This window comes from Equus caballus, chromosome X (genome assembly GCF_041296265.1).
Source record: "Equus caballus isolate H_3958 breed thoroughbred chromosome X, TB-T2T, whole genome shotgun sequence".
NCBI lineage: Eukaryota > Metazoa > Chordata > Mammalia > Perissodactyla > Equidae > Equus > Equus caballus.
Window position 1 is genome coordinate 61,908,299 of NC_091715.1, and position 144,179 is coordinate 62,052,477.

Below are 144,179 nucleotides of genomic sequence, written 5' to 3' on the forward strand. Positions count from 1 at the left end.
GAAATTTCATGGTTTCAGGTCTTAAATCTACATTTTTAATTCATTTTAAGTTAAGTTCTGTGAGTGATATAAGATAGGGGTACAGTTTCATTCTTTTACATGTGAATATCCAATTATCCCAGCATGATTTATTGAAAAGACTGATTTTTCTCCATGGAGTATTCTTGGCTTCCTCGTCAAACATTAACTGACTGTATATACTTGGGTTTATTTCTGGGCTCCCAATTGTGCTCCATTGACCTAATTGTCTGTTTTTGTGCCTGTGCCATACTTTTTTAATTACTATAGCTTTATAGTATACCTTGAAAAAATGTGTGATGCCTCCTGCTTTAGTCTTCTTCTCAGAATTACCTTGGTTATTCAGAATCTTTTGTCATTCCATATGAATTTTAAGAGTGTTTTTTCTACTTTGGTAAAAAATGACATTGAAATCTTGATATGGATTGCCTTGAATCAGTATATGGTTTGGATCACAATAACATCACAATAACATCACAATATTCATTCATGTGTTAACATCACAGTATTCACTCATTGTGTTAACATGACAATATTCATTCATCCAATCGATGAACATGGGATACCTTTCTATTTATTTGTGTTTCTTTGATTTCTTTTATCAGCATATTGTAGGTTTCATAGTAGAGATCTTTCATCTCATTGTTAAATTTATTCCTAAGTATCTTATTGTTTTAGATGGTATTGTAAATGAGATTGATTTCTTTATTTATTTTTCAAAAACTTTGTTGTTAGTGGATAGAAATGCTACTGATTTTTGTATGTTAATTTTGTAATCTGAAACTTTGCTGAATTCCTGGATCAGATCCAACAGTTTTTTGTTGGAGTCATTAGGATTTTTATATATAAAGTCATGTCTTTGAAGAAATAATAGCTAGAAACTTTCCTAAACGTGGGAAGGAAACAGAAATACACTTCCAGGAAGAACAGAACCCCAAACAAGGTGATCTCAAAGAGGCCCACACCAAGAAACAATAAAATTAAAATGACAAAAGTTAAAGATAGGGAATGTTAAAAGCAGCAAGAGAAAAACAGCAAGTCAGATAAAAGAACCCCCATAAGACTATAAGGCCAGAAGGGAGTAACATGATATATTTAAAGTACTGAAAGGAAAAAAACCTTACAACCAAGATTACTCTACCTGGCAAGTACCATTCAGAATTGAAGGAGAGATAAAGAGTTTCCCAGTCAAGAAAAAACTAAAGGAGTTCATCACCACTAAACTGGACTTAAAGAAATGTTAAAAGGTCTTTTTTTTATCAGCAAATAAAAGTCATAACTAGAAATAAGAAGATGCATGAAACAAAAAAATTCACTGGTAATGGCAAATATTTAGTAAAGGCAATGGATCAGCCACTTAAAAAGCTAGGATGAAGGTTAAAAGACAAAAGTTGTAAAATAAACTATAACTACAATAAAGAGTTAAAGGGTATACAAAATAAAAAGATGTAAAATATGACATCAAAAACATAACACATCAGTGGGGGAGTAAAGATGTAGTGCTTTTAGAATGTGTTTGAACTTAAGTAAATATCACCTGAAAATAGACTGCTATATATGTAGGTAGATATTTATGAACATCTTGGTAGGCACAAACCAAAAACCTATAATAGATACACAAAACATAAAGAGAAAATAATCTAAACACAACACTAAAGAAAGTCAGAAGACCACAAGGAAGGTGGCCAAGAGAAGAAGGGAACAGAGAAGAAGTACAAAAACAACCAGAAAACAACTCAGAAAATGGAAGTGAGTACATACATATCAATAATAACTTTAAGTGTAAACAGACTAAATGCTCCAATCAAAAAGACATAGGGTTGGCGAATGGATAAAAATCAAGACCCATTTAAATGCTCCTGACAAGAAATTCACTTCAGATCTAAAGACACACACATTGTGAAAGTTAAGGGCTGGGAAAAGATATTCTATTCAAATGGAAACAAAAGGAATCTTGAGGTAGCAACACTCATATCAGACGAAAGAGACTTTGAAACAAAGGACAAAGGGCATTACATAATAAAATGGGTCAATCTAAAAAGAGAATGTAACATTCATAAATATTTATGAACCCAACATAGCAACGACTAAGTATATAAAGCAAATATTAGCAGACATAGAAGGAGAAATTGACAGTAATACGGTGTTAGTAGAGGACTTTAACATTCCTCTTACATCAAGGAATAGATCATCCAGAGAGAAAATCAATAAGGAAACATTGGCTTTAAATGACACATCTGGCCAGATGGACTTAATAGAGAAGTCCACCCCAGATCTCATAATACACATTATTTTCAAGTGCACATGGAACATTCTTCAAGATCCATCATCCATCAAGATCACACATTAGGCCACAAAACTAGTGTCAGTGTATTTAAGAAGATTGAAATCATATCAAGCATTTTTCTGACAATGACAGTATAAAACTAGAAATCAATTACAAGAAGAAAACTAAAATAACCCACAAACATGTGGAGGCTAAATATCATGCTACTAAACAACCAATGGGTCAAGGAAGAAATAAAAGAGGAAATCAAAAAACCTTTATGCAAAAGAAAATGGAAACACAACTTTTCAAAATCTATGAGACACAGCAAAAGCAGTTGTAAAAAGGAAGTTCATAGCGATACAGGGCTATTTCAAGTGACAAAAAAGTCTCAAGTATTCAATCAAAATTTACACTTAAAGGAACTAAGAAAAGAAAAACAAACAAAAACCAAAATTTCTAGAAAAAATGAAATAATAAAGACCAAAGTGGAAATAAATAAAATAGTCAAAAAATAAATTAAAAGTTGGTAAAGTAAAAGCTGGTTCTTTGAAAAGATAAACAAAATTAATAAATTTTTATACAGACTCATCAGAAAAAAAAGAGACAGGGCCTAAATAAATAAAACCAGAAATAAAAGAGAAGTTACAGCTGACTTCACAGAAATACAAAGTACCATAAGAGATTACTAACAAAAATTATTCAGCAAAAAATTGGAAAACATAGAAGAAATGGATAAATTTCTAGATACAAACAAGCTGTGAAGATTGAATCAAGAAAAACATTGAAAATGTGAATAGATAGAGGTAATGAAATTGAATCAGTAATTTAAAATCTCCCAACATTTGAAAGCCCAGGACCACACAGCTTTATAGGTGAATTGTACCAAACATTTAAAGAAGAGTTTACATTTATCCATCTGAATTTATTGCAAAAACTTGAAGAGGAAAGAATGCTTCTAAACATTTTACAAGGCCAGTATTACCCTCATACCAAAACCAGATAAAGACAGCACAAAAAAAAATTAGAGCACAATATCCTTAATGAATATAGATGCAAAAGTCCTCAACCTAATAGTAGCAAACTGAATTCAATAATACGTTAAAAGGATCATACACCATGATCAAGTGAGACTGATTTCTGGGATGCAAGGATGGTTCAACAACTGGAAATCAATGGAAGTGACACACCACATTAACAAAATGGAGGATAAAAATCATATGATCATCTCAATAGATGTAGAAAATCATTTGACAAAATTCAACATCCATTTATGATAAAAATTCAACAACGTCGGTATAGAAGGAACACACCTCAACATAAGAAAGGCCATATATGACAAGCCCACAGCTAACATCATACTCAATGGTGAAAAGCTGAAAGTTTTTTCTCTGAGATCAGAAATAAGACAGTGATGCCCATTCTCACCACTTTTATTCAACATAGTATTGGAAGTCCTAGCCACAACAATTATAAAAGAAAAAGAAATAAAAGGCATCCAAATAGAAAAGAAGTAAAACTGTCACTCTTTGCAGATGACATAATACTATATAGAAAAAAACCTAAAGACTTCACTAAAAAACTATCAGAACTAATAAATGAATGCAGTAAAGTTGTAGGATGCAAAATCAATATACAAAAATCAAGCAAATTGCTATATACTAATAATGAGCCATTGTAAAGAGAAATTTTTAAAAATTTAATTTAAGCTGCATCAAAAAGAATAAAATAACTTGGAACAAATCTAACCAAGAAGGCAAAAGATCTGTACTCTGAAAACTATAAGACATTGATGAAAGAGATTGAATATGACACAAATAAATGGAAAGATATGCCATGCTCATGTATTGGAAGAATTACTATTGTTAAAATGTTCATAGCACCCAAAGCAACCTACAGATTCAATGCAATCCCTAACTAAATACCAATGGCATTTTTCAGAGAACTAGAACAAAAAATACCAAAATTTGTATAAAACCACAAAAGACTTCAAAAAGCTAAAGTAATCTTGAAAAAGAGGAACAAAACTGGAGGTATCATGCTGCCCCTTTTCAAACTATACTACACAGTTGCAAAAATTTAAACAGTATGGTACTGGCACAAAAACAGACACAGAGATCAATGGAATAGAATAGAGAGGCCAGAAATAAACCTATTCATACATGGTCAATTCATTTTTGACAAGGGAGCCAAAAATGTACATTGGAGAAAAGAGACAGTCTCTTCAATAAATGATGTTGGGAATACTGGACAGCGACATGCAAAAGAATAAAACTGGACCACTATCTTGCACCATATACAAAACTAAATTCAAAATGGATTAAAGATTTGAATGTAAGACCTGAGACCATATAATTTCTAGACAAAATCATAGCCAACATCTCGTTGACATCAGTCTTAGCAATATACTTTTGGACCAGTCTCCTCAAGCAGGAGCAATAAAAGTAAAAATAAATAAGTAGGATTACGTCAAACTAAAAACCTCTTACATGGCAAAGGAAACCATCTACAAAAGGAAAAGGCAACCTACTGAATGGGAGAAGATATTTGCAAATCAGACACCTTACAAGGAGTTAATATCCAAAATATATAAAGAACTTGCACAAATAAATATCAAAAAATAAACAATTCAATTAAAAAATGGGCAGAGGATATGAATAGATATTTTTCCAAAGAAAGCATACAGATGGACAACAGGCATATGAAAAGATGCCCAACATTACTAATGATCAGGGAAATACAGGTCAAAACCAAATGAGATACCACCTCACACCTCTCAAAATGGCTATTATCAAAAAGACAAAAAAATAACAAGCATTGGTGAAGATATGGAGAAAAGGAACCCTCATAAACTATTTGAGGGAATGTAAATTGGTGCAGCCACTATGGAAAATGATATCATTTCCTCAAAAAATTAAAAATAGAATTACTATATGATCCAGCAATTCCACTTCTGAGTGTTTGTCAGAAGAAAACAAAAACACTAATTCGAAGAGTTATATTCATCACTTCGTTCATTGCAGAATTATTTACAGTAGAAAAGACATGGAAGGAAGCTTACTGTCCATCAATAGATGAATGGATAAATAAGATGGGGTATATATATACAATGAAATATTACTTAGCCATAAAATAGAATGGGATCTTTCCATTTGTGACAACATGGAGAGACATAGAAAGGAACATGGTAAGTGAAGCCAGACAGAGAAAGACAAACCACATATGATTTTACTTATATGTGGAATCTAATAAACAAAACAAACAAAACTAAACAGAACCAGACTCATGGATACAGGAAACAAACTAGTGGACGCCAGAGGAGGGAGGCATGGGGGGGCAGGCAAAATAGGTGAAAAGGATTAAGAGATACAAACTTCCAGCTATAAAATAAATAAATCATGGTTAGGTAATGTACAGCAAACAAAATATAGTTAATAATATCATAATAGCTTTGTATGGTGACAGTAACTAGACATATCATGATTATCATTTCATAATGTATATAAATATTGAATCACTATGATGTACACCTGAAACTAATAGAAAATTGCATGTCAATTATACGCCAATGATAAATATTATTGTCATCTGCAAATAGAGACAATTTTATTTCTCCCTTTCCTATTCTGATAACTTTTATTTCTTTTTTATTGCCTGATTGCTCTAGCTATTACTCCCAGTACTATATTGAATAAGAGCAGTGAAGGTGGGAACCTTTGTCTTATTCCTGATCTGAGGAAAAGCTTTCAAACTTTCATGATTGAGTATGATGTTAGCTGTGGGCTTGTCATATATGGCCTTTATCATGTTGAGATATGTTCCTTCTATGCCTAATTTATTAAGAGTTTTACCACGAATGGATGTTGAATTTTCTCAAGTGCTTTTTCTACATCTATTAAGATGATCATATGATTCACTTTTTTCATTCCATCAATGCAATATATCACATTGATTGATTTGCATATGTTGAACATCCTTGAAACATCCTTGCATCCTAGGGATAAATCCCACTTGATCATGGTGAATGATCCTTTTAATGTGCTGGTGAATTAGATTTGCTAGTATGTTATTGAGAATTTTTGCATCTATTTTCATTAGAGATATTGGCCTGTACTTTTCCAGTAGTGTCCTTTTCTGGGTTTGGTATCAGGATAATGCTGGCCTCATAAAATGAGTTTGGAGTTTTCCCTCCTCTTCAACTTTTTTGGAAGTGTATGGGAAGGATTGTTAATTCTTCTTTAAATGTTTGATGAATTCACCAGTGAAGCCATCTGGTCCTGAGATTTTCTTTGAGAGATCTTTGATTTCTGATTCAATCTCCTTACTAGTACTTGGTATATTTAGATTTTCTATTTCTTCCTGATTCAGTCTTAATAGTTTGTTTCCAAGAATTTTTCATTTCTTTTAGGTTGTCCATTTTGTTGGTGTATAATTGTTCACAGTAGCCTGTTATGATCCTTTGTATTTCTGTGATATCACATACAATGTCTCCTTTTTCATTTATAATTTTGTTGATTTGGGTCATCTCTTTTTTTTTCTCAGTTAGTCAAGTGTTTGTCAATTTTGTTTATCTTTTCAAAGATCAAACTAGTTTGGCTAATCTTTCCTACTGTTTTTCTGTTCTCTATTTCATTTGTCTCTGCTCTATTTATCATTACTTTTTTCTGCTAACTCTGGGCTCAGTTCTTCTTTTTCTAAAGCTCCTTAACGTGCAAAGTTATCGGGCTTTTTGACATCTTTCTTGTTTCTTAATGTAGGCATTTATTGCTGTAAACTTTCCCCTTAAATCTGCTTTTGCTGCATCCCATAAATCCTGGTATGTTGTGTTCCCATTTTTGTTTATCTCTAGAAATTTTTTTCATTTCTCCTTTAATTTCTGCTTTTATCCACCGGCTGTCTGGGAGAGTGTTGTTTAATCTCCATGTATTCATGAATTTTCCACTTTTCCTTTTGTTATTGATTTCTATTTTCATGCCATTGTGGGCAGAGAAGATACTTGGTATGATTTCAATCATCTTGAATTTGCTAAGACTTGTTTTGTGGCCTAACATATGGTCTATCCTAGAAAGTGTTCTATGTGCACTTGAGAAGAATGTGTTGGAAAGAATGTTCTGTACATGTCTCTTAGTTCCATTAGGTCTAAAGTGTTGTTCAAATCTACTGTTTCCTTGTTGATTATCTGGATGATATATCCACTGTTGATAGTGAAGTATTAAAGTCCCCAACTGTGGTTATATTGCTGTTTATTTCTCCTTTTTCCTTTATTAGTTTTTGCTTTACATATTTAGGTGCCTCTAGCTTGAGTGGATAAATACTTACAATTGCTATATCTTCTTGATGGCTTGACCTCTCTATTATTATGTAGTGAACTTCTTGTCTCTTTTAATCCTAAAAAGGATTTAAAATCTATTTTGTCAAATATAGGTATATCTACCTCTGCCTTTTTTTGTTTACCTTTTGCTTGAAAATATTTTTCTATTCCTTCACTCTCAGTCTACATGTATCTTTAAGGCTAAAGTGAGTCTCTTGTAGGCAGCATGTCATTGAATCTTCTTGTTTCATCCATTCAGCCATTTTATGTCTTTTGACTGGAGAATTTAACCTGTTTACAATTAAAGTAATTATTGACGGGTAAGGACTTACTGTTGCCATTTTAATTGTTTTCTGGTTGTTTTATAGATCCATTGTTCCTCGTTTTACCCTGTCTTTTCTCGTTTTGGTATTAGTATGTTTTGACTTATTTATTGTGTTCCTTTGTGTAATTGCTACGTTTTTTCCTTGTGGTTAGCATGAGGCTTACGTAAAATATCTTAAAAGTTTAACACCCTATTTTAACCTAACAAATTAACTTCAAAAGAATTCCTAAATTATATGCTTTTACTTTACCTTCCCCTCACATTTTAAGTTATTGATGTTACAATTTACATATTTTTCATATTGTATAATTAATAACAGATTATTTCAGTTATTGTTATTTTTACCATGTTTATTTTTTAAATTTTAAACTAGAGTTGTAAGTGAATTATGCACCACCAATAACAGATTATAGAATCTGATTTTGACTATATATTTACATTACTAGTGAGATTTATGCTACCTTTTTCTGTTTTTATAATATTAATTGATGTGCTTTTACTTTTATGCAAAGAACTCCCTTTAGCATTTCTTGTAAGGCAGGTCTATCAGTAATGAACTCCCCCAGTGTTTGTTTCTTACACAGAAACTTTTTATCTGTCCTTTAACTGTTCTGAAGGACAGTTTCACTGGGTATAGTATTTTGTTTGACAGTTTTTCTCTTTCAATATTTTGAATATGTCATGCCATTCTCTTCTGGCCTGAAAATTTTCTGTTTAGAAATATGCCAGTTATCTTATGGGGGTTCCCTTGTATGAAACATCTTCTTTTTCTCTTGCTGCTTTTAAAATTCTTTCTTTGAGATGTCAGAAACATGGCACAGTGAGCAATCTTCTTTGTCTCTCCCACTTCAGACTACAACTAATTGAACATTCATTGATCAATGGAGGATACTCACACAGTAGCTCAGGACACCTGAGAGACCCACACTGCTATACATCAGAAGGTGGATGGACTACCCCCACGGGGAGGTGGAGATAGGTGAAAACTCTCCAGGCCCCCAGAGAGCCTATTATCTGCAAACAACTCTCCCCCAGCTTACACACTCATAGCATCACCATGGCACTGACAGTGGGCATGCATATCAGCAGTGCAAAAGTGGAAACAGGTGACTGTGGCCCTAAGCCCTCTGTGATTGCTCCTTAGTCCAGGGGGAAAATCCACCATTCCACAGCAGCTGCAGAGAAAGTCTCTGGCCAGCCCTAGTGGAGAGGCCCCACCCACCAAAAACAATGACTGGGAGGTCTTGGGGCAGAAGTGGCTCAGACACTGGGTGAACTACCCACCAGCTGCATTAAACACCCACAGCCCTGCTGCAGCCATGAAGGGTCAAAAGAGACCCAGTGGGACTGTGCAAGTGGGCTGTGACAATCTGGAGCCCTAGCATGACTACTACTTGCTCCAGGGAGAAAACCCATGGTCTCACAGTGGCTGCAGGGAAAATCTCTGGTTGACCCTGGTGGAGAGGCCCTTCCCACCAAACACAAAGGCTGGGAGGCCCTGGGGCATAAGTGGTTTAGCCAGATGAGCTACCAGCCAGCTGCATTAAACACTCACAGCACTACTGTGGCCCTGAGGGAGCAAGTGAGACCCAGTGTGACCATGTGAGCAGGCAGAGACAATCCAGAGCTCCAGCGTGACTGTTCCTTGGCCCAGTGGGAAAATCCATGGTCCCACACCATCCACAGGGAGAGCCTCTACTCCTCAGCCTTAGTGGAGAGGCTCCACCCAACAAGCACAAAGGACGGACAACTGAAGAGCAGAAGTGGCACAGCTGAGTGAGTTAACCACTAGCTGTGTTAGGTGCCCATAGCTCTGCTGTGGCCCAAAGTGGGCAAGTGAGGTCCTGTGGGACCAGATGGTGGTAGAGCTGTGAGTCTAGGTGAATCAGCTCCTGGCTGTTTCAAAAGCCCACAACACCACTGCAGAACCTAAGGAGGGAGTGTGTTACATGGGCCTGTGAGAGCAGACACCAGTAACCTGAAGCCCCCATGTGATTGTTCCCACAACTGATGGGAGACCTCACAGGACCACTGCAATCCCAAGGAGGGGCCCAGCCTTCGTCAAGAACAGCTGACAGGGATCCTAGTTGGTGCAGATTACACAGCTGCTGCCCCTAACCCCCAGTGGCAACAAGTGGAAGCAGTAACCAAACTCTATCTCTATGAGGAGGAACAAATCCACACCATCAGGCAGTATTTAAAAATACATTAAATCTCCAGAACAGAAGGAAAATGACAAGTACCCAGAAACAGTCTCGAAGACACATAAACCTAAAACCTAAGTGACAAAGAATTCAAAACAGCTATCATCAAAATATTCAATTCGTTAAAAGAGAATAAAGATAGACAACTAAGGGAGTTCAGGAGCTCTGTCACAAAAGAGCTTGATACTATGAAGAAGAATCAATCAGAATTGTTTGAGATGAAAAACACAATGGAGGAGGTTAAGAAAAATCTAGACTCTCTGAAGAGTAGGGCTGATAATATGGAGGACAGCATTAGCAATTTGGAGGAGAGGAATATAGAAATGCTTCAGATAGAGGAGGAGAGAGAACTAAGATGAAAAAGAAATGAAGAAACTCTCTTAGAAATATTGGAATCGATTAGGAAATACAACATAAGTATTATAGGTATCCCATAGGGAGAAGAGAAGGAGAATGGGACACAAAGCTTGTTTGAAGAAATAATATCAGAGAAATTTCCAAATCTTGGGGGAGAGCTGGAAACCCATGTGATAGAAGCTAATAGATCTCCAAAGTCTATCAACATAAAAAGACCAACCCCAAGGCATATAGTAGTGAAGCTTGCAAAAGTCAACGACAAAGAGTAAACCTTAATGTCAGCAAGGAAGAAGCAAATAACCTACAAAGGAACCCACATCAGTCTGTCAGCACATTTCTCAGCAGATACCTTACATGCTAGGAGAGAGTGGAATGATATATTCAAAACTCAGAAAGACAAAAACTTTCAGCAAGGAATACTCTATCCAGAGAAAATATCCTTCAAATATTATGGAAAAATAAAAACTTTCCCAGATAAACAAAAGTTAAAGGAGTTGATCACCACAAGGCCTCCCTACAAGAAATGCTCAGGACGACCCTCATACCTAAAAAAAAAAAAAAAGAAAGGGGTTACAAAACCCTGAGCAAAGGAGATAAGTAGAAAGACAAAATCAGAAAATTGCAGCTCTCTATAAGAACAGGTTAGCAAATGCTTATGTATAACATTAAAGATAAAAGGAAGGGAAACACAAAGAATAAATACAATCTTGTCATTTTAATCACAAACTCATAACACAAGAAGAAAAAGAAAGATCTAACAATAACAACCTAGAAGGGGAAGAGGAAAGTGATGGAGCCTGCTTAGTCTAAAGAAATAACAGGCTATCAGAAAATAGACTACCTCATCTATGAGATGTGTTATACAAACGACATAGTAACCACTAAACAAATAACTAGAACAGAGATACAAATTACAAATAAGAATAAAACCAACATAGAAAACTACCTACCTGAATTGGTAGTCCAAAATTCATGGAATGAGAAACAAAGGAAATGCAGGAGAGCTGAAAACGAGTGACAAAATGCCAGCATTAGGCCACCACATTTTAATAATAACTCTAAAGGTAAATGGATTGACCTCTCTGATAAAAAGACACAGAGTGGCAGGATGTATTAAAGAACAAGACCCAACAATATGCTGCCTTCAGGGAACATACCTCAGCCTCAAAGACAAACACAGACTCAGAGTGAAGGGATGGAAGATGATACTCCGATCTAATAGTGAACATAAGAAAGCAGGTGTCACCATACTTATATCGGACAAAGTAGACTTCAAGGAAAAATGGGTAAAGAGAGACAAATAGGGGCAGTTTATAATGATAAAAGGGACATTCCACCAATAAGACATAACACTTATAAGCATATATGCATCCAACACAGGAGCACCAAAGTGCATAAAGCAACTATTAACAAAACTAAAAGGATATATCAACAACAATATGATAATAGTAGGGGACCTCAACACCCATCAAATACCAATGGATAGGTCATCCAGACAGAAAGTCAACAAGGATATTGTAGATTTAAATGAAAGCCTAAACCAGATGGACTTAATAGATATATATAGAACACTTCATCCAAAAACAGCAGGTTACACATTCTTCTCTAGGGTGCATGGAACATTCTCAAGCATAGACCATATGCTGGGAAACAAAACAAGTCTCAACAAATTCAAAAGGACTTAAATAATATCAAACATCTTTTCCAACCATAATGCTATGAAACTAGAATCAATTATAAGAATAAAGCTGGGAAAGGGACAAAGATGTGGAGATTAAACAACAGACTACTGAACAACCAGTGGGTCATTGAAGAAATTAAAGGAGAAACAAAATATTATCTGGAGGCAAATGAAAATGAAAACATGCCCAAACAACTCATTTGGGATGCTGCAAAAGCCGTCCTAAGAGGGAAATTCACCACAATACAGGCTCACCTCAGTAAACAAGAAAAATCTCAGATAAGCAATCTCAAATTACACCTAACAGAATTAGAAAAAGAAGAATAAACAAAGCTTAAAGTCAGTAGGAGGGAAATAATAAAAATTAGAGCAGAAATAAATGAAATTGAAACTAAAAAGACAGTAGAAAGGATCAATGAAACAAAGAGCTGGTTCTTCGAGAAAATAAACAAAATTGACAAACTTTAGCCAGGCTCACCAAGAAAAAAAAGAGTGAAGACTCAAATAAAAATAATAGAAATGAAAAACGAGAAATCACGTCAGATACCACAGAAACACATAAGATTATCAGAGAATACTATGAAAAACTATATGCCAACAAATTGGACAACCTAGAAGACTTGAATAAATTCTTAGACCTCCTACAACCTCCCAAAACTGAGTCAAGAAGAAATAGAGAATCTAAATAGACCAATCACAAGTAAAGAGTTTGAAACAGTAATCAAAACCTACCCCAAAACAAAAGTCCAGGACCAGGTGGCTTCTCTGGGGAATTCTATGAAACATTCAAAGATTTAATACCTATCCTTCTCAAACTATTCCAGAAAATTAAGTAAGATGGAACACTTCCTAACACATTCTAGAAAGTCAATACCACCCTGATCCCAAAACCAGACAAGGACAAAACAAAATAAGGAAAACTACAAGCCAATATCACTGATGAACATAGGTGCAAAAATCCTCAACAAAATATTGGCAAACCGAATACAGGAATATATTAAAAAGATCATACCCGTGATCAAGTGGGATTTATACCAGGGACACAGGAATGGTTCTACATCCACAAGTCAATCAATGTGATACACCACTTTAACAAAATGAGAAACAAAAACCACATGATCATCTCAATAGATGCAGAGAAAACATTTGACAAGATCCAACATCCATTTATGATTAAAAAATGACCTCTCTGTAAAATGGGTATAGAAGGAAAGTACCTCAACATAATAAGGCCATATATGACAAACCCACAGCCAACATCATACTCAATGGGGAAAAACTGAAAGCCATCCTTCTGAGAACAGGAAGAAGACAAGGATGCCCACTCTCACCACGCGTATTCAACGCAGTACTGGAGGTTTTGGCCAGAGCCATTAGACAGGGGAAAGAAACAAAAGGAATCCAAATAGGCAATGAAGTGAAACTCTAGCTGTTTGCTGATGACATGATCTTCTTATATATAGAAAAACCTAAAAAATCCATTAGAAAGCTACTAGAAGTAATCAACAATTACAACAAAGTTGCAGGGTACAAAATCAACTTACATAAATCAGTAGCATTTTTATATTCTAATAACGAACTAACAGAAAGAGAACTCAAGAACACAATCCCATTCACACTCACAACAAAAGGAATAAAATATCTGGGAATAAACTTAACCTAGGAAGTTAAAGACCTATACAATGAAAACTACAAGACTTTCCTGAAAGAAATGGATGATGACATAAAGGATGCAAAGACAATCCATGCACATGGATTGGAAAAATAAATAGTTAAAATGTCCATACTACCCAAAGCAATCTATAGTTTCAACACAATCCCAATGAGAATCCCAATGACATTCTTCACAGAAATAGAACAAAGAATCCTAAAATTCATATGGGGCAACAAAAGACCCAGAATTGCTAAAGCAATCTTGAGAAAAAAGAACAAAGCTGGAGGCATCACATTCCTTGACTTCAAAATATACTACAAAGCTACAGTAATCAAAACAGTATGGTACTGTTACAAAAACAGGGACACAGATCAATGGAACAGAATTGAAAGCCCAGAAATAAAACCACTCATCTATGGACAGCTAATCTTTGACAAAGGAGCTGAGAACATACATTGGAGAAAAGAAAGTCTCTTCAACAAATTATGTTGGGAAAACTGGACAGCCACAAGCAAAAGAATGAAAATAGACCATTCTTTTACATCATCCACAAAAATAAATGCAAAATGGATCAAAGACTTAAAGGTAAGACCTGAAACCATAAGACTTCTAGAAGAAAATATAAGCAGTCTTAAAAGGATCTTTTCAGACACTGTATCTTCTAAGACAAGGGAAAAAATAGAAAGAATAAACAAATGGGACTTCATCAGACTAAAGAACTTCTACAAGGCAAGGAAAAACAGGATTTAAACATAAACACAACCCACTAATTGGGAAAAAATGTTTGCAAATCGTATATCCCACAAAGGGTTAATCTCCAAAATATATAAAGAACTCGTGCAACTCAACAACAAAAAATCAAATAACTCAATCAAGAAATGGGCAAGGCATATGAACAGACACTTCTCCAAAGAAGATATATGGATGGCCAATCGGCACATGAAAAGATGCTCATCCTCACTGATCATCAGGGAAATGCTAATCAAAACTACACTAAGATATCACCTTACACCCGTTAGAATGGCTGAAATGACAAAAACAAAAAATAACAAATGCTGTAGAGGTTGTGGAGAAAAAGGAACCCTCATACACTGCTGGTGGAAATGCAAACTGGTGCAGCCACTATGGAAAACAGTATGAAGATATCTCAAAAAAGTTAAAAATAGAAATACCGTATGACCCAGGTATCCCACTACTGGCTATGTATCCAAAGAACTTGAAATCAGCAATTCAAAGACACCCATGCACCCCTATGTTCATTGCAACATTATTAATAATAACCAAGACGTGGAAGCAACCTAAGTGCCCATTGACTGACTCATGATTGGATAAAGAAGATATGGTATATATATTGAATGGAAAACTTCTCAGCCATAAAAAAGGATAAAATCATCCCATTCACAACAACATGGATGGACCTTGAGGGTATTATGTTAAGTGAAATAAACCAGATAGAGAAAGACAATCTCTGTATGACTCCACTCATATGTGGAAGTTCAACACGTGGACAGAGAGAACAGATTAGTGGTTACCAGGGGAAGAGGGGGGTGTTGAGGTGTGTGCCCAAAGGGTGAAGTGGTGCACCTACAATATGACTGACAAATAATGATGTACAACTGAAATTTCACAAGGTTGTAAACTATCATAACTTCAGCAAAAAATAAAATAGAAAAAAATTCTTTCTTTCTCTTTGACCTTTGACAATTTAATTATAATGTGTCTCAGTGTAGTTGTATTTGACTTTGACCTATTTGGGGTCTTTTCAGCCCCACGGATCTGGATGTCCATTTCTTTCCTCAGGTTCAGTGAGTATCCTGCCATTATTGCTTTAAATATATTTGCCAGACGTTTATCTTTCTCTTCTCCTTCTGGAATTCCTATAATGAATATATTGTTTCTTTTCATTGTATTCCATAAGTCTCAGGATTTCTTCACTCTTTTCTTTTCTTTTCTTTCTTCTTTTTGCTCCTCCTCCTTGAAAATTCCTAATGTTCTATCCTGCAAGTTGCTGATTATTTCTTCTGCATGGTTTAATCCACTTTTGAAACTCTCTATTGATTTCTTCAGTTTAGTTATTGTATTTTTTAACTCTAGGATTTATGTTTGCTTTTTGATGGTTTCTACTGCTTTGTCAAACTTCTTGTTTTGTTCATGCATTGTTTTCCTAATTTCATTTAGTTGTCTGTCTGTGTGTTCTTGTTGTTCACTAAACTTCTTTAAGAGGATTATTCCAATTTTTTTGCCTGACAGTTCACAGATCTCCATTTCTTTGAGATTAGTTAGTAGAGCTTTATTAGTTTCCTTGGTGGTATCATATTTACATGACTTTTCATGATCCTTGATTTCCTACATTGATATATGTACATTGAGTAATCAGGTTCTTCTTCTAGACTTCACAAATTTGCTTTGGCAGAGACAGAGCTTCACCAGTCAACTCAGTGTGAGTTTTGGGGCATGTCTTCTGGTCGTATTTTTGGGCTGTTGGGGCCTACTATCATGGTCTATTTTGGGGTGAGTCAAATGATTGAGTTCTGAGATCATGGATGTGGGAGTGTGCCACTGGCTGTGAACAGTTGCATAGGACTGCTGTCTTGGTTCCCTATCCAAGTGAGTCTGTCAAATGGGCCCCAAGATTGCCTGGATTCTCTTGTCAGGCTTACTAGATGCTTGGAACTGGGTACTATATTCCACATTAGATGGAGCTATGAATTATCTTCCCTGTCTTGGCAAGGTCACAGGACAGGATCCAGGACCTGTAAGGCTCATTGTTTGGGAGCCCAAATCAGGTAAGTATGTGCATTGAATATCCCGATTAGATGAGGCCAACGGCTTTGCTATGCAGATGGGGAAAGGCGTGGGCTCTGCTCTCTGTTGAAGTGCCACTGTAAGCAGAGCTTTTGGATGGGCTACACAGCTTCTTGTGTGCTCTGGTTAGGTTCCCTGGTTTGGCAGACTGGAGGTTGTGTTCAGAAATAAATGAGGCTTTGAATTATTTTCCCTATTTGAGCACAGTGGGAGAAGAAGCCATAAAGCCTGTAAACCTCTTTGTTTGTTGTCGTAGCTCAAGCTGACCCATGTCCTAAGTTCCCTAGCTGAACAGGTCTACTGGTTTTGCTCTTCATACTATTGGCTGGGCCTGCTCTTCTCTCAAATTGAGCACCATTGGGCTACACAGTTCCCTGGTGTTCTTGCCAGGCTTTCTGGTCAGATGGGGCTGAGAGCTACAGTGGGTGAGGTTATGTTTCAGCTCCCTTGCTTAGGCAAGAAGTAAAGAGGCTGCTCCAGGTAACTCTCAATATTTTCCAAACAGGTTGAGAGGGGCTGGGAGCTACCCTCAGCCTTGGCTGTGAATTAATCCCCCTACTGGTATATAGCAGAGGAACTCTCCATACCTGCCGTTTGCTTTGTTCTGTGGACAATCATCTCTGCCTAACCACCTATTGGCTGGAGCACTGCTGAGCTGCACAATTTCCTGATGTTCTTGCCAGGCTTTCTGGTCAGATGGGGCCTGGAGTCCTACTGAGTGGGACTTTCTCATGTCCCTTGTCTAACTGGGAATGAGAGGGGCTACTCTAGGCAACTTTCAATTTCCCATATAGGCTCTCCAGTTGGGAAGATCTTGGATTTACCCTCTGCTTTGGGTATGAATTAATCCCGTTGTCTATGTGTAGCAGCAGAAGTATCCATGCCCAGTACTGGCTTTACACTGCAAGCAATTAGCTCTACTTGCCTGCTTCTTGGCTTGAGCATTGCTGGGATACACAAGCTTCCAGGTGTTCCTGCCAGCCTCTCTGATCAGATGTAGCCAGAAGACACTATCCACAGTCAGTGGGGCTGTGATTCAGCTCCTTGCCTGGAGGTGCGAAAATCAGGCTCTAGGGCCAGCAAAGCTCCTTCTTTGGAGATCTGAAGCAGGCAGATCTGCACCCCACTGAGTTCCCTGATCAGAATGTGCCAGTGACTTGGTTCTGCACATGATCAAAGCTGCTGGTTGGGGTTACTGCTTGGGCACTGAAGGTATGAATTTGGTCTGCCAAAATCCATGTGCTCATTGTTGCAAGCCCCTCCCTTATTTGCCATGACAGTCAGATTCCAAGTATTTGAGCCCTGCAGATTCCCCTGCAATCCCCATGGAACATGAATGAAATAGAGGCTCTGGCAAAGTGACCTACAATGCTGAATGTCACCCCTGGGTTCTCTTTTCCCACTAGAGGAACCAGAGGCTCAGGGGACACCTCTCCAATTGGTGCTGCACTGGCCTGGGAGAGGGGCAATGTGTTCAACATGTAGCTGCTTCTCCTATCATTCTAATGCTGTCAGTCTTGGTCTCTGTGGTGCAGGGTGGTGCTTCAGCCTCATCCTCATATTTTAAGTTTCTCTCAGTTGTGTCTTGTTCCTGAATAGCTGTTATTTGTTCTTCTTGTGAGGGGGAGTAAAATCAGGAATGACCTATTTTGCCATCTTGGTGATGTCACTCCTAGCCTGATGTGATAATTTATGTCTACACTGTGTTTACATTATCAATTTAGTATATTTATAGTTAATTTTACTTGTCTTTTAACCTCTAGACTAGAGTTATAAGTGATTTACCCACCACCATTACAACATCAGAGTATTCTGATTTTAACTATATATTTACCTTTGAGATTTACCAGTGACGTTTATACTTTCATATGTTTTTCTGCTACTAATTATCATCCTTTCAGTCAGCTTGAAGAATTCCCTTTTACATATTTTATGAGTATGGTCTAGTGGTGATGAACTCCTTCAGGTTTTGCTTGTCTGGAAAATTTTCTCTCTCCTTCAGTTTTTTTTCCTGAGGAAGATTAGCCCTGAGCTTAAATCTACTGCCAATCCTCCTCGTTTTGCTGATGAAGACTGGCCCAGAGCTAACATCCATGCTCATCTTCCTCTACTTTATATGTGGGATGCCTGCCACAGTATGGTTTGACAAGTGGTGCGTAGGTCTGCACCCAGGATCTGAACTGGCAAACTCCAGGCCACCAAAGCACAACATGTGAACTTAACCACTGTGCCACTGTGCCAGCCCCTCTCCTTGAGTTTTTAAGGACAACTTTGCCAGGTAGAGTATTCTTAGTCAGCAGGGTTTTTTTTCTTTCAGCACTTTGAATATATAATGGTAATTCCCTCTGGCCTCCAAAGTATATGCTGGAAAATATATTGATAGTCTTATGCAGCTTCCTTTTTAAGTAACAAATTGTTTTCTTCTTGCTGCTTTTAAGATTCTCTCCTTGTCTTTAACTTTTGAGTTTGGTTATAATGTATCTTTGTGTGGGCATCTTTGGAGTCAATTTATTTGGAACTTTTTCAAAATCAATATACAGAAATCTGTTGCACTTCTATCCATTAATAATGAACTATTAGAAAGAGAAATTAAGAAAACAATTCCATTTAATATTGCATCAAAAAGAATAAAATACCTAGAAATAAATTTAACAGCGGTTAAAGGCCTATACACTGAAGTCTATAAAGCATTAATGAAAGAAATTGAAAAAGGCACAAATAGACACAGAGATATTCCATGCTTACAGATTGGAAAAATTGATGTTAAAATGTCCATAATACCCAAAGCAATCTAAAGAGTCAATGAAATTCTTATTAAAATTCCAATGGTATTTTTCACAGAAATAGAACAAATAATTCTAAAATTTGTGTGGAACTACAAAAGACCCCAAATAGCCAAAGCAATCTTGAGAGCAAAGGAATAGTTTAGGCTTCCTGGGTCTGTATGTCTGTTTCCTTCTTCAAATTATGGAAATTTTCATCAATTATTTCTTTGAATAAGCTTTCTGTCCCTTTCTCTCTCTCTCCTCCTTCTGGGACCCCTATAATGCAAATGTCTGTCCACTTGATAGTGCCCCATAAGTTTCTTAAGCCATCTTCACCATTTTTTATTCTTTTTTCTTTTTGCTCCTCTGACTGGATAAATTCCATTGCCCTGTCTTTGAGATCACTGATCCTTTCTTCCACTTGATCTAGTCTACTTTTCAACCTCTCTATTTAACATTTTAGTTCAATTATTAAATTCTTCAGCTCTCTGATTTCTGTTTGGTACTTTCTCATATTTTCTATCTCTTTGTTGAAATTCTCACTTTGTTCATTCATTGTTCTCCTCATCTTAGTGAGCATCTTTTTGACCATTATTTTAAATTCTTATTCAGGCATATCACTTATCTCCACTTCACTAAAGTCTGTTTCTGGAGTTTTATCTTGTTCTTTTGTTTGGAACATATTTCTCTGTTTTCATTTTCCTTGACTCTCTCTGTCAATTTCTATGTATTAGATAAAACAGTCATCTCTCCAAATTTTGAAGGAGTAATCTGTTGTAGGAGATGAAACTTATTTTTCAGCTCAGCCCCAGTTCTTGCTTATATCTCAACCCCTTATGATTTTTTCAAGCCACCTTCTTTGTTCTTAGTAGCTCTACATAGTTGAGAGTGTGCCCAAGCCTGTCATTGTCCTAAAGGGGAAGATCTCAGTCAGCATCTAGTTTCAGGCTGATTGGAAGCTAGACCTTCAGGCATTAGCTTTTAAAGTATGCAAGTAGACCTCTTTCAGTGAAAGACTAGGAACTAGGCATTTTTGTCTACTCCCTCTGTGCTGAGCCCTGGAAAGATAGCCTGTTAGGAACTGTTTCTTTGTTTGCCACAGTAATGTTGAACCCACAAATTAAAGCCTTGTTGTCCACTAGTGCCAGGCTATCAAGGGATGTACCTTCTGAGTGATAGCTACAAAAGCTGGGATGCGAGCCATGTACACAAGTTCCTTTCAGGGAGACACCAGCAATCTGGAGTGGAGTAGAGAGAATGCAAAGATGGTGCCCACCAGCCTCCCCAGTCTCCACAGAGGACTGCAGTCAGCCACTAGATATGTGTTAAATTAGAAGCCTAACTTTCAGGCTGCAAGGTTGATGTTATCATCTCTGTTCCATAGTTAAGGGAAGTAAGGCCCAGAGAAGAAGAAATGGCTTGTTCACAGTCACACAGCTAGTTTACTGATAATTTGAACTTGAACCTGGATCATCCCCACAGGTGATATGACTGTTCTTTAAATAGACAGTCACTTGAAGTAGCTCCTGTGTCTCACAGATAATTATATATGTAGTTACCTTCCATAACCTTTTCTTTACCTTGTTATTGTATTTCTATGCATAATTTTGTTTACTAAGTACATTATTAATCAAAACTTGCCCACATCTTAGGATCTCAGTACCTAAGCACAAACTACCATGTCTACAAGTTATATTTAAAGATTAAATTTTATAGAAAAAATATATTAACCTATCCAGAGTGATAAGTTGAGCAGCAGGTGATATATAATTTGTGCAAATGGTACCTCTGTTAATTCTAGAGAGAGAAGTTATGAAAAAGATAATCTACCTTTGTGATACTACTTCTCTTTTTCTATATTCAAAATGATATTCAAATATCATCCATCAAAATATCCAATTTTAGAATTGGAAAATCTATTCCTAGTATTATTAATGTATTATTTATACAACATTAGCTTCCACAAAGGTTTTGATTCTATTACTATACACATAAAACAGAATCACTAAAATGGGGTAGGAGGAAAGACAGAGCAGAAACTAATTAAGAGGAGATAAAAATGTTGGGCACCTGAGCAAACTGGATACTATAATTGAGCAATAAATTTGGCACTGATTTTCCTGGCATCCCAGCAAAACAAAAAGGTAGAAGGGAGGACACATTAAATTATATAATTTTCACCCCCTGATTAAAATACTAAATACAACTTTCGAAAAATAAATTTTCATCCAGGCAAAAGGAGGAATTTATCATACAAGTATTATATGTCTGCTTGAACTTTTGTTCACAACCTCACAATGCAAGCTGCTTCAGTTTTGGACAGCTTTAATTCTTAGAAAATTATATCATAGTTTGAGTTAAAATTTTCATCCCTATAACTTTTATCTGTTGGCCCTAATTCTGCTCTCTTGTACCAAACAGAACAGGTCTCCTTTCACTCACTCCCATGTAAAAACCCTTTATGTGTGTGACTACTGCAGTTATGTTATCCATCTCTCTCTAGCCAAATGTTTTCTCTTCTAGTCTAAGTATCCCCAGTTCAGCAGTTTCTATGTAGCAGTGGCTTTATCAGCCAAGATAATCTCATTACTTCTAAATGTGACATGAATAGTTTTATAGATAGTGCTACCCTTAACATAATTTAGGAACCTAGAAGGAAGAGCAGATGTTCCTGGAGAAAATATAGAGTTTTGTGTGGGACATGAATAAATGGGAGTGTTTGTGAGATTCCAAGTGGCTCTCTCCAGTACACATATGATATACGACGGTGAAGCCCAGTGGAGAGGAAAGGGATAAATGTAGCATTCTGAGAGTCATAAGCCTAGAGGTGATACTTAAAAGTGAGACTGTCTCAGGAAACCATGAAGAGAGATACAGCTAGAGAAAGAGAGAGAGACTGAGAAAGAGAAGCAGTAGACTAAGGACAGTACACTGGTGATGCATCAACAGTTTAGGGATAATAATAAGATAATAAGATAATAATAAGACTGAGATGGAATGATCAAAGAGTTACAGAGAAAAGCCAAGAGGTAGTGGTGTCACTGATGATAAAAGAGAAAGAACTTTCAAGAAATGAGTAGAAAACAGTATCAAATGTAATATGAAGAACAAGTAAGATATAGGCTGAAATGTGCCATTGGATTTCTATACTTCAGGATAAATATCCACAATGGCTTAAACTATTAATCCTATGAAATGATTTCATGTCCCCTCATCAGCTTAGTCTCTTTCTCTAGTGAACATCCCTCATGTCATTCCTTAAGTGTAGTGACCAATGCTGAATGCTGTTACAGCAGTTTGATCCCAACCAGTGAGGAGCAAAGTTGATCATTCTGATCACTTTGAATAATGTCTTCTAAAACAGAGTTTTTGGTCAAGAACATTACATTAATGACGGATATTGAGCTTATAATCAGTTCTTTTTCACACATATACCTGGTAAGCCACATCCTCCTCATCTGTGCTTCAGATGTTAAGATGTTAAGTCAACATCTTTTAGGATATAGGTATCCATTTATTTGCTCTCCCTTCAAGCTTTGTGTCATGGAGATTTGATCAAAATTCAGTGTGCTTATTCAAGTCTGATATAAAAAATTAAAATGGACTGTACCAAAGCTAGAGTCCTGCATCATGCTATTAGAGATCTCTCCAGGTGGATATGGATTCATTAATCAACTATCTAAAGAAAGTCATTAAACCAGATAGGAATCATAACTAGGTGTCCACAGCTACTCTTTTGTATGCTATTGTTTTTGCCCCAGAAAGCCACAAGAGTAAGTGGTCCCTATACTTTGAGAAGAACATCTGAAGGAGAGCAGAGTGTTCATATCCCACAGACATCAGAGCCCAGACATGTTTCAAAGATAGTGACCTATGGCCAAGCTAGTGCTACCCAGAGTTCAAACTATATTCACATGAATGCCAATTTTGTCAAAGTGATCACATGCTACCTGGGATTTCTAAACTGTAAATGCAATAATCTTTTGTACTATCATTTCTAACCCCTAACTCTCTGTCCCTGTCTCTGTCTCTCTGTCTTTGTGTCTCTGTTTCTGTCTATCTGTCTCTCTCTGTCACCCACACACATACACACGAGTCACACTTACCCTGACAGGATTTATACTGATCCCAGTTCTCTCTGTTACTTTTGGTGTTATCCTCCTATCCTTTCTCTCATCTTCTTCACCATCAATACCCAAATTCAAATTTTTTAATAGCAAAACTTTGTTGATAACTATAGGGGCACTAACGCCTTTGCACTTTCATCATCATCTTCTTTCTTTCTTCCCCACTCACTCACCTCATCCTGCTTCATTCCCAGGCCCCTTGAGGGTGAGAGGGCTCAGCATTTAAGTAGGATGTACATGATGCCTGGCCTGTGTAAGACTCCCTTGGGGACCTCTTTCTACCACTCCACCTCCCCTGTGATCAATTTACTTGTCACTGAATATTAAGAGTAGGGAGGTTAAAAAAAATCATCAATTTGGACATAGATGAGGCAAAGTGGGAATAGCACTGCACTTGAAATAAAAAACACTAGGTTAGAGATGAGACTCTCTCTTATACCAGCAACATGTTCATGGAAAAGTAACCTCTCTCTGAGCCCCATTTTATTCATCAATAAAATACCTACATCAAAGAGCAGTTTCAAGCATCTGGTGCATGTAAGTGCTTTGTAAACTGAAAAAGTAAGCAGGAGTTGGCCACCATCATCTTCATAAAACAACACAAGTTCACCCAAATGTAGAGAATTGTTAAACCACATAGATGGTGGGGGAAAGGGGAGGTAACAACCCAGCCTAACCCAATTTTCGGACTTGTCTATGGAAGTAAAAATGTGCCATTGGAGGCATTAGTCAATGGAAGTGGTGATCTTCAGAGGATGTTATATAGTTAAATGACAGAATTTTATAATGCTCTGAAACAGCATAGTACCACAATGCCACTTGAGCTCATCATATGGGTTGATTCACTCTCCTCTCTTACTGAATAGAGTAGAGGGAACTTTGATGACTTTAATGTTTCTCTGAGGTTGTGTGTGGGGGGGTTGGGATTCTCATTCTACAAAAATTAAGGAATAGGAGGAATAGATTTAAAAACACGTTAATCAAACACAAAGGGGAGCTTGTCCACAATGAGTTCCACGGACATGAAATAAAGTAGAAGTGTTAGCAGAGGGAAGGATATTAAGGTTGTGTGAGTAGTGGCTGTGGATTAGATGAGATAGATTTCAAGGGAAGAAGCAACAGAAGTAAAAAGTCTGTGCAAAGAGCAACAAGCATGAAGAATAGAGAGCAGAGATAAGGATATTACTGCCAATGGGGCAAATATCAGGGGAAGGAGAAGTGGGAAGAAGATAGGATCTGTTTTTCTTGGCAAAGGATAAATAAAAAGGAACAAGTGGGCATAGTAAAGGAAGTCACATGCTGAGATTTCTCACCTCTGATTCTCCATCAATTATGTTCAGCTTTGTAAGAATGTAGCATAAAAAGCACTGCAGTGCATTGGAAAGATCATGGGACTCGAAGGCTAGGAGACCTGGGTTCTAGATCTAGCTCTGTCTAACTATATATGTGACCGTCAGCAAGTCATTTCATGGTCTAGCCATCAGTATCCTCATCTGTAAAACAAGAGGAATGTACTAATACTTTTAACTAATAAAGTTTATTTTTTAGAGTAGTTTTTGGTTCACAGCAAAATTAAGCATAAAGTACAGAGATTTCTCATATGCCTCCTGTCTCCACACGCGCAAAACCTTCCCCACTGTTAACACCCTGTACTGCAGAGGGTGCCTGTTGTTCACCACTTCACCCCCTACTTACACTTGTTATAATAAATGAAGCCACTTTGAACCTACATCACCCAAAGTCCATCATTTACATTAAGGTTCACTTTAGTGTTGTGCATTCTATGGGTTTGGACAAATGTACACTAACATATACCCACTATTCAAGTACCATACAGAGTATTTTCGCTGCCCTAAAAATCCTCTGTTTTCTGTCTATTCATATTTCCCTCTCCCCACGCTCTGGCAACCACTGATGTTTTTACTGTCTCCATAGCTTTGCCTTTTCCAGAATGTCATATTTGTTGGGATCATATAGTATGTAGCTCTTTCAGATTGGCTTCTTTCACTTAGTAATATGCATTTTAATGTTCTTCCATGTCTTTTCATGGCTTGATAGCTCATTTAATTTTAGCACCGAATACAGCCATTTTCTGGATGTACTTCTGTTAATTTATCTACTCATGTAGTGTAGGACTTCATGGCTGCTTCCACATTTTGGCAATTATGAATAAAACTGGTGTAAGTACCTGTGTTAAAGGTTTGTGTGGACATAAGTTTTCAATTCATTTGGAAAACTACCAAGGAGTGAAGTTGCTGCATTGTAAGGTAAGAGTATGTGTGCTTTTGTAAGAAACTGCCAAACTGTCTTCCAAAGTGGCTGTACCATTTCACATTCCCATCAGCAATGGATGAGGGTTCCTGTTGTTCCACATCCTCATCAGAATTTGATGTTGGTTAGTGTTTTGGATTTTGGCCTTTCTAATAGAGGTGTAATGGTATCACATCGTTGTTTTAATGTGCATTTCCTGGTGACATATAATGCTGAACATTTTTTCGCATGCTTACTTGCTATCTGTATATCTACTTTGGTGAATGAAGTATCCATTCAGGACTTTCACATATTTTTTAGTCACATTTTTTGTTTTCTTATTGTTGAGTTTTAAGAGTTCTTTGTATATTTTGGATAACAGAACTTTATTGGATGTGTTTTTTTCCAAATATTTTCTCCCCGTCTGTAGCTTGTCTTCTCATCCTCTTGACATGATCTTTCACTCAGCAGAAATTTCTAATTTTAATAAAGTCCACTTTGTCAAGTTTTGTCTTCACAAAAAATCTTTTATCAAGAGTTGGCTATTGTTTCCTTCATGGTTTGTGCCATTGGTGGTGTTGTATCTAAAAAGTCATTGCCATACCCAGTCATCAGTCATCTAGGTTTTGTCCTGTGTTATTTTCTAGAAATTTTATAGCTTTGTGTTCTACATTTAGGTCTACGATCTATTTTGAGTTAGTTTTTGTGAAGAGTGTAAAGTCCATGACTAGATCAAATTTACTTTTTTGCATGTCTATTTGTTCTTGCATGATCTAGCACCATTGTTGGAAAGATTATCTTTGCTCCATTGCATTCCTTTTACTCTGTTGTCAAAGATCAGTTGACTATATTTATGTGGATCCATTTCTGGGCTCTCTATTCTGTTCCATTGATCTGTCTATTCTTTCACCAATACCACACTGCCTTGATTACTGTCATCTTGAAGTTGGGTAGTCAGTCTTCTGATGTTGTTCTTCTCCCTCAATATTAAGTTGGTTATTCTGGATCTTTTGCCTCTCCATATATCCTTTAGAATGAGTTTGTTGATACACACACACAAAAACCCTTGCTGGAATTTTGATTGGGGTTGTGTTGAATCTATAGATCAAGTTGGGCATAACTGACATCTTGAACATATTGTCTTCCTATCGATAAACATGGAATAGCTCTCCTTTTGTTTAGCTCTTCTTTGATTATCTTTCGTCAGAGTTTTGTATTTTTCTTATATAGATCTTGTACATATTTTGTTAGATTTATATCTAAGCATTTCATTTTTTGAGGTGATAATGTAAATGGCATTGTGTTTTTAAAAAACCCACTTGTTCATTACTGGTATATAGGAAAGCAATCAACTTTTGTATATTGACCTTGTGTCCTGCAATCTTACTTTTATCGCATAATAATTCCAGCAGACTTTATGGTCATTTAAAAAATTTTCTCTATTGACTTCCAGTTTCCAATTTCCTTTATTTCTGCTTTAAGTTTTCTTATTTCTTTTCTTATGCTTTCTTTGGATTTAATTTACTCATTTCTCTCTAGTTTCCTAAGGTGGGAACTTACATTACTGATTTTAGATCTTTTTTCTTTTCTAATGTATGTATTCAGTGCTATATATCTCCCTCTAACAACTGCTTCTGCCACATCTCAATAATTTTGATAAGTTGTATTTTCATTTTTATTTAGCCCAAAATACTTTTTAATTTCTCTTTAGATTTCCTCTTTGACTGATGTATTATCACTCACCTGTTTAATCTCTAAGTATTTTGGGATTTTTCCAGCTATCTTTCTGTTATTGATTTCTAATTTCAGTCCACTGTGATCTGAGAACAGACATTGTTCGATTTCTATTCTTTTAAATTTCTTAAGATATGTTTTATGACCCAGAATGTGATCTGCCTTGGTGAACATTCCATGTGAGTTTGAGAAGAATGTGTAACCTGCTGTTGTTGGATGAAGTAGTCTGTGGATGTCAATCATATGCGGACAATTGATGGTCCTCCTGAGTTCAACTCTGTCCTTACTGATTTGCTGTCTGCTGGATCTGTCCATTTCTGATAAAGGATTGTTAAAATCTCCAACTATATTAGTGGGTTCATTTATTTCTCCTTTCAGTTCTCTAAGGTTTTGCCCCATGTATTTTGATGCTCTGTTGTCAGGGACATACACATTAAGGATTTTTATGTCTTCTTGGAGTGTTGACATCTTTATCATTATGTACTACACTTCTATACCCCTGATAATTTTCTTTGCTTTGAAGTCTGCTCTGTCTGAAATTAATATAGCTACTCCCCCTTTCTTTTTATTAGTGTTAATGTGCTATACCTTTCTCTATGTCTTTGTTTTTAGTCTATATTTATATTAAAGTAGGTTTCCTGTAGACAACATAGAGTTGGGTCTTGTTTTTTGATCTACTCTCACAAGCTCTGTCTTTTATTTGGTGTATTTAGGCCATTGATGTTTGAAGAGATTATTGATATAGTTGGATTGCTATCTACCATATTTGTTACTGTTTTCTATTTGTTGCTCTTGTTGTTTTTTCCTGTCTTCCACACTCTTTCTGCATTTTATTGTTTTAATTGAGCATTTTGTAGAATTCTATTTTCCCTCCTTTCTTAGCATGTCCATTATACTTCTTTTTGAAAAACGTTTTTCGTGGATGCCATAGAGTTTGCATTTATAACTAACCCAAGTCCACTTTCAACTAACACCATTCTGTTCCACAGGTAGTGTAAAGTACCTTATAATAACAAAATATTCCTAATTCTTCTTTCTCATCCCTTGTATCATTGCTGTCATTCTTTTCACTTATACACAAGCACATGTGTATATATGTATATATATGTGTGTCTATATGTATATGGATACATAACTCATAAGTATACAAATCAACTACATTGTTGCTGTTATTATTGGACAAATAGTTATCTGTTGGATCCATTAGGAATAAGAAAAAAGTGAAGGCTTTTATTTTACTTTCATTTATTCATTCTCTGATGCTCTCTCTGTCTTTATGTAGATCCAAATTTCTGACATATGTCATTTTGTTTCTCTCTGAAGGACTTCTTTCAAGACTTCTTGAAAGGAAGGTGTACTGGCAACAAATTCCCTTCAAATTTTCTTTGTCTGAAAAACTCTTTATTTTTCCTTCATGTCAAAAGATAATTTCACAGGGTACAGTAATCTAGGTTGATGTTTTGGGTTTTTTTCTCAATACTTTAAATATTTCACTCCATTCTCTTCTTGCTTCTGTGGTTTCTGTGGAGAAATTAGATGTAATCTTAATCTTTCCTTCTCCATATGAAAGGTCTTTTCGTCACCTCTCTGGCTTCCTTCAAGATTTTTTCTTTATCTTTGCTTTCTGAAGTTTGCATATGATATGATTGCCTGGGTGTATTTTTTTTTTTAAATTTAACCTGCTGGGGGCATGAGGGGATTTTCTCTAATACTTTCACTGTGAGGACCTGGTAGAGCTCCTGGAGGTAAAACTCACAAGTGTGGGAACCCCTCCCCATGACTGGGCAACCTGGAGTTTTGTAACTCTCAGACTTGTCCACATTGAGCCTCCAGCAATTAATTAATTACAGTGTAGGTTTTCCTACGACAACACTAGCTCCTGCAGAGGTTTCTGCTTGTGGGTTTCTGCCCTGGTGAGTTGTGAGTCCCTATACCTGCATATCTTTCCAATTTGGGGGGCAGGACTTGGCCCTGCGACTTCACTTCTCTGAGCGATCTAAGAAAAGTAGTTGATTTTTCAGTTTGGTCCGTTGTTTACCTGTTGTTAGGGTGGAGTGGTGACATCTAAGCTCTTTACACGTTGGACCAGAAACCAGAAGTCCCAATCAGTAGTTTTTAGAACATTTTTTTTGTTTGCTTTAACAAAACTTCAAATAACGCTTGGTGAAACCAAGATCGAATGTAATGGATCTAGGTTATTACGATGGTATTCATATTCTGTGTGTCAAGTTTAAGCAAATTTTGATAAAAGCTTTGCATTTGGGTTAATTCTGCCATTATCACAATGCCAGACGGTGTAGTCCAAAGCCAGTCATTTTTCTCTTTTTGCTTGTGTTTCATAAATGCACATTATACGTTGGAAGTATCCTTTTGAAATTCTTTGCACTGGAGGTTTTAGAATCATACTCCATATTTTGTCCTTAAATGGAACAGGAAATATTTGTCATTCGTTTTTAGAAGCAGGGTTTTTACTCCAGCCATCATGCACCAAGTCTTATAATCACAACTAAAATATACAACTATGTATTGGGAAGATTTGGGGGAAAAAAGCAGAAAAAAAAGAAGATTGACAACAGTTGTTAGCTCAGGTCCTTGTTATTTCTTTCACTTATTTAAATCAGGCAACAAATATTTACTGAGCACTCATTACATGGCAGGCACCTCTTTCAGGTGCTGAGAAAACAACAATAAACGAAACAGACAAAACCCCTATCCTTTGTGGTGTCCTGTTATAGAAGAGGAGACAAATAAATAGACAGACAAGTAAATATATAAGGTGTATATGTGAGCAGTGCTGTGAAGAGAAGTAGAGCTGGGTGAGGGGAAAGAGTGACTGAGAGATGGTATTTTAGACAGGGAAGTTAGGAAAGGCCTCTCTAAGGAGGTGGCATTTGAGCAGAGACTTGAATGAAGTTACTGAAGGAGGGAGTTATGCAGAGAGCTGGTGGAAAGCATTCTTGGCAGAGGGAGCAAATGCAAAAGCCCTAAGAGGGGAATGTGCCTAGTGTGTTCAGGAAACTGCAAAAAGGCCAGCATGGATGGAGTGCAGTGAGTGAGGGGGAAAGAATTAGGGGATGTCAGCGAAGAAACACGGGGCCTTGGTGAGCCACTGGAAAAACTGCTTTTACTTTATTTTTACTCAGAGATGAGAGTCACTGGAAGGATTTGAGCAGGGGAGTAACATGATCTGACGCATTTTAACAGGACAAGTTAAACTGTTGTTCTAAGAACAGACTGCAAGGGGCAACAATAGAAGCAGGAAGGACATTATTGCAGGAATTAGAACTAGTGGGATTATTTTCTCCTGTTCTCTTCCTAGAGAGAATTGGTGAGGTCACCCACTGACACAGATGTATCCCACATACAATTACACTCAGACAGTCATAAAACACACAGGGCCCAATAGAAAGGCACATTCAAGCAGGCACATATACACATAGATATACAATACACCAACATAAGCACCCAGACCCACACATATACGCACACAGATATGCAACACGTAGTATTATATATCCAGGAACAAATACATGCATATGCAGGCAGACACTAATTCACGTACAGAAATATTCATAGACACAAATAAACACAAACTTACATATATGCATCTGTAAACACACATGAGTACGTATATACATATATGGGCTATTTTCTGTCTGGTATATACTGGTACTACCAGATGAATTTTTCATGTCAGGTATCTTTTCTGATTGGTCAGTGTCTATGCTGTCTAATTCTTAAATATTGTAATTATCAACCCCTCTCACAGACATACACACATACAGACCCTCCCCCTACCCTGACACTAGAAGAAAAGTATTAAAATGGTGACATCCCACTTATGAAAGATTCTTGATCACTGTGTTCTGAAACTTCTACTCTGGATAGTTTGGCATGTGTCTCAGAAGCCAACGGTCTTGGGAAACAGGATTCCCATCGCATTCGTTTCCAAGAGGACTGCAAAATCAAATGACCACTACTGATTCTATATCTGAAGACCATAGAAGGGCAATGAAATCCTGTGCAGTTTTAAAAAGCCCCGGAGAAGCTTCTGATAATGGAGTGATCTGCAGGATATATTGTTAAGGGAAAAGAGTAAAATGTAGAACAGTGCGATGGTATGCTCTCATTTGGGTAAAAAGATTACACATACACACACTACACACGCGCGCACACACACACACAGTGTAAGTGCCTGACAGTAAGCTTGTTTTTTCTATTGAGGTCATAATAGTTTACAACATTGTGAAATTTCAGCTGTACCTTATTTGTCTGACACCATATAAGTGCTCCCTTTCACTCTTTGTGACTACCCCCTAGACTCCTTCCCCCTGGTAACCACTGCACTGTTCTCTTTGTCCGTGTGATTGTTTATCTTCCACATATGAGTGAAATCATATGGTGTTTGTCTTTCTCTGTCTGGCTTATTTTGGTTAACATAATACCCTCAACGTCCATGCATGTTGCAAATGGGGCGATTTTGTCTGTTTTTATGGCTGAATAGTATTCTATTGTATATATATATTCCACATCTTCTTTATCCAATCATCAGTCGATGGGCACTTGGGCTGCATGCAAGTCTTGGCTATTGTGAAAAGTGCTGCAATGAACATACGGGTGCATAAGTCTCTTTGAACTGTTGATTTCAAGTTCTTTGGGTAAATACCAAGTAGTGGGATAGCTGGGTCACATGGTATTTCTATTCTTAACTTTTTGAGAAACCCCCATACTGTTTTCCATAGTGGCTACACTAGTTTGCATTCCGACCACCAGTGTGTGAAGGTTCCCTTTTCTCCACAACCTCTCCAACAATTGTTGCTTTTTATCTTGGTGATTATAGCCATTTTACCAGGTGTAAGGTGATATCTTAGTGTTGTTTTGATTTGCATTTCCCTAATGATTAGTGATGTTAACTTCTTTTTATGTGCCTATTGGCCATCTGTATATCTTCTTTGGAGAAATCTTTGTTCACATCCTCTGCTCATCTTTTGATTGGGTGGTTTGTTTTTTTGTTGTTGAGTTGTGTGAGTTCTTTATATATTATGGAGATTAATCACTTGTTGGACATATGATTTGCAAATATTTTCTCCAAGTTGGTGAGTTGTCTTTTTGTTTTGATCCTAATTTCCTTTGCCTTGCAGAAGCTCTTTAGTCTGATGAAGTCCTACTTCTTTAGTTTTGCTTTTGTTTCCCTTGTCCGGGAAGACATGGTATTCAAAAAGATTCTTTTAAGATTGATATCAAAGAGTGTAGTACCTATATTTTCTTCTGGACGTTTTATGGTTTCAGGTCTTACCTTCAAGTCTTTGATCCATTTTGAGTTTATTTTTGTGTATGACAAAAGATAACCGTCTACTTTCATTTTTTTGCATGTGGCTGTCCAGTTTCCCCAATGCCATTTATTGAAGAGATTTTCCTTTCTCCATTATATGTTCTCAGCCCCTTTGTCAAAGATTAGCTGTCCACGATGTGTGGTTTTATTTCTGGGCTTTCAATTCTGTTCCATTGATCTATGTGCCTGTTTTTGTACCAGTACCACACTGTTTTGATTACTATAGCTTTGTAATACATTTTGAAGTCAGGGATTGTGATGCCTCCAGCTTTGTTCTTTTTTCTCAGGATTGCTTTAGCTATTCGGGGTCATCTGGGTTGCCCCATATGAATTTAAGGATTCTTTGTTCTATTTCCGCAAAGAATGTCATTGGTTTCCTTTTATTCCCTTTTTCTTGCCTAATTGCTCTGGCCAAAACCTCCAGTACTATGTTGAATAAGAATGGAGAGAGTGGGCACCCTTGTCTTGCTCCTGTTCTCAGAAGAATGGCCTTCAGTTTTCCCCATTGAGTTTGATGTTGGCTGTGGGTTTTTCATATACGACCTTTATTATGTTGAGGTACTTTCCTTCTATCCCCATTTTGTGAAGAGATTTTGTCATAAAAGGATGTTGGATATTGTCAAATGTTTCCTCTGCATCTATTGAGATGATCACGTGGTTTTTATTCCTCATTTTGTTAATGTGGTGTATAACCGATTGATTTGTGGATCTTGAACCATTCCTATGTCCCTGGTATAAATCCAACTTGATTGTGGTGTATGATCTTTTTGATGTATTGCTGTTCTCCATTTGCCAATATTTTGTTGAGGATTTTTGCATCTATGTTCATCAGCGATATTGTCCTGTAGTTTTCCTTTTTGTGTTTCCTTTGTCAGGCTTTTGTATCAGGGTGAGGTTGGCCTCGTAGGGTATGTTAGGATGTGTTTCATCTTCCACAATTTTTTGAATAGTTTGAGAAAGATAGGTATTAAATCCTCTTTGAATGTTTGGTAGAAGCCTCCAGGGAAGCCATCTGGTCCTGGACTTTTGTTTTTGGGAGGTTTTTGATTATTGTTTCAATCTCTTTCTTTGTGATCGGTCTACTCAGATTATCTATTTATTCTTGATTCAGCTTTGGGAGGTTGTAAGACTCTAAGAATTTCTCCATTTCTTCTAGGTTGTCCAATTAGTTGGCATATCGTTTTTCACAGAATTCTTTTACAATCTTTTGTATTTCTGTGGTATTTGTTGTAATTTCTCCACTTTCATTTCTGATTTTATTTATTTGAGCTTTCTCTCTTTTTCTCTTTGTGAGTCTGGCCAAGGGTTTGTCAATTTTGTTTATCTTCTCAGAGATGCAGCTCTTTTTTTCATTGATCCTTTCTACTGTCTTTTTCGTTTCAATTTCATTTATTTATGCTCTGATTTTTATTATTTCCCTCCTTCTGCTGACTTTGGGATTTGTTTGTTCTTCTTTTTCTAATTCTGTTAGGTGTGACTTGGGATTGCTTACTTGGGATTTTTCTTGTTTGTTAAAATGAGGCTGCTTTGTGATGAATTTCCCTCTTAGGACCATTTTGCTGCATCCCATATGAGTTGGCATGGTATATTTTCTTTATCATTTGTCTCCAGACATGTTTTTGTTTCTCTTTTAATTTCTTCAGTGATCCATTTGTTGCTCAGTAGCATGTTGTTTAGTCTCCACATCTTTGTTTTTTCCTCAGATTTTTTGTTGTAGTTAATTTCTAGTTTCATAGCATTACGGCATATACATGAATGACAAAATTGTGAATGTTAGTCTATCAACATTGCAGAATTTTATAAAGATACCAAGCATCCCATTCTTTCTGTAGTTTGTGTATAAATATCAAACATTGCAATAAGAAGAGGACTTTGAGTTGCTTGGGTTTGGATTATCTGATGTTTCATTTAAAAACAATAAAGCATATAAGGTCATAAGTGTTATACGGTTACCAAGAAAATAGCAGTTGCCTTAAGTTATTTGGTTCTAGAATAAGACAGTATTTCATTTAACAAGAATTTCCTGTAAGTCGAGTTAGATGGGAAACCAAATGTGCGTGTTGCCTTTACTTGGCTTGAGGGATGAGTATGGCGCATAGGAAGCTGATTTGTTTAAATTGCCCTGAAATCAGTCAGCCGTTTCATAACACCTAAGTATAAATTGGTAACCAGATGGCTATGGCATGGAGGCTCTGTGGTGAAGTGAAAATCATTTCTCTATTTCTCCAGGAATTATTTTTCAAAGAGATATTTTGTTTGATCTATATAAAAAAAAATCCTTCAACAATTTATTTTTATGGCGTACGATTTTTTTTTTTTTTCATTCACGGAGGTGCAAAGGAAGCAAACCTTATGTGGGGGACGGAGTGAAATGAGTCAATTGAAAGCTAAAAATAGGTCATCTACTGCGAAGGAAAAAAATAAAGCCTTTTAAAATTAAGCCTTTCTAAGAATTTTATCATGAGCACTTTTCATCTCTCTAACCCTTCCCCTCACCCCTCCTCCCTGCACAAATAAGTTTAGGAGTCCTGATTTTTATCCTTGGAGTCCTGATTTATATCTTGAGTAGGCAAGGTTTCTAAGACGTGATGGATAATCCATATATTTGCTTGTAATTTAATACTGCTTTTAATTTTCAGCCATGTTTGCCTTTTGAAGTAGTCTAGTCATATATCAGCCCAGGACAGGGAGGCAAAGCCACATCATGTTAATGCAAGGTGTGTGCTTTGTACTTATTATCACATTTTATCTTCCCATTTTCTCTTTATAGAAGGTGGAGCATAGTTTGATCTCCCCCTTCACAGATGGGAAGGTGAGCCACAGAGCAGTGGAATGCCTCGAGTATAGTCTAATAAAAAGAATACCAGACTATGACATAGAAGATATGGGTTTAAATCCCACTTCTATCGCTATCTAGCTTTGTGGCCTTGAATGAGTCCATTAACTTTTCTGAGCCTCATTTTCTTCGTTGGGAATACTTACTCTGCTGATAGCAATGGTGATACTGGATGGGAATGCCGTTTAGTAATGTGTATGATCCTACTAAGACTCAGGTGTTCTTTTTCTATGTGGCAAGGTTCAATTCTAATAGGTCATCTCCTAGTAACCTGGTATGGGCCTTGGGGCAGACTACTGGCCTTATCACCTATAAAATGCACATTAAAAAATGCTAGTCATCAGATAAAAGAATTGTTTTGTGAAATTAGTGTAGCATTAAACTTAGGGAAAATGCTGCATGGCTCTCAGAGGTACTGCTTACCCTGTGGTCTGTGCATCTTTAAGGCCTCCGAGCAGGAACAGCATTAGCTTCGAGGTTTGGAACCACAGAGAGTGCAGACATGGTGCTCAGTAAATATTAAGTACTAGTCCCAAATGCTCTTCTCCTCCATGCCTCCATCAAACACGAGAGAATAACGTCTGTTTATTTCTGCATGCACTACTTCCTCGTAGATGAGAATAAAATTATGTCTTAGCCTCTCTAAACTATTATCGGCCCATATATATTACGATGGCTTCGCCCACACTTTCCAGTGTCCCAGCAATGATATGTATGCTGCAAGTGAGAACCTTTTGTCTCTGAGCACCATAGCTCTCCAGCTCCCAGATCGTTTCCTTCCTTTCTAGTCTGGTGGAAAGCACTGAAACTTAAAACCCTCAGCCTGGAGCCTTAAGTCAATCACCTATACTTATTATCTAGAAAACATAAATAGACTTGAGGGAGTGATGATTTGCGGGAGATGGTATGATAGGGGTTGGCAAACTACGACCTGTGGGCCAAATCTGGCTTGCCACCTGTTTTTATATATAAAGCTGTGTGGAATGCCCATTCCCCTACACATTGTCTATCGCTGCTTTCACACTACAATGGCAAAGCTGAGCAGTTTTGACAGAGATGGTATGACCCACAAAGCTTAAATATGTATTATCTGGCCCATTTGTGTACCATAATTACAAGTCCCATGGGGGAGAAAGGTTGTTCAAGAAAGGGAATGTAATTATGGTACACAAAAGGCCTCAGCTGTAGATAACATTTACATAGTTATGATAACAGCAATATATTAAAAGGAGGGGAAGGGGAAATGGGAAGTGACTGAGAGCAAGAGTCTCAATTGTCCAGAAATTACCTATAAAACTAAAAAAGAACTTAAAGAAATAGCACTATAGGTATGTTATTTAGAAGTGTGGCGGTAAATACCAGAAGAAAGAGCTAAAAAACATATTGAAAGTTGTCGCCTCTGAGGAGAGGAAACTGAGAGTGGGGTTGGGAATAGGGAAGGGAAGGGCAAAAGACGGCTGTTGTTTGGAGCAAGCCTTGTTATACTACTTGACTTTTTAAAATTATGTATTTAACTACAGTGCTAAAAGTGGAAATTGGAGTTTTAAAAATCTTGCCTTTAGTTACCATCTCTACTTGCTGGGAGATGTAGTTAGGGGAACCAAGGCAGGCTTCACAGAGAAGGTTGTTTGTTGAGCCGGTCCTTATTAAAGGAGTGGATACAGTTTGGACGTCTAGAGAAAAGAAGGAAAAAGTCATTTCAGTCAGAGGGAAGATTTCATCATTTTCCAGTTGGCAGACTCCTATTCATCCTTCTTTCCCTGACCCCTGACCCCAGACTGAGTGTGCGTATTCATTCGTTAAACAAACATTACTGAGCACCTAATATGGATAAGGAACTGTGCTTGGCTCTGGGGATATAGCGGTAAACAAAACAGACATGGTCCTCTGCCTTCCAAGAACACACACTATGATGGGAAAGATAGCAACCAGTTATACCTGTGATGATTTTACGACAATAGTGATAAGCACTACAGAGAGATACAAAGTAATAGGAATATGTAACAGAGGACCATGACCTAATCTGGAGGGTAAAGGGTCTTCCTGAAGATGTGCCGTTTACTCTAAGATCTGAAAGGTAGCTAAGTGGAGCTAGGTGAAGAGGAAGTAGGAAGACCTTTCAGGCAGAGAGAACATTTTTGAAGGTACAGAGGCAGGAAGGAGCATGGCTCTTTCAAGGACCTGAAAAAAGGCACATGCTAAATAAGGGTAGATCAAGTAAAATGTCAAGGTCCACCTCCTCAGGAGACCTCGCCGAACACTTTGATGTGTGTTCTTCCAGTCTTTAACAAAAATCTATTTCTTCACTTGTATGTTAATGCTTGTTTCTTTCTTTGTTCTCTTTCTTTCTTGCTTGCTTGCTTGCTTGCTTGCTTTCTCTCTCTCTTTCTTTTTCTTTCTTTCTCTCTCTCTCTCCGTCTGTCTGTCTGTCTCTCTTTCTCCTTCTTTATCTTTCTCTCTCTTGCACTCGCTCTCTCTGTTTATCATAAGCACTTGCTCTTCCTTCTGCCAGGAAGGCTCTTCCTCCAGATACCTGCAAAGAGTTATTCATTTCATTAAAATGTCAACTTCTCAGAAACTTCTCTAGCTAGTTTATCTAAAATATCACTCCCCGATCACTCTTATCCCCTTACCTCGCTTAATTTTTCTTCAAAGCATTTGTTACCAGCCGACAAATTACGTATTTATTTGTTTATTGTCTACCTTGCCCCATCTACCTCGTTAGAATATTAGTTCCACAAGAACAGGAAGTCTCTCTGTTCACTGCTCTGGCTCCAGTGTTCAACAAGTGCCCAGCCCAAAGCAAACAATAAATATTTGTTGAATAAATGGATGCTTGGATGAATTATACAAAAGGGTATCTTATTCTTTTTGTATCTTATTACATTATGTAGAAGTAGCATAATTTATTTAATGAGTGTCCTACCCGTGGACACTTGTGCTGTTTCCAAATTTTTGCCTTATGAAGTTGCAGTGGACATACATCTTTGCAAACACGTGAAAGTATTTCTCTGTTCTTGGTATTGCTGAGTCAAAGATAATAGGTATTTTAAATTTCGATAGTTCCTGTCACTTTCCCACCCAAAAAGTGTTACTAATCTATATCCCTGCCAAGAATTCATGACAATACTCATCACCAGCATCTTCATGAACACTGGATACTATCAAATTTTTTAAATTTTAATTTTGCAGACACCGCATTATTGTTTTAATTTGAATTGCCCTAATCACTATTGAGGTGGGGCATCTTTTTACATGCTCCTTAGCCTGCTGTCTTCTGTAAATTGTTTATTCATATCTTTTTCCAATTTTTCTGTTAGCAGAAAAATTTCTTCTTACTGATCTGTAGAAGGATGTGTAGTGTTTTATATCTGTTGCATAAATTTTCTCTCAATCTTTCTTTTGTCTTCACTTTTCTAATGGTGTCTTTTGTTTTGCAAAAACTTTTACATTTTGATGTAGTCCAATCTGTCAACCTTTTTCCTTATGAATTCTAAACTTTGTAGTTTGCCTAGGAAGGCCTTCTCCATCGAAATTACTAAAAACATTCTCCCATATTTTCCTTGAGGACTGTTACAGTTTTGTTCTTATGTTTAGTTCTTTATCTTTCTGGAATTTGTCTTGGGGTACATCGTGAGTCATCAGGTAGGGCTCTTCGGTGTCAAGCAGCATAAACTGACTTTGCTTAACTGAAACCAAAAAGAATTGTTTCAGAAGGTACAGGATTGATGTGGATTAAGGCTGCCCCAGCTAGAGAAGCCCAAGATGACCTGGACTACATGCCAAACTATACGACCCAGTGGACTTTTTTTTATGGTATGAATTAGGACCGCCCCAGGGAGAGAAGCCCAGGGCATCCTCACCTACATGCCGATCTATATGGCCAGATTCGTATCTACAGTTATATGACCGCACAATAACCAGACCCCATCTGCGCTGAAATCATTTAATGACTTTTTACATCATCTTTTCTTTTCTCCAGTAAAAATAAGTCACGTACCCATGCCTTATAAAATTAGCCCTAACCCTCAACTCAGGGCAGCAGCAGGAGCTCTGACCGCTCGTGGGTCCTGTCCCCACGCACCAGCTCTGCCTGCCCATGGGCCCTGTCCCCATGCCAGCGGGGGCAGCAGAAGTGGCAGCAGCAGAGCTCTGACTGCCCATGGGTCCTGTCCCCATGCAGCAGCAGCAGGAGCTCTGACTGCCCATGGGTCCTGTCCCCATGCAGCAGCAGCAGGAGCTCTGACCGCCCGTGGGTCCTGTCCCCACGCACCAGCTCTGCCTGCCCATGGGTCCTGTCCCCATGCCAGCGGGGGCAGCAGCAGCTGCTCTGCCTGCCCATGGGCCCTGTCCCCATGCCAGCGGGGGCAGCAGAAGCGGCGGCAGCCGGAGCTCTGACTGCCCATGGGTCCTGTCCCCATGCTATTCCACACTATTCTCTAAATAAAAGAGCACTACTGCCAGATCTTGAGAGTCTAAGAAATCTTTCTTTCGACTCCTCGGCTCACCGACCGCGCATAAGGATCACTCCAGAATTGACTGAAAAGCTGGACAGTCAGGTCTCAGGAAGGACAGAAACTAGGGCAACTTCAGGGATCTCATTAGCAAGGAAGGTAATATAAGTACAATAATTTTTCTGTAACAAATCACAAGGCCAAGGCTAATACTTACGATACCTCCCCCCTCCTCCATCACCCGTTACATGTTGCCTTTGCCTTTGTTCAACACCTCAGCTAATCAGTGTTCTGATTGGTGGGGTGGCCCAAGCTTTCATTTCTTAGGAGTCTGATTTCTTGGTTGTCCTGCCTGAATAGGGTTTCAATAGTCTTTCATTGCCCTCTATCACTAGACATACCAAAGGACAAAGAGTAAGGAGACACTCTAGCGATTCTCAAGGTTTTTTCCATACTCCTCCTTGCTGCCAGCGTATTTCTGGAAAACCTATTACTCCTTGAAGGTCAGAGTCAATGATCTCAGCTAACATAGTAACCCTCTCTTTTTTGCATGAGGATCCCCAAACAGCCAAGTGGCAATTTAAATTTTCCATTCAATGTAATAATTATTGTGTCCCCTGCAGGAAGCATTCTCCCCTTGGGTACTTAAACCCCTAACCCAGCAACTCTCAGAGCATCAGGGAAAAGAAAGCAACATTTTTGCAAGTGGATAATGATAGGGGTGCCACTCCAACTTCCACCCTCTGTTCCCAGAGTGGTTTTCTGCCTTTGGGACAAAAAGCACGTACACTGGCCAATGATTCAGAAATACAATGGGCATTTTTGGTGGTTATCTACCCCTTCTCCCTTCCTAACAGTGCCAATGTTTTCATTCATGACTTTTGGAAGATCCCACCCCTAGCTCTAGAAGTGGGTTCCGGTTGGTCTCAGCTCAATCAGGGTGATCTTCATCCCCCTTACTACAATTATTGGTTCAGGTAACCCAGGCCTAAGCCAGTCAGCATTCTCAGGATGCAGATTAGTGTCCATGAATATGTGACCCAATTTTGCACAATGAGATTTAAGAGTTCCTGGAAAAGAGGCCTTGCCACTCTTTGGAGAGACCAGGAATTTGCTCACGTTGGGCTTAGAAGTGCTGTGGTCATTGCACCACAATTAGGAAAACCAGCTGCCACCACAAAAGGCAGAGCTGAGGGACAAAACAAAAATTGGACTTCTCATTACAACATTGAACCTGTGAATCGGCCTGTTTGCCCTTTTTAATCGGAGCAACCACCCCAGCCAACAGAGTTCATACCCCCTTTGCCTTTTCTTAGCCTGTTGTTTTGGTGACATGAGATGACCGGGAGGCAAGCTCAACTTCCAGATCATTGTTACATTCCCTGGTAGAAGCATTCCTCCCTTGGGAACCAAAAGCTCTAAACTATTAGAGCACAGGGTCACGTAGACAGGAAACAAAAATTTGCAAGCGTGTCATTTGGCGTAACAATGAGAGGGATCACTTATTTTTTCCCAAGCCACGTATTCTCTCTATAAGTGGGATACTGTATATTGATTGCTGATTCAGAAGATATACTACATCCTGTAGGACAGCACCCCAACATTGCAAGATGTCTCCCAGTTGGCACCATAGCCCATTCCACTATTCATGAGGCCTGTTGCTTATGGATGGTGGGATGCAAGGGAATGGCTCACTGGTTAATTTCTCTCAACATGGGTGTCTATGGGTGGTGTGTTTGCAGAGTGTTATGTGCAGTGTTCCAGCTGCCATTGCTATGTAAGAAACTACCCCAATATTTAGTGGCACAAAAGAGCTATTTTATTATGCTAATACATTCTGTGGGTCAAAAATTCAGACAGGACGCAGCAAATATGCTTGTCTCAACTATGTCTGGGGCCTCAGCTGAGATAACTCAAAGGCTGGTAGTGATTAAACAGCTGGGGGCTGAAATCATCTGGAGGGTCCTTCATCTCACATGTCTGTTGCCTAGACTAGGATGACTCACATGCTGAGTTCACTTGGGAGTGTCAACCAGAGCATCTACATGTAGCCTTTGCGTGTGGCATCCTCACAACCTGGAGGCCTCAATCTACTTGAACTACATACACAACGGCTGAGGCCTCCTGCATGGATGTTTCAGCACACAAGGCAGAAGCTGCATCACCTTTTATGACTTAGCCTCAGAATTCAAACACTATCACTCCTTCCATACTCTATTGGCTAAAGCAGTCACAATCCCACCCATACGCAAGGAGGAAGGGAGACGTAGACCTCCTCCCCCACCTCTCAATGGGAGGCATGTCAAAGAAATTTGCAGCCATTTTAGCTATATCCTCCACAGGAAGGAACAGCAAATCTAAATCCAAAATGTGAGGACAAATTGCCGATGCCTCCATGATATAATATACAAGGTAATCAATACGCCGTCAGGTAATTGCCTGGTTCCTTTGAGGTATGGTACTATAATGGGGCTCACAGTTGGTCACTGCTTCTGTCACATTGGATATTTAACAGCAGTAGCAGTCAGCTCAACCTGAAAAAGTGGAAGCCCATGTTGTTGAATCAGCCCGATTGCTCATGAACCATTGAACAAGAATTGGGCTGGCTGGGGAAGCTGCTTGATGGAAACTCACAGAGCAGGTCATCCTGTCCGCCTGATTTTGTTTCTCTCCTTAGTTCTTTCATTCTTTTCTTTGTCCTTTCCTTCCTTCCTTCATTTCTTCTTCCTTCCTTCCCTCCATTTTCTGAAATATAACTCATATAACGTAAAGTTTACTCTTTTAAAGTGTAAAATTTGGTGGTTTCCAGTGCATTGACAAAGTGTACTACCATCACCAGTATCTAATTCCAGAAAATTTCCATCACTTCAAAAAGAGACCCCACATGCATTAGCAGTCACTCCCAACGCTCCTGTCCCCCCAGCCCACAACAACCAAGTCACGTATCCACTTTCTGTTTCCGTGGATTTGGCAATGCAGGACATTTCATATAAATGGAATCATACAAAATTTGATCTTTTGTGTTTGGCTTCTTTCCCGTAGCATACTGTTTTCAAGACTGATCCATGTTGTACTATCAACCGGTACTTGATTCTTTTTTACGGCTGAACAATATTCCATTGAATGGATGTACCATATTTTGTTTATCCACTCATCAATTGATGGCCATTTGAGCTGTTTCCACTTTGGGACTACTATGAATAGTGCTGCTATGAATACTTGTGCACAAGTTTTTGTGGGGACATGTTTTCAGTTCTCTTGGAGTGGAAATGCTGGGTCGTGTGGTGACTCTGTTAACTTTTTTGGGAATTGCCAAACTTTTCCAAAGAAGCTGAACCATGTTACATTTCAAACAATGTATTTCCAACAATGTATAAGGGTTTTAGCCATCCTAGTGGGTGTGAACTGGCATCACATCGTAGTTTTGATTTGCAGTGATGTTGAGCTTCTTTTCATCTGTAGATCAATTTGGGGAGTATTAATAACATTAAGCCTTGAGACCCAGGAGCCCGGGGGTGTCTCTCCATTCTTTAGGTCCCCCTTAATTTTTTCAGTGACGTTTTGCAATGTTCAATGTAAAAGTCCTGTATTTCTTTTAAGTTTATTCCTAAGTATTTTATTCTTTTTGATGCTATTGTAAATGGAATAGTTTCCTTAATTTCCTTTTTGGATACTTTATTGTTAGCGTATAGAAAGACAACTGATTTTCATGTGTTGATTTTGTATCCTGCAACTTTACTTAATTCTAATAGTTTGTCTTTCTTATGTGGAGCCTTTAGGGTTTTCTACGTGTAAGTTCATGTCGTCCGCAAGCAGAGATACATTTACTTTCTTCCTTTCGAATTTGGATGCCTTTTATTTCCTTGTCTTGCCTAATTGCTCTGGCTAGGACTGCTAGTACTATGATGAATAGAGGTGGTGAGGGTGGGCATTCTTGTCTTCTTCCTAATCTTAGAGGAAAAAATTTCAGCTTTTCACCATTGAGTGTGATCTTGGCTGTGGACTTTTCATATACGGCCTTTATTGCGTTGAGATAAATTCCTTCTATACCTAGTTTGTTGAGAGTTTTTATCATGAAAGGATGTTGAACTTTGTCAAATGCTTTTTCTGCATCTACCGAGATATTCATGTGATTTTTATCCTTCATTCTGTTACTGTGGCATATCACATGGATTTATTTGCAGATGTTGAATGCAACCCAGGGGTAAATCCCACTTGCTTATGGTGTATGACCCTTTTAATGTGCTGTTGGATTTGGTTTGCTTGTATTTTGTTGAGGAATTTTGTGTCTATGCTCATCAGGGATATTGGCCTGTAGGTTCCATGCAATCCCTATCAAAATCTCAATGGCATTTTTTACAGAAATAGAAAAAGTAATCCTAAAATTCATATGGAACCACAAAAGACCTTGAAGAGCCAAAGCAATCTGGGAAAAGAAGAACAAAGCTGGAGGCATGACACTTCCTGATTTCAAAATATATTACAAAGCTACAGTAATTTAAAAAGTATGGTACGGGCATAAAAGCAGACATAGACCAATGGGACAGAATATAGAGCCCAGAAATGAATCCACACATATAAGGTCAACTGATCTTTGACGAGGGTGCCAAGAGTACACAGTGGGAAAAGGGTACTCTCTTTAACAAATGGTGTTGGGAAAACTGGATATCCACATGCAAAAGAATGAAATTGGACCATTACCTTACATCATACACAAAATCAACTCAAAATGGATTAAAGATTTAAATGTAAGACCTGCAGTTAAAACTCCTAGAGGAAAACATAGGGAAAAAGTTTCATGACATTGGTCTAGACAATGATTTCTTGGGTATGATATCAAAAGCACATGCAACCAAAGCAAAAATAGACAAGTGGGAATATATTAAGCTAAAAGAACTTCTGCACAGCAAAGGAAGCAATTAATGGAGTGACAAGGCAACCCATGGAATGGGAGAAAATATTTGTGAGCCACATATCTGATAAGGGGTTAATATCCAAAGGATATAAGGAACTCCTTCAACTCAATAGCAAAAAAGCAAACAACCTGATTTTTCTTTTTTTTAAGATGGAAAAAGGACTTGAATAGACATTTCCCCAAAGAAGATGCACAAATAGCCAACAGATGTATGAAAAGATGCTCAACACCACTAATCAAGAGGGAAATGCAAATCAAAAGCACAATGAGATATCACCTCACACCTGTTATGATGGCTATTATAGAAAAGAAAAGAAAAGAAAAGAAAAGGAAAGGAAAGAAACCCAAAAGATAACAAATGTGGGTGAGGAAGTGGAGAAATTGAAATCCTTGTACACTGTTGGTGGGAATGTAAAATGGTGCAGCCTCTATGGAAAACAGTATGGAGGTTCCTCAAAAAATTAAAAAGTGGAACCACCATACGGTCCAGTAATCCTACTTCTGGGTATATACACAAAAGAACTGAAATCAGGATCTGCAAGAGAGATCTGCACTCCCGTGTTCATTGCAGCATTATTCACAATAGCCGAGATACGGAAACAACCTAAATGTCCATTGCCAGATGAATGGATAAGGAAAATGTGGTATATACATGCAATAGAATATTATTCAGCCTTAAAAATAAGCAGGAAATTCTGCCATATGTGGCAACATGGATAAACCTGGAGGACATCATGCTACATGGAATAAGTCAGTCACAGAAGGACAAATGCTGTGTGATTCCACTTACATGAGCTATCTTGAATAGTCAAATTCATAGAAACAGAGAGTAGAATGGTGGTTGCCAGGGACTCGGGGAAGGAAGAAATGGGAGTTGCTGTTCAACACGTACAAAGTTTCAGTTACACAAGATGAATAAATTCTAGAGATCTGCTTTACAACATTGTGCCTGTAGTTAACAATACTGCAGTATGCACATAACAATATGTTTAAAAGGGTACATTTCACGTTAAGTGTTCTGATCACATTTAAAAAAAAAAAAAAAGAAGTGTTGAGAGTAGACACCCTTGTCTTTTTCCTGATCTTAAGGGGAAATGGTTCAGCCTTTCACCATTAAGGATGACGTGAGATGTGGGTTTTTCCTGTTTGCCCATTATTGGGGTTGAGGAAGTTTCCTTCTATTGCTAGTTTGTTGAGTATTTTCATCATGAAAAGACTGCTGGGTTTTGTCAAATGTTTTTCCGTGCCTATTGAGATGATCATGTGGTTCTTGTCCTTTATTCTGTTAATACCTTATACTACACTGATTGATTGTTTTTAAGTTATTTTATTGAGGTCATATTGGCTTATAACATTGTGTAAATTTCAGGCGAACATTATTATATTTCAGCTTCTACATAGGCTGCATCGTATTCACCACCAACAGTCTAGTTTTTATCCATCAGCATACCCATGTGCCCTTTTACCGCTTTTTCCCTCCCCGAAACCCCTTCCCCTCTGGTAATCACCAATCTGTTCTCCTTATCTATGTGTTTGTTTATCTTCCACATATGAGTGAAATCATACAGTATTTGTCTATTTCTGTCTGAGTTATTTCACTTATCATAGTACCCTTAAGGTCCATCCATGTTGTCACAAATGACACAATTTTGCCTTTTTATGGCTGAGTGGTATTCTGTTGTATATGTATATACCACATCTTCTTTATCTATTCATCCTTTGGTGGGCACTTGGGTTGCTTCCAAGTCTTGGTTATTGCGAATAATGCTGTGGTGAACATAGGGGAGCATATGTCTTTTTGAATTAGTGATTTTATGTTCTTTGGATAAATACCCAGAAGTGGAATAGCTGGATCACCTGGTATTTCTATTTTCAATTTTTTGAGAAATCTCCAAACTGTTTTGCGTGGTGACTGCACCAGTTTGCAATCCCTGTTGGGGGAATGTGTGAGGGTACCCTTTTCTCCACATCCTCTCCGAAACTTATTATTTCTTGTCTTGTTAATTATAGCCATTCTGACGGGTGAGAGGTGATATTTCATTGTAGTTTTGATTTGCATTTCCCTAAGAACTAGTGATGTCGAACATCTTTTCATGTGCCTGTTGGCCATCTGTATATCTTCTTTGGAAAAATGTCTGTTCACATCCCCTGCCAATTTTGTGATCAAGTTGTTCATTTTTTTTGGTTGTTGAGTTGTGTGGATTCTTCATATATTTTGGAAATTTACCCCTTGTCGGATATATGATTTGCAAGTATTTCCTCCCAGTTGGTGGGTTGTCTTTTTGTTTTGTTGGTGGTTTCCCTTGCTGTGCAGGAGTTTTCTAGTTTTCTTTTATTTCCCTTGCCTGAGTAGACATGGTATTCAAAAAGATACTGCTCAGACCGATGTCAAAGAGCGTACTGCCTATGTTTTCTTCCAGGAGTTTTACGGTTTCAGGCCTTACATGCAAGTCTCTCATCCTTTTTGAGTTAATTTTGTGTATGGTATAAGACAGTGGCCTACTTTCATTCTTTTGCATGTTGGCTGTCCAGTATTTCCCCAACACCATTTATTGAAGAGACTTTCCTTTTCTCCATTGTATGTTCTTGGGTCCTTTGTGGAAGATCAGCTGTCCCAAGACGTGCGGTTTTATTTCTGGGCTCTCAATTCTGTTCCATTGATCTGTGCATTTGTTTTTCTGCCAGTACCATGCCGTTTTGTTTACAAGAACTTTGTAGCGTATTTTGAAGTCAGGGAGTGTGATACCTCCAGCTTTGTTCTTTTGTCTCAGGATTGCTTTGTCTATTCGGGGCCTTTTGTTGTTCCGTATAAATTTTAGGATGCTTTGTTCTATTTCCGTGAAGAATGTCATTGGGACTCTGATTGGGATTGCATTGAATCTGTAGATTGCTTTAGGTAATACGGACTTTTTAACTATGTTTATTCTTCCAATCCATGAGCATGGAATATCTTTCCATTTCTTTATGTCTTCTTTGATTTCTTTCAACAATGTCTTATAGTTTCCAGTGTACAGGTCTTTCACCTCCTTGTTTAAATCTATTCCTGGGTATTTTATTCTTTTTGTTGTGATTGTAAATAAGATTGTATTCATGATTTCTCTTCCTGCTAGTCCATTGCAACTGATTTTTCTATGTTGGTTTTGTACCTTGCAACTTGACTGTGTTCGTTGACTATTTCCAATAGGTACTTTTTGTGCGTTCTTTAGGGTTTTCTATATACAGAATCATGTCATCTGCAAATAGGGACAGTTTTACTTCTTCCTTTCCAATTTGGATGCCTTTTGTTTCTTTTTCTTGCCTAACTGGTCTGGCTAAAACTTCCAGTAGTGTGTTGAATGAGAGTGGCATCCTTGTCTTGCTCCTGTTCTCAGAGGAATAGCTTTCAGTTTTCCCCCATCGAATATGATGTTGGCTGTGGGTTTGTCATATATGGCCTTTATTATGTTGAGGTACATCCCTTCTATACCCATTTTATTGAGAGTTTTTCATCGTAAATTGATGTTAGATCTTGTCAAAAGCTTTCTCTGCGTCTATTGAGCTGACCATGTGATTTTTTAGTCTTCATTTGGTTAATGTGGTGTAGCACATTGATTGATTTGTGGGTGTTGAACCATTCCTGCATCCCTGGAATAAATTCCACTTGATCGTGGTGTGTGATCCTTTTCATGTATTTTTGTACTCGACTTGCTAATATTTTGTTGAGGATTTGGGCATCTGTTTTCGTCAGCGGTATTGACCTGTAATTTTCTATTTTTGTGTTGTCCTTGTCTGGTTTTGGTATCAGGGATCTTGGCCTTGTAAAATGATTTAGGAAGGGTCCCTTCATCTTCAATTTTTCAGAAGAGTTTGAGAAGAAGAGATATTAAGTCTTCTTTGAGTGTTTGGTAGAATTAACCAGAGAAGCAGTCTGGTCCTGGATTTTTGTTTTCTGGAAGGTTTTTGATTACCGTTTCAATTTCCTTCCTTACAATTCGTCCATGCAGATTTTCTATTTTCATGAGTCAGTTTGGGGAGGTTGTATGATTCTAAGAATTTACCCGTTTCTTCTAGGTTACCCACTTTGTTGGCATATAGCTTTTCATAATATTCTCTTATAATCCTTTGTATTTCTGTGGTGTCCGTTGTAATTTCTCCTCTTTCATTTCTGATTTTATTTGAGCCTTCTCTCTTTTTTTCCTAGTGAGTCTGGCTAAGGGTTTGTCAATTTTGTTTATCTTCTCAAAGAAGCAGGTCTTAGTTTCATTCATCCTTTCTACTATTTTTTTTAGTCTCTATTTTGTTTATTTCTGCTCTGATTTTTATTATTTCCTTCCTTTTACTGACTTTCGGCTTTGTTTCTTCTTCTTTTTCTGGTTCTTTTAGGTATAGTGTTAGAATGTTTATCTGAGATTTTTTCTTGTTTCTTGAGGTAGGCCTCAACACGTACAAAGTTTCAGTTACACAAGTTTGCTATAAACTTCCCTCTTAGTGCTGCTTTTGCTGCATCCCATAAGTTTTGGTATGTTCTGTTTTCATTTTCATTTGTGTCCAGGTATTTTTTTATTTCTCTTTTAATTTCTTCATTGATCCAACAGTTGTTCAGTAGCATGTTGATCAGTCTCCATGTTTGTGACTTTTTCTTGTAGCTGATTTCTAGGTTCATGGCGTTGTGGTTGGAAAAGATGCTTGATACAATTTCAATCTTCTTAAATCTATTGAGGCTTACTTTGTCTCCCAACATAAGGTCTATCTTTGAGAATGTTCCATGTGCACTTGAGAAGAAGGTGTGTTCTGCTGTTTTTGGATGGAATGTTCTCTATATAGCTATTAAGTCCATTTGGTCTAGTGCTTCATTTAAGGCCACTATTTCCTTGTTGACATTCTGTCTGGATGATCTATCCATTGATGTAAGTGAGGTATTAAAGTCCCCCACTATTATCATGTTGCTGTCAATTTCTCCTTTTAGGTCTGTTAATGGTTGCTGTATATACCTTGGTGCTCCTCTGTTCAGTGCACATGCATTTATAAGTGTTATGTCTTCTTGGTGGAATGTCCCTTTTATCATTATATAATGTCCGTCTTGGTCTCTTGTCATCTTTTTCGTCTTGAAGTCTGTTTTTTCTGGTATAAGTATGGCTACACCCACTTTCTTTTGCTTGCCATTTGCTTGGAGTATCATCTTCCATCCCTTCACTTTGAGCCTACGTTTGTCTTTAGAGCTGAGATGTGCCTCCTGGAGGGAGCATGTAGTTTGGTCTTTTTAAATCCATCCAGCCCCTCTGTATCTTTTGATTGATGAATTCAATCCGTTTACATTTAGAGTGATTATTGATATATGAGGGCTTAATACTGCCGTTTAATCTTTTGTTTTCTGGTTTTTCTATACTTCTGTTATTTCTTTTTCCTTGTATTTCTGTCTGCCATTTCAGTTTGGTCATTTTCTGTGACTTTTTCTCAGTTTTACCTTTATTTATGATTTCTGGCTCTGCTCTGATTTTTTATTTTGTGTTTACCGTGGGGTTTGTATAAAAGACCCTGTAGACGAGCTAGTCCTTTTACTGACAGCCTCTTATCTCCATTAGCCTATGTAGGTTCCGTCCTTTTCCTCTTCCCCTGCTATGTTTTTGTTGTCACAAATTATTCTGTTTTGTGTTGTGAGTGGTTGTAGTTATTTTTGATGCTTTCTTTCCCTTTATCCTTTATGTTATAATTAAGTGTTTGCTAACCTATTCTGATATAGAGCTGCACTTTTCTGATTCTGTCTGTCAATTTATCACCTTGGTCAAAGCTTTGTAAACCGTTGCCTTTTTGTTTCTGGTAGGAGGGCTCCCTTCATCATTTCTTGTAAGGCAGGTCTAGTGGTGATGAACTCCTTCAGCTTTTGTTTGTCTGGGAAAGCTTTTATTTCTCCATCATATCTGAAGGATAATTTTGCTGGACAGAGTATTCTTGGCTGATAGTTTTTGTTTTTCAGTATTTTGAATATATCATTCCTCTCTTTCTTAGTTTGTAGGGTTTCTGCTGCAAAATCCACTGAAAGCCTGATGGGGATTCCTTGGTAGGTTATTTTCTTCTCTCTGGCTGCCCTTCATATTCTTTCGTTGTCATGGACTTTTGACAGTTTTAGTATTATATGTCTTTGAGAAGGTCTTTTTGCATTGAGATAATAATTAGGAGTTCTAGTAGTTCATGCCCTTGCATGTCTGCTCCCTTCCCCAGGTTTGGGAAGTTCTCAGCTATTATTTCTTTGAGTAAGCTCTCTGGTCCTTTCTCCCTCTCTTCTCCTTCCGGGGTACCTATTATCCATATGTTACTTTTCCTAATTGCATCAGATATTCCTCATAGAATTTCTTCATTTTTTTTTTTAAATCTTAGGTCTCTCTCCTCCTCCACCTGAATCATTTCTAGATTTCTATCTGTGAGCTCACTAATTCTCTCTTTCATATGGTCTGCTCTATTTTTAATGCTCTCTACTCTATTTCTCATCTCATGAATTATGTTCTTCATCTCCAGAATTTCTGTCTGGGTGTTTTTTAGAGTTTCAATCTTTTTGGCGAAGTACTCCATCTGTTCATTAATTTTATTCCTGAGCTCGTTGAAATATATTTCTGAGTTTTCTTGTAACTCATTGAGTTTCTTCCTGACAGCTATTTTGAATTCCCTGCCAGTTAGATTGTAATCTTCTGTGACTGCAAGTTTGGTTTCTGGAGAGTTGTCATTCTTTCTCTGTTCTGCCATGTTACTGTAGTTTTGCATGGTGCTTGATGAATTGATCCTCTGCTGGTGCATTTGTGGTAGTAACCTCCTTTCTTATTCAGGTAAGGCTTTAGTTACGTTGTTTCTGAGATGCTTCTGCTTGCATTTGAGAGCTTGCACTTTCTACCCTCCACTGCCTCCGATAGAGGTGTTGTCAGTGCCCCTCCTTGTGCTGCTTGTGCCTCTGAGGTTACTAGTGCCTTGATGCTTATGATGTCACTGCAGTCTCAGTTGTCACCACCAGGGTCACCAGGCTTCTGCTGCTTCTGGGGTACCTGGGTCTCGCATTCCCCCACTGGCTCTCTGCAGGCTCCAATGTTACTGCCTCATGCACCACTTGTGCTGCTGCTACCAGGTTGTCTGGGGGTTCTGGCTGCACCACTGCCTGGGGTGCTAGGCTCATGGGTGTTGCTGTCACTGCCGGGGGCCCAGGGACCTAGGGACTTGTATGCAGCCCCCGCTGCTGGTAGAGCAGGCATTGGGGGTGCCGCCACTGGTGGCTGGGTCACCAGTTCTGCTGTGGCTCCTGAAGCCTCTGTTCACATGTTCCACCTGCCACCACAGGGGGAGGCAGCAGCTAAGCAGGGAGAGATTGTCATTGCTGCTCACTCTCACTCTGGTCTCTGACACTGGCTGGTGGGTTTGGAAAACCCAAGTCAGGGCCTCCCTCCCCAGCTTGGAAAATCTGAGTTTTGAATACTGTCCCCACTGTTGGAAAGACCAGGCCACTGGCAGGGGAGTGGGAGGTGGCTGGGTCACTGGCTCCTCTTTGTGTTCTGAATTCTCAGAGTTTGTCCTACCTGCCAATGCAGGGTGGGGAGGGGCAGGGACTAAGCCGTGCCTGTTGTCTCAGCCCCTGCAGTGTCTGTTTGCAGGTGTATGTGCTAGGTCCACTGGGGGATGGACAGGGACTAAACCATGCCTGTTGTTTCTGCCCCTGCAGCATCTGTTTACAGGCACATGCGCCGGTATGACGATCCGTGCCTTGGGTCACTGCTGCTGGGGGTAGAGGAAGGGTCTTCTCCCTTAGCCTCACTGCCTCCGAGGTGTCCAGTCTACCCACCTTCAGATGTATGGATTATGGATCTCTTAGGTGTCCTGCTGTGCTGTTTAGGGAGTCCTGTGTTGGTCAGTGGATGTCCAATTCATTGTAACTTATAGAGGATAAACAAAGGGAATAATTCACTCTGCTGTGATGCTAACATCACTCTACATCAATTGATTTTTGTATGTTGAACCAACCTTGCATTTCTGGGATAAATCCCACTTGGTCGTAGTGTATGATCTCTTTTATATGTTGCTGGGTTTGGTTAGGTAGCATTTTGTTGAGGATTTTTGCGTCTGTATGCCCAGAGGATATCAGTGTGTAGTTTTCTTTTCTTCTAATCTCTTTGCCTAGTTTTGCCATCAGGGTAACACTGGCCTCATAGAATAAGTGGAGAAGTATTCCTCCCTCTTCTATTTTTTGGAAGACTTTGTGAAGGATTAGTGTCAGTTCTTCACTAAACATTTGGTAGAATTCACCAGTGAAGCCATATGGTCTTGGGCTTTTCTTTTTGGGAAATATTTTGACTTTGAATTCAGTCTCTCTCCTCATTATAGGTCTGGTCAGATTTTCTATTTCTTGTTTAGGCAGTGTGTGTCTTTCTAGGAATTTGTCCATTTTGTCTATGTATCCTAATTTGTTGGTGTAGAATTGTCCATAGTGTTCCCATAAACAGTCATGTGCCCCATAATGACATTTCGGTCAATGATGGACCGCACATATGATGATGCTCCCATAAGATTAGTACCATATAGCCTAGGTGTATAGTCAGCTATACCACCTATGTCTGTGTGTGTACATTCTAAGACGTTTGCACAATGACAAAATCACCTAACAATGCATTTCTCAGAACATATCTTCACCGTTAAGTGATGTATGACTGTAATTTTCTTTTATTTCTGTAAGGTCGGTAGTAATGTCTCCTTTTTCTTTCCTGCCTTTAGTGATTTGAGTCATCTCTCTCCCTCTCTCCCACTCTCACTCTTGCTCTCACTCTCCCTTTTGTCAGTTTAGCTAAAAGTTTGTCAATTTTGTTGATTTTTCCAAGAAACGATCTTTGGTTTTGTTGATTTTCTCTATTTTTTTGTCTCTTTCTTTTATTTCCACTCCAATCATTATTATTCCCTTCCTTCTGCTTAAACTCTCCTTGATAGAGTGACAGTGCATATCCCACTTTATCAATAGGTGGATCAAAGAACATTCAAATCATGATTGGCAGCTTGATTCATGTGGTCCCTGTTAGCCTATGGTGAGGCATGCACTCTCCCCTAGGGTCTTATACACGACAGAGGGCCGTTTATCAAAAGGAAAATTGTTACTTGTTGAGAAGGGCATGATTTTGGCCAAAACCCTAGGGTCTTGAGCTCAAAACTCCTCCTATTGGGGCCTTGTCACAGGCTCTATTCATCATTGCAATCTGTCCTGTCATAAAGGCCAAGTGGCAGGACCACTTGCACTGAAGTCTAGACTAGTTGGAGAGCACTCTCTTCTTATGGGCATAGCTCAAACCTGGCATCTCTACCAAACCATCCAGTAAATGGGTCTGAGCAAGACTCCTGAATCCAAAATCCAAAGGGGTCCACCGAGTCTTCTGCCATCTTTATATTGATAGCCAGCACTTTGGAGGAGACAGCCCAAGTTATTCCTGACCACTGGACCAAAAGAAACATTTTCCTGAAGTATCAGGCACCTCTAGTTTCCCAGTATTTTTCTCCTGCCTTCTGACACACATATGTCTTACTAAGGCACCTAGGGTACCTGTAACTCCCTGCTGTCCTTGTTCCAGAAGTGCAGAGTCATCAATGTAGTGGACCAATATGGTGTCCTCTTAATGATGAGATAGTCAAAGTTCTTTCGATCTGAAGTGTGACACAGAACCACAGAGGTGATCTATCTCTGAGGCAAGATGGTAAAATACGCTCTTCTCACCACCAGGTGAACTGCTTATGGTATTCTCTGTTTATTTGAATAGAGAAAGTATATTTTCCAGAGTGATATTGCATACCAGAGGCCTGGAGTTTTGTTAATTTACTCCAGGAAAAAGCCTACTCCTAGGACGGCAGTTTTAGTTGGAGTCATGGCATGAATGAGCTTACAATAATCTACCAAAATATTTTAATATTTTGGCCATCTTCACTGGACAAATTGGGGAAATGGATGGTCAGAGGAAATTACCTGTGAGGCCATAGATGTAAATTCAGGTTGAGGGAGAAGTGAGAGTATTGCAAGAGTAGTCACACTGGGAGTGTGAATCACTTGCTTGTGCAACTTACTTGTGCTCTCAAGGCTTGCTCTGGTCCAGTCGCGTGCACACTTCTTTCACCTGATGATGGAGTGGTACAAGACTCCTCTGAGTTTATGGCTAGGTAGGTCACAAAGTGTTCAGATCATGACGGACATGCACCTCTCCTGCAACTTTCAAGCTTTTGATGGTACTACTGTGGTCCTCAATTCCTCAGGGATGTGTTGCAGCGTCCACTTGTTTTTTCCTGCGATAATAGTCCATATGTCAGAGAACTGATGGGTTTGTGCCTATTACTGAAAAAATACTCAAAAACATAGGCTGAGTTTGTGGCCCCAGTGGCCTGCCACGAAGAGGACTTGCGTCAAAGCTCCATTTATCACCTGCCCCCCATGAGCCTCCATTCTGACCACAATGGCATTCTAGGTCCACACATTTGGGTATTTTTCTTTCCCCAGGGTTCAGTTACCTGTGTCAATGACTCCATCTGTCTTCAGAGATACATAGGAGTAACAGGAACAGGATGCGCTTGTGATATTTTAGCCGAGTACTTCTTCAGGGGCATCAGGCCCCTCCTTCAGTCATGATGCTCTGAGAACTGGGTGAGGACCCATGGCTTTCTGGTATGGCTCAAGCCAGACTTCCATTCAACCATATCGAGAAGAACGGTTGTTGTCTTTGTTGTTATTGTTTTTGTTGTTAAATAAACAACAAATCTGTAAGGTCTTAAACATCCTGTTGATTTCATTCATAGTGGAACCCCAGCAATGTATGTAAGCCAGAGACCTCACCACAACACCCACTTTCCTGCTCATTATCGCTCTTTGTGGCAGTTAAGTCCTGCCATATGGGCTCTGAAACCTTGGGATCCTTCTATTCCCACAATAGCCTGTAGCTTTTTGTTTGTTTGTTTGTTTTAAAGATTTTATTTTTTCCTTTTTCTCCCCAACGCCCCCCGGTACATAGTTGTGTATTCTTCGTTGTGGGTTCCTCCAGTTGTGGCATGTGGGACGCCACCTCAGCGTGGTCCGATGAGCAGCGCCATGTCCGCGCCCAGGATTCGAACCAACGAAACACTGGGCCGCCTGCAGCGGAGCGCGCGAACTCAACCACTCGGCCACGGGGCCAGCCCCTGTTTGTTTGTTTTTTTAAGATTCTAGTACTTCCTTCAACAACTTCCTCAAGGTCTTGGGTGAAGAGGGTAATTCAAATCTTGTTAGGAGAAGGCAGGAAGGACTTGCAACATAAATCCTATCCAGCATTCTGGTCTCCCTAAATCTTTTATTTTCTTTTTCTACATTGTACCAAGGGATTTTGAGCCTTTTGCAACTTGTAGTATGAGTTAACCTTGTATCCAAGCTTGCACTGGCCAACCCAAAAAAGTTTAAGAGCTGAAGGCCAATGCCTGGACTAGTACTTTTAATACAGAATTTCTAATAATGGTGCCCATGCCATTAAGCTCAGTCAAATCCAAAATTATATTTCAACCTCCTTAGTCAAGAAAACCTCCAAATATATTTCTACAAATATTTCCCAAACTTTATATGATAGCTTCAAAAACTCCTATAGTTCCATATGATTATAACCCTTTCCTTCCCTACTATCATTCTCCATTTCATCTCCTAGACCATATTGGGTCTTGACTCCGGTTACCAACAGAGCAATGATGGCGCATCTTTAAAATTTTTATATAAGTTGTATAATTTGAAATAAGTGTTGGAACTTGTTTTTCTTACTCAACATTATGCTTGTGGGATCTGTCTCTGCTTTTAAGAGTAGCTCTGATTCATTCATTTTGACTGCTGTATGGTAACCCATCAAGTGACTATATGGCAATTTATTCGTCCAGTTCGGTTCCTCTGTTGGTGGATACTTACATTGTTTCCAATTCTTTCACCATTTCAAACAATGCTGCTCTCAACATCTTTGCACGTGTCTTCTTGTACACATGTGCGAGAGTTTCTCTAGGGCATTGCCAACTTCACTAGATGATGCCAGGCTGCTCTCCCAATTGACTTACCGTTATGTACTCCAACCAGCAGTGTCTGAGAATACCCATTTTCTGAACATCCTCACCGTATGTGGTGTTCCAGGACTTTTCAATGCTTGCCAACCCAGCAGGGTGCGAGGTTAATGCACTATGGTTTTAATGTGCCTTTCCCTGATTACTACTGAGTTTGGGTATCTTTCTTATATTTATTGGACATTCATGATTCTTCCTCTCTTAATTGCCTATCCATTTCAGTTGTCCATTTTTCTATTGCACTGAATTTTTTTATTGATTTGCATTAATTTTTAGCATTCTGGATACTAGTCTTTTGTTGGCTATGTGTATTGGAAATATCTTCTTCCAGTCTACGGAGTGTCCTGGGACTTTTTTCATTTTCCAGCACAGAAAGTTTTGATTTTAAGGTTGTTGAATTTATCAATCTTCTCCTCTATATGCCTTGTAGTTTTTATTTCTCGTTTAAGTAGTTCTTTCCTCACCTGGAAGTCAGGACGGTAGTTTCCTATATTTTGCTCTAAAATCTTTAAAGTTTGTCTTTTCATATTTAGATCTGTACTTGGGGTGTGGGTGTGTGTGTGTGTGTGTGTGTGTGTGTGTGTTCTGGGAAGTAGAGTTTCAATTTTATGTTCTTGCCATAGAGAAATTGTCTTGGCATCATTTAGTGGAAACTCCATCGCCTCCCCACCGTTCTTCAATGCCACTTCTGTCATGTATTAACGGTCCATGTGTGCAATGCATTGGTTCTGGGCTCCCTATTCTGTTCCATTGGTCTCTCTGTCTATTCTTACACAATACTCTGCTACCTTAATTACTATACATTTAAACTAAATGTTGATTATCTAATAGAGCAAGTCTTCCCACTTTGATCTTCTTCATGGGTGTTGTTTTAGTTATCTCTTGCTGCGTAAAAAAGCACTCCAAAACTTAGTGGCTTAAAACAACAACTTTTATTATCTCCATTGACTTAGTGAGTGAGTCATTTGAGCAGGGCTCGTGTGGCCAATTCCTTTGCTCTATTGATGTTGACTGGGGTCACTCAGTGGTATTCTGTTGGTAGTTAGGCTGCACTGGAGGGTCCAAGATAGCTTCATTCATATGTCTGGTGCCTTGGAGGAGACCTGTGGAGGGCTGGGCTCAACTGAGTCCCTGTCCCTTTCCATGTAGCCCCAGGGCCAGCCCACCGGTTTCTCCAACAGAATAGTCAGAATTTTGACGTGGTGGCCCAGGGTGAGAGTTGCCAGGTTTAGCAAATAAAAATAGGGAATCTCCAGAAAAAAAATTGCTATTCACATAAACAACAAATATTTTTTAGTATAAGTATGTCCACACAAGATTTGCAACATACTCATGCTAAAATTTATTTGCTGTTTTTCTGAAATTCAAATTTAACTGGACGACCTATATTTTACCCGGCAATCTTACTCAGGGCTCCAAGAGACACTCTTAAAGTTTAAGAAGCCATAAGCCCTCTTAAAGTTTAAGCCCAGAATGAGTATAACATCACTTCCATTAGTCAAAGGAATCACACAACAGCCCAGATTCAAGGGGAGGGGACATAGCCCCACCTCCCAACAGCAGAGGTATAAAGGACTTTGCAGCTGTCTTTCATCTACCACAGTGTTTTGGATATACTAAGCCCTTTGCTCTCCTGTATAAATATCAAAATCTGCCTGATAAGGCCCATTTTCCATGAAAATAAATGAGGTTATTTTTCTGAAATGACATCGAATGTGGAGATTAACTTTGGGATAATTAACATTTTTACAAGATTGAATCTTCCTATCCGTGAGCATGGTGTATTCCCCATTTATTTGGGTCTTCCCTATTATATTTCAGTGAAGTTTTATAGTTTTTATTAAAGTTTTGTAATTTTCTCAGTAAAGATCATGCACATCCTTTGATAGATTTATATCTAGAGACCTTATAGAGTTTGCTTCCGTATGTGTTAGAGTCTTTAAAACTACATTATCTGTTTCTTGCTGGTGCGTGAGAAAAAACTTGAATTTTGTATATTGATTCTATATCCAGCAAACATGCTGACCCTTCATTAGTTCTCTTGATAATATATATAATCTATAGATTACCTTTGGTTTTCTATCTAGTCAATCACATAGCATCCATTTAAAAAAGTAAAAAACAGCTGGGGGCTGTTCCTTTCCCAACCCTATCCATAGTTTTTGCCTTACTGTGCTGGTTAGGACCCCAAGAACAATGTTGAATAGAGACAGTGGTAACAAGTATCCTAGCCTTATGCTTCATTTTAAAAGGAATGCTTCTAATGTTTAACCATTAAAAATGATACATGCTGTAGGTTTTAAGAAGATACCCTTTATTCAATGAAAGAAGTTTCCTTCTATTACTAGTTTGCTAATTAATCATGAATTGGTATGGAATTTTATCAAATGCTTTTCTTCATTCGTTGAGATACTTCACGGGGAAATTGTTTGTGCACTGTAAGGCACTAAAAGGGAAAAGGGGATTGTTTCACACTGAGACAATTTTCAGCATCAAAATATCGTTCATGTGTTCTTAACGCTTTGCATATGTGGGCTCCCATATAAAACGACTTCCAAAATCAAGAGTGTAATTATGGACAAAGGAGAAGTCGTTGTGTAGGTGATAAAACTAACCTACAGAAATCACTTCTGAAAGGCAAAAAAGTAGATTTGTTCCCGTTTATTCAAATCCAGTTATCCCAACACATATGCTGTTGTATAGGACAACTCAACAGCATACATCTGAAAAAACATACAAGCAAGAATAGCCAGAAAAATACTGAAAAACAAAAAAAGAGTGCAAGGTCAGGGGAGGAGGGTGGCTACCACTACCAGGTATTTAAAAATAGAGGTATTTAAAATGAGGTATCGGTGTATGACTGGGCAAACAGACCAATGGAACAAAATAGAAAAACCAAAAAGAGAGACTCAATCAGATATGTGAATTTAGTATACAATTAAAATAGCTCTCGACTCATTGGAGAAATGTGGACTTCCTAATAAACGTTATTGGGATAACTGCATAGTTATTTGGAAAAGGATACAATTTGATCCATTGCATGATAAAAATTCCAAATGGATCAGCTATTTAAATGTAGAAATTTGAAATCATATGATTATCAGTAGAAAGCCTATATGAATTCTTGTTATATAATTCATGTTATGTTATAACACGGGTGTGGGGAAATCTTTCCCAAATATACTCAAAATTCAGAATCCAAAAGAGGAAAGGCGTTTAGATTTGATTATATAATAAAGGCCATATATGACAAACTCACAGCAAATATCATTCTCAATGGAGAAAAACTGAAAGCTATCCCTCTAAGAACAGGAACCAGACAAGGATGCCCACTGTCACCACTCTTATTTAACATAGTATTGGAAGTCCGAGCCAGAGCAATCAGGCAAGAAAAAGAAATAAAAGGGATCCACATTGGAAAAGAAGAAGTGAAACTGTCACTCTTTGCAGATGACATGATTTTATGTCTAGAAAACCCTAAAGAGTCCACTAAAAAACTTTTAGAAATAATAAAGAAATGATTATACAATAATACAATTTAAAATCTTTGCATGACAAAGTCCCCATAAAGAAAATTAGGTCTGGCGACAAACTGGGAAAATATTTACAACTTTTTCCATAGACCAAGGGTTAACATATTTAACATAAAAGTAGAAACTCTAAAACCAGTGAAAAAAAGTACAAACAACCTTATAGAAAAATAGGCTCGAGATACGGTCAGACAGTTCACAGGAAAAGAAATGCATCTAGCTCAACCCCGCTCGTAAGAAAGTGAAGGCAAAGTAAAGTTACACTGAGATGCTCTTCCTCAAATAGTAGATTGGGGAAAAACCAAAATCACATCCGTGCAGCATAGTATTATCGCACGTTAAAGAAAACACGAGGGGCATCCTTACACACTACCATGGAGTGATTTCCAATATATATCATTCAGTAGAAAAAACAAGGTGCAAAACACTGCGTCTAGTATGCTACCATTTATCTAAGAAAAGGGTGAAGGGATAGGAATATAAGCATAAATATATATGTGTAATATATATGTTATATATAACAAATAACATATTATCATAATTACATACTATGTTATATGTTATATAGTGTATAATATATACAACATATATTAATATATCTAATGTATTATATATGTATAATAATGCATATAATATACTGTGTACATAGCTTATATATAAGATTATGTATTATTATATGTGCATACTAGATTATTTATATATAATAATTAGATTATACATATAATAATATATAATATATGTAACATAGGCATATATATGCTTATATTTTAAAAATTAATAATAGGAGGATAATCCATAACATCTAAAAAAAAAGATTGCCAACAAATGGAGGTGGAGAATAGGGTGGAGAGGACAGGGATAGATGGTAGGTAGACTTTTTATGGATTTGAATTTAGGCTATATAAAAATTTCATATAATCACAATACGAAATTAAACCTAAAAAAAACAACTTTAAACAATATCTAAGAGCTTAGAATAAACATATGAACTTAAATGTGTATCCAGTTTGGTGGCAAAACCCAGAGAACGAAACTATTCCAAGTGACCTTACCACAAAATACTTTGACTGTAAATCTCTGCTGAGATGTGCCCAAAAGACAGACAGAGCTGCAGTTATAGCAAATGATCAGAAACCGTGTTCTATCCAGTAGCAATGAGTATCACTCGCACCCAAGTTGTGGTCTTCAACTACTATTTTCCACTAAAAGGGAACAAGACTCCTTGGAGAAATGGATGACTCCAGGTCTGGGTCTGAAAACTTACAAAATGGACCGGCAACATCTTATCATATGCCACAGCAGGGAAATTTTCAGCGACTGCTAGGGTTCTGTCAAAAGGACTCGGGAGCCAACCTGAAGAGGCTCTCACTGGCCAAAGATGGGGCAATGTGAGTAACAATAAGGATCAGAGCTGCAAAGAATTAAACAAATCAAATGTTTAAATGTGGCAAATTAAAGGAAAGAATCAAGCATTTATCCTGCTTTTTCTAAACGAGTGGTACTGCTGGATAACCAAATAGTGAGATGAGAGGAGTTTTATTTATAGAAGAATGCTACCTAATAAATGAATAAGAAATGGCAGAATTTGAATAAAATCATTTTGCATGCCCTAATGAGTTAGTGGATCTAGGCATTGATCATCAGGGGTGGCTAACATCACAGAAAGAGAGACGATCAGACATTCTGTGCCTCCTGATGGAAGTGCACACCACCATAAAGTTGAACTTGAATCTGACCAAGCTTCTAAATTTAACCACCAATTTATAGGACACGCGGAGGACAGAGGAACATGTTAAATACACCACAAGAATGCAAGATCCAGGCTGTAGGAAATGCTACAGGGCAAATCACCCAGTTACTTCAACAAATAAATTACGAGGTGGGGGAGGGAGGAGAGAGAGAGAGAGAGAGAGAGAGAGAGAGAGAGGAGAGAGACAGAGACAGAGAGACTGATTAAGAGAGAGATTGATTAAGGGCCAGCCTATAGAATAAGTGGAATATAGGAGACATATCAAGTCATTTACTCTGCCTAAAATGCCTTTACCTCCTCCCTTTCCTTGGCTAACTCCTTATCAATTGAGACTTAGTTCAGGTGTCAACGCCTCTAGGAAGGCTTTCTTGAAGTCCCAGATTGAGTTAAAAGCCCCTCTTCAGTGTATACCCTGTGCAGGGACTGCATCTCCTCAAGATCTAACGCAACGTTTGGCATGTGTAGTAAATGCTTAGAAAAGGCTTGTTCATTTCACACACTGTTGGTGATAGTGAAAATTAGCACATATCCATCCAGGTCATTTTGACAATCTCTGACAAAGTTTAAAATGTATTACTTTAACCCAGGCGGTCTGCTTCTAGGAAATTATTTTTACAGATATAATGACTTGCTTCAAAAATGCCCTTTGTACAAGGTTATTCATTGCAGCACTGTTCATAATAGCAAACAATTGAAAAGGACTTCAGTGTCCATAAAAAGGGACTGGTTAACTAAATGATGGCACATAAAAAGATTGACGAATCACTTCATGTACTGTTATGAAAGTGTCATGGTCCAAGATGGCTGCTGGAGTCATCTGCTGGACGTCCGTCATGTCCTAGTCCCTGCCTGAAAGCAGGAGGAAGGGAAGAGGGAAGGGCAAAATGGGCACATGCCAGCTGTTTGTCTCCCTCTTAGAGAGATTTCTCAGAAGTCCCGCTCAACAATCTTCTGCATACATCTCTTTGGACATTCCTAGCTTCAAGTGAGGCTGAGGAATACAATCTTTCAGCAGGGCACATTGCCTCAAGGGATAAATAATGGCCCTGTTACTAAGGAATGAGGCAATCTAGGTACTGGGTAGGCAGCCAGCAGTCTCTGCCTACACAATCCTTCAAACACAAGTTTGAATGTTACCTCTTCCATGAAGTCTTCACTCATATACCTTTACTCCGTGTCCCGCAGCCTTTCCTCTGGCACCCCTCATATGATGCACATTTTTTCCACCTTGTAATAGAGGTGTTTGTACCCATGTATTAGCCACCCCCATCACCAGACTGTAAACAAAAGGTAATGGTGGAAAGAGTAGGGACATTGGAGCCAGACATCCTGGAGTTCAAAGCACGGCTTCACGACAAATTGACACATTACTTGCTCTTCCGAGCCTGTTTCTTCGCCGATAAAATGGGATCATAGCACCTATCTCATAGAGTCAGAGTGAAGATGAATGGAGATAATGTATTTGAATTACTCAGCACACTGTCTGGCATATAGTAGGTACTAAATAAGTCTGTCTGCCCTCCCTCCCTCCTTCGCTCCTTCTTACCTTTGTCTTGAAACCAGGAACACCGTGTTCCCAATCTTGGTATCTTCCACAGAGCCTAACACAGTCCTAGGCTTATCATATGTGTGCAACAAATATTTGAGGAAAGACTGAGTGAGCTTCAAGCCCAACTTTGAACTTTTATAAAAAGTGGAAGCTCTTTCATCTTTTATTTCTTTTTGGTGTGTATGTGGTGGTGGGGGTGGGACAATTTCTCCTTAATTTACCCAAATAGTGTTGCTGACGACCGAAAAAGATGAAAATACTATGCACAGTCTGCTTTTCCTTCTCTGGCGATCTTTAACATGGCATCTTAAGACCAAATAAAAGGACTTATTGGTGGAAGATGGAAGAGTCTTAGGAATCTGAGCTGCCGGGAAGTGAGCTGCTGAGAGGTGAAGACGCTTGCCCCAGGTCACACAGCCAGTAGATGACTGAGTTGGGATTCCATTCCTGGTTTCTGATGCTGAGCTCCACACTTTTCCCATTCCAACAGACTGCTTGAGAATTAAGCACACTTGAATGTGACTGGGAATGGCCCCAAATTAGGCAGTACTGTGTAAATCAAGGTCGCAAACAGATTTTGATGAGAAGTTTTGGACAGGCTTCTCCTTGAGTAGGGATTAGCTGAGATGAACTCGCTCCATAATGTGGACAGAATAACACGGCAGGCAGCCTTTCCAGATAACAATGTCCTTCCACCACAGCCTTACTTGGCTCTGGCTGCCCTCCCTGGAGCCCTAAACTGGACTCCAGTTTACAACTGGCCGGGGCAGCAAGTGTCTCTGTCAGGGAAAGCAGTCCTCGTACGTAGCTCACACAGGTACTTTGCCTGGCCCTCAGACCAGCTGAATGGGAGCTGTAATGTTGTGCAGAGTCTGAAGAGGCCAGAATCAGGGGGAGGGCAGGGAAGCAGTGAGAGGGCACACTGCTAGAGGGCACCGTGGGAAGAGAGCAGACTCCACGTCTGTGTCAGGGAATGGTAAAGCTCTGCCCGGCTTCTCCTGCCCTGTGCAGTGGAAGAGTGGAAGAGGCGTGGCTACTGATCCACCGAGGAATAGCCTTACGGCCTTTGAGGAAAGAATCTGATATGGCTGCATCCGTGAGTGGAAGAGCCCCCTTCCTTCTGCTCTTAGAGTCAGGAAAACTGGGCTCAGTCTCATTCCAGCCACATTATAGCAGTGTGCCCGTGGGCAAATCCCTGAACCTCTCTGGACCTCAGTTTCTTATCCTCTGCGGTAGAAATAATAACTGCTGCATTTACCTCATGGGTTTGTTGTGAGGATCAAACAGGAGAATGAACATGAAAGCACCTTGTAAAGCACACATACAAACATAAGGGATTATTATCTCATAGAAGAAAATGATAAATGAATATGAGGATGGGGGGGCATCAGGATGGAGGCAAGCCATATGGTACACAGAACTGAATTATGCCACCTCCTCATAGCTAGTGCTAGGAAAATAAATTGGACCCTTGAATGGAAAAGCCGTACTACACTGTTCACTTTTAAAATCTCACTGCATACTGATAGGAGAGACAAGATACAGGGACTTGGGTGTGTGGTTATGTGGTTCAAATGATGAAGAATGAAAAACAGTTGTAATGGTTGCTTTCAAACCAACTGACTTAGGTGAAGAAAGTACCTGTTGGGTAGGCAAGCTCTTGACCATAAACTGGGCCATAAGCTAAGTTAGAAGAAAACACAAACTGTTGTCACTGATACTTCTATTTATTGGGACTTTTACAGAATGCAAAATGATTTTGAAACTGTATATTATCACTAAAAGAGTACGTATTCGAGACCTGTGCTTCCTTTGATATTTCTGTTGTTAAGCTTAGTTTGTTAGTTTAAGTAAAGTCTTCTGTATGAGCAAATAAAAGTGCCGGCTAAATCTAGCTCCCTGGTAACACTTGTATACCCCCAACCTACTCTCGTTTACCAACGGTCACTGAGAAGGCATAGCTTCTGTTTAAATAGGCAAGGGACTAACCCTGAGAACAGAAGCACAAGCATAAGTAGAATGCAGAATGTTATTTTTTGTTCTTCCCTGGTACAGACGTTGCACAGCGTTCAGGTGTTTAGCTGAGGTGTATAGGAGGTGCAGACCATGTTCTCCAAGAGTTTCTGCAGAGCATTTGAGACATGAAGACTCTGTCATTGGAATCAATGAGACACTCACGTCACCCTGGGCACCACTCAGCATATTTTGTGGCTTCGCTGCTGATTTTTAGACTCATCAGTTGCACCAGAGTGTTGAGGAAAATAGCAAATGTGGTTCAAAACAAAATTCGCTTCCAAATACTCCATCTAGAAACATATCCTTCAGCCCAGTCAAGTACCACAGAAATTAATACAAATTCAGGAAATTACAGGGCACATGACAAATCTGGGAGCTTTCCAGGCTGAGATGGAGCACATCTCACAGTGAAACAGGCTCCTGAAAAACAAAAATCCCTAGGGTTTGGCGGGCCTCGCTTCAGAATAAGCCTTCAGAACCACACGGAAGTGACCACTACAATGCAGTATACTGGCGAGAGAGCTGGACTGTGAGTCAGCATGAGGCTCCACTTTGCCCCTTGGCCTAACTGCCTGGCCCCTTGGGCAAGTCCAATGCCCTCACTGAGCCTCTGCTGGCTGCCTGGTAGGATCATACATGGGCCTTCACAAGGTTGCTATGAAGCAAATGAGATCCAGCGTGGGAAGTGTTTTGTAAACCATAAATCACTAAAGGGAAACGAGGGATTGTTTCACCTGATGGATGACACTCTTACAGTTTTCTGCTTTAACAATATTGTTCTCCTGATCACTATTTGAGTTCTTAGGTCTTTGCATATACTCAGTCTCATAGCTCTTCTTTATGTGACGCTGACTTCCAAAAACTAGTGTACATCCCACCTGAGGGTTGTCTCCATGGAGTGAAAGAGGTTCCAAGGAGTCAGTCAGGGTCACAGCTAAGCTGGATGTGGCTATGCATCCAGAATCCCTAGGGTTTGGGTCTTTTTCCAGATTGCACAGTAAGTCAAGCCAATACTGTCTTTGAAAACTAAGCCCCTGCAGGTTGGAATCTTCCCTCCCCACACCACCCGAGGCCATCTGCATGTGTGACCTGGCAGTAGAATCTGGGTACCAGGGGAACCCTGCTGTTCCAACATCCTCATGGGGAGGATGTCTGTCAGGATGGGGAGAAGCAGGGGAACCATGAAGGAAAATGTGCCCTGCTGAGGGTGGCAGGTGATGGCAGCAAAGACCAGGAACAGTTGGGCCTACCTCGGGCTCTGCTCCTTCCACCGTCTCCTGACGTTCCTCCTGCCCTGAAGGTGCCTCCAACAGTTCATCAGCCAACCCTACCAGGCTGGACCAGTGACTCAGTCATGGATTGCTCCCTCTGAGGCGAAGGGCAGCTATGGGTTGGAAGGACAACAGAAGCAGGCTGGGAGCGGGGGCAGCCTGATTTCTTTGGAGTTCCCAGCAATTTCTTTCAGACTCAGCCTGAGTAGGTAAAGCTGGGCTGATTTCCATGCCTCCTCTCTTTCGTTTGTTTGTTTACTCCAAGATGATCTGAAATGTCGGAGAGGCTAGTTAGTGGCCCACATGGCAAGAGGTCATAAGTGAACCCACTACAGAAGAGGAGGTCTCCCAGTAAACAGAGCCAGAAGGAAGCTCTCTTCCTTCCCTGCTCCCAACCCTGCAGCAGTTGTCAGGGTCCAGGTAGCTGAAAGGGAAAATGATGGGCAGAATATAGTCTTGCTGGCCCATCCTGAGCCTGGCCGCATAGCATCTTCTTTTGTACAACCACACAGTGTCTTTCAAAGAAGCTGGTGAATGTCTGTACGCCAATGCAAGGCCTCCGCCCATGTGACCTCCACCCTGCCACATCCCATGGTCAGTTCTCAGTCTTCATCTCATCCTACCTCTCAGCAGTAATTGACACCAAAGCTCATTCCCTCCTCCTTGAAAGTCTCTTCACTTGGCTTCCAGGACTCGACCCTCCTGTTTTCTTTTCTCTTACCTTACTGAATGCCCCTTCTTCTTTTTCTTTGCTGATTCCTCTTTCTCGTCTCTCTCTTTTTCTTAAGGTGTGCTTTTGTTGTTGGTGGTGGTGGTGAGGAAAGTTGGCCCTGAACTAACACCTGTTGCCAATCTTCCTCTTTTTTAAATTTTTTTTCTCCCCAAAGCCACAGGACATGGTTGTATATCCTAGTTGTAAGTCCTTCTAGGTCTTCTATATGGGATGCTGCCACAGCATGGCTTGATGAGCGGTGCATAGGTCCGCACCCAGGATCCGAACTGGCGAACGCCGGGCCACCGAGGCAGAGCATGCGAAATTAAGCATTCAGCCACGGGGTCGGCCCCTCTTTCTCATCTCTTTGACCTTTCATTATTCAAGTGACAAAGGGTCTTGTCTTTGGATCTCTTTTTTATCCAGAGTCATTCCCTTGCTAATCTCCTCCCACCTAATATCTTTAAATACCAGCTCTTTCTCTATGATTTCCAAATTTATATCTGCAGCCAGAACCTCATCTCAGTAAATCTACCCAGTTACTCAGGCTAAAAATCTAGGAGCTATCCTTTTCTCTTTTCTTTGCCTCACACCCAACTATTAACACATCTTGTGAGTTCTACCGTCAAGATATTCCCCAATCCTCCATTTCTCCTGCCTCCACTATTACCATCCTCCATTAACAACCAAATCTCCATCATATCTTGCCCTGCCTAGTGCAATAGCATCTATTCCCCACTCTATCTATCTATCTATCTATCTATCTATCTATCTCATCACCAATCATCTATCTATCTTCCATCCACCCACCTATCCAATCTATCTCTATATCTTCTTTTGTCACCATTTAATATGCATCTTTTTGTTTCTTTGTGTTCCTGCAAAAGGTTATTGTTTTGTTTTATATGCATGTCTTTTTAATTTAATTAATTTTATTACACATGGTATTGTATTGTATATCTCATCTCATCCTGTTTCTTGCTGATTTTACTCAGCACTATTTTAAAGATTGCTCCATATTGCTTATGTTACTTCTGTTGCGAGGTACTCATATTCCCCACAATTTACCTTTCTGCTCTTCCACTGATGAACTTACAGATTGCCTCCTACTTCTTGCCGCCAAAATATTAGTCCTCATATACACCCCCGTATGGATCTGCGTGAGCATTTTGGGGGGAGACAGACACAGGAGTGAAATTGCCTGGTTTCATATAGTATGCCCTGCTCCACTGAATGGCCCTCCCTGTCTCCACTTCCATCACTGTAGTGAATGAGGGCACCTCTGTTCCCTCACTTCCACCAGTCTTTGTTATATATGAGATCTCTAATATTTGCCGGTGTAATATGTATCGAATGAAATTTCATTTTTGTTTTAATTGGCATTTCTCCAATTACTGATGAGTTTGAGCATCTCTTCCCGGCTTGTTAGCCTTTTGGCTCTTCTTCTCCCCCTCTTTCTCCTCCTTCTCATTATCTTTTTCCTCCTCTTCCTTCCTCCTTTCTTCTGTCCTCTTCCCTCCTTTCTCCCCCTTCCCTCTCTCTCCCCCTCGGATTCCTCTTCTCCCCTCTCTCCCTCTGTCCTCCTCCCCCTCTCCTCCTCCTTGTCTTCTTCTCCTTGCATGTTCATGTCCTTTTCCCACTTTTCTACTGGGGTGCCTGTTTTGTTTCTTTTTAATGTGTGAATCTTTTTTGTATATTTAGGTATTACTCACTAGTCAATTTTAGAAATTGCAAATACCTTCTCCAAGTGTTTCATCTGTCTATTATCTTTGTCTTTAGTGTCCACTACTGAATAGAATACCTTAATTTTGATGTCAATCCAATTCCTGCTATTTTTTTTTTTTTTAGCTTTATGGTTTGTGCTTTTGAAGTTTAAGGATATCCTTTCCTGTTCCTAAGAATCAGAGATAATCTTTTATAATCTTTCCTATTATCGTTATGGTTTTACCTTTTACACTTTGATATTTAACCCATCTGGCGCCCACTTTTTTTAATGGAATGTTAAGTAGGATTCCAGTTTTACTTTTCTCTACACAGTGAGCTAGTTTTCTCAACCCTATCTACTGATAAATCCATCTTTTACCATCAATTTGTGATGGTATCATATTAACTTCTCATGTAGAGATGGTTCTGTGTCTGCACTTTCTCTTCTGTTTGTCTCTTCTTGCCATAATGCCATACTATCTTTATTATTATGGGTTTGCATGGGTGATTTCCCCCACTTTACTCTTGTTTTAAAGGTTGTTTTAGCTATTCATAAGCCTTTATTCTTTCATAATTTTAGAATAAGTTTGTTGAGTCTCACAAAGAATCCAATTGCAATTTTGTTTAGGAATGCAGTGAAATTATAGATTAATTGGGGAGAGAATTGACATCTGTAGGCAGAATAATGCCCCCCCCCCCAAAGATGTCTATCTTCTTGTCCTTGGAAACTGTGACTATGTTAGTTACATGGCAAAGGGGAATTAAGGCTCTTAATCAGCTGGTCTTAAAATAGATTATCCTGGAGTATCCAGGTGGCCCAATACAATCACAATGGTCCTTTAAAGTAGAAGAGGGAGGCAGAAGAGGAAGTCCAAGTGATGTAATGTGGGAAGAACTTGACCTGCTGTTGCAGGCTTTGAAGATGGAGGAAGGCCATGAGCCAAGGAATGTGGACGACCTCTAGAACCTGAAAAGTGCAAGGAAATGGATTCTTCCCTAGAACCTTCAGGAAAGAACATGGCCCTGCCTGACGCCTTGATTTTATCCCAGGGAGACTCATTTTGGACCTTTGAACTACAGAACTGTGAGATAATAAGTGTGTATTGTTTAGGCACTAAGTTTGTGGTAATTTGTTATAACAGCAATAGACAACTAATACCACGTCTTTATAACATTGATTCATTTCATCTAAGAGCATGAGATGTCTTCATCTATTCCGATCATCTTTATGCCCTTTATTAGAGCTTTAACATCCTGTCCACAGAGGTCCTGCGTATTCCTGGTTAACATCCTAGCTACTTTTGTTGCTATTCTGAATTGTAGAAAAGAATTCTATTGAGTTTGTCCGTTTGTCTGAGGGGGAGAGTTCTGAGGGTGTGACCTTGTATCTGTGGGTTTCACTGAATTTTCTTGTTAGTTGTCTGTTATTTCTTGTTTTTTCCTAGGTCAATGATCATATCATCTGTATAAAGGCAACTTTATGTTCTCTCTTATGATCCTTCTACCTTGTATTACTTTTTTCCCCTTCTTTCTGCTTTGGCCAGGATGTCCAATCATACAGTAAATGACAGTAGTGATAGAGGGCATCTTTCTCTCATTTCTGATCTTAAAGTAAATGCATCTAAAGTTTATCCATTACTGTGATAGACAGACTCTAAGATGGCACCTCATGATCCTTGCCTCCTGGTGTTCACCAGGATTTGTGTAATCCTCTCCCCTTGAGTATGGGCAAGAACTCCGACTTTCTTTTAATCAGTAGGATATGTCAAAGGCAATAGGATGTCACTCCTGTGATTATTTTATGTCTTGCTAGCAAACTTGCCCTAGAGACTGTCCTTGCTGGTTTGATGAAGTGGTCATGTTGAGGAAGCCCACGTTGCAAAGAGCTGTGGGCGGGCCTCTAGGAGCTGTGGGAGGCCTCCAGCCAACAGCCAGAATGAAGCCTGGGCCCTCAGTCCTAAAGTCACAAGAGAATGAATTCTGTAGTGGATTCTTCTTCATTCACACTTCCAGATGAGACTGAAGCCCAGAAGGCACCTTGACTCAGCCTTGTGAGAACCTAAGCAGAGGACCCAGTTAAGTCATGTCCAGACTCCTGACCCACAGAAGCTGCGAGATAACAAATGTGTGTTGTTTTAAGCTGCTGACCTTGTGGTAATTTGTCACAGGGCAATAGATAGCTAACACAATTGAGTATAATGTTTGTTTTACATTGTTAGTATGTATCATTTCCAGATTGAGGAAGTTCCTTTCTGTCTCTAGTTAGCTAAGAATTTTTATCAAAAGTAGGAATTAGACTTTATAAAGTCCTTTTTCTACATTGATTGGAGAAACATAAGTTTTCTCATTTAGTTGGTCAATGTAACAAATTACACTTGGAGATTTTCTGATGTTGAACACCATCAGATGTTGTATTTCTGGGTTAAATCCTACCTGATCATGAAATGTACCTTTGAATACTATGTTGGATTTAGCTAGCTAACATTTTAGGTAGAATTTTTGCATCTATGTCCATATTTTCTTTCCTTGAATTATCCTTATCTGGTCTTAGAACCACACTTTTACTAGCCTCATAAAACGAGCTGAGCAGTGAATTATATCTCAATTTTTAAAAAAGGAACTGAGCAACTTTCTCTCTTTGTCTATTTTCTAGAGACATGTATATGACATAGGAATGAATTGTCTTTTAAACGTTTGGTAGAACTGATATGTAAAGCATTTGGGGTCAATTGGTTTTTCAGGGTAAATCTTTGACCACAGCTTTAATTTCTTAAATACTTATTGGTCTAGGTAGTTTCTCTCTCTCTTTTTGCTAATTTTGGCATTTTTGTATTTCCTAGAAAGTTATCAATTTATTATAGATTATCAAACGTGTTAACATATAGTTACCCATAATACTTTTTTAAGAATTTGCATTGTGGTAGTACTTACACCCCCTTTTTTGTTGTATATATTGTTTCTGTCATCATCCTTCCCCCTTGCTCTTTCTAGATTAGTCTTGCCAAAGTGCCATCTTTTACTTTTATTGTTCTTTTACATTGCTTTGTTTTTGTTGTAGTTTTGTTGTTCTTTGTTTCACTGATTTTCACATTCATCTTTATTTCCTTTCTTCCTGTTTCTTTGAGTTTGCCCAGTTGTTCTTTTTTCTAACCTCTTGAGTTGAAGGTTTATCTCTTTTATTTTTAGTCTTTCTTATTTCCCAGTCAATGTATTTCCTCTAAGTACTGCTGCAGCTGTGTGCCAGAAATTTTGACACAAAATGCTTCCATTCTCATTCAGTTCTAGATCTTTCTTACATTCTTTTATTATTTCCTTTTTGAAACATCTTTCTGAATGTGCTTTTGCATTTTCAAACACATGATAATATGTTTTTTATTTTATTTTTCCAGCTTTATTCTGGTATAATTGACAAATGAATACCGTACATATTCAAGATGTACAACTTGATGTTTTGATATAGGTATGCATTGTGAACTAATCGCCACAATCAAGCTAACTAACACATCTATCACAACACATAATTGCCATTTTCTTTCTTTGTGTGTGCGTGTGCGCGCGCGCACGTGTGTGTGTGTGTGTGTGCGTGTGGTGAGAACATTTAAGATCTGCCTCTTAGCAAATTTCAAGCATACAACGCAGTATTGTTAACTACAGTCACATTGCTGTATATTAGATGTCCAGAACTTATTCATCTTGCATAACTGAAACTTTGTCCCCTTTGAACAACATCTCCCCATTTCTCCCTCCCCGCAGCCCCTGACAACCACCGTTCTATCTCTGCTTCTATGAGTTTGACTCTTAGATTCCACATACTCTAATTTTATTGCATTGCGGTTTGTGTCCCCTCCAAATTCATATGTTGAAATTCTACACTCCAACGTGATGGTAGAGGCAAGGCCCTTGGGAGATCATTAGCTCATGAGGGTGGAGCCCTCATGAATGGGATTAGTGCCTTTATACAAGAGGCCCAAGAAAGCTCCCTTGCCCCCTCCACCATGTGAGTTTACAGCAAAAAGACTGCTGTCTAGGAAGCGGCACCTTGATCTTAGACTTCCCAGCCTCTGGAACTGTGAGAAATAAATTTCTGTTGTGTAGAAGCCATCCAGTTTATGGCATTTTTGTTGTGGCCGCCCAAACAGACTAAGACATGGTTAGAGAACACAGTCTACAGGATATTGGTCTCTTTGAATATATTGAGGTTTCTTTTATGTTTTAAACACGGTCTGCTGGGCCGGCCGGTGGCACAGAGGTTAAGTGTGCACATTCCACCTTGGCGGCACGGGGTTCACCAGTTAGGATCCCGGGTGTGGAGATGGCACCGCGTGGCCAGCCATGCTGTGGTGGGCGTCCCACATGTAAAGTAGAGGAAGATGGGCACGGATGTTAGCTCAGGGACAGTCTTCCTCAGAAAAACGAGGAGGATTGGCAGATGTTAGCTCAGGGCTAATCTTCCTCAGGAAAAAAATAATAATAAAAATAAATAAACATCGTCTGCGTTTGTAAATGTTTTTACGTGCCCAAAATACATGTGCATCCTCTGTTTATAGTTTCTTTATATAGTTTGATATATATTGTTTGTTGATATACATTTTGACATTAATTTTATTGGTCATATCTTTGATGTCTCTGTTTATTTCTTGTTTTATCCTTTGCTTGATCCATCAGCTTCTGAGAAGGGTAAGTTAAAAACTTCAGCCACAATTGTTGATTTATTTTTCCCTGTAGTTCTGGCAGCTGTTGCTTAGTGTCTTTTCAGCTTCTATTGGTAAGCGCATATATGCTTATAGTTCCTTCCTCCTTTCTTCTTTGGCTCTGATATTATTTTTGCCTGAAATTTTATTTTCTTGAGTATTACGATTGCTAACCCAGGTTTCTTCTATTTACATTACCCTGTTATATCCTTTTCCATCCTTTTATTCTTGACCTTTCCATATCTTTATGTTTTAAGTCTGTCTTTTCAGACAACATAGCAGTTGGATGTTTTTAAATCTAACATGAAATTCTCTGCCTTGTAAGTGACAAACTTAATGATTTATGTTTATTGTCATTAGTTTCTTATTAGGACTATTTCTGTCATCCTATACCTTGTTTTTCAAATGCAAAATGTTTGTTTCTCCTTGTTTGCTTTCCGTGGAATAGATTGAGTTTTCTCTTCTGTATGTATCCTATTGTGTTTCTTATGGTTATGGTTATTTCCCTTAACTTAAGATCCATGCTCATGTTTATTTAGTCCTGTTGATTTCTGAAACCTATCAGTAGCTATATGTTGCCTCTAATGAGACAAGTACTTTAACGCATTTTCATGGCTCTTTGCCCTCACCCCCGCCCCACTCCCTGCCTGCCAGCACCACCATGCTGATTCTGTAGAGAATTTTAGTTTGGGCTTGTTACAGTAGGCAGAAAACAATTAACACAGCAGGCCTGATATTGCTTCAGTCCTCACATAACTTTAGGACGCCCTGCTTGTGGGGTTGACCATTGACTGGCATCTTGGAACTTATCTTTTGAAATTTTGCCTGTGTTACTAACTGAAAAGGCTAATTTGTACACCTGGAGCACTGAACCCTGTTGTACCAGCTTGCCTAGATTGTTTGTGTAAACAATGTGATTTATGATGAACACCTGATTTCCTTCTGAGAGTATGGAATTTTGGAAATTGTGGCCGGTTGTGCAGGCGGAGAGTGCCTGAATGATGAGCCCCCAATCAAATAAATAAATAAATAAATAGAAATATAACTCTGGACTCTGATTCTTAAGTGGGCTTCCCTTGCCAAAAACACCGTGAACATGTTGCCATGGTTCATTACTGGAAACAGAAGCTTGGTCTGTGTGATTCCCTGTCCTGACCCCTATCTCCTTGCCCTGTGAAAGAGAACTTAAAAAGTTTACAGCAGTACAGCCGATCTCTCTGGACTCTGTCTGCTGCATCTTTCTCCCTTACTGGTCCTGCTTTGCATCCTTTCACTGTAATAAGCCATAGCCATGAGTACAACTGTCTCTGAGTCCTATGAGTCCTTCTCCTGAATTCTCAAATGTAGGTCGTATGATACCCCCAAAACATACGGATCTACAGTTCTCTCTCTCTCTCTCTCTCTCTCTCTCTCTCTCTCTCTCTCTCTCTCTCTCCTTCTCTCACTCTTCTTTCTCTTCATAATTTTAAGGCAGCAATAAATTTTACCAAGATTATCCTTACTTTCCATATCTCTGCCACTGCTTACTGGATTTGTTTTTCTTATCATTTGAGCGCTTTCTCCAAGAATGTTTACAATGTGAGTCTTTGCAGGACAAAATTTTTGAGGCCTTGTATATCCTCACATTTGAATGACATTTTGGCTGAATATAAAATTCTAGGTTCAAAGCTCTTTTGCTTCAATGTTATAAAAATATTATAGTCATTTCTTCTTGTCACTGAAAAGTTTGATATAAGTCTAATTTTTGTTTCCTTGTAAGCAATCTGCCCTTTTTGCCTGAAAGTGCTTAGAATTTTCTCTTTGTCTTTGATGTGCTTAAATTTCACTATAATGTGTTTAGGCCATAATTTGTTACCGCAGTAATAGACAATTAATACAACAGCTTTATAATATTAAGTCATTCCATCTAGGAACATGGTACCCTATGATCCTTTTCAATGCAAGGCCTTTAATTTGAGGAAATTTACCTCCATTATTTCTTCAAATATTCCTTTCTGTCCATTTTTTATCTCTCTTTTCGGGACCCTTATTATCCAAATACTAGCATTTCTGTTTTTACCTTCCATATTGCTGTCCATTCTGCTGCCTCCATGGAGAAGTACAACTCGTTGATTCATTCTACAGCTGTATCTGATTGACCTACCTATTGTGCTCTTCATTCTAACTATGATATTTTTCATACCTAATATTCCTATAAGATTCTTTTTATAATTTCTTATTGTTTTTTAATACTAATAACTTCTTTTATCTCTTTAAGCACATCTATCATGCTTATTTTAAATTAAATTAAATTGAATTGAATCCAATCCATTTTTCATCTAACATCATAATTCTGTGTTAAATGGCATTTGGGTGTTCAGGTTTTTTTGGTCTCTATTTTATAGTGAATGTGTCTAAGATTTAGTTATTTCAGAGGTATTGAGAAGGGGGTGAAGGCAGACCCTAGACCACGTAAGCAGTCTTCCCAGTTCTTCCCAAGGAAGGAAGTCATCTGCCTTGTTGTGAGCTGCCCCATGGAGGGGCCCACAAAGCAAGGAACTGAGAGAAGCTTCAAACCAATAGCCCGTGAGGAACTGAATCGTGTCAACAACCATGAGATTAGAAGATCTTCTCCAGTTGAGGCTTCAGCTGAGGCCTTCTTTCTGGCCAACAGCTTGACTATAGCCTCATGAGAGACCTTGAGTCAGAGGCACCCAGCTAAGATGTCCCAGGATTCCTGACCCACAGAAACTGTGACATAATAAATGTTTATGGTTATAACTTGCTAAATTTTAGGATAATTTGTCACACAGCAGTAGATAACTAGTACACATTTTGGCACAAGAAATGGAGTGCTGCCATAACAAACACCTAAAATATGGGAGTGGCTTCGGAACCAGGCAGTGGGAAGAGGCTGGGAAGACTTTCAGGAGCATGTTAAAGAATGCTTAAGGTGCTTTGAATGCACTGTTCACAGAAATTTGGATTTTGAGGAGGCTGCCACATAGGGCTTAAAGAAAAGTGCAGAAAATCTTATTGGATGCTGGAGTAAAGGGGATACTTGTTATGTAGTGGCAGAAATTTTAGCAACACTGTTGCCTGCAGTAACATGAAATGTAGAAAATGTGCATAATGAACTGGGTGAGCTAGCTTAGAAGATTTCTAAGTCAAGTTCTGGAAGGTGCTGCCTGGCTTCTCCTTGGTGCTTCTAGTAAAATGGGAGAGGAGAGAGATGAATTGAGGGAAGGACTGTTAAACAGACGGAGCCAGGATGCCATGGTTTTGAAAAATTTACAGACTCTTCAGCCAGCAAACAATAGCAAAAGTAAGAAATGGCTTCTGAGTCAAGTCCAAATCCAAGGTACTGTCAGGAAAACAGGATCTGAAAATGACCAAGGAGGTGACTAGGTGACTTTAAAAAGAACTTTTGTTAAGACCTCAGAAAAAAACAAGGTGGTGCTTCCAAGTACTTTACAGTCAGATAAAAGGCCCTTTAGTGAGATTAAGGGTGTGCCTCCCACATCCTTTCAATAAAACCTTAGGGTCTCTAGGAAGTTTAAGGGCCTGTCTCAAAGAAGTTTTGGGTGTAGCTTTTGTATAATTGAGTGAAGCCCAATGAGAGTCACAGGAGGCCCACAAAGTCTTTAAGAGAATTATATCAGCAGAAATACCACTAACTTGGACTGAAAAGGACAGAGACAAAAGGACTGAGGGGACAAATTCAATTGACCCTCAAAATTCTACTGGCAGGAGCAGGCTGAGAATGGTACTCAGCTGAAAACAAGTGTTGCCTTTCATGAAAAAGCAAGGGTAACTCAGAGGGCAGAACCAAGTGTCCAAAAGGCAGAACCAACAGCCATGGGGAACTACTCTCGGTCCTTGAGGTCTAATCAAGGAGCTTCCAACAATTGCCCTGCTGGATTTCAAAATTGTTATGGCACAGTGACTCCTTTGTGCCTCCCATCTTCCTTCATTTTGAACAGGAGTATCTATAATGGTTATCCTACACTTAGCCCACCATTGTATGTTGGGCATATGGGGGCAGATAACTTGTTTCCTTAGTTTCACAGGTCTACAAATTGAGAAGATCTCTACTTGAAGAACTGCGTTTAAGAAATTGCACCCAAGGAGCCTCATCCACCCCTGGACCTGATTCAGATGAGATTCCAGACTTTGAGCTGATGATCCCTATTACAATGGGATGAGACATTTATGCACCACAGGAGTAAGTGAGCGTATTTATATGTAGGAAGGATGTCAATCATCATCAGGGGGCCAGAGGGAAGACTGTGGTAGGCAGCCTCTAAGATGGTCCCCAACCATCCCCACTTCCTGGTGTTCACACCCTTGTGTGATACCTTCCCCTTGAATGTGGGTTGGATTTAGCAACTCATTTCCAGTGAATAGAATTGACAGTGGTGATTGGATGCCATTTCCAAACTTAGGTTACAAAAAGACTGTGGCTTCCATCTTTGGTGCTCACTCTCACTCTCTCGTTCACTCACTCACGACTAGCTGCTATGCTGTAAGCTGCTCTACAGAGAGGTCCATGCGGAATGGAACTGAGGGAGGCCTCTTGCCATTAGCCAGTGAAGAACTGAGGTGCTCAGTCCACAAACCCTTAAGGAACTGAATCCTGCATTCACATGAATGAACTTGGAAGGAGATCCTCCTGAAGCCGTGGCTTCACATGACATCGCAGCTCTGCCCTGTATGGTGACTGCAACTTTGTGTGAGACCTTGAGCCAGAGATACATAGCTAAGTTGCACCTGGATTCCTGACCCACAACAATAGATAAAAAATATGGATGGCTTCCATTTTCTATGTGAAGCAGGGGGCATTCTTACCTCTGAAGCTTTACCTTCTGTAAATGTTCACCCTCCCCTTCACTTTCTAGCCATACCAGATTTCCGTCAATTCTTTCAACATGTTGAGCTTTTTCTTGCCCCAAGACCTTCGCACCTGCAGTTTCCTCTGTCTGGACTGCCTTCCTGCCCGCTCCCAAACTCATATTCATTTGACCAACTCCTAGACTAGATTCAGTCCCTCATTATGTACTCCCATAGCAATCCATGATTCCCCTTTCGTAGTATATATTGCATTTGTAACTTCTTGTTCACTGTCTTCCTTCTCTGCAAGACTGTAATCTCCATGAGGGTGGGGACCATATTAGTCTTTTTCGCTGCTCTATCTCTGGCTTCTAACACTGTGCTTGGTATATAATAACCTCTCAATACATATTTATTGAATTGAACAGAATTGGTTTCCCCTCATGCACCTGAAACTGACTCACTTCCTTCCGTTTGTCCAAATTATACCTTTCAAAGCCCAGCTCCTTTATCCACCCCTCCATTCAGAAGACTCTCTTGGCTTCAGCTCACGGTTTCATATGCATTGGTTTTATAGTCCCAGCTAAAGACTAATCTACCTGAGGGTCAGAGTCACATCTTAAACTTCCTGTGTAGCCTGCGTGCTCTCCATACCCGGAGAGTGTTTCTTGATTACTTGGGCTTCAGTTACTTGCTATCCTTCACTACTCGTTTCAGTCCTTCTCCAAGTGTTGCTGATTCTTTTTATATGGTGTCTCTTCCAGCTTGCATCCTATTTCCTGCCTCCATGGCCATCGCTCATGTATAGCTAGGTCCTTAAGCTTCCTTGAGCCTGGCTTGCTACGATAGCCTCCCAGCCAGTTTAACTGCTCCCAGTCTTACCCTTTCAGCCAATACTTGTAAACTGGTTTCTATTCTGATTTGTAAAAAATGTGCCCCGTCTTGTGTAACTCACGCAAAACCTGTTTGAAAGTATGTGTGGGTATAAATATGTGAGTAAATCCTATATTGATTTATTGAAACTCTTAAACATCATTTCATCATCACACCCTTGCTTAGGAAGCTAACAGTGATTTTCTCTTGCGTCAAATTTAAAAGCTGTACCCGGTTTTATCTCTTCCTCTCCCATCATTCTCATTATTCTGCAATATTATTCCTTGGCCAGAAACAAAAAGCCTAATTGACCCATTCCTTCTTCTATTTTTCATCCAGCAAAAAGAACTGCAGCTTTTACCTCCAAGCCATTGTGTGACAGAACATTGTGGCAGGACATTGTGTGGCTGTCCTCTAAAATCTCTTCTCCCATGTGCCATAGTTAGCTAGGCATACAGCTGCCGAGCTACACTACCGGCTTCCCTGTGGTTAGGTTGGCTATATGACCAAGTTCTTTCCAATGGAATGTTGGCAGGAGTGATAGGTGCCACTTCAAGGACTTGCTCACTAAATCCTCTATATGTACTCTCCATTACTCTTTTCCACTTTTTGTGTACTGAAATGGCCACTGTGATAACCTAAGCAACTTTGAAGGTCATGTGCTGAAGACGGCAGTTCCACCATTAGCCTGAATCCATGGATGTCTTATAGAGCAAAGCCCATGGTACCCTCATCCTACCACCACCAGCCAACTTGGAACTTCTGCACTGGACTGTTACACAAAAGAGAACTAAAACTCTTGTTTGTTTGAATGAGTACATTTTCGTTTTATTTGTTACAGCTGTTTACACACATGGGAAGCATGCAAAAAGCTGCTGAGGGTAACATCACTTGACCCGAAGGTTGGCCTGAGACTGACTTCCCACCTACTCACTCAACTTGCTCTTCCCAGTTCTCACTAATTTCCCAGGCTGTTTGATCTACTTAAGTCTTCCTTTCCTCTCTTGGGTGCCTCATGTAGATGCCCTTCTCTGGCTTAAAGACCTAGGCCACCTCTTGTCCCTCAGCTCAGCTTGTCTACCTTTCAGTTTCACCCGCCACCGTGAATAAGCCACATCCATAGCAAAGCCCTCACGCCCCTCAGGAACCCCAGCAGCAGGCTGAACATCTCCTTGCCTCAGGAAAGGAGAGGGCTTTCAAATATTTAAAGCTTTTCAAATGCCATTATCTCACTGGAAACTCTAATCCTCTTTTTTCTATTCCTCTTCACCACATTGCATTCCTCCCTTCCTTCACAGTTTGATTCAAAAATCCTTCTATGGGAATAAAATTCCTATAAACCCATACCGCCTCTTAGATGACTCTTACTCCCCACACCCTTTTGTATCTTGAACTACCATAACAGCTTGTTTGGGGGTGGGGGTGGGGTGCGGAGATAGTTTGGCTAGTACCTCTCCTACTTCCTGTCTAGTGCCTCTTTATACTTAGTGATATTGGAAGGAGACAGAGGAATTCGTTTTGTAACTGAGGAAAGGAAGGAGAAGATGGGTCTCAGGAGAGATGAGGAGCCAGATTCAAGGGAGAGAGTGCATGGTGTTTTTTCTCAATTCTGTCCCTTGGATGGTTTTGAGCCTCGGGTGTTTTGGAGGGGGACAGAATAATTTTGTTGAGGGCCTGGGAACTAGCGATGTTCTTTTGGAATCCAGGTGACAAAGTCTGGCACAGAATTGGGGAAAAGTCTTTCTCTTCAGTTCTATATGGAACTTCACACTATTCTAGCACCCCAAGGAGTGGTGGTTTGTAAGAATTGGGAGACAGCATCATTGGCACAGACCTGGCTTCCAAATAATGGGCATCATCTTCAAGGGTTAACAGTGAGGCTCCTTGCAGCAGCTTTGCAGGTAGCAGATGTTGCCAAATGGGAAGCAAAGCATGAGAGAAAGAACACGCAGTGAGTATGTAGCGACTATAGCTGAAATATTGATTGTAAACATCATTGCCCCCCTCCCTGAACCCCACCCCTGCACTTTGGAGACTCCTAGTGAAGTTGCAAGGGAGGTTGGCGGTCCTGTGTTAGCAAGTGGGAGTGGGAACAAGAACTTTAGGTTCTTGATGTTACCAGACTGTGTATGTATCCACAGGCTGGTGATGCCTAAGAGGCATCTGGGTTACCTATACGTATTTGAAATGTTGTAAATGTTCTTAGCTCTTTTCCTAAGTACTCCTAAGTTTGAGTCTGATTCTATGTTCCTTGAGAACAGAGACCATGCGTTTTTATCTCTATAAATGTTTTTGCTCTCTGAGACCTTAAAACCCTGTTTGTCCTTTAGAAATAAATCCCTTTGCTTCAATTTTACTCCATCTCCTTCTCTTTTAAGACATCTTCTGATGTGCAGACATTGTTCTCCACCAGCCTCAACCCGCGGCCCTTCTCTACCTTTAACCCAGGACAACTTTAACCCGAGACAATTGCTTTGTCAGCTTCCCCAAACTAGCATTTTATTTTTAATACATAGATTTATTGAGTCACAAAGTGTGACTGCTTGCTTGCTTTCATAGCCAATAACTGGTAAGCTCCACAATACATTCTGTAATACATCTATGTCATTTAATAGATTTCATTTACAACATCCAAGAAAATTTCATATTGTAATTGTCAGCACCATTTGAATAACACATACTCTTTAAAATGGTCTCATTCATATTATAATGGCCACTTTGTTTTACCAAAACTAGTATACATACAGCACTATCACCAGAAAAGAATTCTGCTTCAAACGTATGCAACATTAATTAATATTAATCTCAAGCAAGCCATAACTGAAGCAAAACTTCAGGGGGTTGGGATAATTGGTTTCTTGGGAGTTGGTTTTCTTTTTGTTTTTCCTCCTCTTCAAAAAACACACACTGCCTACATTTCAACACATTTACTTATTTTGTTACTTTCAGTACTTAAAATATCAGCTGCATGTGCTACAATTGTAGAGTCTTTCTTTTTCTTATCTTCATGACAAATATTACCAGCCAAGAAATAAACTACCACGTTATAAGCCTGATGCTAAACAAAATTCCTGTCTGTGTATTCAGCTGCCCACCCTTGACAAGTAAATGAGCAGTGCAGAACTTCTATTTGCTCACATCCATCACCAAATCAAAGGTCAAGAGCAAATAAAATGTAGATGTAAAATATGTGATGGCTTTGCCTTCACTTTACACCAAGAACAAAACAAAACAGGACAAAAAGAAACCTCCTGCCAAGTTGCTCATAACCTGTAACAAAACTGTAGGGAACGTTCAAACAATGAACAGCTTGGTTAACAGATCGGCTACAATATGAACTCTTGCTTCCAGAATTCATTGTACGATTGTCATTCTTCTCTCCTTTCATTTCATGTTGTTTTCCAGTGTATTTTGTTGCCCGTAGTTTTACTTCATGTTATTTCACTCGCTATTGTCTCATGTCCAATGTTTGCTGAAGTCACTTCTTGAAGGCCATAGTCACACTTCTATGGGCAGCACCAAGATTAGAACCCAGGGTGTCCTGACTTAGCCTGCTTCTCCTAACATCACTGTTCATCATCAGTGGCTAATGCAGCAGCTATGTGAATCACTTTGCCAGATACATTCAGAAACAAAGACTCAGGAATAATTAACCCAATGTGAATTTCATTAAGTATTGCATTAGTGTCTCAAGACACTGCAGAATCTCCCTCCATGGAAGTCTTGTCAAACCTGAGGGCCTCCAGTAGTCTCAGAAAACATAAGTTTGAAAAGGTACAAGTGACATGGACCCAGGTTGGCTTCCAGAGAAAGGATTCTAGGCTATAAGGGCGTGATGTTTGGAATGCTTTGGATATCTGCACCCCCATTTGCTAAACCTTAAGAGTAATAGATGAATGTAATTAAGCTTGGGATTCCTTACCATCTCTAATCTTCAGCTTCTCTATTGCACAACGATGAAGAGATGACTTTCTCATCATTCCCACTCCATCAAAGAGCAGGAAGCTCTTTGACAAGATCTTTTCCTTTTGTATTGAGGAGCTTCATCTACTAAAGCTGTCTCTTTCCTTAAATTAGGGGCTTGTCCGTGCATCTTTGTAAGGACAATGTTTTGAGATATTTAGAGACAAGCAAGTTAGGAGCCTCCTTAGAATCTCAGCATTAGCGAACCCTGCTGGGTGGGTGAGGAAATAAAGGAATTGAGGTTGCCGGTTTGGGCTGTGAGTTGTCCTTCTGTAAGCTCAAGATGTTGGAGCCCTTGAACTCTGGGTCTGCTTTAATTCTGATCGCCTGTGGCTCTGTCTCAGTCCTGATGGACAAAGAGAAAGACAGAAAGTGCTTCAGGACCATGATGTGCTTCCCTGGTGCCTCATTTCACCGGAGCCTGTTTATCTCTGCGTCCCAACGCAGAATCCCTCAGGAATTTGACACTACTCAGAGTAACAGGAAGGGAATGGGCAACTCCGGGGGTGAGGCTTGGGTTAAGTTCAGAGAAGCAGAGAGGTACAGGATAGCAAAGACTCTGATAGTAGGCTCACAAACCCACAAGGGACATCGTCCAGAGCTCACAGCCAGAGGGCACCTCTGCTGTAAATTTCCTCCAATCCAATCAGCAGTTACCTAGTGCCTCCTCTGTGCCAAGCACTGACCTAGACGCTAGGACAAAATGATCAATAAGGCTAGGGCTCCCGTTGTTAAGGTCCACCCAGATAAGGTGTGCCTCTCCAGAGCCCGGAGCTGGGCAACCGGTTCTTGCTCCAATCTCAACTTGCCTCTCCACTTCCTAATGGGCAAAAGCCTGGAATAAATCAGTCTCCCTCACCCGGCTTGAAGTCGATGCGTGGCTTCTGGGCTACGAATGGTGGAGAGGCAGAGGCAGGGCAGATGCGGCCTGAATGCCATGACCTGATTTTCTTCTCCACGTTTCTCCATTCGTGTGTGCACGCACATGACCACCTTCCCCTAAATAAAGTTGAACAGTTCTAGGCTGTGCTCAGTTTCTGAGGGAGGCAGCACCAACAGTGGGCTTCTTTAGCTGCAGCAGTCCGCTGCTGTCACCCCTGCCCCCATACATACACACACACACAGCACTGCTCTGTACCCTCGGAACAGCGGCGTCATCCAGAGCACAGCTCAGTGCTGAGTACGTGAATTGCACAGGTAGGGGACCAGCTCACCCGTCCAGTGAAATGGTGGATAGGTGGGTGGAGGGCTTTGGCACTGGTGAACGGAGTTCAGCTGGGGGAATGTGGAGTCAAAAGAGAGAGAAAGAGCTCCATGTGTGAGAAAATACTTGCAAGGACGGGTGCGGTTTGTGCTTATTGGTCCTGATGAGCGCGCGAGGCTTTGGGGAAGTGGCATTGCACCCTGTATTGAAAAAGTGCGGTGGACTGGGAGTCCAGAAACCTGAGGTTGCTCCCCAACTCAGCCTTAACCTGGCAGCGTAACTTTGAGCAAGGAGGCCTTCTTAACCTCTCCAAACCTCAGTTTCCATATTTGCAAGAACCAGGCTCCAACTCCCGCCCATTCCGGCTAGTATTGCAGCTATGGGAGCAGAAGAGAAAACGGCGGAAAGCGTGCTGCACCTGTGCCACGGACCGCGGTCTTGAGGCACTGGGACTGGGCCTGCTCCACGGGGGAGGAGGCCTCCACAAGAATGGGTATGGAATATGTGGGGGCGGGGCCAGGGCGCTCAGTTCAGGGGCGCTCACCCCCGCGTGCGATCCAGCTGCAACTGTGGACAGAGCTGAGGGACAGGGGACCTCCCCTTCCCCAGGGCTGCTACCTCCTTCCAATTGGGCTGGCGTCCAATCCGGATTCCAGTGCCCTAGCTGTGGCAGTGGGACCCTGACTTGCTAGATATGGCTCCCCAGAATGCCTAGGCTGCTTCCTGGCCACCCCCTCCCCAAGATGCTCCTGCTCTGGGATCACTGCAGGAAAAAGAGGGGCTGGGGAAGAGAGAGTGGGAACAGACAGGGAGGAAAAGAGTGTCTATGTGTGTGGTGGTTTTCGGGGGAATACCCTGGGAGAATTCTCAGTGGTCCAGCCTATGGCAAGGACGCGATCTGAAACCCCAAGCCTCCATTCTCAATTCAGGTGGGTCCCCTAACACAACACTGTTCTTTGAGGTAACAGCTGAGAAAGGGTGGGCAAACAGAAGGATCATCCTCCTTGAGTCCAGAGGTGATGATCCTCCAGTCCAAACCTGAGAGTGCTTTTGAGACACACAGGTTTCATCCCACTTTGAGGGAGAAGGGAAGGAAAGGGTAGAGTGGGGTGGAGTAGAGTGAGCACACATATTGACCTAGGCAGAGGATGGCCCCCATTCATTCTGGATCTTTATCTGGCTGCTCCCTCTGACAACAATGGCAGCTGCATCGACCACATGAATGGTCAAGAAGATGGAAGCCTGAAGGAGAGAAAATTGCCCTCAGTGTGGGCCTCCTGCATTTGGACCTCCAAATCCCCTGGGAAAGGATGGAGCCAGGGAAGGGCATAAGCCCCCAGCCCTTTCCTTCTTTTGAATCCTAGACTGTGGTCCCCCACCTTTGCTGGGCAAAAACAGCTAGTGCTCCTATCTTGAAAACAAATATCTTGTTCTACTCATGCTAGTAATGCACTTTGAACTTCCCTGACTTTTGACTGCTAATAATTTTCCTCTCACAGCACTCACCACCTCCCATTCCTGTCAATAAGTAACTATGAGGACTCTAACACTTTGCAGGACCTGAGATGGGATTCAAAGAAATGACCCTCAGCAGACTGGTCTGGTGGGGCAGAGAGGCAACCAGTACAGTGATGGAGCCACTCCCCCCTCAGTTTCTACTCCTGTATAAAGTGGGGTTTAGGTTAGCCAGAAGCCACACAGCTCAGTGTTCATAGGAGACACACACACACTCATGAACTGACAACTCATGGTATATTTAAAAGCTAAATTGTGTGATAGAGCTTAAGGTGTCAGCCATCACTCCTCACTCTCTATGTCACTTAATATATTACTTTTTCACCTGATTTCCCATCCCGCAGACAGATAAAAATGGAAATCAGTGTACACTAGCCAGCAACTCTGATGGGGGGCGGGGAGTAATCTGCTAAAGCAATATATCTCAACTCAGGCAGAGAAATAGGTATACAGATTGTTGTGGGGGAATAAAGAAATGATAGTAATTTTCAATGTGTGGTTTTTAAACATGGTGCTTAAGCATGTCCAGACCTGCAATGCAACTCTGGCTGTCCAATCTTCCTTTCTAGTGGCTCTAAGTGGAGACAAATTCAGCATCAGACTAAGGAAGTGGGTAGTGTGCTGGTGCCTGCCTCTCCTTAGCAGCACAGCTTCAGATAGCAGTGAGGTGCCTTAAAGTTAGCCCAGGAACTGTAACAGCCTCAGGAAATTTGCCTGGGGACTTAGTGCTTTAGTGCTAGGCAGCTTTAAGGGTAGTGGTGTTTTTTGTTTTTGTTTATTTGAAAACGTTTTTAGACCCAGATTAGATGGAAGATATTTTTTATTACCACCTATACTAAAGTCAGATTAAAACACACACATACAACAGCCACCAGCTACTCTTACAAATGTATACAAAAGAGAAAATTTTAGACCATGGAGTCTCTATTTCTGTTTCTGGGTTCCTTTTTTTGCATGTCTACTGAAGTAAAATGCATTAACAGTATGGGAGATGTTTTTCATTGGGAAGGGATCAGCGGGGATAGAGGAGGGGTATGAGAGGAGAGAGTGAAGACCAGAGCAGATCCTCAGAGAGAGTGGTAAGTTGTCAATTTGAGTTAGTTTTACCAAGTTCCTGGAAACTCTTCAGATGTTGAATTTCAGGAATGAGAGAAGAAAAAGCTAATACACTTGAACATGTGACACCAACACTAGTAAGACTCAGGCTTTCATGATGGCACCTGAGGCAGGGTACTGAAGCAAGGAGGCTGGAGGCCTTATATGTATCTGTCGCCGAGTCCCTCCCCTCTGTACACACCACACACACACATACGCACACTTTAGTTTCACGAATTTTTGTTGAATTCACTTGAAAATCAAGGAATAAGTGCCTAGAATTGACGTAGGAATGATTTCACCTGGAGACTTCCATCACCTCCACTATTCCCTGTTCCTCTGAATTTCTCCTTATAGCTTAAACTAGACTACACAGAGGTAACAAATAAAAATGGCAAGCAATAGGATATATTGGAGTATATGAGGAAGCCATTTGGTATAAACCTAATTCGGCCTGACTTCTCTTTTTTTCCTCCAAAAGGGCCTGACTGGCTATTGAGCATGCATTGCATATCTGCTTAGACATTTCTAAGGCCAGAAGAAAGGCCCTTGTGATAAAGATGCAACTTCCCCCCCACATTAGCATTTTTCCTTAGGCTAGGAACTGATTGCTGCACTCACCTCCCAGCTCACCTGTGACCACCCAGCTGGAGACAAGAGACTGCCACCCTGCTGTGTTCACCGAGACAGAAGACCTACCTGCTATTTCTATCAATCGGCTGTGCCGACAGAGTAGTCTCGCGACTATTGTAAAAGGGACATTCCAATCATATGTGAAACATCCTCTTTGAGGGTATATAACGACCCTGTATACCCCCCCCCACCTCTTTGGAGTGCTCTGTTCTTTTGTGGAAAGACTCTCCCGGGTTATAATCCTCAGATTTAAGCTCAGAATGAACTCACCCAAATTTTCATTTATAGATTGGATATGGATTATTTTCGTCGACAGAGGAAATGGAACAGGGCATTGTAAAGACTCAATGAAATCACTAATTGGCTCATTTAAAGCATCGTTTTATGTGTCCTTTGTTATTCAAAAACAAATCTGTACTTTTAGTGAGTGACTTGTATGGCTAATTGTGAAAGCCCCTTCTAATGTAAGTAATTGTGCATTCATGTGTTTGACAGTGGCAAGGACAGGAGAAGGAACTCCAGGTTTATTTTCCTTCTCTGGGCCACTCAATTACATTAATAAGATTCCAGTTTTGGAGGGCAAAGATGGGGTGGGGGTGGGGCAGATAGCTGAATGGGGACAGTTTTAAAGTTTCTTTGAAAAGGAGTTTGCCAAAGCACACTACTTGCGGTGGTTGCCACTTGCCTTGGTTGCTGAGGCCAGCTCAACAACAGCTCTTTGACCCAGACAAGCGCCTCACACTGAATCTTTAATCCATGACTTACTGGCATCGAGAACTTGGTATTTCATTCTCTGCTGCAGGCAGTATATTACTTTGAAAATGACAAACATGTTTCCCATCTTCCTAGTTGGACTCTTAGACTTTTAAAGTGAAAAATAAGGGAACAGGATGAAACTGTTCAAAGCCCCTGCCAGCTATGACAGTCTAGGATTTGATAAAACTTCAAGATATACCTCCAACTACATGGGTCCTTTTAATGAAGCCAGAAAACAGATCTGAAAGGGGGGGGTGATATTCTCTAAAGAATTATTTGGCCTTTTGGGGGAAGAGCATGCAAAAGGTCTGCAATATACTCTGCCCTCTAGTATCTGCAGAAGCCAAGCAAAGATAAATGCAAGACTTCCATTTTCCCTGCCTTGCTTTACCAGGATACATGGCTCACTTTAAAACCAGCAGCTACAAGGTAGGAGCTGTTGAAATGTAATCAAATGGAACTCCAGCTCCTCTCTTGAAAGATAAGCTTACTTTGTCATTTTTATGTTCACTTTTCTGTTCTTTTATCCGAAAAGATTTACACAATAGAATGGTCATTAGAATCTTTGGATGTGACTGAAATAAAACCACCACACATGCATCAAGGGACTGTCAGAAGCTGTGTTTTTCAAATTGCACCCACCAAAAAGAATAAATTGCTCAAAATGGGGAGTATTCTGAACTGAATCTTGGAATCATTGATGGGAGGATCTTTCTGCAGCACTTCTGTGCTGTGTCATGCATTTTGGGAAGTTGGACATAATGTTTACTGCCTATATCATGGATTTCAACCTTTCACTATATTTTGTTTACATTTTCATAATTTCATATCCCTATTTTATTTTTCAGATGTGCACCCCTAAATCTGCTATCCTTTTTATCAAGGCACACTCTATTTCCTGCCCTGAAGCTTCTCTAAAATCCAGCATTTAAACTCTCTTGGAAGTTAACATGCTGTAGGAGCATATGTGCTTCTGATTAGGGAGAAAAGCTAATTTGCATATTTTAATAATAATAGTATGCCAATTTATAGTAAACAAGAGTGTGTTAGAATTGGAAAGTGCTTGACAACACCGTTAATTAGTAATCAGGCACTCAGTTCCCCATTGCAGGGAGGGCTAGGCTACAGACTCTCATTAAGAAATTAATTACAATTATGGTATATGTTATTATTCCCAAAACAAAGGCTACCACTCAGAATTCCCAAAATGCAGATAGAGCCACAGAGCAGTTTTGGGGCCAAAGATAGATGGTAGTTATGAAAATAACAGTATATAGGCAAGTCTTTTGAAAAGTACAAAGTATTTTCTATGCATAAATTATCTTAAGATTTGTTCTTATTCTAGATTAACTCTATTACCAGTGCTCTTGTACTGAAACCAGCCAATAACTACTTTAGAATGGAGGTTGAAAATAATACTGTGCCATTATATGCCACAGGTTACATGAGTTGGTGTGTTTACAAAATTGCTATTTCACCTTGGCTTTCAGATGATGTGGTCTTTTAAATAGAATTAAAATGCTTACCAAATACATGTTATTTTGGACTAGGATATTTTTCTATGTTCCCAATTTTCGACAATTTTAGAAAATGCTTAACTTTTCATTAAAAAACACATCAAGCAAAGTGCTTGTTGCCAAAGGATGTGAGTACTAACATCAAAGAGAAGGACAACAAGGTTCTGTTGATATCTCCCTTCAAACGTTATGAATATACCCTGCCATACCCATTCAATGAACTATTTCTGTCTGGTATATGCTGCATTCACTCTTGGGGTTTTAAAACTTTAATTTAACTTCAGTAACCCAGTATTAGTGGAAAGCTAACTCCACTCTCTTCAAAACCAGCTCCTTAGACTGCCTAGTGCAGATTGCTGCCATTTTCCTGAAGACAGAATTCAAGTCCACTCTTGTTCAGCCATCTTCAAGCCAGGGACCTGTGAGAGGAACAACTTCATCCTTGGCTTTTCATGCAATAAGATTTTACGCTTCAACTTAGGATTCATACCTGCCTTCTGGACTTTTAAGGCATATGAGAATGTTAATAAGCTAAATGAAACTATAAAAGCTGAAGCAACCCATCTAGAGGCCCCCCTCTCCTCCACAGTGGCCTTGATAATAGTGCTGATAATTATTTTCTCATTGGTAATGACCTCCTTTGTAACAGACTGTTTCCATAAGTGGAGGCTGAAGGGTCACAAGCTGCAGAGAGCCCAGGAAAAGTATGAAAGAGATCAGGAGAAAAATATATTTCAGAGCCCACCTAATCTCATTTCCTAAAAATGCAGTAAACTGACAAGTGACGTGAACCTTCTGCGATGAGGCAACAAACATGATGCAGTAAAAAATTTAAAAATCGAAATAAGAAGAAAAGAGGAAATTGGACATGAGACAATAGCGAGTGAAATAACATGAAGTAAAACTACGGGCAACAAAATACACTGGAAAACAACATGAAATGAAAGGAGAGAAGAATGACAATCGTACAATGAATTCTGGAAGCAAGAGTTCATATTGTAGCCGATCTGTTAACCAAGCTGTTCATTGTTTGAACGTTCCCTACAGTTTTGTTACAGGTTATGAGCAACTTGGCAGGAGGTTTCTTTTTGTCCTGTTTTGTTTTGTTCTTGGTGTAAAGTGAAGGCAAAGCCATCACATATTTTACATCTACATTTTATTTGCTCTTGACCTTTGATTTGGTGATGGATGTGAGCAAATAGAAGTTCTGCACTGCTCATTTACTTGTCAAGGGTGGGCAGCTGAATACACAGACAGGAATTTTGTTTAGCATCAGGCTTATAACGTGGTAGTTTATTTCTTGGCTGGTAATATTTGTCATGAAGATAAGAAAAAGAAAGACTCTACAATTGTAGCACATGCAGCTGATATTTTAAGTACTGAAAGTAACAAAATAAGTAAATGTGTTGAAATGTAGGCAGTGTGTGTTTTTTGAAGAGGAGGAAAAACAAAAAGAAAACCAACTCCCAAGAAACCAATTATCCCAACCCCCTGAAGTTTTGCTTCAGTTATGGCTTGCTTGAGATTAATATTAATTAATGTTGCATACGTTTGAAGCAGAATTCTTTTCTGGTGATAGTGCTGTATGTATACTAGTTTTGGTAAAACAAAGTGGCCATTATAATATGAATGAGACCATTTTAAAGAGTATGTGTTATTCAAATGGTGCTGACAATTACAATATGAAATTTTCTTGGATGTTGTAAATGAAATCTATTAAATGACATAGATGTATTACAGAATGTATTGTGGAGCTTACCAGTTATTGGCTATGAAAGCAAGCAAGCAGTCACACTTTGTGACTCAATAAATCTATGTATTAAAAATAAAATGCTAGTTTGGGGAAGCTGACAAAGCAATTGTCTCGGGTTAAAGTTGTCCTGGGTTAAAGGTAGAGAAGGGCCGCGGGTTGAGGCTGGTGGAGAACAATGTCTGCACATCAGAAGATGTCTTAAAAGAGAAGGAGATGGAGTAAAATTGAAGCAAAGGGATTTATTTCTAAAGGACAAACAGGGTTTTAAGGTCTCAGAGAGCAAAAACATTTATAGAGATAAAAACGCATGGTCTCTGTTCTCAAGGAACATAGAATCAGACTCAAACTTAGGAGTACTTAGGAAAAGAGCTAAGAACATTTACAACATTTCAAATACGTATAGGTAACCCAGATGCCTCTTAGGCATCACCAGCCTGTGGATACATACACAGTCTGGTAACATCAAGAACCTAAAGTTCTTGTTCCCACTCCCACTTGCTAACACAGGACCGCCAACCTCCCTTGCAACTTCACTAGGAGTCTCCAAAGTGCAGGGGTGGGGTTCAGGGAGGGGGGCAATGATGTTTACAATCAATATTTCAGCTATAGTCGCTACATACTCACTGCGTGTTCTTTCTCTCATGCTTTGCTTCCCATTTGGCAACATCTGCTACCTGCAAAGCTGCTGCAAGGAGCCTCACTGTTAACCCTTGAAGATGATGCCCATTATTTGGAAGCCAGGTCTGTGCCAATGATGCTGTCTCCCAATTCTTACAAACCACCACTCCTTGGGGTGCTAGAATAGTGTGAAGTTCCATATAGAACTGAAGAGAAAGACTTTTCCCCAATTCTGTGCCAGACTTTGTCACCTGGATTCCAAAAGAACATCGCTAGTTCCCAGGCCCTCAACAAAATTATTCTGTCCCCCTCCAAAACACCCGAGGCTCAAAACCATCCAAGGGACAGAATTGAGAAAAAACACCATGCACTCTCTCCCTTGAATCTGGCTCCTCATCTCTCCTGAGACCCATCTTCTCCTTCCTTTCCTCAGTTACAAAACGAATTCCTCTGTCTCCTTCCAATATCACTAAGTATAAAGAGGCACTAGACAGGAAGTAGGAGAGGTACTAGCCAAACTATCTCCGCACCCCACCCCCACCCCCAAACAAGCTGTTATGGTAGTTCAAGATACAAAAGGGTGTGGGGAGTAAGAGTCATCTAAGAGGCGGTATGGGTTTATAGGAATTTTATTCCCATAGAAGGATTTTTGAATCAAACTGTGAAGGAAGGGAAGAATGCAATGTGGTGAAGAGGAATAGAAAAAAGAGGATTAGAGTTTCCAGTGAGATAATGGCATTTGAAAAGCTTTAAATATTTGAAAGCCCTCTCCTTTCCTGAGGCAAGGAGATGTTCAGCCTGCTGCTGGGGTTCCTGAGGGGCGTGAGGGCTTTGCTATGGATGTGGCTTATTCACGGTGGCGGGTGAAACTGAAAGGTAGACAAGCTGAGCTGAGGGACAAGAGGTGGCCTAGGTCTTTAAGCCAGAGAAGGGCATCTACATGAGGCACCCAAGAGAGGAAAGGAAGACTTAAGTAGATCAAACAGCCTGGGAAATTAGTGAAAACTGGGAAGAGCAAGTTGAGTGAGTAGGTGGGAAGTCAGTCTCAGGCCAACCTTCGGGTCAAGTGATGTTACCCTCAGCAGCTTTTTGCATGCTTCCCATGTGTGTAAACAGCTGTAACAAATAAAACGAAAATGTACTCATTCAAACAAACAAGAGTTTTAGTTCTCTTTTGTGTAACAGTCCAGTGCAGAAGTTCCAAGTTGGCTGGTGGTGGTAGGATGAGGGTACCATGGGCTTTGCTCTATAAGACATCCATGGATTCAGGCTAATGGTGGAACTGCCGTCTTCAGCACATGACCTTCAAAGTTGCTTAGGTTATCACAGTGGCCATTTCAGTACACAAAAAGTGGAAAAGAGTAATGGAGAGTACATATAGAGGATTTAGTGAGCAAGTCCTTGAAGTGGCACCTATCACTCCTGCCAACATTCCATTGGAAAGAACTTGGTCATATAGCCAACCTAACCACAGGGAAGCCGGTAGTGTAGCTCGGCAGCTGTATGCCTAGCTAACTATGGCACATGGGAGAAGAGATTTTAGAGGACAGCCACACAATGTCCTGCCACAATGTTCTGTCACACAATGGCTTGGAGGTAAAAGCTGCAGTTCTTTTTGCTGGATGAAAAATAGAAGAAGGAATGGGTCAATTAGGCTTTTTGTTTCTGGCCAAGGAATAATATTGCAGAATAATGAGAATGATGGGAGAGGAAGAGATAAAACCGGGTACAGCTTTTAAATTTGACGCAAGAGAAAATCACTGTTAGCTTCCTAAGCAAGGGTGTGATGATGAAATGATGTTTAAGAGTTTCAATAAATCAATATAGGATTTACTCACATATTTATACCCACACATACTTTCAAACAGGTTTTGCGTGAGTTACACAAGACGGGGCACATTTTTTACAAATCAGAATAGAAACCAGTTTACAAGTATTGGCTGAAAGGGTAAGACTGGGAGCAGTTAAACTGGCTGGGAGGCTATCGTAGCAAGCCAGGCTCAAGGAAGCTTAAGGACCTAGCTATACATGAGCGATGGCCATGGAGGCAGGAAATAGGATGCAAGCTGGAAGAGACACCATATAAAAAGAATCAGCAACACTTGGAGAAGGACTGAAACGAGTAGTGAAGGATAGCAAGTAACTGAAGCCCAAGTAATCAAGAAACACTCTCCGGGTATGGAGAGCACGCAGGCTACACAGGAAGTTTAAGATGTGACTCTGACCCTCAGGTAGATTAGTCTTTAGCTGGGACTATAAAACCAATGCATATGAAACCGTGAGCTGAAGCCAAGAGAGTCTTCTGAATGGAGGGGTGGATAAAGGAGCTGGGCTTTGAAAGGTATAATTTGGACAAACGGAAGGAAGTGAGTCAGTTTCAGGTGCATGAGGGGAAACCAATTCTGTTCAATTCAATAAATATGTATTGAGAGGTTATTATATACCAAGCACAGTGTTAGAAGCCAGAGATAGAGCAGCGAAAAAGACTAATATGGTCCCCACCCTCATGGAGATTACAGTCTTGCAGAGAAGGAAGACAGTGAACAAGAAGTTACAAATGCAATATATACTACGAAAGGGGAATCATGGATTGCTATGGGAGTACATAATGAGGGACTGAATCTAGTCTAGGAGTTGGTCAAATGAATATGAGTTTGGGAGCGGGCAGGAAGGCAGTCCAGACAGAGGAAACTGCAGGTGCGAAGGTCTTGGGGCAAGAAAAAGCTCAACATGTTGAAAGAATTGACGGAAATCTGGTATGGCTAGAAAGTGAAGGGGAGGGTGAACATTTACAGAAGGTAAAGCTTCAGAGGTAAGAATGCCCCCTGCTTCACATAGAAAATGGAAGCCATCCATATTTTTTATCTATTGTTGTGGGTCAGGAATCCAGGTGCAACTTAGCTATGTATCTCTGGCTCAAGGTCTCACACAAAGTTGCAGTCACCATACAGGGCAGAGCTGCGATGTCATGTGAAGCCACGGCTTCAGGAGGATCTCCTTCCAAGTTCATTCATGTGAATGCAGGATTCAGTTCCTTAAGGGTTTGTGGACTGAGCACCTCAGTTCTTCACTGGCTAATGGCAAGAGGCCTCCCTCAGTTCCATTCCGCATGGACCTCTCTGTAGAGCAGCTTACAGCATAGCAGCTAGTCGTGAGTGAGTGAACGAGAGAGTGAGAGTGAGCACCAAAGATGGAAGCCACAGTCTTTTTGTAACCTAAGTTTGGAAATGGCATCCAATCACCACTGTCAATTCTATTCACTGGAAATGAGTTGCTAAATCCAACCCACATTCAAGGGGAAGGTATCACACAAGGGTGTGAACACCAGGAAGTGGGGATGGTTGGGGACCATCTTAGAGGCTGCCTACCACAGTCTTCCCTCTGGCCCCCTGATGATGATTGACATCCTTCCTACATATAAATACGCTCACTTACTCCTGTGGTGCATAAATGTCTCATCCCATTGTAATAGGGATCATCAGCTCAAAGTCTGGAATCTCATCTGAATCAGGTCCAGGGGTGGATGAGGCTCCTTGGGTGCAATTTCTTAAACGCAGTTCTTCAAGTAGAGATCTTCTCAATTTGTAGACCTGTGAAACTAAGGAAACAAGTTATCTGCCCCCATATGCCCAACATACAATGGTGGGCTAAGTGTAGGATAACCATTATAGATACTCCTGTTCAAAATGAAGGAAGATGGGAGGCACAAAGGAGTCACTGTGCCATAACAATTTTGAAATCCAGCAGGGCAATTGTTGGAAGCTCCTTGATTAGACCTCAAGGACCGAGAGTAGTTCCCCATGGCTGTTGGTTCTGCCTTTTGGACACTTGGTTCTGCCCTCTGAGTTACCCTTGCTTTTTCATGAAAGGCAACACTTGTTTTCAGCTGAGTACCATTCTCAGCCTGCTCCTGCCAGTAGAATTTTGAGGGTCAATTGAATTTGTCCCCTCAGTCCTTTTGTCTCTGTCCTTTTCAGTCCAAGTTAGTGGTATTTCTGCTGATATAATTCTCTTAAAGACTTTGTGGGCCTCCTGTGACTCTCATTGGGCTTCACTCAATTATACAAAAGCTACACCCAAAACTTCTTTGAGACAGGCCCTTAAACTTCCTAGAGACCCTAAGGTTTTATTGAAAGGATGTGGGAGGCACACCCTTAATCTCACTAAAGGGCCTTTTATCTGACTGTAAAGTACTTGGAAGCACCACCTTGTTTTTTTCTGAGGTCTTAACAAAAGTTCTTTTTAAAGTCACCTAGTCACCTCCTTGGTCATTTTCAGATCCTGTTTTCCTGACAGTACCTTGGATTTGGACTTGACTCAGAAGCCATTTCTTACTTTTGCTATTGTTTGCTGGCTGAAGAGTCTGTAAATTTTTCAAAACCATGGCATCCTGGCTCCGTCTGTTTAACAGTCCTTCCCTCAATTCATCTCTCTCCTCTCCCATTTTACTAGAAGCACCAAGGAGAAGCCAGGCAGCACCTTCCAGAACTTGACTTAGAAATCTTCTAAGCTAGCTCACCCAGTTCATTATGCACATTTTCTACATTTCATGTTACTGCAGGCAACAGTGTTGCTAAAATTTCTGCCACTACATAACAAGTATCCCCTTTACTCCAGCATCCAATAAGATTTTCTGCACTTTTCTTTAAGCCCTATGTGGCAGCCTCCTCAAAATCCAAATTTCTGTGAACAGTGCATTCAAAGCACCTTAAGCATTCTTTAACATGCTCCTGAAAGTCTTCCCAGCCTCTTCCCACTGCCTGGTTCCGAAGCCACTCCCATATTTTAGGTGTTTGTTATGGCAGCACTCCATTTCTTGTGCCAAAATGTGTACTAGTTATCTACTGCTGTGTGACAAATTATCCTAAAATTTAGCAAGTTATAACCATAAACATTTATTATGTCACAGTTTCTGTGGGTCAGGAATCCTGGGACATCTTAGCTGGGTGCCTCTGACTCAAGGTCTCTCATGAGGCTATAGTCAAGCTGTTGGCCAGAAAGAAGGCCTCAGCTGAAGCCTCAACTGGAGAAGATCTTCTAATCTCATGGTTGTTGACACGATTCAGTTCCTCACGGGCTATTGGTTTGAAGCTTCTCTCAGTTCCTTGCTTTGTGGGCCCCTCCATGGGGCAGCTCACAACAAGGCAGATGACTTCCTTCCTTGGGAAGAACTGGGAAGACTGCTTACGTGGTCTAGGGTCTGCCTTCACCCCCTTCTCAATACCTCTGAAATAACTAAATCTTAGACACATTCACTATAAAATAGAGACCAAAAAAACCTGAACACCCAAATGCCATTTAACACAGAATTATGATGTTAGATGAAAAATGGATTGGATTCAATTCAATTTAATTTAATTTAAAATAAGCATGATAGATGTGCTTAAAGAGATAAAAGAAGTTATTAGTATTAAAAAACAATAAGAAATTATAAAAAGAATCTTATAGGAATATTAGGTATGAAAAATATCATAGTTAGAATGAAGAGCACAATAGGTAGGTCAATCAGATACAGCTGTAGAATGAATCAACGAGTTGTACTTCTCCATGGAGGCAGCAGAATGGACAGCAATATGGAAGGTAAAAACAGAAATGCTAGTATTTGGATAATAAGGGTCCCGAAAAGAGAGATAAAAAATGGACAGAAAGGAATATTTGAAGAAATAATGGAGGTAAATTTCCTCAAATTAAAGGCCTTGCATTGAAAAGGATCATAGGGTACCATGTTCCTAGATGGAATGACTTAATATTATAAAGCTGTTGTATTAATTGTCTATTACTGCGGTAACAAATTATGGCCTAAACACATTATAGTGAAATTTAAGCACATCAAAGACAAAGAGAAAATTCTAAGCACTTTCAGGCAAAAAGGGCAGATTGCTTACAAGGAAACAAAAATTAGACTTATATCAAACTTTTCAGTGACAAGAAGAAATGACTATAATATTTTTATAACATTGAAGCAAAAGAGCTTTGAACCTAGAATTTTATATTCAGCCAAAATGTCATTCAAATGTGAGGATATACAAGGCCTCAAAAATTTTGTCCTGCAAAGACTCACATTGTAAACATTCTTGGAGAAAGCGCTCAAATGATAAGAAAAACAAATCCAGTAAGCAGTGGCAGAGATATGGAAAGTAAGGATAATCTTGGTAAAATTTATTGCTGCCTTAAAATTATGAAGAGAAAGAAGAGTGAGAGAAGGAGAGAGAGAGAGAGAGAGAGAGAGAGAGAGAGAGAGAGAGAGAACTGTAGATCCGTATGTTTTGGGGGTATCATACGACCTACATTTGAGAATTCAGGAGAAGGACTCATAGGACTCAGAGACAGTTGTACTCATGGCTATGGCTTATTACAGTGAAAGGATGCAAAGCAGGACCAGTAAGGGAGAAAGATGCAGCAGACAGAGTCCAGAGAGATCGGCTGTACTGCTGTAAACTTTTTAAGTTCTCTTTCACAGGGCAAGGAGATAGGGGTCAGGACAGGGAATCACACAGACCAAGCTTCTGTTTCCAGTAATGAACCATGGCAACATGTTCACGGTGTTTTTGGCAAGGGAAGCCCACTTAAGAATCAGAGTCCAGAGTTATATTTCTATTTATTTATTTATTTATTTGATTGGGGGCTCATCATTCAGGCACTCTCCGCCTGCACAACCGGCCACAATTTCCAAAATTCCATACTCTCAGAAGGAAATCAGGTGTTCATCATAAATCACATTGTTTACACAAACAATCTAGGCAAGCTGGTACAACAGGGTTCAGTGCTCCAGGTGTACAAATTAGCCTTTTCAGTTAGTAACACAGGCAAAATTTCAAAAGATAAGTTCCAAGATGCCAGTCAATGGTCAACCCCACAAGCAGGGCGTCCTAAAGTTATGTGAGGACTGAAGCAATATCAGGCCTGCTGTGTTAATTGTTTTCTGCCTACTGTAACAAGCCCAAACTAAAATTCTCTACAGAATCAGCATGGTGGTGCTGGCAGGCAGGGAGTGGGGCGGGGGTGAGGGCAAAGAGCCATGAAAATGCGTTAAAGTACTTGTCTCATTAGAGGCAACATATAGCTACTGATAGGTTTCAGAAATCAACAGGACTAAATAAACATGAGCATGGATCTTAAGTTAAGGGAAATAACCATAACCATAAGAAACACAATAGGATACATACAGAAGAGAAAACTCAATCTATTCCACGGAAAGCAAACAAGGAGAAACAAACATTTTGCATTTGAAAAACAAGGTATAGGATGACAGAAATAGTCCTAATAAGAAACTAATGACAATAAACATAAATCATTAAGTTTGTCACTTACAAGGCAGAGAATTTCATGTTAGATTTAAAAACATCCAACTGCTATGTTGTCTGAAAAGACAGACTTAAAACATAAAGATATGGAAAGGTCAAGAATAAAAGGATGGAAAAGGATATAACAGGGTAATGTAAATAGAAGAAACCTGGGTTAGCAATCGTAATACTCAAGAAAATAAAATTTCAGGCAAAAATAATATCAGAGCCAAAGAAGAAAGGAGGAAGGAACTATAAGCATATATGCGCTTACCAATAGAAGCTGAAAAGACACTAAGCAACAGCTGCCAGAACTACAGGGAAAAATAAATCAACAATTGTGGCTGAAGTTTTTAACTTACCCTTCTCAGAAGCTGATGGATCAAGCAAAGGATAAAACAAGAAATAAACAGAGACATCAAAGATATGACCAATAAAATTAATGTCAAAATGTATATCAACAAACAATATATATCAAACTATATAAAGAAACTATAAACAGAGGATGCACATGTATTTTGGGCACGTAAAAACATTTACAAACGCAGACGATGTTTATTTATTTTTATTATTATTTTTTTCCTGAGGAAGATTAGCCCTGAGCTAACATCTGCCAATCCTCCTCGTTTTTCTGAGGAAGACTGTCCCTGAGCTAACATCCGTGCCCATCTTCCTCTACTTTACATGTGGGACGCCCACCACAGCATGGCTGGCCACGCGGTGCCATCTCCACACCCGGGATCCTAACTGGTGAACCCCGTGCCGCCAAGGTGGAATGTGCACACTTAACCTCTGTGCCACCGGCCGGCCCAGCAGACCGTGTTTAAAACATAAAAGAAACCTCAATATATTCAAAGAGACCAATATCCTGTAGACTGTGTTCTCTAACCATGTCTTAGTCTGTTTGGGCGGCCACAACAAAAATGCCATAAACTGGATGGCTTCTACACAACAGAAATTTATTTCTCACAGTTCCAGAGGCTGGGAAGTCTAAGATCAAGGTGCCGCTTCCTAGACAGCAGTCTTTTTGCTGTAAACTCACATGGTGGAGGGGGCAAGGGAGCTTTCTTGGGCCTCTTGTATAAAGGCACTAATCCCATTCATGAGGGCTCCACCCTCATGAGCTAATGATCTCCCAAGGGCCTTGCCTCTACCATCACGTTGGAGTGTAGAATTTCAACATATGAATTTGGAGGGGACACAAACCGCAATGCAATAAAATTAGAGTATGTGGAATCTAAGAGTCAAACTCATAGAAGCAGAGATAGAACGGTGGTTGTCAGGGGCTGCGGGGAGGGAGAAATGGGGAGATGTTGTTCAAAGGGGACAAAGTTTCAGTTATGCAAGATGAATAAGTTCTGGACATCTAATATACAGCAATGTGACTGTAGTTAACAATACTGCGTTGTATGCTTGAAATTTGCTAAGAGGCAGATCTTAAATGTTCTCACCACACGCACACACACACACACACACGTGCGCGCGCGCACACGCACACACAAAGAAAGAAAATGGCAATTATGTGTTGTGATAGATGTGTTAGTTAGCTTGATTGTGGCGATTAGTTCACAATGCATACCTATATCAAAACATCAAGTTGTACATCTTGAATATGTACGGTATTCATTTGTCAATTATACCAGAATAAAGCTGGAAAAATAAAATAAAAAACATATTATCATGTGTTTGAAAATGCAAAAGCACATTCAGAAAGATGTTTCAAAAAGGAAATAATAAAAGAATGTAAGAAAGATCTAGAACTGAATGAGAATGGAAGCATTTTGTGTCAAAATTTCTGGCACACAGCTGCAGCAGTACTTAGAGGAAATACATTGACTGGGAAATAAGAAAGACTAAAAATAAAAGAGATAAACCTTCAACTCAAGAGGTTAGAAAAAAGAACAACTGGGCAAACTCAAAGAAACAGGAAGAAAGGAAATAAAGATGAATGTGAAAATCAGTGAAACAAAGAACAACAAAACTACAACAAAAACAAAGCAATGTAAAAGAACAATAAAAGTAAAAGATGGCACTTTGGCAAGACTAATCTAGAAAGAGCAAGGGGGAAGGATGATGACAGAAACAATATATACAACAAAAAAGGGGGTGTAAGTACTACCACAATGCAAATTCTTAAAAAAGTATTATGGGTAACTATATGTTAACACGTTTGATAATCTATAATAAATTGATAACTTTCTAGGAAATACAAAAATGCCAAAATTAGCAAAAAGAGAGAGAGAAACTACCTAGACCAATAAGTATTTAAGAAATTAAAGCTGTGGTCAAAGATTTACCCTGAAAAACCAATTGACCCCAAATGCTTTACATATCAGTTCTACCAAACGTTTAAAAGACAATTCATTCCTATGTCATATACATGTCTCTAGAAAATAGACAAAGAGAGAAAGTTGCTCAGTTCCTTTTTTAAAAATTGAGATATAATTCACTGCTCAGCTCGTTTTATGAGGCTAGTAAAAGTGTGGTTCTAAGACCAGATAAGGATAATTCAAGGAAAGAAAATATGGACATAGATGCAAAAATTCTACCTAAAATGTTAGCTAGCTAAATCCAACATAGTATTCAAAGGTACATTTCATGATCAGGTAGGATTTAACCCAGAAATACAACATCTGATGGTGTTCAACATCAGAAAATCTCCAAGTGTAATTTGTTACATTGACCAACTAAATGAGAAAACTTATGTTTCTCCAATCAATGTAGAAAAAGGACTTTATAAAGTCTAATTCCTACTTTTGATAAAAATTCTTAGCTAACTAGAGACAGAAAGGAACTTCCTCAATCTGGAAATGATACATACTAACAATGTAAAACAAACATTATACTCAATTGTGTTAGCTATCTATTGCCCTGTGACAAATTACCACAAGGTCAGCAGCTTAAAACAACACACATTTGTTATCTCGCAGCTTCTGTGGGTCAGGAGTCTGGACATGACTTAACTGGGTCCTCTGCTTAGGTTCTCACAAGGCTGAGTCAAGGTGCCTTCTGGGCTTCAGTCTCATCTGGAAGTGTGAATGAAGAAGAATCCACTACAGAATTCATTCTCTTGTGACTTTAGGACTGAGGGCCCAGGCTTCATTCTGGCTGTTGGCTGGAGGCCTCCCACAGCTCCTAGAGGCCCGCCCACAGCTCTTTGCAACGTGGGCTTCCTCAACATGACCACTTCATCAAACCAGCAAGGACAGTCTCTAGGGCAAGTTTGCTAGCAAGACATAAAATAATCACAGGAGTGACATCCTATTGCCTTTGACATATCCTACTGATTAAAAGAAAGTCGGAGTTCTTGCCCATACTCAAGGGGAGAGGATTACACAAATCCTGGTGAACACCAGGAGGCAAGGATCATGAGGTGCCATCTTAGAGTCTGTCTATCACAGTAATGGATAAACTTTAGATGCATTTACTTTAAGATCAGAAATGAGAGAAAGATGCCCTCTATCACTACTGTCATTTACTGTATGATTGGACATCCTGGCCAAAGCAGAAAGAAGGGGAAAAAAGTAATACAAGGTAGAAGGATCATAAGAGAGAACATAAAGTTGCCTTTATACAGATGATATGATCATTGACCTAGGAAAAAACAAGAAATAACAGACAACTAACAAGAAAATTCAGTGAAACCCACAGATACAAGGTCACACCCTCAGAACTCTCCCCCTCAGACAAACGGACAAACTCAATAGAATTCTTTTCTACAATTCAGAATAGCAACAAAAGTAGCTAGGATGTTAACCAGGAATACGCAGGACCTCTGTGGACAGGATGTTAAAGCTCTAATAAAGGGCATAAAGATGATCGGAATAGATGAAGACATCTCATGCTCTTAGATGAAATGAATCAATGTTATAAAGACGTGGTATTAGTTGTCTATTGCTGTTATAACAAATTACCACAAACTTAGTGCCTAAACAATACACACTTATTATCTCACAGTTCTGTAGTTCAAAGGTCCAAAATGAGTCTCCCTGGGATAAAATCAAGGCGTCAGGCAGGGCCATGTTCTTTCCTGAAGGTTCTAGGGAAGAATCCATTTCCTTGCACTTTTCAGGTTCTAGAGGTCGTCCACATTCCTTGGCTCATGGCCTTCCTCCATCTTCAAAGCCTGCAACAGCAGGTCAAGTTCTTCCCACATTACATCACTTGGACTTCCTCTTCTGCCTCCCTCTTCTACTTTAAAGGACCATTGTGATTGTATTGGGCCACCTGGATACTCCAGGATAATCTATTTTAAGACCAGCTGATTAAGAGCCTTAATTCCCCTTTGCCATGTAACTAACATAGTCACAGTTTCCAAGGACAAGAAGATAGACATCTTTGGGGGGGGGGCATTATTCTGCCTACAGATGTCAATTCTCTCCCCAATTAATCTATAATTTCACTGCATTCCTAAACAAAATTGCAATTGGATTCTTTGTGAGACTCAACAAACTTATTCTAAAATTATGAAAGAATAAAGGCTTATGAATAGCTAAAACAACCTTTAAAACAAGAGTAAAGTGGGGGAAATCACCCATGCAAACCCATAATAATAAAGATAGTATGGCATTATGGCAAGAAGAGACAAACAGAAGAGAAAGTGCAGACACAGAACCATCTCTACATGAGAAGTTAATATGATACCATCACAAATTGATGGTAAAAGATGGATTTATCAGTAGATAGGGTTGAGAAAACTAGCTCACTGTGTAGAGAAAAGTAAAACTGGAATCCTACTTAACATTCCATTAAAAAAAGTGGGCGCCAGATGGGTTAAATATCAAAGTGTAAAAGGTAAAACCATAACGATAATAGGAAAGATTATAAAAGATTATCTCTGATTCTTAGGAACAGGAAAGGATATCCTTAAACTTCAAAAGCACAAACCATAAAGCTAAAAAAAAAAAAAATAGCAGGAATTGGATTGACATCAAAATTAAGGTATTCTATTCAATAGTGGACACTAAAGACAAAGATAATAGACAGATGAAACACTTGGAGAAGGTATTTGCAATTTCTAAAATTGACTAGTGAGTAATACCTAAATATACAAAAAAGATTCACACATTAAAAAGAAACAAAACAGGCACCCCAGTAGAAAAGTGGGAAAAGGACATGAACATGCAAGGAGAAGAAGACAAGGAGGAGGAGAGGGGGAGGAGGACAGAGGGAGAGAGGGGAGAAGAGGAATCCGAGGGGGAGAGAGAGGGAAGGGGGAGAAAGGAGGGAAGAGGACAGAAGAAAGGAGGAAGGAAGAGGAGGAAAAAGATAATGAGAAGGAGGAGAAAGAGGGGGAGAAGAAGAGCCAAAAGGCTAACAAGCCGGGAAGAGATGCTCAAACTCATCAGTAATTGGAGAAATGCCAATTAAAACAAAAATGAAATTTCATTCGATACATATTACACCGGCAAATATTAGAGATCTCATATATAACAAAGACTGGTGGAAGTGAGGGAACAGAGGTGCCCTCATTCACTACAGTGATGGAAGTGGAGACAGGGAGGGCCATTCAGTGGAGCAGGGCATACTATATGAAACCAGGCAATTTCACTCCTGTGTCTGTCTCCCCCCAAAATGCTCACGCAGATCCATACGGGGGTGTATATGAGGACTAATATTTTGGCGGCAAGAAGTAGGAGGCAATCTGTAAGTTCATCAGTGGAAGAGCAGAAAGGTAAATTGTGGGGAATATGAGTACCTCGCAACAGAAGTAACATAAGCAATATGGAGCAATCTTTAAAATAGTGCTGAGTAAAATCAGCAAGAAACAGGATGAGATGAGATATACAATACAATACCATGTGTAATAAAATTAATTAAATTAAAAAGACATGCATATAAAACAAAACAATAACCTTTTGCAGGAACACAAAGAAACAAAAAGATGCATATTAAATGGTGACAAAAGAAGATATAGAGATAGATTGGATAGGTGGGTGGATGGAAGATAGATAGATGATTGGTGATGAGATAGATAGATAGATAGATAGATAGATAGATAGATAGAGTGGGGAATAGATGCTATTGCACTAGGCAGGGCAAGATATGATGGAGATTTGGTTGTTAATGGAGGATGGTAATAGTGGAGGCAGGAGAAATGGAGGATTGGGGAATATCTTGACGGTAGAACTCACAAGATGTGTTAATAGTTGGGTGTGAGGCAAAGAAAAGAGAAAAGGATAGCTCCTAGATTTTTAGCCTGAGTAACTGGGTAGATTTACTGAGATGAGGTTCTGGCTGCAGATATAAATTTGGAAATCATAGAGAAAGAGCTGGTATTTAAAGATATTAGGTGGGAGGAGATTAGCAAGGGAATGACTCTGGATAAAAAAGAGATCCAAAGACAAGACCCTTTGTCACTTGAATAATGAAAGGTCAAAGAGATGAGAAAGAGGGGCCGACCCCGTGGCTGAATGCTTAATTTCGCATGCTCTGCCTCGGTGGCCCGGCGTTCGCCAGTTCGGATCCTGGGTGCGGACCTATGCACCGCTCATCAAGCCATGCTGTGGCAGCATCCCATATAGAAGACCTAGAAGGACTTACAACTAGGATATACAACCATGTCCTGTGGCTTTGGGGAGAAAAAAAATTTAAAAAAGAGGAAGATTGGCAACAGGTGTTAGTTCAGGGCCAACTTTCCTCACCACCACCACCAACAACAAAAGCACACCTTAAGAAAAAGAGAGAGACGAGAAAGAGGAATCAGCAAAGAAAAAGAAGAAGGGGCATTCAGTAAGGTAAGAGAAAAGAAAACAGGAGGGTCGAGTCCTGGAAGCCAAGTGAAGAGACTTTCAAGGAGGAGGGAATGAGCTTTGGTGTCAATTACTGCTGAGAGGTAGGATGAGATGAAGACTGAGAACTGACCATGGGATGTGGCAGGGTGGAGGTCACATGGGCGGAGGCCTTGCATTGGCGTACAGACATTCACCAGCTTCTTTGAAAGACACTGTGTGGTTGTACAAAAGAAGATGCTATGCGGCCAGGCTCAGGATGGGCCAGCAAGACTATATTCTGCCCATCATTTTCCCTTTCAGCTACCTGGACCCTGACAACTGCTGCAGGGTTGGGAGCAGGGAAGGAAGAGAGCTTCCTTCTGGCTCTGTTTACTGGGAGACCTCCTCTTCTGTAGTGGGTTCACTTATGACCTCTTGCCATGTGGGCCACTAACTAGCCTCTCCGACATTTCAGATCATCTTGGAGTAAACAAACAAACGAAAGAGAGGAGGCATGGAAATCAGCCCAGCTTTACCTACTCAGGCTGAGTCTGAAAGAAATTGCTGGGAACTCCAAAGAAATCAGGCTGCCCCCGCTCCCAGCCTGCTTCTGTTGTCCTTCCAACCCATAGCTGCCCTTCGCCTCAGAGGGAGCAATCCATGACTGAGTCACTGGTCCAGCCTGGTAGGGTTGGCTGATGAACTGTTGGAGGCACCTTCAGGGCAGGAGGAACGTCAGGAGACGGTGGAAGGAGCAGAGCCCGAGGTAGGCCCAACTGTTCCTGGTCTTTGCTGCCATCACCTGCCACCCTCAGCAGGGCACATTTTCCTTCATGGTTCCCCTGCTTCTCCCCATCCTGACAGACATCCTCCCCATGAGGATGTTGGAACAGCAGGGTTCCCCTGGTACCCAGATTCTACTGCCAGGTCACACATGCAGATGGCCTCGGGTGGTGTGGGGAGGGAAGATTCCAACCTGCAGGGGCTTAGTTTTCAAAGACAGTATTGGCTTGACTTACTGTGCAATCTGGAAAAAGACCCAAACCCTAGGGATTCTGGATGCATAGCCACATCCAGCTTAGCTGTGACCCTGACTGACTCCTTGGAACCTCTTTCACTCCATGGAGACAACCCTCAGGTGGGATGTACACTAGTTTTTGGAAGTCAGCGTCACATAAAGAAGAGCTATGAGACTGAGTATATGCAAAGACCTAAGAACTCAAATAGTGATCAGGAGAACAATATTGTTAAAGCAGAAAACTGTAAGAGTGTCATCCATCAGGTGAAACAATCCCTCGTTTCCCTTTAGTGATTTATGGTTTACAAAACACTTCCCACGCTGGATCTCATTTGCTTCATAGCAACCTTGTGAAGGCCCATGTATGATCCTACCAGGCAGCCAGCAGAGGCTCAGTGAGGGCATTGGACTTGCCCAAGGGGCCAGGCAGTTAGGCCAAGGGGCAAAGTGGAGCCTCATGCTGACTCACAGTCCAGCTCTCTCGCCAGTATACTGCATTGTAGTGGTCACTTCCGTGTGGTTCTGAAGGCTTATTCTGAAGCGAGGCCCGCCAAACCCTAGGGATTTTTGTTTTTCAGGAGCCTGTTTCACTGTGAGATGTGCTCCATCTCAGCCTGGAAAGCTCCCAGATTTGTCATGTGCCCTGTAATTTCCTGAATTTGTATTAATTTCTGTGGTACTTGACTGGGCTGAAGGATATGTTTCTAGATGGAGTATTTGGAAGCGAATTTTGTTTTGAACCACATTTGCTATTTTCCTCAACACTCTGGTGCAACTGATGAGTCTAAAAATCAGCAGCGAAGCCACAAAATATGCTGAGTGGTGCCCAGGGTGACGTGAGTGTCTCATTGATTCCAATGACAGAGTCTTCATGTCTCAAATGCTCTGCAGAAACTCTTGGAGAACATGGTCTGCACCTCCTATACACCTCAGCTAAACACCTGAACGCTGTGCAACGTCTGTACCAGGGAAGAACAAAAAATAACATTCTGCATTCTACTTATGCTTGTGCTTCTGTTCTCAGGGTTAGTCCCTTGCCTATTTAAACAGAAGCTATGCCTTCTCAGTGACCGTTGGTAAACGAGAGTAGGTTGGGGGTATACAAGTGTTACCAGGGAGCTAGATTTAGCCGGCACTTTTATTTGCTCATACAGAAGACTTTACTTAAACTAACAAACTAAGCTTAACAACAGAAATATCAAAGGAAGCACAGGTCTCGAATACGTACTCTTTTAGTGATAATATACAGTTTCAAAATCATTTTGCATTCTGTAAAAGTCCCAATAAATAGAAGTATCAGTGACAACAGTTTGTGTTTTCTTCTAACTTAGCTTATGGCCCAGTTTATGGTCAAGAGCTTGCCTACCCAACAGGTACTTTCTTCACCTAAGTCAGTTGGTTTGAAAGCAACCATTACAACTGTTTTTCATTCTTCATCATTTGAACCACATAACCACACACCCAAGTCCCTGTATCTTGTCTCTCCTATCAGTATGCAGTGAGATTTTAAAAGTGAACAGTGTAGTACGGCTTTTCCATTCAAGGGTCCAATTTATTTTCCTAGCACTAGCTATGAGGAGGTGGCATAATTCAGTTCTGTGTACCATATGGCTTGCCTCCATCCTGATGCCCCCCCATCCTCATATTCATTTATCATTTTCTTCTATGAGATAATAATCCCTTATGTTTGTATGTGTGCTTTACAAGGTGCTTTCATGTTCATTCTCCTGTTTGATCCTCACAACAAACCCATGAGGTAAATGCAGCAGTTATTATTTCTACCGCAGAGGATAAGAAACTGAGGTCCAGAGAGGTTCAGGGATTTGCCCACGGGCACACTGCTATAATGTGGCTGGAATGAGACTGAGCCCAGTTTTCCTGACTCTAAGAGCAGAAGGAAGGGGGCTCTTCCACTCACGGATGCAGCCATATCAGATTCTTTCCTCAAAGGCCGTAAGGCTATTCCTCGGTGGATCAGTAGCCACGCCTCTTCCACTCTTCCACTGCACAGGGCAGGAGAAGCCGGGCAGAGCTTTACCATTCCCTGACACAGACGTGGAGTCTGCTCTCTTCCCACGGTGCCCTCTAGCAGTGTGCCCTCTCACTGCTTCCCTGCCCTCCCCCTGATTCTGGCCTCTTCAGACTCTGCACAACATTACAGCTCCCATTCAGCTGGTCTGAGGGCCAGGCAAAGTACCTGTGTGAGCTACGTACGAGGACTGCTTTCCCTGACAGAGACACTTGCTGCCCCGGCCAGTTGTAAACTGGAGTCCAGTTTAGGGCTCCAGGGAGGGCAGCCAGAGCCAAGTAAGGCTGTGGTGGAAGGACATTGTTATCTGGAAAGGCTGCCTGCCGTGTTATTCTGTCCACATTATGGAGCGAGTTCATCTCAGCTAATCCCTACTCAAGGAGAAGCCTGTCCAAAACTTCTCATCAAAATCTGTTTGCGACCTTGATTTACACAGTACTGCCTAATTTGGGGCCATTCCCAGTCACATTCAAGTGTGCTTAATTCTCAAGCAGTCTGTTGGAATGGGAAAAGTGTGGAGCTCAGCATCAGAAACCAGGAATGGAATCCCAACTCAGTCATCTACTGGCTGTGTGACCTGGGGCAAGCGTCTTCACCTCTCAGCAGCTCACTTCCCGGCAGCTCAGATTCCTAAGACTCTTCCATCTTCCACCAATAAGTCCTTTTATTTGGTCTTAAGATGCCATGTTAAAGATCGCCAGAGAAGGAAAAGCAGACTGTGCATAGTATTTTCATCTTTTTCGGTCGTCAGCAACACTATTTGGGTAAATTAAGGAGAAATTGTCCCACCCCCACCACCACATACACACCAAAAAGAAATAAAAGATGAAAGAGCTTCCACTTTTTATAAAAGTTCAAAGTTGGGCTTGAAGCTCACTCAGTCTTTCCTCAAATATTTGTTGCACACATATGATAAGCCTAGGACTGTGTTAGGCTCTGTGGAAGATACCAAGATTGGGAACACGGTGTTCCTGGTTTCAAGACAAAGGTAAGAAGGAGCGAAGGAGGGAGGGAGGGCAGACAGACTTATTTAGTACCTACTATATGCCAGACAGTGTGCTGAGTAATTCAAATACATTATCTCCATTCATCTTCACTCTGACTCTATGAGATAGGTGCTATGATCCCATTTTATCGGCGAAGAAACAGGCTCGGAAGAGCAAGTAATGTGTCAATTTGTCGTGAAGCCGTGCTTTGAACTCCAGGATGTCTGGCTCCAATGTCCCTACTCTTTCCACCATTACCTTTTGTTTACAGTCTGGTGATGGGGGTGGCTAATACATGGGTACAAACACCTCTATTACAAGGTGGAAAAAATGTGCATCATATGAGGGGTGCCAGAGGAAAGGCTGCGGGACACGGAGTAAAGGTATATGAGTGAAGACTTCATGGAAGAGGTAACATTCAAACTTGTGTTTGAAGGATTGTGTAGGCAGAGACTGCTGGCTGCCTACCCAGTACCTAGATTGCCTCATTCCTTAGTAACAGGGCCATTATTTATCCCTTGAGGCAATGTGCCCTGCTGAAAGATTGTATTCCTCAGCCTCACTTGAAGCTAGGAATGTCCAAAGAGATGTATGCAGAAGATTGTTGAGCGGGACTTCTGAGAAATCTCTCTAAGAGGGAGACAAACAGCTGGCATGTGCCCATTTTGCCCTTCCCTCTTCCCTTCCTCCTGCTTTCAGGCAGGGACTAGGACATGACGGACGTCCAGCAGATGACTCCAGCAGCCATCTTGGACCATGACACTTTCATAACAGTACATGAAGTGATTCGTCAATCTTTTTATGTGCCATCATTTAGTTAACCAGTCCCTTTTTATGGACACTGAAGTCCTTTTCAATTGTTTGCTATTATGAACAGTGCTGCAATGAATAACCTTGTACAAAGGGCATTTTTGAAGCAAGTCATTATATCTGTAAAAATAATTTCCTAGAAGCAGACCGCCTGGGTTAAAGTAATACATTTTAAACTTTGTCAGAGATTGTCAAAATGACCTGGATGGATATGTGCTAATTTTCACTATCACCAACAGTGTGTGAAATGAACAAGCCTTTTCTAAGCATTTACTACACATGCCAAACGTTGCGTTAGATCTTGAGGAGATGCAGTCCCTGCACAGGGTATACACTGAAGAGGGGCTTTTAACTCAATCTGGGACTTCAAGAAAGCCTTCCTAGAGGCGTTGACACCTGAACTAAGTCTCAATTGATAAGGAGTTAGCCAAGGAAAGGGAGGAGGTAAAGGCATTTTAGGCAGAGTAAATGACTTGATATGTCTCCTATATTCCACTTATTCTATAGGCTGGCCCTTAATCAATCTCTCTCTTAATCAGTCTCTCTGTCTCTGTCTCTCTCCTCTCTCTCTCTCTCTCTCTCTCCTCCCTCCCCCACCTCGTAATTTATTTGTTGAAGTAACTGGGTGATTTGCCCTGTAGCATTTCCTACAGCCTGGATCTTGCATTCTTGTGGTGTATTTAACATGTTCCTCTGTCCTCCGCGTGTCCTATAAATTGGTGGTTAAATTTAGAAGCTTGGTCAGATTCAAGTTCAACTTTATGGTGGTGTGCACTTCCATCAGGAGGCACAGAATGTCTGATCGTCTCTCTTTCTGTGATGTTAGCCACCCCTGATGATCAATGCCTAGATCCACTAACTCATTAGGGCATGCAAAATGATTTTATTCAAATTCTGCCATTTCTTATTCATTTATTAGGTAGCATTCTTCTATAAATAAAACTCCTCTCATCTCACTATTTGGTTATCCAGCAGTACCACTCGTTTAGAAAAAGCAGGATAAATGCTTGATTCTTTCCTTTAATTTGCCACATTTAAACATTTGATTTGTTTAATTCTTTGCAGCTCTGATCCTTATTGTTACTCACATTGCCCCATCTTTGGCCAGTGAGAGCCTCTTCAGGTTGGCTCCCGAGTCCTTTTGACAGAACCCTAGCAGTCGCTGAAAATTTCCCTGCTGTGGCATATGATAAGATGTTGCCGGTCCATTTTGTAAGTTTTCAGACCCAGACCTGGAGTCATCCATTTCTCCAAGGAGTCTTGTTCCCTTTTAGTGGAAAATAGTAGTTGAAGACCACAACTTGGGTGCGAGTGATACTCATTGCTACTGGATAGAACACGGTTTCTGATCATTTGCTATAACTGCAGCTCTGTCTGTCTTTTGGGCACATCTCAGCAGAGATTTACAGTCAAAGTATTTTGTGGTAAGGTCACTTGGAATAGTTTCGTTCTCTGGGTTTTGCCACCAAACTGGATACACATTTAAGTTCATATGTTTATTCTAAGCTCTTAGATATTGTTTAAAGTTGTTTTTTTTAGGTTTAATTTCGTATTGTGATTATATGAAATTTTTATATAGCCTAAATTCAAATCCATAAAAAGTCTACCTACCATCTATCCCTGTCCTCTCCACCCTATTCTCCACCTCCATTTGTTGGCAATCTTTTTTTTTAGATGTTATGGATTATCCTCCTATTATTAATTTTTAAAATATAAGCATATATATGCCTATGTTACATATATTATATATTATTATATGTATAATCTAATTATTATATATAAATAATCTAGTATGCACATATAATAATACATAATCTTATATATAAGCTATGTACACAGTATATTATATGCATTATTATACATATATAATACATTAGATATATTAATATATGTTGTATATATTATACACTATATAACATATAACATAGTATGTAATTATGATAATATGTTATTTGTTATATATAACATATATATTACACATATATATTTATGCTTATATTCCTATCCCTTCACCCTTTTCTTAGATAAATGGTAGCATACTAGACGCAGTGTTTTGCACCTTGTTTTTTCTACTGAATGATATATATTGGAAATCACTCCATGGTAGTGTGTAAGGATGCCCCTCGTGTTTTCTTTAACGTGCGATAATACTATGCTGCACGGATGTGATTTTGGTTTTTCCCCAATCTACTATTTGAGGAAGAGCATCTCAGTGTAACTTTACTTTGCCTTCACTTTCTTACGAGCGGGGTTGAGCTAGATGCATTTCTTTTCCTGTGAACTGTCTGACCGTATCTCGAGCCTATTTTTCTATAAGGTTGTTTGTACTTTTTTTCACTGGTTTTAGAGTTTCTACTTTTATGTTAAATATGTTAACCCTTGGTCTATGGAAAAAGTTGTAAATATTTTCCCAGTTTGTCGCCAGACCTAATTTTCTTTATGGGGACTTTGTCATGCAAAGATTTTAAATTGTATTATTGTATAATCATTTCTTTATTATTTCTAAAAGTTTTTTAGTGGACTCTTTAGGGTTTTCTAGACATAAAATCATGTCATCTGCAAAGAGTGACAGTTTCACTTCTTCTTTTCCAATGTGGATCCCTTTTATTTCTTTTTCTTGCCTGATTGCTCTGGCTCGGACTTCCAATACTATGTTAAATAAGAGTGGTGACAGTGGGCATCCTTGTCTGGTTCCTGTTCTTAGAGGGATAGCTTTCAGTTTTTCTCCATTGAGAATGATATTTGCTGTGAGTTTGTCATATATGGCCTTTATTATATAATCAAATCTAAACGCCTTTCCTCTTTTGGATTCTGAATTTTGAGTATATTTGGGAAAGATTTCCCCACACCCGTGTTATAACATAACATGAATTATATAACAAGAATTCATATAGGCTTTCTACTGATAATCATATGATTTCAAATTTCTACATTTAAATAGCTGATCCATTTGGAATTTTTATCATGCAATGGATCAAATTGTATCCTTTTCCAAATAACTATGCAGTTATCCCAATAACGTTTATTAGGAAGTCCACATTTCTCCAATGAGTCGAGAGCTATTTTAATTGTATACTAAATTCACATATCTGATTGAGTCTCTCTTTTTGGTTTTTCTATTTTGTTCCATTGGTCTGTTTGCCCAGTCATACACCGATACCTCATTTTAAATACCTCTATTTTTAAATACCTGGTAGTGGTAGCCACCCTCCTCCCCTGACCTTGCACTCTTTTTTTGTTTTTCAGTATTTTTCTGGCTATTCTTGCTTGTATGTTTTTTCAGATGTATGCTGTTGAGTTGTCCTATACAACAGCATATGTGTTGGGATAACTGGATTTGAATAAACGGGAACAAATCTACTTTTTTGCCTTTCAGAAGTGATTTCTGTAGGTTAGTTTTATCACCTACACAACGACTTCTCCTTTGTCCATAATTACACTCTTGATTTTGGAAGTCGTTTTATATGGGAGCCCACATATGCAAAGCGTTAAGAACACATGAACGATATTTTGATGCTGAAAATTGTCTCAGTGTGAAACAATCCCCTTTTCCCTTTTAGTGCCTTACAGTGCACAAACAATTTCCCCGTGAAGTATCTCAACGAATGAAGAAAAGCATTTGATAAAATTCCATACCAATTCATGATTAATTAGCAAACTAGTAATAGAAGGAAACTTCTTTCATTGAATAAAGGGTATCTTCTTAAAACCTACAGCATGTATCATTTTTAATGGTTAAACATTAGAAGCATTCCTTTTAAAATGAAGCATAAGGCTAGGATACTTGTTACCACTGTCTCTATTCAACATTGTTCTTGGGGTCCTAACCAGCACAGTAAGGCAAAAACTATGGATAGGGTTGGGAAAGGAACAGCCCCCAGCTGTTTTTTACTTTTTTAAATGGATGCTATGTGATTGACTAGATAGAAAACCAAAGGTAATCTATAGATTATATATATTATCAAGAGAACTAATGAAGGGTCAGCATGTTTGCTGGATATAGAATCAATATACAAAATTCAAGTTTTTTCTCACGCACCAGCAAGAAACAGATAATGTAGTTTTAAAGACTCTAACACATACGGAAGCAAACTCTATAAGGTCTCTAGATATAAATCTATCAAAGGATGTGCATGATCTTTACTGAGAAAATTACAAAACTTTAATAAAAACTATAAAACTTCACTGAAATATAATAGGGAAGACCCAAATAAATGGGGAATACACCATGCTCACGGATAGGAAGATTCAATCTTGTAAAAATGTTAATTATCCCAAAGTTAATCTCCACATTCGATGTCATTTCAGAAAAATAACCTCATTTATTTTCATGGAAAATGGGCCTTATCAGGCAGATTTTGATATTTATACAGGAGAGCAAAGGGCTTAGTATATCCAAAACACTGTGGTAGATGAAAGACAGCTGCAAAGTCCTTTATACCTCTGCTGTTGGGAGGTGGGGCTATGTCCCCTCCCCTTGAATCTGGGCTGTTGTGTGATTCCTTTGACTAATGGAAGTGATGTTATACTCATTCTGGGCTTAAACTTTAAGAGGGCTTATGGCTTCTTAAACTTTAAGAGTGTCTCTTGGAGCCCTGAGTAAGATTGCCGGGTAAAATATAGGTCGTCCAGTTAAATTTGAATTTCAGAAAAACAGCAAATAAATTTTAGCATGAGTATGTTGCAAATCTTGTGTGGACATACTTATACTAAAAAATATTTGTTGTTTATGTGAATAGCAATTTTTTTTCTGGAGATTCCCTATTTTTATTTGCTAAACCTGGCAACTCTCACCCTGGGCCACCACGTCAAAATTCTGACTATTCTGTTGGAGAAACCGGTGGGCTGGCCCTGGGGCTACATGGAAAGGGACAGGGACTCAGTTGAGCCCAGCCCTCCACAGGTCTCCTCCAAGGCACCAGACATATGAATGAAGCTATCTTGGACCCTCCAGTGCAGCCTAACTACCAACAGAATACCACTGAGTGACCCCAGTCAACATCAATAGAGCAAAGGAATTGGCCACACGAGCCCTGCTCAAATGACTCACTCACTAAGTCAATGGAGATAATAAAAGTTGTTGTTTTAAGCCACTAAGTTTTGGAGTGCTTTTTTACGCAGCAAGAGATAACTAAAACAACACCCATGAAGAAGATCAAAGTGGGAAGACTTGCTCTATTAGATAATCAACATTTAGTTTAAATGTATAGTAATTAAGGTAGCAGAGTATTGTGTAAGAATAGACAGAGAGACCAATGGAACAGAATAGGGAGCCCAGAACCAATGCATTGCACACATGGACCGTTAATACATGACAGAAGTGGCATTGAAGAACGGTGGGGAGGCGATGGAGTTTCCACTAAATGATGCCAAGACAATTTCTCTATGGCAAGAACATAAAATTGAAACTCTACTTCCCAGAACACACACACACACACACACACACACACACACCCACACCCCAAGTACAGATCTAAATATGAAAAGACAAACTTTAAAGATTTTAGAGCAAAATATAGGAAACTACCGTCCTGACTTCCAGGTGAGGAAAGAACTACTTAAACGAGAAATAAAAACTACAAGGCATATAGAGGAGAAGATTGATAAATTCAACAACCTTAAAATCAAAACTTTCTGTGCTGGAAAATGAAAAAAGTCCCAGGACACTCCGTAGACTGGAAGAAGATATTTCCAATACACATAGCCAACAAAAGACTAGTATCCAGAATGCTAAAAATTAATGCAAATCAATAAAAAAATTCAGTGCAATAGAAAAATGGACAACTGAAATGGATAGGCAATTAAGAGAGGAAGAATCATGAATGTCCAATAAATATAAGAAAGATACCCAAACTCAGTAGTAATCAGGGAAAGGCACATTAAAACCATAGTGCATTAACCTCGCACCCTGCTGGGTTGGCAAGCATTGAAAAGTCCTGGAACACCACATACGGTGAGGATGTTCAGAAAATGGGTATTCTCAGACACTGCTGGTTGGAGTACATAACGGTAAGTCAATTGGGAGAGCAGCCTGGCATCATCTAGTGAAGTTGGCAATGCCCTAGAGAAACTCTCGCACATGTGTACAAGAAGACACGTGCAAAGATGTTGAGAGCAGCATTGTTTGAAATGGTGAAAGAATTGGAAACAATGTAAGTATCCACCAACAGAGGAACCGAACTGGACGAATAAATTGCCATATAGTCACTTGATGGGTTACCATACAGCAGTCAAAATGAATGAATCAGAGCTACTCTTAAAAGCAGAGACAGATCCCACAAGCATAATGTTGAGTAAGAAAAACAAGTTCCAACACTTATTTCAAATTATACAACTTATATAAAAATTTTAAAGATGCGCCATCATTGCTCTGTTGGTAACCGGAGTCAAGACCCAATATGGTCTAGGAGATGAAATGGAGAATGATAGTAGGGAAGGAAAGGGTTATAATCATATGGAACTATAGGAGTTTTTGAAGCTATCATATAAAGTTTGGGAAATATTTGTAGAAATATATTTGGAGGTTTTCTTGACTAAGGAGGTTGAAATATAATTTTGGATTTGACTGAGCTTAATGGCATGGGCACCATTATTAGAAATTCTGTATTAAAAGTACTAGTCCAGGCATTGGCCTTCAGCTCTTAAACTTTTTTGGGTTGGCCAGTGCAAGCTTGGATACAAGGTTAACTCATACTACAAGTTGCAAAAGGCTCAAAATCCCTTGGTACAATGTAGAAAAAGAAAATAAAAGATTTAGGGAGACCAGAATGCTGGATAGGATTTATGTTGCAAGTCCTTCCTGCCTTCTCCTAACAAGATTTGAATTACCCTCTTCACCCAAGACCTTGAGGAAGTTGTTGAAGGAAGTACTAGAATCTTAAAAAAACAAACAAACAGGGGCTGGCCCCGTGGCCGAGTGGTTGAGTTCGCGCGCTCCGCTGCAGGCGGCCCAGTGTTTCGTTGGTTCGAATCCTGGGCGCGGACATGGCGCTGCTCATCGGACCACGCTGAGGTGGCGTCCCACATGCCACAACTGGAGGAACCCACAACGAAGAATACACAACTATGTACCGGGGGGCGTTGGGGAGAAAAAGGAAAAAATAAAATCTTTAAAACAAACAAACAAACAAAAAGCTACAGGCTATTGTGGGAATAGAAGGATCCCAAGGTTTCAGAGCCCATATGGCAGGACTTAACTGCCACAAAGAGCGATAATGAGCAGGAAAGTGGGTGTTGTGGTGAGGTCTCTGGCTTACATACATTGCTGGGGTTCCACTATGAATGAAATCAACAGGATGTTTAAGACCTTACAGATTTGTTGTTTATTTAACAACAAAAACAATAACAACAAAGACAACAACCGTTCTTCTCGATATGGTTGAATGGAAGTCTGGCTTGAGCCATACCAGAAAGCCATGGGTCCTCACCCAGTTCTCAGAGCATCATGACTGAAGGAGGGGCCTGATGCCCCTGAAGAAGTACTCGGCTAAAATATCACAAGCGCATCCTGTTCCTGTTACTCCTATGTATCTCTGAAGACAGATGGAGTCATTGACACAGGTAACTGAACCCTGGGGAAAGAAAAATACCCAAATGTGTGGACCTAGAATGCCATTGTGGTCAGAATGGAGGCTCATGGGGGGCAGGTGATAAATGGAGCTTTGACGCAAGTCCTCTTCGTGGCAGGCCACTGGGGCCACAAACTCAGCCTATGTTTTTGAGTATTTTTTCAGTAATAGGCACAAACCCATCAGTTCTCTGACATATGGACTATTATCGCAGGAAAAAACAAGTGGACGCTGCAACACATCCCTGAGGAATTGAGGACCACAGTAGTACCATCAAAAGCTTGAAAGTTGCAGGAGAGGTGCATGTCCGTCATGATCTGAACACTTTGTGACCTACCTAGCCATAAACTCAGAGGAGTCTTGTACCACTCCATCATCAGGTGAAAGAAGTGTGCACGCGACTGGACCAGAGCAAGCCTTGAGAGCACAAGTAAGTTGCACAAGCAAGTGATTCACACTCCCAGTGTGACTACTCTTGCAATACTCTCACTTCTCCCTCAACCTGAATTTACATCTATGGCCTCACAGGTAATTTCCTCTGACCATCCATTTCCCCAATTTGTCCAGTGAAGATGGCCAAAATATTAAAATATTTTGGTAGATTATTGTAAGCTCATTCATGCCATGACTCCAACTAAAACTGCCGTCCTAGGAGTAGGCTTTTTCCTGGAGTAAATTAACAAAACTCCAGGCCTCTGGTATGCAATATCACTCTGGAAAATATACTTTCTCTATTCAAATAAACAGAGAATACCATAAGCAGTTCACCTGGTGGTGAGAAGAGCGTATTTTACCATCTTGCCTCAGAGATAGATCACCTCTGTGGTTCTGTGTCACACTTCAGATCGAAAGAACTTTGACTATCTCATCATTAAGAGGACACCATATTGGTCCACTACATTGATGACTCTGCACTTCTGGAACAAGGACAGCAGGGAGTTACAGGTACCCTAGGTGCCTTAGTAAGACATATGTGTGTCAGAAGGCAGGAGAAAAATACTGGGAAACTAGAGGTGCCTGATACTTCAGGAAAATGTTTCTTTTGGTCCAGTGGTCAGGAATAACTTGGGCTGTCTCCTCCAAAGTGCTGGCTATCAATATAAAGATGGCAGAAGACTCGGTGGACCCCTTTGGATTTTGGATTCAGGAGTCTTGCTCAGACCCATTTACTGGATGGTTTGGTAGAGATGCCAGGTTTGAGCTATGCCCATAAGAAGAGAGTGCTCTCCAACTAGTCTAGACTTCAGTGCAAGTGGTCCTGCCACTTGGCCTTTATGACAGGACAGATTGCAATGATGAATAGAGCCTGTGACAAGGCCCCAATAGGAGGAGTTTTGAGCTCAAGACCCTAGGGTTTTGGCCAAAATCATGCCCTTCTCAACAAGTAACAATTTTCCTTTTGATAAACGGCCCTCTGTCGTGTATAAGACCCTAGGGGAGAGTGCATGCCTCACCATAGGCTAACAGGGACCACATGAATCAAGCTGCCAATCATGATTTGAATGTTCTTTGATCCACCTATTGATAAAGTGGGATATGCACTGTCACTCTATCAAGGAGAGTTTAAGCAGAAGGAAGGGAATAATAATGATTGGAGTGGAAATAAAAGAAAGAGACAAAAAAATAGAGAAAATCAACAAAACCAAAGATCGTTTCTTGGAAAAATCAACAAAATTGACAAACTTTTAGCTAAACTGACAAAAGGGAGAGTGAGAGCAAGAGTGAGAGTGGGAGAGAGGGAGAGAGATGACTCAAATCACTAAAGGCAGGAAAGAAAAAGGAGACATTACTACCGACCTTACAGAAATAAAAGAAAATTACAGTCATACATCACTTAACGGTGAAGATATGTTCTGAGAAATGCATTGTTAGGTGATTTTGTCATTGTGCAAACGTCTTAGAATGTACACACACAGACATAGGTGGTATAGCTGACTATACACCTAGGCTATATGGTACTAATCTTATGGGAGCATCATCATATGTGCGGTCCATCATTGACCGAAATGTCATTATGGGGCACATGACTGTTTATGGGAACACTATGGACAATTCTACACCAACAAATTAGGATACATAGACAAAATGGACAAATTCCTAGAAAGACACACACTGCCTAAACAAGAAATAGAAAATCTGACCAGACCTATAATGAGGAGAGAGACTGAATTCAAAGTCAAAATATTTCCCAAAAAGAAAAGCCCAAGACCATATGGCTTCACTGGTGAATTCTACCAAATGTTTAGTGAAGAACTGACACTAATCCTTCACAAAGTCTTCCAAAAAATAGAAGAGGGAGGAATACTTCTCCACTTATTCTATGAGGCCAGTGTTACCCTGATGGCAAAACTAGGCAAAGAGATTAGAAGAAAAGAAAACTACACACTGATATCCTCTGGGCATACAGACGCAAAAATCCTCAACAAAATGCTACCTAACCAAACCCAGCAACATATAAAAGAGATCATACACTACGACCAAGTGGGATTTATCCCAGAAATGCAAGGTTGGTTCAACATACAAAAATCAATTGATGTAGAGTGATGTTAGCATCACAGCAGAGTGAATTATTCCCTTTGTTTATCCTCTATAAGTTACAATGAATTGGACATCCACTGACCAACACAGGACTCCCTAAACAGCACAGCAGGACACCTAAGAGATCCATAATCCATACATCTGAAGGTGGGTAGACTGGACACCTCGGAGGCAGTGAGGCTAAGGGAGAAGACCCTTCCTCTACCCCCAGCAGCAGTGACCCAAGGCACGGATCGTCATACCGGCGCATGTGCCTGTAAACAGATGCTGCAGGGGCAGAAACAACAGGCATGGTTTAGTCCCTGTCCATCCCCCAGTGGACCTAGCACATACACCTGCAAACAGACACTGCAGGGGCTGAGACAACAGGCACGGCTTAGTCCCTGCCCCTCCCCACCCTGCATTGGCAGGTAGGACAAACTCTGAGAATTCAGAACACAAAGAGGAGCCAGTGACCCAGCCACCTCCCACTCCCCTGCCAGTGGCCTGGTCTTTCCAACAGTGGGGACAGTATTCAAAACTCAGATTTTCCAAGCTGGGGAGGGAGGCCCTGACTTGGGTTTTCCAAACCCACCAGCCAGTGTCAGAGACCAGAGTGAGAGTGAGCAGCAATGACAATCTCTCCCTGCTTAGCTGCTGCCTCCCCCTGTGGTGGCAGGTGGAACATGTGAACAGAGGCTTCAGGAGCCACAGCAGAACTGGTGACCCAGCCACCAGTGGCGGCACCCCCAATGCCTGCTCTACCAGCAGCGGGGGCTGCATACAAGTCCCTAGGTCCCTGGGCCCCCGGCAGTGACAGCAACACCCATGAGCCTAGCACCCCAGGCAGTGGTGCAGCCAGAACCCCCAGACAACCTGGTAGCAGCAGCACAAGTGGTGCATGAGGCAGTAACATTGGAGCCTGCAGAGAGCCAGTGGGGGAATGCGAGACCCAGGTACCCCAGAAGCAGCAGAAGCCTGGTGACCCTGGTGGTGACAACTGAGACTGCAGTGACATCATAAGCATCAAGGCACTAGTAACCTCAGAGGCACAAGCAGCACAAGGAGGGGCACTGACAACACCTCTATCGGAGGCAGTGGAGGGTAGAAAGTGCAAGCTCTCAAATGCAAGCAGAAGCATCTCAGAAACAACGTAACTAAAGCCTTACCTGAATAAGAAAGGAGGTTACTACCACAAATGCACCAGCAGAGGATCAATTCATCAAGCACCATGCAAAACTACAGTAACATGGCAGAACAGAGAAAGAATGACAACTCTCCAGAAACCAAACTTGCAGTCACAGAAGATTACAATCTAACTGGCAGGGAATTCAAAATAGCTGTCAGGAAGAAACTCAATGAGTTACAAGAAAACTCAGAAATATATTTCAACGAGCTCAGGAATAAAATTAATGAACAGATGGAGTACTTCGCCAAAAAGATTGAAACTCTAAAAAACACCCAGACAGAAATTCTGGAGATGAAGAACATAATTCATGAGATGAGAAATAGAGTAGAGAGCATTAAAAATAGAGCAGACCATATGAAAGAGAGAATTAGTGAGCTCACAGATAGAAATCTAGAAATGATTCAGGTGGAGGAGGAGAGAGACCTAAGATTTAAAAAAAAAAATGAAGAAATTCTATGAGGAATATCTGATGCAATTAGGAAAAGTAACATATGGATAATAGGTACCCCGGAAGGAGAAGAGAGGGAGAAAGGACCAGAGAGCTTACTCAAAGAAATAATAGCTGAGAACTTCCCAAACCTGGGGAAGGGAGCAGACATGCAAGGGCATGAACTACTAGAACTCCTAATTATTATCTCAATGCAAAAAGACCTTCTCAAAGACATATAATACTAAAACTGTCAAAAGTCCATGACAACGAAAGAATATGAAGGGCAGCCAGAGAGAAGAAAATAACCTACCAAGGAATCCCCATCAGGCTTTCAGTGGATTTTGCAGCAGAAACCCTACAAACTAAGAAAGAGAGGAATGATATATTCAAAATACTGAAAAACAAAAACTATCAGCCAAGAATACTCTGTCCAGCAAAATTATCCTTCAGATATGATGGAGAAATAAAAGCTTTCCCAGACAAACAAAAGCTGAAGGAGTTCATCACCACTAGACCTGCCTTACAAGAAATGATGAAGGGAGCCCTCCTACCGGAAACAAAAAGGCAACGGTTTACAAAGCTTTGACCAAGGTGATAAATTGACAGACAGAATCAGAAAAATGCAGCTCTATATCAGAATAGGTTAGCAAACACTTAATTATAACATAAAGGATAAAGGGAAAGAAAGCATCAAAAATAACTACAACCACTCACAACACAAAACAGAATAATTTGTGACAACAAAAACATAGCAGGGGAAGAGGAAAAGGACGGAACCTACATAGGCTAATGGAGATAAGAGGCTGTCAGTAAAAGGACTAGCTCGTCTACAGGGTCTTTTATACAAACCCCACGGTAAACACAAAATAAAAAATCAGAGCAGAGCCAGAAATCATAAATAAAGGTAAAACTGAGAAAAAGTCACAGAAAATGACCAAACTGAAATGGCAGACAGAAATACAAGGAAAAAGAAATAACAGAAGTATAGAAAAACCAGAAAACAAAAGATTAAACGGCAGTATTAAGCCCTCATATATCAATAATCACTCTAAATGTAAACGGATTGAATTCATCAATCAAAAGATACAGAGGGGCTGGATGGATTTAAAAAGACCAAACTACATGCTCCCTCCAGGAGGCACATCTCAGCTCTAAAGACAAACGTAGGCTCAAAGTGAAGGGATGGAAGATGATACTCCAAGCAAATGGCAAGCAAAAGAAAGTGGGTGTAGCCATACTTATACCAGAAAAAACAGACTTCAAGACGAAAAAGATGACAAGAGACCAAGACGGACATTATATAATGATAAAAGGGACATTCCACCAAGAAGACATAACACTTATAAATGCATGTGCACCGAACAGAGGAGCACCAAGGTATATACAGCAACCATTAACAGACCTAAAAGGAGAAATTGACAGCAACATGATAATAGTGGGGGACTTTAATACCTCACTTACATCAATGGATAGATCATCCAGACAGAATGTCAACAAGGAAATAGTGGCCTTAAATGAAGCACTAGACCAAATGGACTTAATAGCTATATAGAGAACATTCCATCCAAAAACAGCAGAACACACCTTCTTCTCAAGTGCACATGGAACATTCTCAAAGATAGACCTTATGTTGGGAGACAAAGTAAGCCTCAATAGATTTAAGAAGATTGAAATTGTATCAAGCATCTTTTCCAACCACAACGCCATGAACCTAGAAATCAGCTACAAGAAAAAGTCACAAACATGGAGACTGATCAACATGCTACTGAACAACTGTTGGATCAATGAAGAAATTAAAAGAGAAATAAAAAAATACCTGGACACAAATGAAAATGAAAACAGAACATACCAAAACTTATGGGATGCAGCAAAAGCAGCACTAAGAGGGAAGTTTATAGCAAACTTGTGTAACTGAAACTTTGTACGTGTTGAGGCCTACCTCAAGAAACAAGAAAAAATCTCAGATAAACATTCTAACACTATACCTAAAAGAACCAGAAAAAGAAGAAGAAACAAAGCCGAAAGTCAGTAAAAGGAAGGAAATAAAAATCAGAGCAGAAATAAACAAAATAGAGACTAAAAAAAATAGTAGAAAGGATGAATGAAACTAAGACCTGCTTCTTTGAGAAGATAAACAAAATTGACAAACCCTTAGCCAGACTCACTAGGAAAAAAAGAGAGAAGGCTCAAATAAAATCAGAAATGAAAGAGGAGAAATTACAACGGACACCACAGAAATACAAAGGATTATAAGAGAATATTATGAAAAGCTATATGCCAACAAAGTGGGTAACCTAGAAGAAACGGGTAAATTCTTAGAATCATACAACCTCCCCAAACTGACTCATGAAAATAGAAAATCTGCATGGACGAATTGTAAGGAAGGAAATTGAAACGGTAATCAAAAACCTTCCAGAAAACAAAAATCCAGGACCAGACTGCTTCTCTGGTTAATTCTACCAAACACTCAAAGAAGACTTAATATCTCTTCTTCTCAAACTCTTCTGAAAAATTGAAGATGAAGGGACCCTTCCTAAATCATTTTACAAGGCCAAGATCCCTGATACCAAAACCAGACAAGGACAACACAAAAATAGAAAATTACAGGTCAATACCGCTGACGAAAACAGATGCCCAAATCCTCAACAAAATATTAGCAAGTCGAGTACAAAAATACATGAAAAGGATCACACACCACGATCAAGTGGAATTTATTCCAGGGATGCAGGAATGGTTCAACACCCACAAATCAATCAATGTGCTACACCACATTAACCAAATGAAGACTAAAAAATCACATGGTCAGCTCAATAGACGCAGAGAAAGCTTTTGACAAGATCTAACATCAATTTACGATGAAAAACTCTCAATAAAATGGGTATAGAAGGGATGTACCTCAACATAATAAAGGCCATATATGACAAACCCACAGCCAACATCATATTCGATGGGGGAAAACTGAAAGCTATTCCTCTGAGAACAGGAGCAAGACAAGGATGCCACTCTCATTCAACACACTACTGGAAGTTTTAGCCAGACCAGTTAGGCAAGAAAAAGAAACAAAAGGCATCCAAATTGGAAAGGAAGAAGTAAAACTGTCCCTATTTGCAGATGACATGATTCTGTATATAGAAAACCCTAAAGAACGCACAAAAAGTACCTATTGGAAATAGTCAACGAACACAGTCAAGTTGCAAGGTACAAAACCAACATAGAAAAATCAGTTGCAATGGACTAGCAGGAAGAGAAATCATGAATACAATCTTATTTACAATCACAACAAAAAGAATAAAATACCCAGGAATAGATTTAAACAAGGAGGTGAAAGACCTGTACACTGGAAACTATAAGACATTGTTGAAAGAAATCAAAGAAGACATAAAGAAATGGAAAGATATTCCATGCTCATGGATTGGAAGAATAAACATAGTTAAAAAGTCCGTATTACCTAAAGCAATCTACAGATTCAATGCAATCCCAATCAGAGTCCCAATGACATTCTTCACGGAAATAGAACAAAGCATCCTAAAATTTATACGGAACAACAAAAGGCCCCGAATAGACAAAGCAATCCTGAGACAAAAGAACAAAGCTGGAGGTATCACACTCCCTGACTTCAAAATACGCTACAAAGTTCTTGTAAACAAAACGGCATGGTACTGGCAGAAAAACAAATGCACAGATCAATGGAACAGAATTGAGAGCCCAGAAATAAAACCGCACGTCTTGGGACAGCTGATCTTCCACAAAGGACCCAAGAACATACAATGGAGAAAAGGAAAGTCTCTTCAATAAATGGTGTTGGGGAAATACTGGACAGCCAACATGCAAAAGAATGAAAGTAGGCCACTGTCTTATACCATACACAAAATTAACTCAAAAAGGATGAGAGACTTGCATGTAAGGCCTGAAACCGTAAAACTCCTGGAAGAAAACATAGGCAGTACGCTCTTTGACATCGGTCTGAGCAGTATCTTTTTGAATACCATGTCTACTCAGGCAAGGGAAATAAAAGAAAACTAGAAAACTCCTGCACAGCAAGGGAAACCACCAACAAAACAAAAAGACAACCCACCAACTGGGAGGAAATACTTGCAAATCATATATCCGACAAGGGGTAAATTTCCAAAATATATGAAGAATCCACACAACTCAACAACCAAAAAAAATGAACAACTTGATCACAAAATTGGCAGGGGATGTGAACAGACATTTTTCCAAAGAAGATATACAGATGGCCAACAGGCACATGAAAAGATGTTCGACATCACTAGTTCTTAGGGAAATGCAAATCAAAACTACAATGAAATATCACCTCTCACCCGTCAGAATGGCTATAATTAACAAGACAAGAAATAATAAGTTTCGGAGAGGATGTGGAGAAAAGGGTACCCTCACACATTCCCCCAACAGGGATTGCAAACTGGTGCAGTCACCACGCAAAACAGTTTGGAGATTTCTCAAAAAATTGAAAATAGAAATACCAGGTGATCCAGCTATTCCACTTCTGGGTATTTATCCAAAGAACATAAAATCACTAATTCAAAAAGACATATGCTCCCCTATGTTCACCACAGCATTATTCGCAATAACCAAGACTTGGAAGCAACCCAAGTGCCCACCAAAGGATGAATAGATAAAGAAGATGTGGTATATACATATACAACAGAATACCACTCAGCCATAAAAAGGCAAAATTGTGTCATTTGTGACAACATGGATGGACCTTAAGGGTACTATGATAAGTGAAATAACTCAGACAGAAATAGACAAATACTATATGATTTCACTCATATGTGGAAGATAAACAAACACATAGATAAGGAGAACAGATTGGTGATTACCAGAGGGGAAGGGGTTTCGGGGAGGGAAAAAGCGGTAAAAGGGCACATGGGTATGCTGATGGATAAAAACTAGACTGTTGGTGGTGAATACGATGCAGCCTATGTAGAAGCTGAAATATAATAATGTTCGCCTGAAATTTACACAATGTTATAAGCCAATATGACCTCAATAAAATAACTTAAAAACAATCAATCAGTGTAGTATAAGGTATTAACAGAATAAAGGACAAGAACCACATGATCATCTCAATAGGCACGGAAAAACATTTGACAAAACCCAGCAGTCTTTTCATGATGAAAATACTCAACAAACTAGCAATAGAAGGAAACTTCCTCAACCCCAATAATGGGCAAACAGGAAAAACCCACATCTCACGTCATCCTTAATGGTGAAAGGCTGAACCATTTCCCCTTAAGATCAGGAAAAAGACAAGGGTGTCTACTCTCAACACTTCTTTTTTTTTTTTTTTAAATGTGATCAGAACACTTAACGTGAAATGTACCCTTTTAAACATATTGTTATGTGCATACTGCAGTATTGTTAACTACAGGCACAATGTTGTAAAGCAGATCTCTAGAATTTATTCATCTTGTGTAACTGAAACTTTGTACGTGTTGAACAGCAACTCCCATTTCTTCCTTCCCCGAGTCCCTGGCAACCACCATTCTACTCTCTGTTTCTATGAATTTGACTATTCAAGATAGCTCATGTAAGTGGAATCACACAGCATTTGTCCTTCTGTGACTGACTTATTCCATGTAGCATGATGTCCTCCAGGTTTATCCATGTTGCCACATATGGCAGAATTTCCTGCTTATTTTTAAGGCTGAATAATATTCTATTGCATGTATATACCACATTTTCCTTATCCATTCATCTGGCAATGGACATTTAGGTTGTTTCCGTATCTCGGCTATTGTGAATAATGCTGCAATGAACACGGGAGTGCAGATCTCTCTTGCAGATCCTGATTTCAGTTCTTTTGTGTATATACCCAGAAGTAGGATTACTGGACCGTATGGTGGTTCCACTTTTTAATTTTTTGAGGAACCTCCATACTGTTTTCCATAGAGGCTGCACCATTTTACATTCCCACCAACAGTGTACAAGGATTTCAATTTCTCCACTTCCTCACCCACATTTGTTATCTTTTGGGTTTCTTTCCTTTCCTTTTCTTTTCTTTTCTTTTCTTTTCTATAATAGCCATCATAACAGGTGTGAGGTGATATCTCATTGTGCTTTTGATTTGCATTTCCCTCTTGATTAGTGGTGTTGAGCATCTTTTCATACATCTGTTGGCTATTTGTGCATCTTCTTTGGGGAAATGTCTATTCAAGTCCTTTTTCCATCTTAAAAAAAAGAAAAATCAGGTTGTTTGCTTTTTTGCTATTGAGTTGAAGGAGTTCCTTATATCCTTTGGATATTAACCCCTTATCAGATATGTGGCTCACAAATATTTTCTCCCATTCCATGGGTTGCCTTGTCACTCCATTAATTGCTTCCTTTGCTGTGCAGAAGTTCTTTTAGCTTAATATATTCCCACTTGTCTATTTTTGCTTTGGTTGCATGTGCTTTTGATATCATACCCAAGAAATCATTGTCTAGACCAATGTCATGAAACTTTTTCCCTATGTTTTCCTCTAGGAGTTTTAACTGCAGGTCTTACATTTAAATCTTTAATCCATTTTGAGTTGATTTTGTGTATGATGTAAGGTAATGGTCCAATTTCATTCTTTTGCATGTGGATATCCAGTTTTCCCAACACCATTTGTTAAAGAGAGTACCCTTTTCCCACTGTGTACTCTTGGCACCCTCGTCAAAGATCAGTTGACCTTATATGTGTGGATTCATTTCTGGGCTCTATATTCTGTCCCATTGGTCTATGTCTGCTTTTATGCCCGTACCATACTTTTTAAATTACTGTAGCTTTGTAATATATTTTGAAATCAGGAAGTGTCATGCCTCCAGCTTTGTTCTTCTTTTCCCAGATTGCTTTGGCTCTTCAAGGTCTTTTGTGGTTCCATATGAATTTTAGGATTACTTTTTCTATTTCTGTAAAAAATGCCATTGAGATTTTGATAGGGATTGCATGGAACCTACAGGCCAATATCCCTGATGAGCATAGACACAAAATTCCTCAACAAAATACAAGCAAACCAAATCCAACAGCACATTAAAAGGGTCATACACCATAAGCAAGTGGGATTTACCCCTGGGTTGCATTCAACATCTGCAAATAAATCCATGTGATATGCCACAGTAACAGAATGAAGGATAAAAATCACATGAATATCTCGGTAGATGCAGAAAAAGCATTTGACAAAGTTCAACATCCTTTCATGATAAAAACTCTCAACAAACTAGGTATAGAAGGAATTTATCTCAACGCAATAAAGGCCGTATATGAAAAGTCCACAGCCAAGATCACACTCAATGGTGAAAAGCTGAAATTTTTTCCTCTAAGATTAGGAAGAAGACAAGAATGCCCACCCTCACCACCTCTATTCATCATAGTACTAGCAGTCCTAGCCAGAGCAATTAGGCAAGACAAGGAAATAAAAGGCATCCAAATTCGAAAGGAAGAAAGTAAATGTATCTCTGCTTGCGGACGACATGAACTTACACGTAGAAAACCCTAAAGGCTCCACATAAGAAAGACAAACTATTAGAATTAAGTAAAGTTGCAGGATACAAAATCAACACATGAAAATCAGTTGTCTTTCTATACGCTAACAATAAAGTATCCAAAAAGGAAATTAAGGAAACTATTCCATTTACAATAGCATCAAAAAGAATAAAATACTTAGGAATAAACTTAAAAGAAATACAGGACTTTTACATTGAACATTGCAAAACGTCACTGAAAAAATTAAGGGGGACCTAAAGAATGGAGAGACACCCCCGGGCTCCTGGGTCTCAAGGCTTAATGTTATTAATACTCCCCAAATTGATCTACAGATGAAAAGAAGCTCAACATCACTGCAAATCAAAACTACGATGTGATGCCAGTTCACACCCACTAGGATGGCTAAAACCCTTATACATTGTTGGAAATACATTGTTTGAAATGTAACATGGTTCAGCTTCTTTGGAAAAGTTTGGCAATTCCCAAAAAAGTTAACAGAGTCACCACACGACCCAGCATTTCCACTCCAAGAGAACTGAAAACATGTCCCCACAAAAACTTGTGCACAAGTATTCATAGCAGCACTATTCATAGTAGTCCCAAAGTGGAAACAGCTCAAATGGCCATCAATTGATGAGTGGATAAACAAAATATGGTACATCCATTCAATGGAATATTGTTCAGCCGTAAAAAAGAATCAAGTACCGGTTGATAGTACAACATGGATCAGTCTTGAAAACAGTATGCTACGGGAAAGAAGCCAAACACAAAAGATCAAATTTTGTATGATTCCATTTATATGAAATGTCCTGCATTGCCAAATCCACGGAAACAGAAAGTGGATACGTGACTTGGTTGTTGTGGGCTGGGGGGACAGGAGCGTTGGGAGTGACTGCTAATGCATGTGGGGTCTCTTTTTGAAGTGATGGAAATTTTCTGGAATTAGATACTGGTGATGGTAGTACACTTTGTCAATGCACTGGAAACCACCAAATTTTACACTTTAAAAGAGTAAACTTTACGTTATATGAGTTATATTTCAGAAAATGGAGGGAAGGAAGGAAGAAGAAATGAAGGAAGGAAGGAAAGGACAAAGAAAAGAATGAAAGAACTAAGGAGAGAAACAAAATCAGGCGGACAGGATGACCTGCTCTGTGAGTTTCCATCAAGCAGCTTCCCCAGCCAGCCCAATTCTTGTTCAATGGTTCATGAGCAATCGGGCTGATTCAACAACATGGGCTTCCACTTTTTCAGGTTGAGCTGACTGCTACTGCTGTTAAATATCCAATGTGACGGAAGCAGTGACCAACTGTGAGCCCCATTATAGTACCATACCTCAAAGGAACCAGGCAATTACCTGACGGCGTATTGATTACCTTGTATATTATATCATGGAGGCATCGGCAATTTGTCCTCACATTTTGGATTTAGATTTGCTGTTCCTTCCTGTGGAGGATATAGCTAAAATGGCTGCAAATTTCTTTGACATGCCTCCCATTGAGAGGTGGGGGAGGAGGTCTACGTCTCCCTTCCTCCTTGCGTATGGGTGGGATTGTGACTGCTTTAGCCAATAGAGTATGGAAGGAGTGATAGTGTTTGAATTCTGAGGCTAAGTCATAAAAGGTGATGCAGCTTCTGCCTTGTGTGCTGAAACATCCATGCAGGAGGCCTCAGCCGTTGTGTATGTAGTTCAAGTAGATTGAGGCCTCCAGGTTGTGAGGATGCCACACGCAAAGGCTACATGTAGATGCTCTGGTTGACACTCCCAAGTGAACTCAGCATGTGAGTCATCCTAGTCTAGGCAACAGACATGTGAGATGAAGGACCCTCCAGATGATTTCAGCCCCCAGCTGTTTAATCACTACCAGCCTTTGAGTTATCTCAGCTGAGGCCCCAGACATAGTTGAGACAAGCATATTTGCTGCGTCCTGTCTGAATTTTTGACCCACAGAATGTATTAGCATAATAAAATAGCTCTTTTGTGCCACTAAATATTGGGGTAGTTTCTTACATAGCAATGGCAGCTGGAACACTGCACATAACACTCTGCAAACACACCACCCATAGACACCCATGTTGAGAGAAATTAACCAGTGAGCCATTCCCTTGCATCCCACCATCCATAAGCAACAGGCCTCATGAATAGTGGAATGGGCTATGGTGCCAACTGGGAGACATCTTGCAATGTTGGGGTGCTGTCCTACAGGATGTAGTATATCTTCTGAATCAGCAATCAATATACAGTATCCCACTTATAGAGAGAATACGTGGCTTGGGAAAAAATAAGTGATCCCTCTCATTGTTACGCCAAATGACACGCTTGCAAATTTTTGTTTCCTGTCTACGTGACCCTGTGCTCTAATAGTTTAGAGCTTTTGGTTCCCAAGGGAGGAATGCTTCTACCAGGGAATGTAACAATGATCTGGAAGTTGAGCTTGCCTCCCGGTCATCTCATGTCACCAAAACAACAGGCTAAGAAAAGGCGAAGGGGGTATGAACTCTGTTGGCTGGGGTGGTTGCTCCGATTAAAAAGGGCAAACAGGCCGATTCACAGGTTCAATGTTGTAATGAGAAGTCCAATTTTTGTTTTGTCCCTCAGCTCTGCCTTTTGTGGTGGCAGCTGGTTTTCCTAATTGTGGTGCAATGACCACAGCACTTCTAAGCCCAACGTGAGCAAATTCCTGGTCTCTCCAAAGAGTGGCAAGGCCTCTTTTCCAGGAACTCTTAAATCTCATTGTGCAAAATTGGGTCACATATTCATGGACACTAATCTGCATCCTGAGAATGCTGACTGGCTTAGGCCTGGGTTACCTGAACCAATAATTGTAGTAAGGGGGATGAAGATCACCCTGATTGAGCTGAGACCAACCGGAACCCACTTCTAGAGCTAGGGGTGGGATCTTCCAAAAGTCATGAATGAAAACATTGGCACTGTTAGGAAGGGAGAAGGGGTAGATAACCACCAAAAATGCCCATTGTATTTCTGAATCATTGGCCAGTGTACGTGCTTTTTGTCCCAAAGGCAGAAAACCACTCTGGGAACAGAGGGTGGAAGTTGGAGTGGCACCCCTATCATTATCCACTTGCAAAAATGTTGCTTTCTTTTCCCTGATGCTCTGAGAGTTGCTGGGTTAGGGGTTTAAGTACCCAAGGGGAGAATGCTTCCTGCAGGGGACACAATAATTATTACATTGAATGGAAAATTTAAATTGCCACTTGGCTGTTTGGGGATCCTCATGCAAAAAAGAGAGGGTTACTATGTTAGCTGAGATCATTGACTCTGACCTTCAAGGAGTAATAGGTTTTCCAGAAATACGCTGGCAGCAAGGAGGAGTATGGAAAAAACCTTGAGAATCGCTAGAGTGTCTCCTTACTCTTTGTCCTTTGGTATGTCTAGTGATAGAGGGCAATGAAAGACTATTGAAACCCTATTCAGGCAGGACAACCAAGAAATCAGACTCCTAAGAAATGAAAGCTTGGGCCACCCCACCAATCAGAACACTGATTAGCTGAGGTGTTGAACAAAGGCAAAGGCAACATGTAACGGGTGATGGAGGAGGGGGGAGGTATCGTAAGTATTAGCCTTGGCCTTGTGATTTGTTACAGAAAAATTATTGTACTTATATTACCTTCCTTGCTAATGAGATCCCTGAAGTTGCCCTAGTTTCTGTCCTTCCTGAGACCTGACTGTCCAGCTTTTCAGTCAATTCTGGAGTGATCCTTATGCGCGGTCGGTGAGCCGAGGAGTCGAAAGAAAGATTTCTTAGACTCTCAAGATCTGGCAGTAGTGCTCTTTTATTTAGAGAATAGTGTGGAATAGCATGGGGACAGGACCCATGGGCAGTCAGAGCTCCGGCTGCCGCCGCTTCTGCTGCCCCCGCTGGCATGGGGACAGGGCCCATGGGCAGGCAGAGCAGCTGCTGCTGCCCCCGCTGGCATGGGGACAGGACCCATGGGCAGGCAGAGCTGGTGCGTGGGGACAGGACCCACGGGCGGTCAGAGCTCCTGCTGCTGCTGCATGGGGACAGGACCCATGGGCAGTCAGAGCTCCTGCTGCTGCTGCATGGGGACAGGACCCATGGGCAGTCAGAGCTCTGCTGCTGCCACTTCTGCTGCCCCCGCTGGCATGGGGACAGGGCCCATGGGCAGGCAGAGCTGGTGCGTGGGGACAGGACCCACGAGCGGTCAGAGCTCCTGCTGCTGCCCTGAGTTGAGGGTTAGGGCTAATTTTATAAGGCATGGGTACGTGACTTATTTTTACTGGAGAAAAGAAAAGATGATGTAAAAAGTCATTAAATGATTTCAGCGCAGATGGGGTCTGGTTATTGTGCGGTCATATAACTGTAGATACGAATCTGGCCATATAGATCGGCATGTAGGTGAGGATGCCCTGGGCTTCTCTCCCTGGGGCGGTCCTAATTCATACCATAAAAAAAAGTCCACTGGGTCGTATAGTTTGGCATGTAGTCCAGGTCATCTTGGGCTTCTCTAGCTGGGGCAGCCTTAATCCACATCAATCCTGTACCTTCTGAAACAATTCTTTTTGGTTTCAGTTAAGCAAAGTCAGTTTATGCTGCTTGACACCGAAGAGCCCTACCTGATGACTCACGATGTACCCCAAGACAAATTCCAGAAAGATAAAGAACTAAACATAAGAACAAAACTGTAACAGTCCTCAAGGAAAATATGGGAGAATGTTTTTAGTAATTTCGATGGAGAAGGCCTTCCTAGGCAAACTACAAAGTTTAGAATTCATAAGGAAAAAGGTTGACAGATTGGACTACATCAAAATGTAAAAGTTTTTGCAAAACAAAAGACACCATTAGAAAAGTGAAGACAAAAGAAAGATTGAGAGAAAATTTATGCAACAGATATAAAACACTACACATCCTTCTACAGATCAGTAAGAAGAAATTTTTCTGCTAACAGAAAAATTGGAAAAAGATATGAATAAACAATTTACAGAAGACAGCAGGCTAAGGAGCATGTAAAAAGATGCCCCACCTCAATAGTGATTAGGGCAATTCAAATTAAAACAATAATGCGGTGTCTGCAAAATTAAAATTTAAAAAATTTGATAGTATCCAGTGTTCATGAAGATGCTGGTGATGAGTATTGTCATGAATTCTTGGCAGGGATATAGATTAGTAACACTTTTTGGGTGGGAAAGTGACAGGAACTATCGAAATTTAAAATACCTATTATCTTTGACTCAGCAATACCAAGAACAGAGAAATACTTTCACGTGTTTGCAAAGATGTATGTCCACTGCAACTTCATAAGGCAAAAATTTGGAAACAGCACAAGTGTCCACGGGTAGGACACTCATTAAATAAATTATGCTACTTCTACATAATGTAATAAGATACAAAAAGAATAAGATACCCTTTTGTATAATTCATCCAAGCATCCATTTATTCAACAAATATTTATTGTTTGCTTTGGGCTGGGCACTTGTTGAACACTGGAGCCAGAGCAGTGAACAGAGAGACTTCCTGTTCTTGTGGAACTAATATTCTAACGAGGTAGATGGGGCAAGGTAGACAATAAACAAATAAATACGTAATTTGTCGGCTGGTAACAAATGCTTTGAAGAAAAATTAAGCGAGGTAAGGGGATAAGAGTGATCGGGGAGTGATATTTTAGATAAACTAGCTAGAGAAGTTTCTGAGAAGTTGACATTTTAATGAAATGAATAACTCTTTGCAGGTATCTGGAGGAAGAGCCTTCCTGGCAGAAGGAAGAGCAAGTGCTTATGATAAACAGAGAGAGCGAGTGCAAGAGAGAGAAAGATAAAGAAGGAGAAAGAGAGACAGACAGACAGACGGAGAGAGAGAGAGAAAGAAAGAAAAAGAAAGAGAGAGAGAAAGCAAGCAAGCAAGCAAGCAAGCAAGAAAGAAAGAGAACAAAGAAAGAAACAAGCATTAACATACAAGTGAAGAAATAGATTTTTGTTAAAGACTGGAAGAACACACATCAAAGTGTTCGGCGAGGTCTCCTGAGGAGGTGGACCTTGACATTTTACTTGATCTACCCTTATTTAGCATGTGCCTTTTTTCAGGTCCTTGAAAGAGCCATGCTCCTTCCTGCCTCTGTACCTTCAAAAATGTTCTCTCTGCCTGAAAGGTCTTCCTACTTCCTCTTCACCTAGCTCCACTTAGCTACCTTTCAGATCTTAGAGTAAACGGCACATCTTCAGGAAGACCCTTTACCCTCCAGATTAGGTCATGGTCCTCTGTTACATATTCCTATTACTTTGTATCTCTCTGTAGTGCTTATCACTATTGTCGTAAAATCATCACAGGTATAACTGGTTGCTATCTTTCCCATCATAGTGTGTGTTCTTGGAAGGCAGAGGACCATGTCTGTTTTGTTTACCGCTATATCCCCAGAGCCAAGCACAGTTCCTTATCCATATTAGGTGCTCAGTAATGTTTGTTTAACGAATGAATACGCACACTCAGTCTGGGGTCAGGGGTCAGGGAAAGAAGGATGAATAGGAGTCTGCCAACTGGAAAATGATGAAATCTTCCCTCTGACTGAAATGACTTTTTCCTTCTTTTCTCTAGACGTCCAAACTGTATCCACTCCTTTAATAAGGACCGGCTCAACAAACAACCTTCTCTGTGAAGCCTGCCTTGGTTCCCCTAACTACATCTCCCAGCAAGTAGAGATGGTAACTAAAGGCAAGATTTTTAAAACTCCAATTTCCACTTTTAGCACTGTAGTTAAATACATAATTTTAAAAAGTCAAGTAGTATAACAAGGCTTGCTCCAAACAACAGCCGTCTTTTGCCCTTCCCTTCCCTATTCCCAACCCCACTCTCAGTTTCCTCTCCTCAGAGGCGACAACTTTCAATATGTTTTTTAGCTCTTTCTTCTGGTATTTACCGCCACACTTCTAAATAACATACCTATAGTGCTATTTCTTTAAGTTCTTTTTTAGTTTTATAGGTAATTTCTGGACAATTGAGACTCTTGCTCTCAGTCACTTCCCATTTCCCCTTCCCCTCCTTTTAATATATTGCTGTTATCATAACTATGTAAATGTTATCTACAGCTGAGGCCTTTTGTGTACCATAATTACATTCCCTTTCTTGAACAACCTTTCTCCCCCATGGGACTTGTAATTATGGTACACAAATGGGCCAGATAATACATATTTAAGCTTTGTGGGTCATACCATCTCTGTCAAAACTGCTCAGCTTTGCCATTGTAGTGTGAAAGCAGCGATAGACAATGTGTAGGGGAATGGGCATTCCACACAGCTTTATATATAAAAACAGGTGGCAAGCCAGATTTGGCCCACAGGTCGTAGTTTGCCAACCCCTATCATACCATCTCCCGCAAATCATCACTCCCTCAAGTCTATTTATGTTTTCTAGATAATAAGTATAGGTGATTGACTTAAGGCTCCAGGCTGAGGGTTTTAAGTTTCAGTGCTTTCCACCAGACTAGAAAGGAAGGAAACGATCTGGGAGCTGGAGAGCTATGGTGCTCAGAGACAAAAGGTTCTCACTTGCAGCATACATATCATTGCTGGGACACTGGAAAGTGTGGGCGAAGCCATCGTAATATATATGGGCCGATAATAGTTTAGAGAGGCTAAGACATAATTTTATTCTCATCTACGAGGAAGTAGTGCATGCAGAAATAAACAGACGTTATTCTCTCGTGTTTGATGGAGGCATGGAGGAGAAGAGCATTTGGGACTAGTACTTAATATTTACTGAGCACCATGTCTGCACTCTCTGTGGTTCCAAACCTCGAAGCTAATGCTGTTCCTGCTCGGAGGCCTTAAAGATGCACAGACCACAGGGTAAGCAGTACCTCTGAGAGCCATGCAGCATTTTCCCTAAGTTTAATGCTACACTAATTTCACAAAACAATTCTTTTATCTGATGACTAGCATTTTTTAATGTGCATTTTATAGGTGATAAGGCCAGTAGTCTGCCCCAAGGCCCATACCAGGTTACTAGGAGATGACCTATTAGAATTGAACCTTGCCACATAGAAAAAGAACACCTGAGTCTTAGTAGGATCATACACATTACTAAACGGCATTCCCATCCAGTATCACCATTGCTATCAGCAGAGTAAGTATTCCCAACGAAGAAAATGAGGCTCAGAAAAGTTAATGGACTCATTCAAGGCCACAAAGCTAGATAGCGATAGAAGTGGGATTTAAACCCATATCTTCTATGTCATAGTCTGGTATTCTTTTTATTAGACTATACTCGAGGCATTCCACTGCTCTGTGGCTCACCTTCCCATCTGTGAAGGGGGAGATCAAACTATGCTCCACCTTCTATAAAGAGAAAATGGGAAGATAAAATGTGATAATAAGTACAAAGCACACACCTTGCATTAACATGATGTGGCTTTGCCTCCCTGTCCTGGGCTGATATATGACTAGACTACTTCAAAAGGCAAACATGGCTGAAAATTAAAAGCAGTATTAAATTACAAGCAAATATATGGATTATCCATCACGTCTTAGAAACCTTGCCTACTCAAGATATAAATCAGGACTCCAAGGATAAAAATCAGGACTCCTAAACTTATTTGTGCAGGGAGGAGGGGTGAGGGGAAGGGTTAGAGAGATGAAAAGTGCTCATGATAAAATTCTTAGAAAGGCTTAATTTTAAAAGGCTTTATTTTTTTTCCTTCGCAGTAGATGACCTATTTTTAGCTTTCAATTGACTCATTTCACTCCGTCCCCCACATAAGGTTTGCTTCCTTTGCACCTCCGTGAATGAAAAAAAAAAAAAAATCGTACGCCATAAAAATAAATTGTTGAAGGATTTTTTTTTATATAGATCAAACAAAATATCTCTTTGAAAAATAATTCCTGGAGAAATAGAGAAATGATTTTCACTTCACCACAGAGCCTCCATGCCATAGCCATCTGGTTACCAATTTATACTTAGGTGTTATGAAACGGCTGACTGATTTCAGGGCAATTTAAACAAATCAGCTTCCTATGCGCCATACTCATCCCTCAAGCCAAGTAAAGGCAACACGCACATTTGGTTTCCCATCTAACTCGACTTACAGGAAATTCTTGTTAAATGAAATACTGTCTTATTCTAGAACCAAATAACTTAAGGCAACTGCTATTTTCTTGGTAACCGTATAACACTTATGACCTTATATGCTTTATTGTTTTTAAATGAAACATCAGATAATCCAAACCCAAGCAACTCAAAGTCCTCTTCTTATTGCAATGTTTGATATTTATACACAAACTACAGAAAGAATGGGATGCTTGGTATCTTTATAAAATTCTGCAATGTTGATAGACTAACATTCACAATTTTGTCATTCATGTATATGCCGTAATGCTATGAAACTAGAAATTAACTACAACAAAAAATCTGAGGAAAAAACAAAGATGTGGAGACTAAACAACATGCTACTGAGCAACAAATGGATCACTGAAGAAATTAAAAGAGAAACAAAAACATGTCTGGAGACAAATGATAAAGAAAATATACCATGCCAACTCATATGGGATGCAGCAAAATGGTCCTAAGAGGGAAATTCATCACAAAGCAGCCTCATTTTAACAAACAAGAAAAATCCCAAGTAAGCAATCCCAAGTCACACCTAACAGAATTAGAAAAAGAAGAACAAACAAATCCCAAAGTCAGCAGAAGGAGGGAAATAATAAAAATCAGAGCATAAATAAATGAAATTGAAACGAAAAAGACAGTAGAAAGGATCAATGAAAAAAAGAGCTGCATCTCTGAGAAGATAAACAAAATTGACAAACCCTTGGCCAGACTCACAAAGAGAAAAAGAGAGAAAGCTCAAATAAATAAAATCAGAAATGAAAGTGGAGAAATTACAACAAATACCACAGAAATACAAAAGATTGTAAAAGAATTCTGTGAAAAACGATATGCCAACTAATTGGACAACCTAGAAGAAATGGAGAAATTCTTAGAGTCTTACAACCTCCCAAAGCTGAATCAAGAATAAATAGATAATCTGAGTAGACCGATCACAAAGAAAGAGATTGAAACAATAATCAAAAACCTCCCAAAAACAAAAGTCCAGGACCAGATGGCTTCCCTGGAGGCTTCTACCAAACATTCAAAGAGGATTTAATACCTATCTTTCTCAAACTATTCAAAAAATTGTGGAAGATGAAACACATCCTAACATACCCTACGAGGCCAACCTCACCCTGATACAAAAGCCTGACAAAGGAAACACAAAAAGGAAAACTACAGGACAATATCGCTGATGAACATAGATGCAAAAATCCTCAACAAAATATTGGCAAATGGAGAACAGCAATACATCAAAAAGATCATACACCACAATCAAGTTGGATTTATACCAGGGACATAGGAATGGTTCAAGATCCACAAATCAATCGGTTATACACCACATTAACAAAATGAGGAATAAAAACCACGTGATCATCTCAATAGATGCAGAGGAAACATTTGACAATATCCAACATCCTTTTATGACAAAATCTCTTCACAAAATGGGGATAGAAGGAAAGTACCTCAACATAATAAAGGTCGTATATGAAAAACCCACAGCCAACATCAAACTCAATGGGGAAAACTGAAGGCCATTCTTCTGAGAACAGGAGCAAGACAAGGGTGCCCACTCTCTCCATTCTTATTCAACATAGTACTGGAGGTTTTGGCCAGAGCAATTAGGCAAGAAAAAGGGAATAAAAGGAAACCAATGACATTCTTTGCGGAAATAGAACAAAGAATCCTTAAATTCATATGGGGCAACCCAGATGACCCCGAATAGCTAAAGCAATCCTGAGAAAAAAGAACAAAGCTGGAGGCATCACAATCCCTGACTTCAAAATGTATTACAAAGCTATAGTAATCAAAACAGTGTGGTACTGGTACAAAAACAGGCACATAGATCAATGGAACAGAATTGAAAGCCCAGAAATAAAACCACACATCGTGGACAGCTAATCTTTGACAAAGGGGCTGAGAACATATAATGGAGAAAGGAAAATCTCTTCAATAAATGGCATTGGGGAAACTGGACAGCCACATGCAAAAAAATGAAAGTAGACGGTTATCTTTTGTCATACACAAAAATAAACTCAAAATGGATCAAAGACTTGAAGGTAAGACCTGAAACCATAAAACGTCCAGAAGAAAATATAGGTACTACACTCTTTGATATCAATCTTAAAAGAATCTTTTTGAATACCATGTCTTCCCGGACAAGGGAAACAAAAGCAAAACTAAAGAAGTAGGACTTCATCAGACTAAAGAGCTTCTGCAAGGCAAAGGAAATTAGGATCAAAACAAAAAGACAACTCACCAACTTGGAGAAAATATTTGCAAATCATATGTCCAACAAGTGATTAATCTCCATAATATATAAAGAACTCACACAACTCAACAACAAAAAAACAAACCACCCAATCAAAAGATGAGCAGAGGATGTGAACAAAGATTTCTCCAAAGAAGATATACAGATGGCCAATAGGCACATAAAAAGAAGTTAACATCACTAATCATTAGGGAAATGCAAATCAAAACAACACTAAGATATCACCTTACACCTGGTAAAATGGCTATAATCACCAAGATAAAAAGCAACAATTGTTGGAGAGGTTGTGGAGAAAAGGGAACCTTCACACACTGGTGGTCGGAATGCAAACTAGTGTAGCCACTATGGAAAACAGTATGGGGGTTTCTCAAAAAGTTAAGAATAGAAATACCATGTGACCCAGCTATCCCACTACTTGGTATTTACCCAAAGAACTTGAAATCAACAGTTCAAAGAGACTTATGCACCCGTATGTTCATTGCAGCACTTTTCACAATAGCCAAGACTTGCATGCAGCCCAAGTGCCCATCGACTGATGATTGGATAAAGAAGATGTGGAATATATATATACAATAGAATACTATTCAGCCATAAAAACAGACAAAATCGCCCCATTTGCAACATGCATGGACGTTGAGGGTATTATGTTAACCAAAATAAGCCAGACAGAGAAAGACAAACACCATATGATTTCACTCATATGTGGAAGATAAACAATCACACGGACAAAGAGAACAGTGCAGTGGTTACCAGGGGGAAGGAGTCTAGGGGGTAGTCACAAAGAGTGAAAGGGAGCACTTATATGGTGTCAGACAAATAAGGTACAGCTGAAATTTCACAATGTTGTAAACTATTATGACCTCAATAGAAAAAACAAGCTTACTGTCAGGCACTTACACTGTGTGTGTGTGTGCGCGCGTGTGTAGTGTGTGTATGTGTAATCTTTTTACCCAAATGAGAGCATACCATCGCACTGTTCTACATTTTACTCTTTTCCCTTAACAATATATCCTGCAGATCACTCCATTATCAGAAGCTTCTCCGGGGCTTTTTAAAACTGCACAGGATTTCATTGCCCTTCTATGGTCTTCAGATATAGAATCAGTAGTGGTCATTTGATTTTGCAGTCCTCTTGGAAACGAATGCGATGGGAATCCTGTTTCCCAAGACCGTTGGCTTCTGAGACACATGCCAAACTATCCAGAGTAGAAGTTTCAGAACACAGTGATCAAGAATCTTTCATAAGTGGGATGTCACCATTTTAATACTTTTCTTCTAGTGTCAGGGTAGGGGGAGGGTCTGTATGTGTGTATGTCTGTGAGAGGGGTTGATAATTACAATATTTAAGAATTAGACAGCATAGACACTGACCAATCAGAAAAGATACCTGACATGAAAAATTCATCTGGTAGTACCAGTATATACCAGACAGAAAATAGCCCATATATGTATATACGTACTCATGTGTGTTTACAGATGCATATATGTAAGTTTGTGTTTATTTGTGTCTATGAATATTTCTGTACGTGAATTAGTGTCTGCCTGCATATGCATGTATTTGTTCCTGGATATATAATACTACGTGTTGCATATCTGTGTGCGTATATGTGTGGGTCTGGGTGCTTATGTTGGTGTATTGTATATCTATGTGTATATGTGCCTGCTTGAATGTGCCTTTCTATTGGGCCCTGTGTGTTTTATGACTGTCTGAGTGTAATTGTATGTGGGATACATCTGTGTCAGTGGGTGACCTCACCAATTCTCTCTAGGAAGAGAACAGGAGAAAATAATCCCACTAG